Source organism: Xiphophorus maculatus, chromosome 2 (assembly GCF_002775205.1).
Source record: "Xiphophorus maculatus strain JP 163 A chromosome 2, X_maculatus-5.0-male, whole genome shotgun sequence".
Classification (NCBI taxonomy): domain Eukaryota; kingdom Metazoa; phylum Chordata; class Actinopteri; order Cyprinodontiformes; family Poeciliidae; genus Xiphophorus; species Xiphophorus maculatus.
The window spans coordinates 28,526,121-28,670,299 of NC_036444.1; the positions used below are offsets into that span (position 1 = coordinate 28,526,121).

The 144,179-nt window shown below is 41.4% G+C and overlaps 4 protein-coding genes across 7 annotated transcripts; 2 read left to right on the forward strand and 2 right to left on the reverse strand.

The window, feature by feature from the left end:
- Nucleotides 1–1,648: 1,648 nt before the first annotated feature.
- On the forward strand, nucleotides 1,649–26,216 carry LOC102236436 (sodium- and chloride-dependent GABA transporter 2-like). Its single transcript, XM_014472982.2, has 16 exons — nucleotides 1,649–2,880; nucleotides 4,485–4,815; nucleotides 12,596–12,805; nucleotides 13,781–13,915; nucleotides 15,356–15,496; nucleotides 17,193–17,274; nucleotides 17,448–17,580; nucleotides 17,670–17,804; nucleotides 19,902–20,005; nucleotides 20,179–20,303; nucleotides 20,452–20,564; nucleotides 20,639–20,776; nucleotides 21,621–21,723; nucleotides 21,818–21,918; nucleotides 22,163–22,333; nucleotides 23,713–26,216. Exons 2-16 carry the CDS (start codon nucleotides 4,809–4,811, stop codon nucleotides 23,875–23,877), a joined length of 1,863 nt encoding a protein of 620 aa, XP_014328468.1. The 5' UTR covers nucleotides 1,649–2,880; nucleotides 4,485–4,808; the 3' UTR covers nucleotides 23,878–26,216.
- A 1,148-nt stretch (nucleotides 26,217–27,364) lies between these two features.
- On the forward strand, nucleotides 27,365–69,317 carry mon2 (MON2 homolog, regulator of endosome-to-Golgi trafficking). Of its 4 annotated transcripts, XM_023349457.1 has the most exons (36): nucleotides 27,365–27,863; nucleotides 35,935–35,998; nucleotides 38,777–38,904; nucleotides 42,397–42,528; nucleotides 43,535–43,664; nucleotides 43,832–43,929; nucleotides 44,237–44,362; nucleotides 44,443–44,637; nucleotides 45,017–45,141; nucleotides 46,174–46,313; nucleotides 46,545–46,698; nucleotides 47,926–48,116; nucleotides 49,738–49,819; nucleotides 50,794–50,975; nucleotides 51,214–51,326; nucleotides 52,611–52,715; nucleotides 52,906–52,986; nucleotides 53,304–53,377; nucleotides 54,066–54,156; nucleotides 54,283–54,384; nucleotides 55,477–55,479; nucleotides 56,070–56,180; nucleotides 57,431–57,606; nucleotides 57,688–57,850; nucleotides 57,965–58,258; nucleotides 59,056–59,254; nucleotides 59,594–60,237; nucleotides 61,520–61,663; nucleotides 64,461–64,478; nucleotides 65,025–65,153; nucleotides 66,447–66,637; nucleotides 66,727–66,787; nucleotides 66,895–67,018; nucleotides 67,636–67,843; nucleotides 68,461–68,543; nucleotides 68,623–69,317. In XM_023349457.1, the coding sequence occupies exons 1-36, from the start codon at nucleotides 27,756–27,758 to the stop codon at nucleotides 68,784–68,786; spliced, it is 5,133 nt and encodes a 1,710-aa protein (XP_023205225.1). In that variant the 5' UTR covers nucleotides 27,365–27,755; the 3' UTR covers nucleotides 68,787–69,317. The 4 variants fall into 4 exon arrangements, with proteins under 4 accessions (XP_023205225.1, XP_023205229.1, XP_023205235.1 ...); XM_023349461.1 differs by lacking the exon at nucleotides 55,477–55,479; XM_023349467.1 differs by lacking the exon at nucleotides 64,461–64,478 and having other exon boundaries at nucleotides 27,366–27,863.
- Nucleotides 69,318–73,764: 4,447 nt separating this feature from the next.
- Nucleotides 73,765–107,556, reverse strand: ppm1h (protein phosphatase, Mg2+/Mn2+ dependent 1H). The gene is made up of 10 exons (XM_023347196.1): nucleotides 106,860–107,556; nucleotides 97,669–97,834; nucleotides 93,933–94,289; nucleotides 90,391–90,503; nucleotides 90,172–90,256; nucleotides 88,671–88,789; nucleotides 82,609–82,672; nucleotides 81,408–81,515; nucleotides 78,722–78,873; nucleotides 73,765–77,224 (listed from the first exon to the last, which is right to left on the reverse strand). Exons 1-10 carry the CDS (start codon nucleotides 107,090–107,092, stop codon nucleotides 77,077–77,079), a joined length of 1,545 nt encoding a protein of 514 aa, XP_023202964.1. The 5' UTR covers nucleotides 107,093–107,556; the 3' UTR covers nucleotides 73,765–77,076.
- Nucleotides 107,557–122,808: 15,252 nt separating this feature from the next.
- Nucleotides 122,809–130,112, reverse strand: LOC102224040 (arg8-vasotocin receptor-like). The gene is made up of 2 exons (XM_005816829.3): nucleotides 127,701–130,112; nucleotides 122,809–125,806 (listed from the first exon to the last, which is right to left on the reverse strand). The coding sequence occupies exons 1-2, from the start codon at nucleotides 128,656–128,658 to the stop codon at nucleotides 125,526–125,528; spliced, it is 1,239 nt and encodes a 412-aa protein (XP_005816886.3). The 5' UTR covers nucleotides 128,659–130,112; the 3' UTR covers nucleotides 122,809–125,525.
- Nucleotides 130,113–144,179: the final 14,067 nt, after the last annotated feature.

The following is a 144,179-nucleotide window of genomic DNA, read 5'->3' on the forward strand; positions in this document are numbered from 1 at the left end:
CTCAGTTTGGTGAGTAGAGATGTACAGACACTAATTAATTTAGTTTTTCGGTTGTTTTATTCGAGTCCGTCTGGCAGGCGTTCTGGTCGAGCGGAACCCAACATCAGGCAGGAGTTAACCAGACCTGTGAGGAATCAGTGATGCACCAGAAACGAGAGTGTAAGAGATTGCAAGAGCACCTAAAACAGCAAAACTTAAAAGTGAACTGAAGCAATAAAATACTAACCAAATGTTCCACGGATAATGAGAAGTTTTAAATTAGGTGAATAAGATAGGGTCCACAGTGAAATGTCTCTGTTATCCACACAGGATCGAAATAAACACGTGTCTACCTCATACTTTTTCCAAATTTACTTTATCAATGTGCAGGGAAACCACACAGTCCATTTTTCAGCTTTTAACAAACTTGTAACATAAATCCAGCATCAGATGTTTGTGTGGCTTCCTGGAACACATGTGGCCTTTTGATTGTAATTGTTACACAATTATTCCAGAAGTTGAATGTTAACTTGCTTTATTGTTCATTCTAAAACCGTTTTTTTAATTATTTTTTTTTATGGGTGTAAGCTGACAGATTTTGAAGTCGTTTCATTATTCCAGTCCCGTTGTGGAAAAGACTCCATTACCTCCAGCAGTGACACAGATCCTTGGGAAGATGCTTCCGGATGGTACAGTCTTTATCAGCTTCTTTCTCAAAACAATTCTATGATGAACCTGTAAAGACCGATCACCTCTGATCTGCCTCTGGCCGCTTACGAATCACAAGGTGGCGGCACGCCAGGCAGCTGTGAGTGGGACTTCCTTGAGTGGGCAGTGTTGGACAACTGGAGGCGTTGAGCGGCATCGGCATCAACTCCAATCATACATTTTCTGTCCCAAGTATTGGTCATACAAGCTCAGTGTGACATGTTGTTGGCCAAGCAAATGTTTCAGATTTAAATGATAAATGTTTCTTGTTGAAACTTATTGCAAAGTCATGCTTGTTTTTAATTTCCGCGCCTGGCTGGTTGAGCAAACCCCATTATATCTCAGTCTTTGTCTCTTCTGAGGAAAAAAAACTTCTAGTCTATGCTTCTAGTCTATGCCCTGTCTATGCTTTGTAAATTTTAGCCAATGACGTAAAACTTGCTTTGTCGTGGATTAATCTGACCCTCCCGCGGTCGTAGTGTAATGCAACTCTCCGGAGGATTGTGGCAAATGACAATCTGACAGGGTTGTCCCATCATACCGTCGGTTCCTGAAACTACACACAGAAAAAGAACTGTAAAAGCACACAGAATGAAAAAAACCCTTATCTATTAAGATCACGGGAGGGTCAAGCCTGGGTTGTTTGGATATACCGAAAACAATTTTCTTTTGTTTGTTTGTAAACGGTTTGGCCAGACAGTCGAAACTTCAGACAGGACAAAAAAAAAAATCATAAACAACAGATCAGAAATGGTTTTGTAGCGAGTAAAGCAGGCGTTGCATTTCTTGAATCCATCCAACAGGCTATGCTAGCTAGCTGCAGCGTAGCACAGAACAAGCAGAGGATAAGGGAGGGAGGATGAACGCTGCAGGACATTATGATTGACAGCACTAAGACCCGCCTCCTGGCTCTGATTGGTTGTTTCTAGTTAGCACTGGGAGAAGGCAGACGGGCTGCATTTTTCCACAGATTATCTGTCTTTTCATGACAGTTTCAACAACATATATATATGTCACACCCATGGTAAGTGTAAACTTTGCAACCACCTGCTTAGACCTTCATCCTTCTGTCAGTCGATCAAAGAAAAATAAATCCCCAGAAGAGACAAAGGAAGGGGAAATAGCAGTCATCGGTCTCAAAGAACTGTTGTTTCCCATCTTAATCTCAGAGTTAAAAGAATAATTGTATATTTAAGAGTAACTGACACACGCTTTGCTGAAACTTGTCGACTGTGGAAAAATACTCGATGGGCGCACAACTCCGGCCAAAAGTCAAGTGCACACTTGCAGATGCTTCTAAATTAAAGGTGCAATTCTCAATGTTTGCGGTCTTGTTACATTTTCTTTTTACTTTTGCTGATTTCACTTGATATTGGTGACCAGCCAACTTGTAAATATTTGAAGTTCGAGCTAAATCTGACATGAGAAGAAACTTCGCCGAGTGTCAGTGAGAAGCAGCGCGGACAATAGAGTCGGAGCAGTCAGTGCCCTGCGGCAGAACAGCTGGAGATCGGTGGAAAGACGCGAGAGGAAATAGGGGATGTAGTTTATACAGTGTCTGTCCTCTTTCCTCTGTCCTTAACAGTATCAAAAATCCTGTTTGTCCGCCAACAGAAGTCATAACAGTCAAGTTTGTTTTAAAGATGACACCTTTGCGAACTGGTTCTACCTGTTCCGTGCTCCAAGTGGGATCATCCACGTTATTTGCATTTTCTAACCTCGCCGTGTTTCCACGCTCCGTCCGTTTGCCACGCTTTCTATCCCTGGAAATTTCCTGCAGCCTCGATCGCTTGGACAGTCACGTTGCTCGATACTCTGGGATGCAGCTGATCGGATTCATTGTGCCCTCATAACAAAACGAAGACGCCGCGCCAAAGCGGAGCCATGTTTTATAAAACAAAACAACACAGATCAGCTCAGTGAGTTCTGGGAAAATCTTTCTTGGCATGTCTGTGAATCGCGTGTCGGCCGCGCAGGTCGAGCCGCCTGCGCTTCGTGTTGGAACCCGCCGAGAGAGATATTTTCCAGTTTGGTGAGCAGCGTGCCGGTGCGTCGGGAGCAGGCGGACGCAGGCCGCTCCTCGGGCACGAGTGGATAAAGCGAAAAGAAATAATAGGGAATGAAGCGAGAGAGAAAAATGAACAATCTGAAACTATGTACGGTGCTGAGGTGGAGGTAAACAACCCGATGCAGGTAATGACGGCTTGAGAATTAGAACCTTGTGTGAAGGGGAGGGGGGTGGGGGGGGAACACATGAACGGAAACAAAGCAGGGACCTGATGAGGGAAATACAAGCATGCACAACTTGAAGAAAGAAACCAAAACTCTTCAACTGTAGACAGACAGACAGACAGACAGACAGAGGCAGGCAGGCAGATGGAAACTTTATTCATCCCTTTGGGATTTTTACCCTCACGGATATTGTAGTTCAGTCTCCCACACACCAATGCATCAAATACTTAAACAATTTTTTTTTTTTTTAACATTAACATTTATCCCTTTAGCCTTTTCACTGTAGCATCAAAGAAAGCAGGACGAGGCGGGAACAACAAAAACAACAAATCAACACGTTACGATCCACGAGGAAAAAAACATGATTCACCTTCTGAAGTGTTGAATCTGTTCACATTACCCCCACAAACTGTGCTAGTGCACAGTTGTCATTCAGTTGCATGAGTTTCAACTTTTTTTCCTTTTTTTTTTTTTTTTTAGCAGATATAAATCTGAAAAGTGTGGCATGCATATATTTTCACTCCCCCTTTTTACTTTTTTTGGTTAGTTCTAAAAAAAAAGAAAACAACCTCCTTTTGTTGCATGTCTACCAGCTTCTGCGAGGCAACCCGGACCATTTGTTCAACAACTGGATTTGCCTCCGAGCTTTGACTAGGACATTCTAACAGACGTGCTATGACGTGAGCCATTCAAATGTAGCAGGCATAGGGCCGTCTTGCTGAAATGTGAGGCTCCACTTACGTTCAAGCGTGTTGGAGAAAAACAGTTGGCGCTGGGGGAAAGTGAAATAACGGTCTCATCCGTTTGAAATTTCTCCAAAGCTTTCTCCCTGACCGGTCACTGAGAGCAAATTATAAGCAGGCCCATTAGGTTGCTGCAGAAAGCAACTGGTTGTCCTGGGGGGCGGGGGGGTTTAGGGGAAAATTGGGTCAAATTTAAATGCACACCACACTTTTCAGTGGTTTATTCCTAAAATAAATGTTGAAAACCATTCAACCAAACCTGGTTTTCAACTCCCCCTCCCCTCCCAAAGCGTTTTTAGAAATGAAAAGCAGACGCGCATCACCTTCCCTGCTCTGCTTCACAATCTCCAATGAATAAATAAGTCAATAAAAATCCCTCTGGATCGCGACCTTAAAACAAGCGCTTCAGACCAGTCCACTCTCTGGACGCCTGTGGTGGGAAAATGTTCTGAATGGGGCAGCCGGGCCTGTGAGGAGCGAGTCTGTGCTGCGGAGAATAAAGACGGCTTCCCGGGGGCCGAGCTAAGGGTGTGTTTGGAAGCAGCAGCTTCACGAATATGGGGCGACATTTTAATCCCCGTCCGCAGGACGCAGACGTCTGAAATACTAGCATAACGCTTTGTCAGAATGACTCTGCCTTTTTTGCACATTAAAACAAAACAAACAACCAAAAAAAAAAAAAAAATAGTTGGCTGGCGGAGCTCCAGCTGCTAAATAATTTTGCGTCAGCGAAGCACATTTGCATACATATGACACAATCGGACAACTCTGCTTATCCAGCGTGACTTTTTTTTCTCTCTCCTTCTTTCTTATCCCTTGCAGTTTGTGCAGAACCCCTGGGAGAACGAGCCTGTCAAAAGGTTACGCAATCAGCCCACCACACTGAGGCGGCACAGACCTCCAGTGTGCTGTAGGGGATGTGTGTGTGTGTGCGTGTGTGTATGTGTGTGCGTGCGTGTGTGTGTGAATGGATAAAGGGGGCGTTTCTTCAGCGAGAGGCAAAGCAGAGGGAAAATCTCAATGTAAGCTGCGCCAGAGTTTTCAGTTTCCTCTATCTCCGCCCCTCAATGCATGTTATATAGTGAAACCTGAAGCGGTGGCTGACAGCCCCACTCTGTCCTGGAAGGCGGCCGTCTGTCAAACATTATGCAAGGTGAGTGCCACATAATTATTTATCGATTAGGCTAATAATCATCTGTCTCATCGTTAGCTGGCTTTGACAAGCAAATATATGTATACATATGTAGTTATCTTCAAACTTTTTTGTGCTGGTTTCCAAGCAGCAGATCTCCGTATGATTGCTTGGAGGGGGGGGGGGGGGGGGAGTGTTTGCCTAACATTCATCCTGAAGCTGAAGAACTGTCTGCTAAAGCTCGGGGTTGGAGCTCAACCCGTTAACCAGTTGTTATCCTGCAATTTTTTTTATTTTATTTTATTCGTGTTGGCCTGTTGTTACATGCTTCTGAGTGTGTTTTATGTGGGTGTTTGTAAATGATTAGTCTTTAACAGGGAAAATTCTGGAAAATTCAGCGAAAGGCAACCAGCTAGTAACGCAACAAATAGCAAAGTTTCATACAGACATGTCACAAGCTGGACTTTGAAATTTAGGTCCCGTGAAATTTGTTCTGTGACAACGATTTCTTTTTAACAAAAACCAACTGATTAGGCCAACTGATTGGTTCAACATGTCGGCAAGTTGCAAATGAACAAGAAGAATGTTGAGATCTTTTTTTTTTTATTTGACAAAACAAACTAAAATAGCAAAAAAAAATGGTATTAATAAGGCATAAAATAAGATTACTTACAAAAAAGATCATGGGAATCTGAGTTGAGATGAAACGGATATATTGGCTGTGGATGACATTTGTGCTACTTTTCCAAAAAAAAAAAAAAGAAACAACTGAGGTAGTCTGTTTTGCATTAATGTCTGTAATGAAAAGGGAATTTGAGCTACATGCTTAAAAATTTGGCATATAAATAATGTCTAAAATAAGCAGCTGAACAAGTAAATTTTACGTTGGTAATTGATGGATATACTCTGAGATTTGAGAAGTCAGGCAACCAGCAACAACAGAAAGAGAAAAGAAATGAACTGGAGAGACGAGTGAAAATGAAAGAAAGCAGGTGCTCGCTCATTTCTTGGTGAGAAAATGTGAGCACCGTTAGTCTTGTGCTGCAACGCACGGTTTGAACAGAACGGTAGATGCTAACTGTTATTATGCCCATCTGTGTTTAGAGTAAATATACATCCAATCCCCGATCTGCACGTAACGCCCGATTCTGATCGAATCTGTGATCGATTTCCGAAATCCCCATTGGTGACATTGCAAATAAAATATTAGCATGAAAGCTGAGCACTGAGGATGTGGCAGTTAATTCCTTCTGCTGTCTCTCATATTTGTCTCAGATGGTAGGAAGAAACAATTAGCTTGAGAGACGTTGATGAAGTTAAGACGGTTAAGCTCATGCTACTCTCCTGTTCGTGACTGTTGAGCAACTAAAGCAGTTCTGTTTCATCCAGCTGAGAGAGCCTCTGGGCGCAGGCAATTATGGATGTGTCAAGCTTCTGGCATGAGTAAGAGGAACCCCAATAATTGCCTTTATGCAAGAAATGTCACAAGTCACTTTAAAACGACATGCTTTCTGCTCTTACATAGAACCAAGCAGCCTAATAGTCTCTGACCACTCAGTTTTATTCTTTCTCCTGTCAAATTGTGAACCGTTATCAGTTATCGGTTCACTCTATATCGCTTTCCTTTAGATATTAGATGTTGATCGCATTTAAGCCCGAACACAAAACAAACTAAGATTAAGATTTCCTTCAGTTCAACCTCAGCTCTGAGCTTTCCAGATTGTTTTCTTAATCCGTTAATCACCTTTAAGCTAGCGGTTGCACTGTGGGGTTCCCACCCTCCGTTCAGTCGGCATGCCGCTACATGCAGAGTGACCCGCTTGCCCTGGAGCTGACGGGCCGCAGAGTGTGAGCACAGACACCCACTCAAGTTCGGTCTGAGGGCGAGGCTCTCGAAACTGCAGTTTGGAGGAGAATGTCTGTTGTGAAATGTTAAGTTGTTAGCAGCCATCTGAACAACCAGGCTTGCGGAAACAACCGCACTGCAAAAACATCACGTCTTGCCAATCTTGGTCTAGTTTCTAGTGGAAATATCTTGGTACACTTGACATTAAAAAAAAAATTACATGCAAGTGTCTTTTCAACAAGACATAGGAGCTTGTTTTAAGTTAATCATTTCTTGATATTGGTGAAAAAGTGCAGCTTGCAAATGAAATACTCTGCTAGTCGAACCAGCACGTTTTCATCGATATTAAGGAATTGTTGCCTTAAAACCAGCTGCTTTATCTCGCTGAAAAGTTACTTGTAAGTTAGTTTTGTTTTATTTCAAGTGTACTATGATATTTGCATCGGAAAATAGACCAAAATACTTGGTAAGACTTCATGTTTTTGCGATGCACGTCCACACGGGACCATTCCCATGTGCACAAAGCCTCCGCTGGAGTTTAACGATAAACACAAGAATATTTTCTATCGTTGTTCCTCAGCCTCCTCTTCGCAATCAAATTGTTTGTTGTGCAGAGGATTTTTGACGGTCGATTGATGAGGTTCTGTGGCAGCTGCAGCACGACAGCAAATATGCAGTTGTTGCTGTCATGTACGAGGCGTTTGGGGGTATAGGTCAGGTTAGAGCTTTGGCCAACGTTTCAGTGTTTTCATAAAAGAGGCGTTTTTGCCGCCCAAGCAAATATATACGAGGGCGAAACTTACACTCTGAAAGCCATTAAAAAAAAAACCAAACACAAAACCGTTTGGGGTCCCCTGAAAGACCATTTCCACAAATGGTCAAAAACTTTTCTGTTTCAAGAAAAAAAGCCCTCGTGTTTACAGCACAAAAAAATATTTTTAAGAATCGGAGGAACAGGAACAAATACTACAGTCACAAACAAAACTTTTGTAGTGGTTAGCTTGAATGCTATTTTATATATTTTAGCATATATAGATGATAAGTCATACTTAACATGCTCCATTTTCAACATATGCTTAACACGAGAGATAATTGCAATGTCGTATAAACAATGTGGTTTTCAGAGTAAATTACTAGACGCGTAACGATACATCCAGTCCAACAGCTGAGACAATCCATCAAATTAGCTGCATGAGCTCCAGATGAAATTTTAGCCAACATCTTTGGACAATAGCTTAATGCAAAAAAGCAAATATAAAACACACATTTTTCAAGCAAAGTATATTAGATTTTGAACTTGAAATAGTCATTTAAACACTAGAGCCTGGTAGGAAGCTGGGAGGCAAATGCTAACGTCAGTAAAGGAAGCTGCTAACCGCTAGCCAGTCGCAGTAGCCACTCTGTGCCATGTTGGTATGAGAAGCCTGGCGCAGGTGAATCACTTTGCTCGGCACAAATTGTGGATAAAGGAGTTCATCTGAAACCTGCAGCAGCTACAGCATCTGCCATGTTTGCTTCATACATTGTTTTACGTTTGATCTTATCGCTTCCTGCCTCCTCTTGCACAAAATTCTGTCACTCACACGCGACTAGGTATATAGGACCATCTGAAAAACATCGTATCTGATTGAGGACCTGATATGGAAGTGGTGCAGGTCTGATTTGAAAAAAGGTCACAGTTGTGCTGTTCAGATTGTATAAATATCTGATATAGATCACATATGGGTGGAAAAATGGCCTGTAGGATCAATAGGTAGCACCGAAACTCGTTCCTTTTCTTGCTTCTTAAAAAAAAAACGGTCTCAAATGAAAATACAACCCGGTGTCACACTCACCCTCATTTTGCGGTTTTAATAATAACATAAACTTACTTCATCAGATGAAGTCACATGCTGACACCTACTTGACAACTCTCTGGGTCTGACTTCATTTGGACAACATGCATTACGTGGTTTCAGTGTTGTGGATGAAATGTTAGATTTCTGTATAAATGAGCAGCATAAAGAACGCTCAGGACAATTTTGAGATTTGGAGTGGTTTTAAAGTGGCAGAAACAGGCTTTGCTGTTGGTCCTGCACTGTCTGCCTACAAACTGGACTGTCAAGTCAGAAATCTTTAAATTTCAAAACTGAGATTTTTCAGACCTCTGTTTAAAGCTGAGAAGATCCTGACTCCACCATAACAACTCCACCTCCCCACCTTAACCAACCGCCTCGCATCTCTTCAAGGTAAAAAACCCCCCCCAAAAACAAACATCAGTCCACCACCTGTCCTCTAACATGCTGTTATGAGAAGAAAATGAAATCAGAAATGTGCCAAATTTAAATTAAGGCTAATAAAAAATGATCCACCATTGTTGGTGTATGTCATTGTTAGGATTTCTGCCTTAGAGGTGTGATACTTGGTTAACTATTTAATATTACACTGAATCATACTTATATGAAAATGGAATAGTTTAACTCTTCTTAATATGTCCACGTTTGTGTCTATTATCAGTGGAGTTTTAAAAGTACAAGGTCTTGAAGAAATATTTACGCCCCATCAAGATTTTTACAATTTTCTGTAACAACCAAAAACTTCATTGGGTTTTAGTAAAATTACATGGGATAGACCAAGACAGAGTTGTAGGGATGCACCGATATAAAAAATTTGGGTCGATACCGATATCCGATATTAATTTTGCTGCTAAATCATGTGCATTATATATATTTCACTGCCTTTCGGCACCTTGAAAACTGCGACCACATGGCCACTGCTTCTCTGATTCAATTAAACTCCCCACAATCCTTTGCTGCATTGCTATCACTGTCACCTGACCAAACAAACACCATATCATCAACCTCCTTCCTTTCCTCCTCCAGCAACAAATGACAGCAAGATGGAAATAAATATTGGCTTTATTTTTGTCGTATCGATACCAAAATGCTGAAAAATGACTAATATCGGCCGATGCTGATGCTAGTGCCGGTATATCGCGCATTCCAACAAAGTTGCATGGTGCATTGTGAAATGGAATTTAAAAATGTTTTGTTACGCTTGCAATGTAAACTGCCTTCAGAAATCAGTTTTAGTATCTGGGTCAGAAGAAGAGCTAAATATGGGACAACCTCGGAGGAAAACAGGACCCAAAAAGATTTAACTAAACATACAGTCATAGCTACAATAGAGGAGTCTAGATCAAAGCATATTCTTGTGTTGGTATGGCCCAGTTAAAGTTCAGAGCCAAGCTGAATTAAAAGAGTTGAAATTCACTGTTAACCGCAGAGGAACTATATAACAATAAGAATTTTACAATTAGTAAAGCTCACGCTGTTAAATTTCTTCTCTTTTTTACTATTTTAATCTCTGCTTTACAGGTTTCCTTGCAGGTATCCACCTTGCGGAAGGTCGAATAAGTTTGGGCATCCACAAATGTCCAAGACTGAATTATAAATATATCTTTTGCTAAATTGACTACAGACAAATACTTCAAGGTTACTTTACTACATGTAACAGGTACAGAAACTTGGTGAGTCCAAGCTAATGGGATATTTTTTTAGCAGAACTTGACTGGTCATCTGTTGTCTATCTTCACATCTGCCAACTTTGAGCCCCCCCCCAAAAAAAGCTTCAAGTTTTGTTTTTTGCTTTGATTGTTTTGTTCTGTATTCTCACCACCTCAAACTGTTCCACAATGGAAAAGTGTTGCCCCATAATTTCAGCAGGTCAGTCTGTCACTCTCTCTCCCTTAACTGCGCAATCACCCGATGTTGTTTCGAATGGATCTGTTGCCACCCTTTGGTGGGATGAAGTTTCACTGTAGACGGTTCTTCTCTAGTGATATTTTCATGCAGTGTGCCTAAGGGATCTTTAAAGTGGCATCCTGCAGGCAACCTCCTTATAAATCACGAACACATCTTTCGATTTGGGAGAAATGGGAAGAAGAGTGAAGGGAAGGAGAGACCTGGCTGTGAGGCCAGTGAGGACTGCCAGTTGCCAGCGCAATAAAAGGAGGGATACTCCGCTTTTGTTGCGCTAAGCCTCCATTCTCGCAAAGTGCCCTCCGAAGACAAGGAACTCTATTTTTACCCCGGTCACAATTTGGCTCCTGTCGCCGCAGACCTTGGCTCTCAAAGCGGCTCCCATTTCCGCACCCCCGTGCGCACACCCCGCACGGAGTCACGCTTGTGCTCGACCTCTGCGCTCCGACAGCAGGAGCGCATTCCTAAAGGTAGCTCCGCACAAAACGGGCGAATAAATGGAATTCCCATCCCATGTGTTGCTTTTTTATAAAAAGAAAAGAAAAGCGGCAGCTAGATTGGCCACACATGGCATAATTTGTGTTTATTGGCATGTGAGGGTGAAAATATGAGGGAGGTTAGATGCGTTTGATGGATTCTCATAACTGAGTTAGAGTGAGCGTGTTCCTTGTAGACTGATTAGCAGCTTGTTTGAGTTTGGTCGGTAGCTGTGACCACATGGTGGAAAGGGTGAAGGGGCAGCGGCGGGGCTGGTGAGAAGTCTGTTAATGCAACCTGCCAGGAGTGAGCACAGTCAGTGGGCCGCCTGTTTCCTCCACTGTGAGACTTTTATTTCAGCAGCACTGGCCTCAGAACTGGGTCCGGATCAGGGATCGACCAGCTCCGAACTCATAACCTGAAGTCAGTGGTGACCTCATCCAAAAGAAAGGGCACATTCGGACGCCAGCAAACACATTTGGTGCCGTTTGCATACCGTCATTATAACTCTTAAGAACTAGCCATGGTACTGAAAATATGTTTCCTGCTTTGGGGATCTTGATTTTTCTCTTTTGTTTTCTTAATCAGCCTCTAGTCAACCAATCAAAATCCTGAAAATTCAAAGTCACAATAAAAGGAACTGCAATCCATTACAATGCACATCAAAAAGTCTTAAAATTCATGCGGGAAAGCAGAGGGTATTAACTCCTTAAACATTGCACTTACTACTACTTATAAATTGTGGACTACTCATTCTTAAATATGGAGAAACTATATGTAGTTTTATACTTTTTTGGGTTGTTTTTTTTACCTCACCTTACATACATAAAAAAAAAAAAAACATGTTAAAGTGTGACTCATATCCAACCCCAATCTGAATAACCCAATTTTGGTCTTTTCATACAAAAAAAATCCAATTTGCGACTCTTCCCTATGTGGTATGAAATGGCAATTAACTACTTTTACGACGTTGACTAAGTGTTTTCTTTCTATTACCTTCCCTTGTGTTATGATTTTGTGACAATACTGTTGACTCCCATTGCTGCGGGTAAATAATGATCACCGACGTTCTTCTCCTGCCTCTGCTGGTCTCTTTGGGAAACCGTTCACACAGGAGTGTGATTGTAGTCGCATTTAATTAGAATGAACAACTGTGCAAAAAATAAATCGGATTTCAGCAATTGAATTGAGCGTCTTGATGCTACATTCACATGCTACATGCATGTGAATGTAGCTTCTTCTTTTTTTCCTGTGAGCAACCCCATTTTCTCATGCCGCCCCGCGCAACCTGTACAACCCATATCAAAATGGCGACTGCATATCATCAGAGTTCCAAAGGGGAAATTTAGAGGGTTATTATAAGTTGCTAAATACCTTAGAGTAATTGTTAGGTGATCTGGCCTTTGGTATAAACTAAAGATTGTGTCTCCAAGTCTTTGCAAAAGTTTGTGAACCCAATGAACCTTTCGTCATTTAGTCTCAACGCAACCATAAACCTGAATGCATTTTATTGTAGTTTTATTAGATGGATCAACTCAAATCCTTAAATGAAAGGGGAAGAAAATAACACATTTAAAAGTTCCTACATTCGCAAATATGAAGCACGTGGCATACATTTGTGTTCAAATTAAGAATTTGTGGAAATACTTGAAAATGTGAGCATCCTTCCATAAAATTAGGGAAAACATTTGTCCGATTCATCCTTTTCAAGTCAGTCTCTGTGCTCCGTTTGATGCAGGTGAGAAACGAGATGCAGAAAACACGTCCAAGGCGGAGCCGTCCAACGGTCATGGCAGGCCGGTGGACATCGTCCCCAGCACCGAGGAGAAGATGATGGACAGGGGCCAGTGGGGCAACAAGATAGAGTTTGTCCTATCTGTCGCCGGGGAAATTATCGGCCTGGGCAACGTCTGGCGTTTCCCCTACCTTTGCTACAAGAACGGAGGAGGTGAGCTCCAAGAATCGTCTTCATGGTTCGTGGCAAACTGTCTGATGTCTGAAGCACGACATCAGACAGTTGCGCAGGACCTAATTAAGTCAAAACGGAACATGGGTGTGGTACCAGGGATGTGAAAAGAAACCGGGACCTGTTATGATTTGTAGCCCAGCTGAACCTGGTGGACTTTCTTTTTACTTTTCATTGTCACGCCCCACAACTGTGGCACTAACGCTGTTCATCTGCTGTTCTCAGTTATTTGCACATATTTAATATGGAGCAGAAGCCACATTGAGTTAGTGGTAGGGATAATCGATAGCATTTGCAAGTTCACATCTGAGGATTTTAGACCTCACAGGCAAACGCAGACATTTTGGAAGTACAAAGATAGCTAGATGTCATTTGTGAAAACAAATAAAAGAAACCAATGTTGTGATGCGACACTCTACGTAGAAAATGTGTTTAAATAGTACTATCCTTTTCAAATGAGAACTTTTACGAAATCTGACATGTTACAACCAGAAACGTCCATAGATTTTATTGATTGTATGTGACAGACCAATGCAAATTAGTGCATAATCTGAGATGGAAGGAAAATGATTCCCAGTTTTAAGCGCCTTTTTCTCTGGCACCATCACATAAAGTCCACTGCAACTGACAGCCTTCAGAAATCACCTAAACAATAAATAGAGAGTGTCATTTAAAAACTGCTGTTTACAAAAGTTAACCAGTCGGTCTGACCAAGCTTTTGCCGTTGAGCAGAGAGGAATGGGAAAAGTGTGTCGATGTCGAAATCCGGTGGAGACGTTGCCCAAAAGGCTTGCGGTACTGCAAAATTCAAAGTCATATGAAGTTTGTGCTTCCAACAAAATGTGGAATGGCTTATGGGGCATAGATATTTATGCAAGATGCTGTGTTTTTGCTTACCCAGCTGTAAGTATTAGACAGTCTTAACGTGTTTATGAACTGTTGCCTAAATGTATACAGGGGCTTTTTTTATTCCATACCTCATCTTCCTGTTTGCTTGTGGCATCCCCGTGTTCCTCCTGGAGACTTCTTTGGGACAGTACACCAGTGAGGGCGGCATCACTTGCTGGCGGAAAATTTGCCCGTTGTTTGAAGGTAATGTGGGGGGTTTTTTTGTAATTATTATTCTGCCTTGAAACATTTTGAGATTATTTCTCTTCTGTACGCACGTTTTCATGTTATTGTTTACGTCCAGAACTTTTGAGCATGTGCACAACAACGGAGGGCAAAAAGTCTATTGCCTTCTGTAGCCACGCCGCAGTCAGAGAACAATTCTGGTAACAAAATGAAACCTGGAGATGTAACTATTCTTAATTCAGTGTTTTGTGCCACAACAAAACAAAAAAATAACACAGAAAAACCTTTGAAGAATAACTCAAGACCACTCGTATTCTTTTCTCTGTGTCGGCTATGCTACGTAAAGACTCGTTGCCATAGCAACTGACTGACAATGCCACTAATGTATCAGGACTGAACACCAAAACATTTCCCACACAAAAAAGCAGAAGATTCAGTCTGGTAAAGCATTGTGTTTTCATGCTGTATGTGTATTTTGTGATAGTTATTATTATTATTATTATTATTATTATTATTATTATTATTATTATTATTATTATTATTATTATTATTATTATTATTATTAGCTAATTTAAACACCTGCTCTGCTGATGATCGGTGAGAGGGTTGGTGTGTTGGTTGCTTTTTTCTTTTTTTGTAATGAACCGAAACACCGAAATCCACAGCACATGTACATGTTAAGGTTGTCAAGCTAGCTTAAATAACCTACTTTTACATTATTTTTTATTAAATTTGAACTTTTTTTCTGTCATCTAGTTGTCATAGTGTGGACAATCAGTTGCAAAGCAGTGCATCCCTTTCTCTTTTATACACCACAAGTACATTTAAGACTTTGCGCCTTCAGAGCTAAAACTACTGGTGATTGTTGGTGAGCAGTTTTTCGGCCTACAGCCGGGAGCTGGCGTCACCCTGCAACCTGTCTGTATGTGTTGAAGGTAAATATCGTTTGGTAGGTCAGTGCAGAAATACACAGCAAGCTTCATTCTTACGGACCACATAAGATCCATAAGAAACTCGGGGCGTCACCGTGGAAAAAAACAAGCAAACATGTCTGTGCAACGCTGTGGCTTGACAGAGGAATTCCAGACATGTCAGTGCAAAACGTTTGTGGTTGTGAATTATTAGAATAAGCGCACATGCCACACTGAAATCAATTAAGTATATGTAGAAACAATAGGAGGCTATATATTAAGTGGGGTTTTTTTTTAATGGGAAAGTCTAATAGGGAAAGTTGAGGCGTGACATCTTGGAAAGAAGCACATACACGTGCAGAAGCAAAGGTTTAGTCCAGAACTCGGATGCCTGGGAGTCATTATAAATGTGCAAAAATGACTTCCATGTGAATCTAAAGCTTCAGCTTAGATTGAGTGGAAGAAAACTCAACAAACTGATCTCACTTAATTTGTTGTTTGTTTTTCTTAAGTGACTCCCCTTCTCTTTTTTTTACATGCATATCAGGAGTGGGTTATGCCACCCAGGTGATTGTCGCTCTCCTGAACATCTACTACATTGTTGTGCTGGCCTGGGCCATATTCTTTCTCTTCAACTCCTTCACCTGGGATCTTCCCTGGGCATCTTGCAACAACACATGGAACACAGGTGAGGCGATCGATGGGACAATAAGACTATTTTTCATTACCGCAGGCAGGGTCAGTTGTTTCTCAATTTGGACAGTTTTTCCGTGGATTCATGCTGTATTTTATGCTGCATTTTATGCATACTCAGAAGTTAAGGTGGAGAAGTTGAGTTCCCAGTTGGAAATGCAACAACAACAACAAAATCTCCTGAAGTTTAACATCCATGCTGGCAGTGTATAAAACACAGTGAAAGTCAGAGGGATAAGCTGGACTTAAAAATTCGGACAGTACTAATGGACGACCTCTATTTTCAAACATGTTAAAATATAATGAAAAAGAAAATTTACGTTGTCATCAGCTTCTATTACGACGTGAAAGTTGGACTGTTCAAGTTCCCGGGTGGAAATGCAACGAAGTCGCAAATCTGAATTGGAAAGTGTAAGGTCTCCAAACAGCCATTAGTTTGGTATCCATCATGGATGCCGGAGCTGCATGTGTAAAACACAAAGAAAGTCAGAGGTATGAAGTATTTATTATATTTCTGAAAGCTTGGATTTCCTTAAATCATAGGCAAAACACAGGGTGGTACAAAATCTTTTATTTCAGAGAAGATAAATAAGGAGAAGATAAATGCATCGTCTTTGTCTTGTATACATAATAGTAGTTTGCCATACAGTTTGCAGTACCTATTTTCTAATTTATGACTCAGACGCATTAACTTGACGGCGATTCATCTGACCTCTGACTATTGAGTGCACCAGTCGTGCCACAACAATTAGTAACTCCGTTTGTACAATTTGCCACAGATGTGAGATTCCTAAAATAAATCCTACTTTAAATACAATTTCAAACGCATCATGAGCGCCATAGGATTAGCCAATCCTACTTTTAGTCGCCTTGTAGGTAGATTGGGCTCAACATACTGTATGTGTGACATAATTGCTAGATTTGACTTTCAAGTTCTGAGGCATATTCAGAACAGTAAAAAGCCATTTCCATTCCCTGAAGCGTTTCAGACTGTAGTGGTTCTGAGATTACAGCTTTGTATACATTCTGCTTCTTTGGGTTATTCTTTTCCTGCAACAATGAAAGAAAGACATTCGTTGACTAACAACTGGGTTATAGTGAACAAAGATAAGATAGACAGGAACATGATTGAGCAGCTAGCTGGGCTTCCACCTTTAAAGGCTCATTAGTAAACAACATAGAAAGTCTGAATTACTTCTTCTTTTTTTTTTTTTTACCTCAACTCAGAAACTTTAAACTACCTCAATATCTATCTGGCTGCTGCTTATGTTTAACATTTAAATGCAGGAGAATATTTGTAATTCTATCCGATTATCAGCTAAACTTTCTGTTGTCTATTCGTGTAATGAATTTAACCTCAGCCACATGTTAGCTTTGCCGCTAATAGCTTGCTTGCTAACATGTACCCACAGCCTCCAAATTCAAGCTTTTCTTCTTTTTTTTTGTTTTTTTTTTTAGGAACCATAATTGAATGTCACAACTTTGATGTTTTTCAGTGGTTTCCCTCATCATTTCGTTCATTCATATTGCTACTTGCTTTAAGTTGCGGGACTGAGTGTTCCCGCTCCACTTCACTGTTCCCCCTCAGCGGCGGCATTGCTTCTCTCGTCCGAGTGTAACTTGGAAACCTCTGAGAAAGCTTGGATTTCTTCGCGGGAATGAATGTCCTTTTTGTCTGTTCTTCATTCAAGATTCCTGCATGGCATTTCAGAGGGGAAACGGCTCCGTCAATCACCATGAGAACGCCACCTCTCCCGTCATTGAGTTTTGGGAGTAAGTTCCGTTTTTCTCGGCCCTTTGTTTCGCCGGCTCCTCAAGGTAGTTCACCAGATGTCCGTCACTCCACAAGTGATTCGAGCCTCTTTCAGAATTGGAATCGCTTCAGATTGTGTTGCTCGTTTGTCAAAGGACGTCGGCGTGATCCTGGGATTGCTTGTGTCCCGCAGGCGTAGAGTCCTGAGAATTTCCTCTGGCATTGACCACATTGGCGCGTTAAACTGGGACCTGGTCGCCTGCTTGGCCGTCGCGTGGGTCATCTGCTACTTCTGCATCTGGAAGGGAGTCAAATCAACTGGGAAGGTGAAGTCGTCTCCATAGGTTGAGGGATATGAGCGAAAATAATGCAAAGGGAACTGATAGTTTGACAGAGTCGCTGTGTTTCTTTGCAGGTGGTTTACTTCACGGCTACTTTCCCGTACATCATGCTGTTGGTCCTGCTGATCAGAGGAGTCACTTTGCCCGGAGCCTTGAGGGGAATCCACTATTACCTTTACCCCGATTTGGGACGACTGTCTGACCCCCAGGTAGGTTTAAGACTTGTGCAAGTCCACAGTTCTCTCCTGATACAGTGACTGGTTTCTTTCGACTTTCCCATGATGTTACACGAGGTAAGCAGTGAGTTTCAGGTGTGCCTTAAATGACACCCGCAGTTAACTCAGGTAACTCAAACCTGAGTTATCTCAGGTTTGAGTTACCTGAGTTACCTCAGATTAACTCAGGTATTATCAATAAACCTGTCAGAAGCTACCAGACATGGCATCGAATGTCCCAAATTGTTTAAAGGCACAGTAATCTTAGCGTATTTGAACTTTTGACTGAAGAAAGTCATAAAAACTGTCTTAAAAAATTCTCTCTCTCATTATTTAGCAACTAGAAAAAGAAATTGATGGGAAAACCTTATTCTGATTTCCCACCAGACAGTTTGAAATAAACACATCTTCTTTTATATAGTTTCAGGTTCCGATTGTATGTTAGAATAGACAGATTAAGTCTTTAGCTTTAAAATAAGTTATAAATTTATGTCAGTAGCTTTTGATTCCTCATACAAATGAACAATTGGTGTAAATTGACTTCACAATGACTGCAAAGTTCAAATCATCTCACCCAGTAACTATAAAAAACAGGTCTCTTGTGACGTAAGACACTCTCAACAGTAGGGAAATTAAAATCAGATGAAATTTCATTGACCAAATCGTAATTGAACCATGTAAATCAGTTTTTTTGTCCTGCCGGAGAATTTCTAATATGCAGATTGATTGTTTTGTTCGCTTCTACTGTCTCTCTGAGAGCTGCATACCGATCCAGCATGACAATCCAAGAAACAGGCCTCCCTCCTTTTCTTTTCCTCTCATGTCTCAGGGAATGAATAGGAGTCCCGAGAGTGCTAGCCAAGTCAAGCTAGACCGGTAGAGCCGCTATCTTGGAAGTATCTGTCTTTGTTAAATGTGATTTCCAGTATTTGTGCTGTTGGCTGGAACTCCAGTCAGCCAGATTTTATGTCCTGCATGCAACAGGAAGAAAGGCAAAACCAAATGATTAAATTACACGAAACCATACGAAGCTAGGGTTAGAAACCGTTTAGTGTCACAGTCCAGCTGAATCAGTTTAAAAGATGCATTGGTTTCTTTATGGTGAGCAATCTCTACCGCAGATTTGAGTATCGCTAGTTTTTTGTAAGTTTCTTGAAATTAAAATTTGTTGAGTTGATGAATCAAGTAGGGTAACAATTCAGCTAAAATTCAGAGGAAAATTCACCAGCATGTGGTGATTAATATAATCAATATTTAAAATAGATAATTCAACTAAGACCCAACTACTAAGGATTTAAGTATCCTTAACACACAAAAAAGCAAACATAAAGAGCAAAGCTACTAAAATGTAAATGAAGGAGTTAATTCAACATTTTCCTGAAACTGTGCCACCCTAATTCAGAAGCAGGACTAGTACTTAATTATTTAAAGATTTTAAAATGTCTTTTATGTGTCTTGGCTTTTGTGCAGGGAAATCCTTTTTGAGCTTTACACATTTTGGTGATTATGGGTTGCCTCATGTGGTTGTAATGACTAGACCAACGATTCAGTGTGGTTATTACGAAGGGACTTTAGAGAAAAGCAGTTCAAATATCATCTGTTTGTGTGTGCGCTACAGTTTCATTTCAGAATGTGAGTGCTCAAAGTATTTTGGTCTTTTTGACTCAAAAGGAGTGGCTGGCCGTTTTTAGCAGCGTTCAGTTATGACAAAATTTACACTTGCAGCCCTTTTGGTCACCGGGCGTGGGAGAGTGGCCGCGTGGCACCAAGGCAGCATGGGCGCTGCTCAAACCGCGATAAGAACAAAATGTTTCGTCTTTTATCACCTAAAGGAGAGGAGCAAGTTTCAACTGGTGACTGCCGAACTGCACAGCTTTGTTCTCTGAGATGATGAACGGGGTCTCGAACATGTCTTCACAGATCATCCACCTAAAGGCTTTTAAAGGGCTTCCTGTCTTCTAGTCACGCTGTGAAATTCTGGCTGGATGACTGTACAGCCTTAAAGCATACAGTATATCTTAACCATGCAAATGTATGAATGTATATTAGTCTCTCTGGACTTTAATATGTACGTGATTTCTTTGTGCCAAGGTCTGGATGGATGCTGGAACGCAGATATTTTTCTCATATGCCATCTGCCTGGGCTGCCTTACAGCCTTAGGAAGCTACAACAAATACAACAACAACTGCTACAGGTAAGGCTAAAAAAAAAAAAAAAGTCAGTTTTTCTACCTACATTATTTTTAATATCACTTGTTTTGCATCATTACCTCGTTATAGCGGTTGCCAATTTGTTATTACAAAACCTCAGTCAAGTCTGTGTCGGTGTCCTATTTTAAACATCATGCCTCGTTTCTGCCGTTTCCAGGGACTGCGTGTGTCTCTGTTTCCTGAACAGCGGCACAAGTTTTCTCGCCGGCTTTGCCATCTTCTCCATTTTGGGTTTCATGTCCTTTGAGCAAAACGTGCCGATCTCAGAAGTGGCCGAATCTGGTGTGTGTTTGTTCCAACAGGGTCGCTGAAAGCTTAAAGACATTTATTTATTTATTTATTTATTTATTTGTTTTCAACATCCAACAAAGACAACAAAAATTTTTGAGGTCTTTTTTTTTCTTTTTTTTTTCTTTTTGTGCGTGTCCAGGTCCCGGTTTGGCCTTCATAGCATATCCTCGCGCTGTCACCATGATGCCCCTTTCCCCTCTCTGGGCCTGCTGTTTCTTCGTAATGATTGTGTTCCTGGGACTGGACAGTCAGGTACAATCGACAACACAAAAGCTATTCGATTCGTGCTGAGTCATGCTTTGATTTTCACTTCTTCACTGTGTTAGTTCGTGTGCGTGGAGAGCTTGGTGACAGCCATGGTGGACATGTATCCCTCCGTCTTCCGCCGCAAAAACCGCAGGGAGCTCTTCATCCTGGCAGTAGCTGTGGTGTCCTTCCTTTTGGGACTCATCATGCTGACAGAGGTACAAACACACTTCAGAGTGTACATAGATGCCAGTGAGCATATTCTGGTGTAACCTTAAACAAGGTTTCCCCCAGGATATTTGCTAAGCCTGGTGGTTGAGCGCTATGGCAGTCATTCAACCATCATGTTTTTGAGTTAAAAATATTTAAAGTTTACAGGAAATTTGAAAATATCACTTGATAATTATGCGTTATTGAAAGATTGGAGGATTAATACCTGAATATCAACTATAAAGTCTTAAAAAATGCAAACATTTTAAAAAGACTTTAAAAAAAAAAAAAAAAAGAAGCAACGCTTAGCCTGGTGGGGCAACAAGTAAAGCCTGGTGTCCTGCCAGGCTTGTAATACACTGGGGGAATCCCTGCTTAAAGCTGCAGTATGTAATTTCTACAAAAATATGTTTTTCCTCATTTATTAAAACTATTTGTAGTGACAGTATAATATGAGATAGATAATCTGTGAAAAGATCGAGCATACATTAGGGTGATTGACAGCACTAAGACCCTCCCCCTGGCTTTTATTGGTTGTTTCTGACCGAGCAGTGTTTCTGCAGTTAGCACTGGCATAAGGCAAAGGAACTCTACTTCACAGATTATCTGTCTTATATTATACTGTCACGACATGGTGATCATTTTAAGAAGTATGTAAAAAAAAAATAGATGTTTTTCATAAAAGTTACACCCTGCAGCTTTAAGAAAATTCTGGAAAAGCAAATAAAACATCAGAGAAAATAATAAAGAGGTCAAGCTGAAATTCATTCTGGCTGATAACTATATATCATGCAAGGCAAATGTAGATATCTGATTGTATCTAGTTGAACTCTTGCCTGTTTGTGCCTACAGGGAGGCATGTACGTCTTCCAGCTGTTTGACTACTACGCAGCCAGCGGGATGTGCCTTCTTTTCGTGGCTATTTTTGAGACTGTTTGCATTGCCTGGGTTTATGGTGAGTCAATGTATTTAGCTTTTTTGTGTGTCTTTCTTTCCATAAATAAGTCACTTCAAAGCGCTGACGGCAGTGAAACTGTGTCTTCCCTCAGGTGCTGATCGTTACTATGACAACATAGAGGATATGATCGGGTACCGTCCCGGCCCCGTCATTAAATTCTGCTGGCTCTTCTTTACCCCAGCAACGTGCTTCGTAGGTTTCATGTTTATTTTCAGTGATATTTTACAGCATATTGCTGAAACGACAGCGACCCCTTCAGGACGACATTAAAATTGTAGCTCACTCATTCTCAAAGCAGCCTGCCGCTTTCTTCATCTTCATTTTAATAAAGAAAGTTATGTTGAAATACAAATATCAGTTATTGCGTGAAAGCAAAACACATATTAAAGTCTTGCAAGTGGAATAACCAACATGACTTTTTGTTTTCACTTCACAGGGAACCTTTGCCTTTGCCTTGATCAAGTACTCACCTCTGAAGTACAACAATGAATACGTGTACCCAGTATGGGGGGACGGGATTGGCTGGGTTCTGGCTCTGTCCTCCATGCTCTGCATCCCTCTGTGGGCGGCAGGGAAACTCTACTATACTCCAGGAACGCTTAAAGAAGTAAGTTTCCTCTCGTTTTTAGATGTACCGAGTTGAGTGCAGGAGGGAAAATTTAATCCGTTTTCTGTTTTTTTCTTTGCTTTATGTAAGAAAATTTGAAAAAAATTAGTGAAGACACTCTTAGAATCTGTATAAAAACACTAGTGGCGCACTGGATAACGTATCTCTAAATGTCAGTCTGCAAAAAGCTACTGAAAAAACTAAGGATTTGCTGTGCAGCTTGCATGTTAGCGTTTTGAGCGCTTGTTTCCTTTCATTAAGAAGGTCCTGGGTTCGAATCCCAACTTCGACTCTGAATGTTCCCCAGTTGGTTTTCTCTCTGTGCTCTCTTGTGATGGACTTAGGATCTGCCCAGGGTGTACTTTGTCTTGCATTTATATATTAATTTACACATCAAAGTATTGGTGACCAAAGTGCCTATTCCTGTCAAAATAGCATTTTTTTTTTAAATCAAGCATAAAATCTATCATATTCAAGATGGTGCTGTTATCTTCCATACAAGTATGGAGGTGACTTGGACCTCAAAAAGCTCTTTTTGTTTCAGAAAATCATGTTTTAAGAGTATTGGCATGCTTTAAGAAGCAATGGAAAGGCTGGTAGTGATTTATCTATTTTCATACTTTCAAGAGTAATATCTTGACTCCAGATAAATAGAGATTAGATATGATAAAATTAAATATGGGCTTATTAAAGGGGCAGAATCATGTAAAATCAATTGTTTTGAGCCCTACATGATGCCATAATGTTATTCCCACCTCAAAAACACACATGGAGTGTTGCCTTTATTCTTTTATACATGTTTAAGAAATCCTTTAATCTCCCACGGCAACCATTCTGCTGTGCAAAACGCCTGAATGACCCTAGCTCCACATTCACGGCACAGCTGCTCCTCACAGCTGCAGTTTCCAAGCTACTGATTGTCTGTCTCGCAGGGCACCCCTCGCCCTCCTTCACTCCCCCACTCAGCTCCTTCAGACTAGCCAGCAGTAATTAGCAAACCCCTGGTGAAACTGCGCATGTGCTCAGCTCATTGTGCGAGCTACTTCTCAGTGAAGCGCTGGTAAAAAACGTTTTTAAAACAGTTAATAGATGAGCGATGTTGAGATGACTTCCCGAAGGCGGAGCTTCAGAAAGAGCAGGAGTTGTTAAAGAGACAGAGGCCCAATTTCAAGGTGTGAAATCTGAAAATAAAAATTATTTTGAGTCACAGCATTTTTTTTACAACAGCCGAAGGTAACATAGTTACTGGATTATGTTATAAAATGGGACTATGTGTCTAGAAAGCATAATATTACACCTTTAACAGACCAATCTTATCTAGACAGTTACTCAATTTTTTTTATTGTGTTTTGATTGGATTTGTGCTACACCCTTTCCAGCGCCTCATTCTTCTCACCACTCCTTCCACTGACTTACCAACGACGAAGCAACAACAAGGGAGGCTGATGGGCGTCCAACCTGGAGACGGCGACAAACCCCAGCAGAAAGCTCCTCCCACCAGAGATGGCTACTTCCCTGTAGACGAAAAAGAGTCTCACTGCTAGAGACTTGGGAGTCAAACTCTCTCTCTTTCTTTCTTTTTTCCTTTCTCTCTCTCTCTCTCTCTCTCTCCCACTTTCTCTCTCACTCCCTTACGTCAGGTGAAGACTTTCAGAGCCACCATACCTGTAACTGCACCTCTTGCTACTGGATCTTCCTCCCTCGTCCCGGTGCCTTGAACAAAACATTCTCCATCCTCTTTTGGAGAGCGTGTCAGCATCTCATTTGCCCATGGCAGAGTAATGTGTACATTTGAAAACGTGACCACTATAGGTTCTCAGTGGCAAAGAAATTTGCTTTCTAAGGAAGCCTTTTCACCTGTTATGGACATCTGTAATGTTCAGTTAGTTTGACGCGACGTTTCGGTAACTTTCGTTCATTTTTAACGGCCTGGCCTGCAGCAGACGGAGCACAAGAAGTGTCCCGACACTGACTGCAGCGTTCATGAAAAGCTAACTTGAATAACATTATTGACTTTTTAATTGCATTTTTTAATTATTATTATTAATGCAACATATACGTATGTCTTGGATACAGTTCTGCAGGGATGACTTTTGTCATCTCTGCGCGTTCGTACACTATCTTGAAAAAGTTTGAAAAGTCTGGAAACCTGGAATTATGGGGGAAAAGGCGATTCTTTGTCTGAAAATATGGTTCAAGTTTCCAGACTTTATTTCTTATCGTACCTTTTTCTATTAAACAAATGGAAATTTCCATAAGCAGCATGATTTTTACACTGTTTTATATTTGAATACACGTTATGTTTCATCTGTGATTTTCCACATTGGATTTTAAATTCAAGATGTTCACCATCACCGACTTGAGAGGGAAAAAAAAAAAACTGACATTTTACTGCTTCTTCACTGAAGGCCAAAAGTGTCACATTAAATGCCACAGCAAGTGTTAAGCAAATATTTATGGATGTGACCATTTAAATAAATAACAATGCAGGACAATGCAGAATAAATAAATACATTTCAGCAATTATTAAATGTTTCTTGATTACAGAAATAGACTTATAGCATGTATTCTCTATATTTCAAAAGTGCATGTGCTGAAGTATTTATTTTCTTACCTTATTCAATAGTATTAAATTTGTTTTATCTGTCAACCTGATCCATCGTTAGGAATTTCAAATATGATGAAAGAAAATATTCATATTTTCTAAAAAATGATAAATTACAAGATCCATGTTGTCTTATAAATTCTATTTTTATTTAAATAATCACATGAACAGCCATGACTAGGTCGGCTCATCTTTGCAGACGAGCTCTTCTCATTCAAGTCGGTTTTGATGTCAAACATTAAAGAATCGGAATAGAATAGATCCTGATTCACAAATAAGTGTTGAGTTTGAAGTAAAACTGATCCAAGTCCAGTAGTTGTAAAAAAAAACAAAAAAAAACAGCAATGGACCAGTCCTTTAAAGTGTCAAAACAAAAAATTGGGAGCCAACATCAGTGTTGTAGTTTTTTAATGCTTTGTGGAAAAAAACACCTGGTCTCTACAGGTGTTTTTGAAATGATTGTAATGCACTTCAATGTCCAAAATGTTCTAAATGTAAACATTTGAGCCTACAAAGTGGAAACCTGTGTAGGAACCCTTAATTTCAACACCCTCAATACCACACTTCTTTCTCTCCTTTCTTTCTTTCTTTCTTTCTTTCTTTCTTTCTTTCTTTCTTTCTTTCTTTCTTTCTTTCTTTCTTTCTTTCTTTTTTTTACCGAAGTATACTAATAAGTGCTGCTTGAGAGAACTTGAGGTGAGGAATGTAGCTCAAAGGACCAATCAGATAAGCTGTTTTGTTTTTTTTATCCCGTTGTAATACTTTGGAAAATTACGATTTAATTTTTCACCTGCTTTACTGAATTTTACAGAGTTGCATGGTTATTTTGTTTGTCTTTTTTTTTTTTTTTATCGTTTCCTTTTACTTTTGATGTTGACACAGTTTTACCTTAGCTGGGGGTGTCTTGTATCTAATATACAGGCTTTTTTATGCCGTTAAAATGCAAAGGTTCTTAAACAGGGTGTTGATCTGGGAAAGCTGGTTGATATGTTTCTTTTTAAAAAAAAAAAAAAAAAGCCTTATTTGATTTCTTTTCTGGTGCACACGACAAACCTCAGACTTGGTCCATGTGGGAATGAATGTACAATAACCGATTACTATACAGAACAATTTATACAACTTTTCTATTGTGAAATATGTTTTTATGACTGATTAATATCACCTTAAATTTAAAACAATGCTTTCTGTTTTTCTGATGTTATTCATTTTACCTTACCTGATTTTCATATAACTGTCTTGGTATATAAAAATAATAAAACAATCTGTTGTTGCAGTTGGAATTTTCTTGTTGGAAGCATAACTTTATGTCTGCATGTTATAACACATGTCACTTTGCATTTTAACTGTCCTGTTTTAAAACTGTGTCATTTAAAGACCTGCTTTACAAAAGACCACCTTTTGAGGGGTTAAATACCTTGTGAAAACAGCCAGGAGTTATTGCTGAGTCACAGGCTGTGGAAAAATACCTGCATGGAAAGTAAGCGGAAAAGATATCACTCTGTGTACATATTTGAAGGAGTCTGGCAAGATTTACTGGTATAAACAAGGTTAAGTTCTTGACTATTCTTGTTCCATACTATAGATTGCTGTTGATTAATCATTAACAAATTTTATAAGTTTTCCTGGAAGACGTAGGTGCTCCCATTTTCTGTCTGACAATCAATACACTGAGAATTTCCTCCTTAAAATTCAACATTATATCATTTCTAATGCAGTAAATCATAAATATGGTTGCTTGCAATTGTAGAACCAAAATGGCACAACCCCATAAATCCTTTTAACTACATATGTATATATGTAACTGTATAGTATATCCTATCATTGCACGAGATAAAAAATATATATATATATACTAAACAATTTAAACGTAATTGTTTTAGTATAAACATATATTTATCTTACATTTTTACGGTAAAAAAAAAAAGTTAATGAACACATTTTAATTTAATACACATTAAAATTAAAATAAAAGTTTACATATAGTTTGTTCAAGACGCTTTTATTTATGCCTGTGTTTATTTCACATTTCGTTGGCCAAGCAATCACGATAGGTCGTCAAACAGATGGTAAAATATGATTGGTTGACCTGCACAGCAACTCAGCCGCAGGCCAATCATCTTGCCTGGAACAGTGTTTGACCCGCCCATTGACGTTGAAAAATACTACGACTAAGACTTTGACTTTGAATGTTGGCAACTCTAAACTCAATTTCTTTTAATTATTTATTTTAACTGTGACTTGGTGGAGCCATTTCTTTATTAATATATTTTTTTATTATTATTTCCCTATTTATTTTACATTTTGGTCTTTTCAAACCTCAAAACCACAAAACATAGAAGATTTTTTCCCCTCTTGGACTTGTCCGGCAGGGGTCGCTGCAGTAATGTTTCTCTGCTCATTACTGTTTACGGAAGTCCTAGTGACGTGTCACTGTCCACCAAAGCATTGTGGGAAGGAAAGCAGAGCTGGCACGGCCGTTGATGGCAGACAGATACATTTAGTTAATATATTTCGGCTTGCCTGCGCGTCGGAGGAAAAGTCGTAGCGAGGACGACTTCTTCCCGTAGCTAACGGCCGCGTGCTCTGCAGAGGTGGAGCGCATGCGGGTGTCATCGCTGCTGTCCTGCGCTCGAAGCGGAGGAGTGGGATCCTGTGTCAATGGACCGCGGCGTTTTTAGTTCCTACAACAAGGGAGGCGAATAAAGCGGCTACGGATTATACCCCTGCGGTGAATGGGTGGGGGGGCGACTGCGCTCCGACGCCGCTCGTAAACGTCAACCGTTCCTGTGAGGATTTGTGTCGAAGACGCCGTCAAAGATGTCGACCAGCAGCCCCGAAGCGGTGAAGAAATTGCTGGAGAACATGCAGACGGACCTGCGGTCTCTCTCCATGGAGTGCAAGAAGAAATTCCCCCCTGTCAAAGAGGTTAGTTTGGGTTCGTAGCCGCGTGCTACACCGCGCTAAATGTTGTGAACTTTTGTCTCGTGTGGGAATATTGTGGCTTTTGGTTTTCTCCTGAATGTTGCCTGTCGGTGCCCGTCTCCGCACCAACCATACGGCCTTGTTGTGTCTGCTGTGGCCACTGACAGCTGCTCACACGCTGCAGTGCAGTAAAAGTTTATCATTGTTCCTATGAAAAACTGCCACTAAGGTATTTACTAGTTCCTCTCTCTGACACACAAGTAGAGCACTTTAAAATTAGCTTTTGTCCTTTTTGCCCGAACCTGGTATTTCTTCCTGATTCATGTCTATATTTGGGATGAAAATATCCATTAAGACAGTGAAAAAATATTAATGTATTTCAAGAATTCAATGAAAACAAAGCTTAAATGTATAAGGATTCAATTAAATTGAGTATACATTTTAACAATTTATTCCTAACTTTAAACTAATTGGGTTTTTTTTCTAGAATTATTCATGCCATGATGGCAATATGTCGAAGTGGCTCTTTTAGGTTTGGTTTTGTTCTCTTTGTAGCCTTTGGTTTATATTTTATTGGTCGAGGTGATGCATGTTTGGACAGTTATCCCCCCTTGTTTTTGATGCTGTGCAGCTGGACGGATTTTCGCTCTTATCTTTGGACAGTAATGGGCAACAAGGTATTGTTTTTGCAACTTCGTAGCAGCAAGTTCAGACCATGTCTTCTCTGAATCAAAACAGGCAGAGGTCATATTCCCAACGTCACAAATTTAAACAGGAAACGGCAAAAGCAAACAGGGTGGATTAGCAGTCATCCAGGAAATGTTAATGTGGGACATCGTCATCGCTGTCCGGAAATTGAGTTGTCATGATGCTGCCATACTGCAACAGTCTTCAGTCAGAGGCCTCTTCAGATTTGCTGCATGACTGACTTCTACTGGAGTCCTTTCATGCCCACAGCATCACCATCCATAATCACTCTTTCAGATATGAGTTACAGGAGCTTTTAATTTCCCTTTGGAATAAATAAACTTGAATTGAATTATCAAGATCCCTAAGTTGTAAAATCTTCAGCTATGATTTGAAAATGTAACTGTGTTTTCCTTGAATCATTCACCCAAGACGATCAGGTCAATGCTTCTCTTTACTCAATTTGTATTTACTGAAACTGGCATTTTGTCCTCCAGGGCTTTCCGTAGTCACCTTTTCTGACACACTGACTTCATTTAGACATATTTTGAATAGTCTGTTTTAGCTCATGCTCTAACACTTCAGTTTAATTCAAATCTAGAGTTTGACTAAGTCTTTACAAAACCTGAATTTTTTTTTTGCCTCATTCTGCTGCGCAACCCGAGCATGCTGAAGCTCAAGGTCACAAGCCGACTGACGGATTTTCTTCTTCAGGATCATGCGGTCCAGGGAATGAGGCCATCCCACTGCAGCCACCGATTCCGATTGACCTTTTGATTTTCTTTTTCTGAGATACTTAGTCTTTGTATTAGCTCAGATGTAGCGGGAAACCTTCCACTTTTTTTTTCTTTTTTTTGCAAGTCCCCAAAATATTTTCCCAAAAGTCTGGATCGTGTGTCGAAAATGTTATTTATCAGCAACAAGTTCCAGATAAAAAAAAAAAGGAAAACGCCTTGAAACAGCGCCCAGTTTAGATAGCGAGACACGGCAACAATAGTTTTTTGAAGATTGAAACTCTGCTCTTATTGTAGAACGTTTTTGTCCATCATTAACATTTAAAATATCTACAGTAGCTGTAGAAAAAGCCAGTTAATTCACAGACAAATAGCTTAGAGTTGGGTCGCCTGATTAGGTGCTTTCAAAATGTCTTCCTTGCCATTTTGGAAGTAGATGTGGCATTTTTGTGGACAAACATCAGAGTCATGATTCACACATGGATCTGACTTCAGCCAAGGAAAGTCTGAGATGTCCATTGGGATGGAGCAGAAAGGAGCTGAAGAAAAAAAAAGGAAAACTGTGTTTTCAGGAAGAAATAAAAAAGATAATTATATATTTTGTGCTTTTTCTAAAATTACATGTTTTGAGCAAAATGAGCAGGAGAAGGAAATGAGTGCTGAGCAGGATAGACTAGGTATATAGATGATATGCAACGTCTGTCAACATGCTCTGATCCTCCAAGATCTAACATGGTCCCCTACGCTGTGGCGATCCCTGAAGGAAACAGCCCATAACTGTGGTACGGATGAGTGGAGTACGTAATAACCACAAGTGAGAGAAAACAATACATTGATTAACCAAAAAAATGACAATAATAATCATGAAGCAGCACCTATTAGAATAAATACCCAGATCATGGGTAAATCTTGGTAAACACTAAGTTTTCCCGAGTGCCACCTGACAGACAACCCTTTTTAACACAGCTTTACAACAGGACTTAGTTTTTCAGATTGTTTTTGTTATTAGAAAAAGGGAATGCAGTTTAATTGTGCTCCATTAAAAAGTAAAAAAAAAAAAAAAAAGGCTATAAACCTCTGAAAGTTAGATTTTTGGAGTGGCGATTTTGGTAACTTAACACCGTCCCAGACTAACTCTGTCATAATAAATTTTGATGGACGATAAATTGTCCCTATAATTATTGCGATAAACGATAATATTGCTGTTTTGAGAGCATTTCAAGTAACATATCGATAAAGGTAAAATAATATAAGTTCACTCTCTCAAAGACTAATACACTTATATTTTGTAAAGAACACATCACACTGGAACTGGAAGATATTTGAAATGTCCAAAATAAAACACAACAACCAAAAACAATAAATAGAACGAAACATTTAAGAAAAACACACAACAGAAACCATATAGAAAATAGATTGTGAAGTCTTTGTAAACAAAATAGCCATTAAAAAAGTGTTAATCGTTAAAATGGAAAATATAATTGAGCTAATTTTAATTGATTAGACTTTAAAATTAAAGCATGGTGTCATTTCAGCAGTTTTGAACAATTTATTTGCACTTTTGTATCAAAGTAAGCCTCTTGTCATACATACTTACTGTGGTTCTTAACTTTTCCTTTTGGTTAAAGTGAAGATCAGTTTGCTTGAATAATTGATCTCTTTAGCTGAATGGAAGTTAATCTTGAAAGAGTTCAATTGCTTTGTGTTTATCTTAGAGCTGTGGTGAAAATAACTGTGCAGCCCAGATAACTTCGCTGGTATTTGTACCACAGTTTGAGATCCATGACTTCAGGCGACTCAGTTCTATGTACACTACTGAGCTCTGTAATATGTTAACGTAAAACTAGTGAAAAAAAACAACAAAAAAGTCTAAAAAATCACAATCACCTCCACTTTCATCAGATGGGTGTTAATTTGGCTGCTGTTCTTTCAGTAAAACCATCTCCATGTTGCTGTACAAAATGATGTTGCCTGAAGCTGTCAGCTGCACCATTCTGTCAAATTTAACGGTTTCCCCTGAATGTGGAGGCGTTTATTAATATCCACTAATACAGCAGTGTAGAAGTGGACCAAATGTATCCACTTTTCTACAAACTTACTGAATCATAGACTCTTTTTTTCCCCCCCATAAGCAGAGGTACCTTTTCTGATCATGTTATCTGCAGAGCTACACTTGCAGATAACCCAACTTGTTAGGCATCTCAAACAAACTCAAAATGTTTCTCTATAAAGAACCATAAGCACCAGGGTTGTTTTCAGTCCGGTAGACTCGGTTAGATTGGGGACCAAAATTGAAACCTTTGTTTCATTTTCAGCTGCTGAGATTCGTTTCACACTGAACCGTGTTACAAACCAAATGCTTTGAGCTGCCTGTTCTCCCTCCTCACCAGTGGTGGCGCTAAACCAAGAACCACTGAAGGAATCACTTTCTTTTTCACTAAATGTTAACAACAATGAGTTTGCGGCAGATTTGAGCAGTTGTAAGATTTTTTTTTCTTGTCTTCGACCACAAATCATTTCCCCCTCTAGCGTTAGCCTTCCATGTTTGCTTAGGTTGAATTTACCCAGAATACTCTACGCTATAATCTGCTTCCTGTATTTGGAGCGATCTCAAGCCCGCTTGCATCCACACGTGCTTTCGAACCTAGTTCAACCGAACCAATACCTAGGTTGTTTAGAGTTTGCTATTTTGGTCCACATGAGCGTTCGATTGCGCATTCACACCTTCACAAACAAACCGGACTTTCTAGACAAACAAACTAGAGTTTGATTAAAGCTGACTAAACCGGGCTAGCATGAATGCATCCTTAAAAACCTCTACCTTCAGAGTAAACCCTACTGTTGGCTTTTATTTGACTCTCAGCCACGGGCGTAGGTTTGGGTATGGACGGTCGTGACATGTCACGACCAATATTCAAGGGATATAAAATAGTCCCGACCAATTTTTGCCATATAAATAAAAAAAAAAACATATGTATTTTTTAACAAAAACAAAATAAATAAACGAAAATCTACATTGATTAGTTTAATATTTCAATATACTACGCAGTGGTAGCGTTCATTTTAAATGCTGGTGAGTTGGTGAGTAAGTTGTAAGGTCCCACCAAAACTTAGACCAAGCCTACGCCCTTGCTCTCAGCAACAGTTAATTGTTCAATAATACACAAATCATGTTCTGTTGGTATGCAAAGTGTTAGGAAAGGAAGCGCCCTCCATCCATTTTTAGCTTCGATTGGAATATTTTCCGACTGCCCAGACAAGATCTGCTGTTCCTCTGGAGTACAATCAGTCGCTTGCTGAACTGATCGAATTCAAATGACGTTGTCCTCTTCTTTTACTTTAGTTTAACTGCGTGCAATTAATCGCCTGACAGTGATCAGACAGGTTGTTCCACGAAGGGCAGACGGGAAAATGTTTGTCTATCAGCTCAGTTCGTCTGTTTTTCCTGTTCTCTGGTCGCTTAACCTTGGAGATAGATAACATTCAAATGAGAAAAATAGAGATAGGGAAGACATTTCTCCGGCTGCGTGTTCAGCGCCTGAACATTAGAGACTGATATGTTAATAGGGATTGCTCCTGCGGTCAAACCTGGACCACAAACAAGCGGCTGATTTTACATCTCCTGTTGGCTCTGTGGCCTTGCCTCAGGTCATTATCAAGCTACTGCCTCAGATATTGATTTGTTTTTCATCCTCGGCGTTTTCTGGTCCTTACAAGCTTCCTTTCCCCACGTGTAAAAGCCAGCAATCCGGAGATCGTCTTTGGTTTTCTCTGAAACCTGTCCTCACATATATTATTCATTTAAAATAATTGAAGTGTTGCGCAACAAGCAGATAAGCTCTTTCAGCGCCACATGGTTGTGGTGGATATTTAGCAAATAAATTACAATTTTCCAAAAATGGTACTGCGTCATTTGTCTGAGCCATTTATTAATTAACTTTACTTCATTCTTCATGTTCTTAACAGTACTAAATTTCCAATTATCAACAGATTTAAAGCTCATATTACACCAAAAGCAATGCAATTGTGAAGTAGGAGGGAAAAAATATATATAAACTCTGCCACAGATTCTATCAGATTTATATGGGATCTTTGACTGGGCCATTCTATGACATGTATTTGCTTTGAAGCTGTTTGGATGTGACTTTGGTACGGAAGTGATTCGCTGCCAGAGCTTAGAAATAAATTCAGTAACAGTGTCTCGTTCTAACGAAGTGCAAAAGTTGTTAAAACAAGAAATTTTGTAACTTTCTCACGAGAAATCTTCTCGGTAAAATTAGAAAACTTTCTCGTTCTAACGACATGCAAAGCAAGAGTTTCTTGGTTTAGCGAGATATGAAAATACTCTCCTGACAGATTACGTGTTTAAAAAAAGCATAAAGAAGTTTATGGGTTTTTCAGTCATCGTGCAAACATTAAAAAAAACCCCATCATAGTCAACAGTTCTGAAAGCCACTAACTAATCGCAATAAACTTTGATATATTGTGACGTTAAATTCCAATTAATGACGTTTAAATACCCTGAGCACTATCTGCGTTGTCAGAATTATTATTTTTCCTATTTGCCCCAGTGTTCAGTACAAATAAATTAGAAAACATGATGAAATGAAGTTACTATGTTCAGCTTAGTGACCACACTTCTTTATGTAACTGGAGTCATTAAAAAGCCTATTTTAGATGTTTTTTTGGAGCAGATTTTGCGTGTGAGGCTGTGAGGTTTTTTTTCCCTCTTCCAGTCATCAGTAGATTTATTCCAGATTTCTCAATCTGCCAGCCACAATCACATTGCACCACAGTGCAGGAGTTTCCTGATAGAACAGATTTTTTATTTCTTTTTTTAAATTTTTTATTCTAGCATTATGTCCAGGACCAGAAAGTGAAACAACCTTTGCCTTAGAATGAAAGAACTTATAAAATAATTGAGCTAAATGCGTTGCAAGCACTTGAAGAGTTCATCAACGCATTTCAAGCAACTTTTGGAGCAGTTTTGGGATTTGACGGTACGACTCTGAAGGTCTGACATTTCTCACAGCCTGCTAAGTCAGCTTGTGAAAAGCGCTGACCTGTGCAGACGGCGCGGGCGCACTGCTGCAGAGGACGGCCCCGGCGAGCGACACCGACGCTTTTTGTGATGCATCTGGTCTGCAGATGTGTGCCAGTTCCCCTTTAAGGGTCTCCATTCTAAAAAGGCTCCTTAGGAGAACTGAAAGCATCGATGCTTCCTGATTTGTTTTCCACGCTGCGCTGCATCGTCTGTCCATGTTTACGTTTCAGGAACTTGCCGCCAGTTTTGTGAAAATGTAAACGAGCACCGATAATTGCCAAAGAAAATATTTTGAATATGCCAGCAACGTGAGGTTCCAGTTAGGATGTTAGATTTATTTACTTGTTTGCGAAAGCAACACCGCTGCTCAATTGCACTCAGATGTTTAAAGAAGGTTTACGAAAGCTTTTTGGTACAGGAACGTCTCAAAAAAAAAAAAGATTAATTTAAATGTTCATTTACCTAAGGAAACTCATTAACACTATATTTATACAGACTAAGATACTTCAAATCTTTTTATTCCTAATTTTGATAAACATTGCATACATAATAATAATAAAACCCAAACTGTAGCTACTTGGTAAAGAACAATATCACATTATAACCATAACAAGTTTATTCTTTCAGAAATGGGAGGTTGCGGTCTACACCAGGGGTGTCCAAAGTGTGGTGGAGGGGCTTTATGCAGCCCTCGAAATAATTTTTTGCGGCCACCTGCTGTAACTTGGACTACACTCTGCCTCTCTTCTCTTCAGGCACTTGCCATAACACTAACAGCTCGTTGCAACACCACTGTACCGAGGAGGAGGCTGGTGAGGAAGGAGTGCAGGATTTCTCCAGAGATTAACTTTCAGCAGGTCCGGCCTCAGTTTGGGTTAAAAGCCCAAGCTGCTGATCAGGCGTTGCTTGGTGACAAACACAGCTTGGCAGATTATGAGTAGCTGCTCTCCACAATAACTTGATCTTGTGGTTGTTTAAGTGGAAAGTTGTTGGTGGGATACAGCAGCCATGTTGTCACCGCTGAGTCAAAGCATAGCGTAACTCTAAACCACTTGTGAAGTGCCTTTGCTCACTTTATGAGCAACATTTGTTTTCTTCTATTTACGTTATTTAAATTGACTTTCAAAAGTATCCATACCTCTTGAACTTTGTACATGATGGGATAGACAAACAAGAAGTGGTGCATAACTGTGAAGTGGAAGGAAAATAAATGTTTTTTAAAATGCCCAATAAATAGAAATCTTAATGTGTTGCATGTAACGGTGGACATTTATCGTACCGTTTATCAATTATCGTGAACATTTCTTATCACGTGAAGCTGCTACCTAAAGGAGATACGCAGGTTGGACGAAAACAAACACCGGTCGGTAACTTTGCATTTTTCGCTGTTGCATAAAGACAAGGAGATCCTTATTTGAAAGCTGTCAGCACTCTCATTTTTACCGTCTCCTTGTGTCCCCCCTCTCGACATCCCCTCGTTTTGCGTTCGTAGCTGACAGACATCCCACAGGGGAAATCAGTTCCCAGTAGCACGTCTCACTGAGGCCAAGGCCTCATCTGGGTGTATTTACCAACACTTTCTTACGTCTCACTTTCTGTTTTCCTCTAGGCTGCAGAGTCTGGCATTGTGAAGATTAAAACCATCGCAGCCAGGAAAACAGACATACTGGCAGGTAAGCTGTGTTTCATGGAAGGTGAGGGGGACACGTTGTGTTTCCTAATGTCAAAAATTATTTTTATTGACGATTGTGGGCTAAGAATTATTCAGTGTCTTAACAGACATTTATAAAATAGATATTACTGAGGAAAAAACTTGATTGTAAAAGGAATTAAAGGTAGACAAAAGCCTGAAGAACACCACTTTGGAGATCAATTTAAGAGAGGCTCAATTTGCAATTAATAGTTGACACCAGACTTAAGGTTAAAAGGTCATGTTCTTGTAGTCCAGATTTATGGCCCTCTTAGATTGACGTTGAGTGCAGTGCTGTCTGCTGCAATGATGCATCTAAAACCCAACTAAGAATAATGACAGCGTATCGAATTCCTTTCTCTTTTACAAAACAGATTTTCTTGGTATACATCAGGGTAATGTGCACCATCCTACAAGAAGATATTTACTGCTTTATGTGGCATTTCAACAGAAATTCTAGCTGTGCTCAATTAAATATTCAGGAGAAAAAAAACATACGGAAATTGTTACGTCTTTGCACTTGAACAGAAACTCACTTTTGTTGTCAGATGAAGGCAAAATCATTGCAGTGGACGTATTAAACTTTTTTGTGTGTGTGTTTTAGCTTGATTAACAATCAGACTAATCAAGCTGGGACTATTACATAACCTGTAATAGACCCTTACCTCAATTTTGAATCTTGCATGTTTTCCTGACAGACAGAAGTGAACCCTTCATAAGGATTAAATATGATCGTCATAGCTGTGATACCGTCAGTTTTCTTTCACCTGCTGATGTCTCAGTGCCGGTTTGAAAGTAGCAGCCTGAATGAACCGGCAACATGCCAACATTGAAAAAAGAAAATGAAATGCTTACTTTCTAGAGTAAGTTCATTTCTTAACATCTCTGATACTGAGAAGAGATAACTGTCTTCCTCAGTAACTCATAGAATACAAGCAAAGAGGCTTTGTTAAAGATTCGTAGTCCTTTAGTTTGTTTTTAGCGTGATAGCCGCCTCAGGAAAACATAGACACTGAGTCTGAGTGCTTACTGTAGGGAGTTGGTATTTAAAATAATGTCCTTCATTTTGGTGATCATACTCTACATCCTTAAAAATTGCAAATGCTTAAATCCTTAAAATCTCTTAAATTAATTTTATAAAGAAGTTGGCATATATTATGTTAATCACAGGTATTAAGTTTTGTCTTGACAAGGCTATTTGCTCTTATATTAAGAAATATTGTTTTCTTCTTGTGGGACTTTTTGTTCAGTCAAAACTTTGAGTTACACTCGGACGTCATCATTGTATTTTGGGAGACGAGACAGTTCAGGCTACCGCTAACTGGCTGCTAGCATACCCTGAGTAGCTAACTAACCGTTGGGTTCTGTGACTCGAGGCTACCTGTAACTCACTGTTCACATACCTTTGCTAGTTAGCTAGCTTTTTTTGCATCTAGCATAGGTAAGTGCAAATTTATTGTCAGTTGACTGGACAAAGTTTGTACATTTCTGTACAAAGAGGTCTTAAATCCCATTCATCATAATCTTAAAAAGTCCTAAGTTTGAGTTGACGTAACCTGCAGAAACCCTGCTCTAGCGCTGATCTTTTGCAGCCTTCACTCAAGTCTTCTTAGCTGCCAAACTCCTCTGATTTGCAGCATTTTCATGTCCAGTAAATGAACTGCATTGTGCTTTTCTACATTTACAAACCCCTCAAAGTGCGCTGAAGTAATATCCACACATTATTTCTGCAAACCAGAGGGGGCGGGGTCACGGTGTCACCTAATTGCGAGACAACTCCTCTCCCTCGCTGCTCCACTCCCACCCCCCTCATGAATAGAAAATTGTTTTGGTACATTCCTCAACAAATCCAGCTTTTTACGATTTCCAGTAGCGAAGCATAGCTGACATTTTCTGAGTGAACAGAGCAGCCCCTCTATAACTGCACGCTGTGCAACTATGACAAGCTGGTTGTTACAGAGTCTGTGTGTTTTTGTATTTGAAACACAGTTCCTGTTCTGCTATCTAAAATAGGATTTAGAGAGTGTTGCCTTTTAGTCCAGAGTTAAAGCTCAACAGATGGCTGTTAGAAAACAAAAATATGACATGAGTTAATTTAATTCTGTAAATGATCCGATTTCAAAGACTAATCCCACTGATCAGAATTTTGGAGCCAATTTTCTATCATCAGCCTTTGACCTGCTTGATGTAAATTTGCTCCATTTTTTATTTCTCTTTAGGAGATGTAATGCGAATATCCTTATTTTATTTTTGATAAGTCAAAAGAATATTTTAAAAAATCTGTCTTTCTATTCTCTGTTCTGCCATCCTGTTATCTGCTTAAAGTCTTGCTCTCTCTCACTGTCTCGCAGTCTGAATAAACAGCAGTCTTGACAAATTCAGTTTACTCTTAAATAGCTTCTTTCCTTCACCAAATCTGAAATTGGATAACTTGGAGTCTTCACTCAGTAATCGCTTCCTCATAGAAGAGCGTTGCTGTAATGGTGATCTGAAATAAGAGAGGATTTCTGAGTTTCTGAACAGCTAAATTACAGCCGAAACTAAAAACCGTTTTCCCGATTCACGTTACCATCCGATTTCCACGAGTGTTTCCTCTTTCAAAATAGGTGCTTCAAAAGTTTGTGTTCTTAGTCCTTTTATGAAGTTATATTTGTATGTTAATATTTACATTTTGATGCTTTTTACTAGAGTAAATCCCACGGCAGTACCCTTCTGCTATAGCCTGACATTGCTGATTTCTGTTTTTGGTGTTTTGCTGCAGCACTGAAGGAGAACAGCTCAGAGGTGGTGCAACCTTTTCTGATGGGCTGCGGCACCAAAGAGCCAAAGATCACCCAGCTGTGTCTGGCTGCCATTCAGAGACTCATGTCTCATGAGGTCGTGTCTGAGGTAAGGACAGAGAGCAAACACAAGGACTCAAGCAGCTGACGTCAACAACCAAATGTGCCTGTGCATAAACAAATACACTAAGAAAAGGGGAAAAAAAGTTGAATTTTATAAGCACAGAAAAACCTCTTGTTGCTTCTCATCAGGTTTTGTACTGATTCATGAGCATTTCATTATGTTTTAGTATTTAAGTAAACCAACCCAACTAGATAAACGATCAAGATTTTCCTTTCGGTTGCTATTTTAGGAATATGCCCAAGTTTGATTTTAGGATTTACCTATGGATGGTTGACTTATAAATGAACCCTATGGATCTAAAATATTTCTATCAACATTAATTATTTTATAACACTGTTATCTGTACCTTTCAGTTCAGTTAGCTTTGATTTATTGGTCATGTAGATATTATGAGTGCATGAGTTAATTTAAAAAAGATTTTTTGTAAATATCTGATGAATATGTTCCTTCTAGACCAAAACAGCCTGGACTAATCCAAGGTGTCCACGCACCCTTAAAAAGTTTTAAATTCATGTATTTAAAATGAAGACCTTAAAAGGTCTTAAATCTTTTAAAACATAAGTTGGGATTTAATATCACAGGTTTTAAATTTAGTCTTGACAGAACTATTTAACCTTGTATAGTCTATGTTTTATTTCTCACTAGACTTTTCTGTCAGGCAAAATTTTGAGTTGCGCTCAGTTGCAACTAGCTACTAATATGCCCTTGCTAGCTAACCAGCTAGCTTTTTTGCGTCTATCATTGGTAAGTGCAAATTTATCTCAAGTTGGCCGGATGAAGTTGTGGTGATTCAGGTCTTAAATTGCATTGATAATAGTCTTAAAAAGTCCTAAATTTGAGTTGGTGAAACCTGCAGAATGTATGCTTTGACTTTTCAATCTGATCGAATTGTCTTTAAACTAATTCCCTAAGAATCAACTTTTCAGCACAGCTGCAGTCAGAACAAGAAGTGTATTTTCATGGTTTTAAGGCTAGGAACTTAATTTATCTTTGACAATAAATACGTTAAGGATATTTTACTTTGTGCCTTGAGTAGAGACAAAAATACAACACCTGTAACACTTGAATATAGCTTAATTATTAATAACTTCTAAAATCGATGCAGCTTATCAATAGCGACATGTTTTGTATCACGAAGCAGCTCGCCGTTTCTTAATTTCACAATGATTTTCTTTTTTTCCTTCCTCTGTAGCCGAGGAAAGCACTGGCTGAGAAAATGCATGAGCCTCTTCACATGGTGTGGGAGTGCGGGTACAGTTACAAAAAACCAGAGGAAATCATGTGGAGTAAAATGGAAGGGGGGCAGGGAGAAGGGGATGACTTTAATAAGTTTTTTAATTAATTTGTAGTTCAACATAGGCTTATCAGATGGGTGAAGATGGTCTGAATCTTTAAATAGCTGAGCTGCCACTATGCTGGTGCCCCGAAGCTTCACATCTGGCTTGTTAAGTCACCATACAAAGCAGCTATTAAAAGCTTCCTGAGGTCTACATTCTGACGTGAGGCCATGATTTCATTAGTCTGAAACAGTTCCTGAAGCTTTTTGACTGATGTATAACCAAAAAAAACAGACGGTAGTTTTCATTATTTATTTCTAATCAAATAGGTTGATATGCAGGCCCTTCCAAAAGTATTCAGGCCTCGTTCTATTTTTCTTCTTTTTTTTTTTAGTTTTGTTTTTTTACACACTACAATATGTGTTATCATGATTTTATATAAAATAAAAAAAAATTTAAAGTTCAGACTTTAGAGTAATACAAAATACTAAAAACAAAGCAGTTGAACTTGCCGTTTTAATGTTTTTTTCGGTGAATTGACGTGTTAATCGAAACAATTTTTTTAATTTAACATTAGTTAATCTGTTCATCTCATACCAAAACTTCATCTACCAATGTCCCTTGTGAAGTTGTAGTTTTTCCTCTTCACATTTTTCTTATAAATGTTTTGCCTAATTTTTCTCTCCAACTACCAAATACTAAACTTATTTTGAAGATTTGGGGGAGGAGGGGGGGGTTTATAGAAAAAATAGCAAACTAAAACCTCCTTATACCAAACAGACATTTTGTTCTGTTTCTCCACTTTCTAAGTTTCAGTGTTCAGGGCCTCATGGGCCAAAGCCAAGCTACATCTCAAGGTGCCACTCAAGAAGTTTTAGTCTTACTTTTGACATTTAGAGACAATGTGGCAGCAGTCTTAAGGGAAGACCTGGAGTCAGGTGAAATTTCTTAACAAAATAACCCTGTAATTGGGCAGCAGATGCTCTGAATGAGCTCTTAATGGCAACACCTAATAAGGCATCTGGTTGGTACAAGACTGAAGCAGCACTGTCATCGTCGTCATATTGAGACATTCGCCTCCTGCAGCAAACATGTCTCATCCGGAGAGAAATGTGTATCAGAAAAGCAGGCTGTCACAGTTTGAATGACAAACCCCTGAGGACAGTGAGGGGAGGAAAAAGGTCAGGCGAGCTGCAAAATGTGAAACCGTGGAAGTTTTCCACTGAAAATAAACACACAGCTATTGTAAATAGGGATGCACCGATCCACCTATTTCACTTCCGATATTGATATCTGAATTTTAGTATCGATCCGATGGAGAAAAAACAAAATTGAATTGATTTAAATCTTTTTTTATATAGAGAGAGACAAACATAACTCTGCACAACAAGCTTGGTCAAACATGTAAAAACACAACTTTAATTTGTTCAGTCAGTGCCACAACTAATGTAAAAATAAATATTAAGGAAACAGAAACTGACAAAAACAAAAGGTTGACTACCTTGGTCAAACATTTACAAATAAACATCCAACCTTCTTTCAAATGATTTATAAAGCGCATTTAGGTACGCTAAATATAATGTAAAATTATAATTAAGCATGACATGAAATCAGAGAATGAGACATAAGAGATCTACCGTCATCGATTGGGCACGTTGCATCGACTCTTGATCTGGAATCGTTTTCGATATCTGGACTGATTAAAAATCTGCCAAATTATCTGGAAGCTGATGTTTTCATAGTAGAGATGCTTCAGATTCTTTGATAGAAATATAAGTTTTCATTCCTCTCAGGACAAACAAAAAAAAAAATTTTATTGATCTAAATACATAAATAGATTAAACTTGAGGATACCTTTTACAGAGAATGCTGCAAAAGGGAAAAAAATCTGTTTTTTCTTTGTTTCTCATTTGGGTTTTGAGGTCGATCGTTTAATTGGATCTCACAATATATAGAGACTTTTAAAAAAAATTTGTGTGTCAAATAAAAGGGCATGCAGTGTCACTTGGTGTCAGCATCAGCCTTTACAGATGGCTAAATCTGGTGTCTGATGTTTTGTTGCTGGCGTCAGGAAGCAGCTGCTCCCACTACTGCTGAACATGGCGGGTCCTGCATAAAGCGTGCAGCTCATGTGCCGATGTGCGGACATGTTGGCACCAAAGTGCAACGTTTGCTCTGGTTGTTTTTGTGCATGCGCCAGGCGGCTGCAGGGAACATCATCAACATGCTCTGGCAGCTGATGGAGAACGGTTTGGAGGAGCTGAAACTCTTACAGACGGTGCTGGTCCTGCTGACCACCAACACGGTTGTTCATGATGAAGTCCTCTCAAAGGTAAAAGGTCAACACAATCATGACATAAGCCTCCTTCATTTACTCTATCCTGATGTGAAAGTGGCGTACCTTATCTTCAATTATTTCTGATGTGAATAATTTTCACTTTCATCCTCGACTTAGTCATCAGTTGCCAAAACTATTTTGATAATTAATTGAAAAAAATTAAATTTTTGAGTTTTTGGTGTCTGCCTCTGTAAGTACTCGATATCATTTAGGCTCTAAATCTAATCTAAGCATGAAGTTTAAATTCACAGAGCTGGCTACAAGTATTAGCTACCATCCATCCATTCATTGTCCAGCTTTTCTTTTATCCGTCAGTCTGTCCGTCCATCCATCTTTTCTTTTATGTAGCTGTTTGTCCATCCATTCATCTGTCTTTATTTCGTCCATCTTTTTGATCGTCCATCGTTCCATCCATTTTATCTTTTGTCCATCTATCCATCCATGTTTTCTTTCATCCATCTGTCAGTTCATACAACTTTTCTGTCATAGTTTTTTTTCTGTAGTCATTGATCTGTCCATCTGTTCATCCATCTTTTCTTTCTTTTATCCTGCTTTCTGATCTTCTTTCAGTTACTGATGCAGTTTTATCTATTTTACTTTTTACGTTGATCAACATTTCTAGGAATTTCTATTTAAACATTATCTTCTCCTCCTGAACTTACACTCTGACCCCCCCCCCCCCCCACACACACACACACACACACACACACATACGATTATTTCTATTATTGTCATCATTCAGAATAGGCAAAACAACAGTCAATAAAACAGCAAAGAGCAGCAGCGTGTTGGAGTTATCAAGTGGTTAACAACCTTTAGATGTGTCAACCAGTTGTTTGGTGTGAACCCAGGAAAATAAAACGTTTCTCAGTTTGATGCGCAGCACCACAAATGCTGCTTGGACTTTTCCTGGAAGTGCTAAAGTGGTGTAGCCCTGATTAGGCTTATGCATTGATGTACATGTTTCACGTCTCTGAAGAGTCTCCCGCGTCGTTTTCAGGCCATCGTGTTGTGCTTCCGTCTCCACTTCACCAAGGACAACATCACCAACAACACGGCGGCCGCCACCGTCAGACAAGTCGTCACCGTCGTCTTTGAGAGGATGGTCGCCGAAGACGAGAGATTCAAAGGTCTGCATGATAAAAAAAAATAAGTCAGAACAAAGATATAGTTTCGGATTTGCTGTTGTTGCTTTAAAGAGACGTAGCTCTGAATTTTAACATTTTGTTTTTCCTCCTTGGATCTAAAAGCTGTTGTGGCTTAAATGTTGTAAACATGTTCTGTATCTGGATTAAAGGCATTGCAGAGCAGCCTCCTCCCGTCCAGGGAAACACCAACCGGCGCTCTGTCAGTACCCTGAGACCCAGCGCCAAGGATGCATACATGCTGTTTCAGGTTAGTCCACCAGGAGGCAGCAGTCCTCCACCCACCTCTCTGTCAGGAGTGTTTGAGATTATCTGTAATCTAAAGAAAGAAGTCAAAATGTCTAATTTTATCATCATAATTATGTGGATCTTAAAGCTCTTAGTCTTGTCAGAATTTCCTCAATGGCTCCTTGTTTTCTTACTCTCTGCCTGTTGTTGTTTACCCACAATGCCCCTCTGTGTGTGAGGATCTTTATTCTCCCACCAGAGCTAAGTCAGTGCACTGTTTCTGCAAGTTGGATACAACTCTCTATTGTACTGGATGCTTCTGCCCGCAGGACCTGTGCCAGTTGGTGAATGCTGACGCCCCCTACTGGCTGGTGGGAATGACAGAAATGACCCGAACGTTTGGCCTGGAGCTGCTGGAGTCGGTTTTGAACGATTTCCCAGGTGTTTTCTTACAGGTACGCACTCTCTCTTGTTGTAGTAAATTAAGATGTTATTTCTGTGTTTCAAGATTAATTTTGCTCAATGTCTCCCAAAGCACCAGGAGTTCAGCTTCCTGCTGAAAGAGAGGGTGTGCCCTCTTGTTATCAAGCTCTTCTCGCCCAACATAAAGTTCCGGCAGGGCGCCGGCGCTGCCGCTCCACCAGCACCCGTGGAGAAACCCTATTTTCCCATTTGCATGCGGCTACTGCGAGTGGTTTCAGTCCTCATTAAACACTTCTACAGCTTACTGGTAAGGACTCAGTTTACCAAACCTGATCCCAGATGGATTATTTCTGAGCACATCATGATCCTTATTCACTCATGTCTTTGATTTTTGATACAAAGTGCAACATTAGCTCTTTCAAAAAAGCTAGAATTTGGACCCGTTAATTTAAAAGTTCTAAATGCGGCCAGCATTGTTTGTTCCTTCAGTTTCTGTGATATACATCTGTCCACCTTGATAAGGATCAGTTCTGCATAGTAGCCCAAAATGAATACAACAATGGAGGATGAATGAATGGTTGTGCAAAGTAAATATTGGTGATCTTAGATGAATTGATGTATTTTAATTCCTTTAAAACCAGTGATTATGTGTGAAATGTTCCTGTTTGTTTGTGTCTGTTTCACAGGTGACTGAATGTGAGATCTTCCTGTCTCTGCTGGTGAAGTTTCTTGACGGGGAAAAGCCTCAGTGGCTCCGAGCCGTTGCTGTAGAATCAGTCCATAGGCTGTGTGTGCAGCCACATTTACTATGGTAAACACGCGTTTATTTATACGCATTCACTTATTTCATTTAAATTTATCCTGTTCCTTATCTTTCTGACCTGACGATTAGTGGCGAACAGTGGGGAATCCAAAGGGTGCCGTGGCCCCATCTGGAAAAAATGTCCAGGTCATAGAAAGGCACACAGAGTCATTTTCTTCAATCAAAACATTAATGTAAAACCCAATAAATGAATAAATAAATGTATTACCGTATTTTTTGGGCTATAATATAAGCGACTACATTTTTCCCACGCTTTGAACCAAGCGGCTCATAGCCCAGTGCGGCTTTTCTGTGGATTTTTCTTCAACCACAAGGGGGCTCTTTAGCAGGAAGTGAATCGTTGGAAGTCAAAATTGGAAATCAAAGAAGAAGACGCTGGTTTTCATTTAGAACAAGCACTTGCTAGCAGCAGGCACGACGGAGAAATGCCTTCAAACTCATACCCCCTCATCATGAAAACCACTCGAAGGAAAAGATTTAGCTTTTATCGAGCTACAGTACAGGAGGGAAATGGAGCCGCTGCATGTAGGCTCGGCGTGAACAAACCTGTGGTTCGGCGTTGGAGACGCAGGGCTGGGTCCTTAATAGCAGATTAAAGACGCAGCCCTCTGCTGCATCCTTGTGGAAAACCGAGAGTGGCGGAGGTGCCAGTGGCTTATAGCCCGGTGCGGCTTATATATGTACGTTTCCAGTTTTTTGTTTTTGATTTTTCAAAAAATTTGTAGGTGCGGCTTATAGTGAGGTGCTCTCTATAGTCCGGAAAATACGGTAATTTAAAAATAACATTAAAAATGTATTAATATACATATAAAAATATATATTTTTTAGTTTATTTTTACTGGACTGGTCTAGCCACCCTTATTGAAATTCTCTGGGGGCGCCACTGCACTGAGACATTTGTATTTCTTTTCTTTTTTTTCTTATCTTGTTTTCATTTCCTCGAGAATTCACATTTTGCTCAAATTGCCCTTGTTTTGTGTGTTTTTAACAAAGCGTTTTGTTTGTTTTCCCCTTCTCCAGTTCTTTCTGTCAGTCTTACGACATGAAGCAGCACTCCACCAAGGTGTTCAGAGATATCGTTAACGCTCTGGGATCCTTCATTCAGTCCCTTTTTATTGTCCCAAACGCTGGCAACGCTGCTGCTGTCAGTGCGCCTGCTGGTTAGTTACCTTCATGGTTGAGTTGGTACTGAATATTAAAGAGAAAAAAAAAACGTGTTAAAAGACCTTTGAAATTTGATCTTATAAAATAAATGTAGGTGCATTTTAAATGGAAAATCTGTTAGAAATTGTCTTTTTGAAACAGTGAAATGCTTTAAATAAAACTGTTTTTGTAGGAAGTTAATGTCTTGTTTTGGTTTTTTTTCTATTTTCTTCACTCTTTCCCTCTAGGTGGGTCAGGTTCAGGGACCCTGGGCACGGCTCAAGGTGTTCCGGGTACAGGAGGGGGCAGCGGCACCTTGACTACACAGGCTGCATTTGAATACCGCGGCAACTGGATCCCCCTCATGACTGTTAGTGTCCAGGGCAGCGCCAAGGCCACCTAGTAAGGGTTTCCTTTCATGTTTACTCAAATGTTCATTATACTTTTGAAATTGACAACATTTGTTCTATACAGGTGTTATTTATGGTTATAGTGAAACTCCACTAGTAGTGTAGCAGATAATTTCAGCAGAATCTTTCACATGCGGATACAAGAACCTAATTACCTACAGATGTCCCCAGTAGCTTGCTTGTTTGAAAAAACAAATGTTAGCCACCGAAAAATTCAAAATGGCTGCCGTGGTCATCAAGGGAAATTTATTGTTGCACTAAAACTGGCAATATTTATCACAATTGAAGAATTTTTGTGTCAAATCATACATAATTGGACCCATAGAAATCACATTTATAGATACTTTCTTATTTTTCATAATAGTCACCATGGATGTCATGAAAAATAAATTTTTGCTCTAAAATTACTGTTTGCATTTTGAATCATAGAAGTAATATATTTTTCCTTGATATCCTGTTTCTCTTTTTCTTGTGGACAGTTTTCAAAATGGTGGTATTGGGGAACATATATTTGCACTAAAATCAGCAGCAGTTGTTAACAGTTGTGGTCACGCCTAGCCAAACAGTTAGGTTCGCTAGCCACGAATTCGCTAACAAGAATCTGAGCTCCATTTACGCTAAACCGCTAAATACATTTAGAAAATCAACAGAAGCTAAAACTATATCACTAATACAAGAAAACTATTTGCAGAAGTTAATGCTGACCATAATGACGACTGTCTCTCAGTCTGTGTCACACATCTTCATCATCTTCCAGTTGATGACTGTTTTTAGAATCGCAAACAGCAAAGTTCTCAGTTTCTGATTTTGCTACATATTGTTACTTTAAAGTTGTATGAGCAGGATAACCAATATTGAAAACATGTGATGTGGCATAAAATTCATTGAAGTCATGAAAATGGGTAACATTTTAAGGCAATAAATGGTTTAAAAGGCCTGTAAACAGCAGCCATCTTGAAAAATTGCCATCATCTTACAATTTAAGTAGCTAATTGTAAATATTAAAAAATCTGACCTGAGCGGCGACCATACAAATGTTTACGCTTGTTGACTTGATTTTTCTTACGTTTACAGTATTATTCTGCACTAAATTGTTATAATTACTAATTAACCACAACAGATTAACAAATTTGCTGTAATCAAATCAAACTTGTTGGAGTGAAGTCAGATGTTTAGAGTTTTCACATCTGATTCGGTCTTGATGTTCTCCCCCACCCAGCTTGGAGATGTTGGACAAGGTGGAGCCTCCGTCCATCCCAGAGGGCTACGCCATGTCGGTGGCCTTCAGCGCCTTGCTGGACCTGGTGAGGGGCATCACCTCCATGATCGAAAGAGAGCTGACCACAGAGGAGGAGGCAGCTGCAGAGTTCAGGGAGACTCACCCTGAGCAGGAATGGAAACCAGAGCCAGGTAGGAATAGTCACTGGGGAAAAACAAGGAAAATGAAGCTTCCTCTAATATTTGTGTTAAATGTGACGACTAAATGTGAACAGCAGTGTTGTAGTACTCGAGACCAGTCTTGGTCTCGAGACCATTTTTTGATGGTTTTGGTCTTGTCTCGGGCGCTGAGGACTCAGGATTTTATTTCAAGACCGCAACTGTGGAAATGTCACTAAACTTACAGCATACTGTCCAGTTCATTTGTTAACATGTTTGTTTTCACTGGATGCAAAACGCACCGATTAAAATCCAAGCAATAACGTGACTTACCAATTACGTGTTTCTGTTACTCTCCCCACGTTTCACTCGCACGCGGCGCTCCAAGACATGCGCAGCGGTTTTCTTTGAGCGGCAGAAGATGTCTGTCTGATCGTCAGTAACAGAATTGCGCTGCATAAATCATAAAAAAGTCCGACAGCTAATGCAGCAGCGCTTCGCTTTCACAGACGGTGGGGGCTACATCTAAACTTTTTTCGTCACTTAGAAAAGAAGCTCAAAGACAGGTAAGCTCTGTTGATGTGATGTTAGCGAAGCTAGCTGCACAGAGACACATAAGCATTTGTGATGAAAAAAGTCACTCACTGCACTGAATTATTGTGCGGAGGTGTTGACTAACGTGTCGCAGATATGGGACAACACTGTGTCCAAAAGTCTGCAGATGTGACATTCACGAACAATCGGGAATCTTCTGAACTTCTCTTTACTAAGAAGATAGGACTGGAGCCTCACTGAGAGCCGTTCTTTGTTCTTGTAATCCTCTGCGTACACTGCAGTAGCTATCATTATTTTATTTAATTATATACATTGATATTCATTTAATTAGCAAATAAATAAAACACAAGAACGAAAGCAAATAAATAAAACACAAGAACTAAAGAGCACGCAGAACCTGCGCATTGCTCTTTGATTGTTTTTGTTCAAAGTGGCAGCTGTAATGTCTGCCATGATGGGAGACATTACAGCATTGTGCTGCCTGGCTTCATGCAGTGGGAGAGAGGGTGAGAGCAGTCATGGTGAACGCCTTGTGGTTGGTTACTTGCTTGTTGCTCTTTGGTCAGTGTTCATAGTTGAGCGTTGTTTCAGGGCATTGGCTCAATTGCTATGTTTAATGGTGCAGACAGTGGTGATTTCTGACATGAATTATATGGGCAAATGCCCAGGGCGTTATCTTTTTAGATAAGCAGAACAAAGAGTTTGTTCTACTTTTAATATTGGTTAAATTTATTTAAGCTCTAAGTATTTAATATCTAGGTGTTTTTATGAGAGTGTGAATCTTTCAGGTCAATGTGATTAGCAATTGTGATCCTATTTCACATTTTATTGTGTCATGTAGCGGGGGGCGCCAGTCTTGGTCTGGTCTCAGTCTCGATACATGCTGGTCTTGTCTTAGTCTCGGGTTAGGTGGTCTTGACTACAACACTGGTGGACAGGTAGAGTTTTGACTAAAAGGTTTCAACAAACGTTTCTGTAACCTTATATTGTCAGTAATATGCTTGTATGACTTTGAGTGACATGTGAAATAGAAATACAGACATCTCTTAATTTCCCAAAGCAATTAAAAATCCAGTTAGCATCTCGTTTTTCTGCTCAGGGGCCCACTTGGTTTGGGAGGAGATGGTCAACGCCAGCTGGTGTGGTCTCCTGGCTGCCCTGTCTTTGCTGCTAGATGCAAGGTAAGAAAAAATATTATTAGTTATTCAAACAGAAAATAATCCTCTGTTTGATTTTCTGAGGATGAGCTTGTATAGCTTGATAATAAATAAGATGCAGAACGCTTCCTGACAACACATCAAAAGTGTCACATCAAGGGATTTTATCTGCTAGACAAAGCGTAGCGCATCATTTTATAGAGAATTGTAAAAGCGGGTTTGCTAGAAGCATGGCTTGCGTTTGTTTTATTTTTGGGTTCAGGGAAACCAGTCAGTTGATGGGAAAGATGGATGAAGGTGGAATGAAATGTACACCCATTGTTGCACAATCACATTTTCAACCAAAATATATTATCATACTGTAATTGTCTGTATATGTGCAAAGACATCCCAAAAACACTTTAACCTTTCCCTGCAGGTTTAATTACATCAAAAGATTGTTGTACAAAGTTTTCACTCGGTGGGGGTTGATAGAATTACATGCTACACAGATTTTTATTTGTAGAAAATGTGGAAATTCATATGTACTTTGCTTTTAACAATTATGCCATAGTTAGGGTGGCGCAGTGGTAAAGCGTGTGACTCATGCATAGGCGTTAGTCTTTGACACAGGTTCGAGTCCCGGCCCAATGATCGATTACCTATTTTCCTGTCTGATCCACTGTTAAATCAAATAATTATGTCAGACCTTCACCAAAAAATTTAATAAAATGACCTCAAGTTAGTGGCTGTGACACACAATGTGGAAAAATTTGCATTAGTTTGGAATTACTGTATTTTCTGGACTATAAGTCAATTTTTTGTGGGGTTTTGTCATAGTTTGGCAGTCCAGAGCGACTTATATATATCTTTTTCCTCTGCAGGATGCGTTTTTTTTTTGGTTTTTATTTTGGGACTTGTAAGACGTAGTCTGGTTTTTATAAATGATGATAACCACGTACATCAAGTGCAGTAAATGTTTATGCTTCCCTCTTGTTTTCCCCGCGCAACATTTCCAGCACCGACGAAGCGGCGACTGAGAACATCCTGAAGGCAGAGATGACCATGGCGTCGCTGTGCGGTCGCCTGGGCCTGGTCACGCCTCGCGACGCCTTCATCACAGCCATCTGCAAGGCCTCTCTGCCGCCCCACTACGCTCTCACCGTCCTGAGCAGCAACACCTCCAACCTCTCCAGCAAAGGTTCCCACAAACCTTTTTCACGCACATAAAAAGACGATCTCAAGCCAACTACTGTTGGTTTACAACAAATCCACTGAATTAAGTCTGGATTTTCAGTGGATCCAAGTTTTCCAAGTAAACACTGGAGTTTTGCTTTGGAAAGTTTTTCTTTATTTGCTTCTTACAAAGCCTGTTTGTGCGTTTTGCAGAGCATCACTTGAAGTCTTAGCTGCTGCGTGTGTGCTTGTGTTCTCCACAGCTTACTCCATCCAGGGCCAGAGCGTGCAGATCATCAGCCCCTCCAGTGAGTCTCATCAGCAGGTGGTGGCCGTCGGGCAGCCGCTCACCGCTCAGCCGCAAGGCACCGTGGTGGTGAGGACGCACTTACACATTTGATAATTTAAATCTGTGCAGAAGTTGTTGTTTTTTTTATTATTATTATTATTTTGAATCAAAGCTAATTTTGCCACTTGGGCTCTAAGAAAATTTCCCAAAAGTTCAGCTGTTGCTGTTAAGAATGGAGCACTTCTCTCCAAAACTAATGAGCAAAACTGGTCGAGTCCAGTTCTCTGCAGCTTAAATTAATTTTTAAAAAGTTCAAAAAACATAGAATCGCTTATCTGCATAACTGATTTTTAAAAAAAAGGGGGGGGGGGGACCTAAACTGACTTGTTTAGGTTTCAAGCTCAAAAAGTTTACAAGCTCAAAATGTTTTTTAAAAAGAAAATGAAAGCACTTAGAATTTGTTGATGGCTGCCACTAATAAGTTTTTTGCTTTTTAATTAAGCGATTATCAAGTTTTTTCAATTGAACAATTATCCTTTTTTTTTCTTACCAAACAATTTCATATATTTATTTATCTTACACAGAAAATGTTTTTACCTTTTCCATTCCACAAAATAAAACGTAATACCAACATAGTTCTGCAAAGTTGCTCCACTTTATTCTTTTAAGTTTTCAGTCTCAACGTCTTACAGGACGTTCTGGAGAAAGAAATGTTGACAGCCTTTTGGAAATCTAAGTTAACAAAAGCAATCTGCTCTTTTCAGTAACACAAGAAATATAAAATGGTAAAAATGGCAACTAATAATCATTTTGTTTAATATTAAAGGCTTGTTTATGACTCCTAATGTTTCAAAATTTAAATAATTATTTACCATTAACAGCAGGAAGGCAATTGCTCAATAATTTTCTTTTTCATGATTAACAATTTGAAGGGCAATTTTGTTTACAGAAACATCATAATCAATTTCTTTTAATGGTTTCAGATGTGTGTGATTTTAATTTTTTTAAATTTCCATTGTATTTATTGTTCTTGGTTGTTTTTTATTTTGGGTATTTAAAACGTCTTCCAGTTCCAGTGCCAAGTGATCTTTACTAAATTAAAGTTTATTCGTCTTTGAGAGGGCGAACTTGCATTATTTTTCCCATTTATCAGTATATTACTCGAAAAAGTTCTCAAAACAACAGTATTATCGTTTATTGCAATTTATCATCCAGCAAAATGTTTTATCGAGTCTAACTACAGCAGTGAAAACGGATCACGTGTCGTCTTTCCAACGTGCCATTCTTTCAGATTGTTTCTAGCTAGTTTTAGGTGTCTGCTAAACGTGTCACGATGTAAATAATCATGTAAATATCTCACTTTTATTTCAGCTGACTGCCAAAAACATCCAGTGCATGAGGACGCTGCTGAACCTGGCTCACTGCCACGGAGCCGTGCTGGGGACATCGTGGCAGCTGGTGCTGGCTACCCTCCAGGTACGACGCGCCTCGTCACTCAGACTTGTGTAATTTGACTAGGGAGTTGAGCGCTTTACATACCTTTTATATTTGTACAAACAAAACAATGGAGACATACATCTCCATTGTTTTATTTTGTGAACCCGTTTTGTGATGGATGGTGTCGGATCAACTTTGACAGCTTTTTTTTTTTTTTTTTCTCTCGCAGCATCTAGTTTGGATCCTGGGGCTAAAACCAGCAGTGGGTGGAGCCTTGAAACCGGGGCGAGCCGTGGAGGGACCGAGTACGGTGAGTTCTGCTTGTTTCTTTTTCACATAGAGAAATAACTTTCTCCACTTCTACTACTTTATCTGGGGCGACAGCTGTGTGTGGGGTAGATGCTAACATCAGGAGCAGTCAACATAAATGACCGAAAAATGGGAAATGCGGCCTAGAAGATAAAAAGATCCTGAGGAAATTCATATCTGGCAAAATGAATCTCTGTTGATCCCAGAAAACTATTCTTGCTCCTGGATAAAGTTCTGGCCCCGGAGGTTTTGTTTGCAGGTGTCGTAATCTTTGCTTCGACCTTTTATGGTGAGCTAACTGACAGTGAATCTAAACAGGTGCTGACCACAGCAGTCATGACAGATCTGCCCGTCATCTCCAACATCCTGTCCCGACTATTTGAAAGCTCACAGTAAGAATTTTTCAATCTTCAAAGCTGTCTCAATCAAATTTAGTATTGATTTTAGTATAATTTTAATGTTTGTCAGCTAATCAGCATCACATTTAGAGGTGGGCGATATGAACTTAAAGTTTTTGCACAATATTTAGTGGTACTATTGTGATAGCAATAAAAGTGATGATAAGAACTATTTATTTTTAGGTAACTGTGTGATTTTGACTGCGCGTCACAGCAATTCTAGCCCCACAAACACAAATACTGCTCTTGAAAAACATTCCCACTTGCTTCTTAGGACACCAGTAACACAAAGAAATGTGATTTATATCAACTAGATGAATTTCGTAACTGCTTTTAGTCAGATTTTAAAATTTATTGGCATTTTAAAAAAATGCCAATACACACATTTTTTTACACAATGCACAAAAATACACAAAAAATACACTGTGTATTTTTTTCACACAAACAGTGTGAAAAAAATAGTAAAATGAACAATTTGGACAGTTTTGGGGGATTTTAAACAATTAATTGGAATTTATTGTGACAACTATAAATCAAAATTCTTATCATAATTCATTTATCACAATAAATGATAAACTATACAATAAATGCTCACCTCTGCTCACATTTATAGTTACAGTTTACCTTTTACTAGTAAAGTAAAACAATTTTAAAATATATGTATATATTTTTTTTTTATTAGGTACCTCGATGACGTGTCTTTGCATCATTTAATCAACGCACTCTGTTCCCTCTCTCTGGAGGCCATGGAAATGGCTTATGGAAATAATAAGGCAAGAAAAGTTTTCCAACTCGCCAATATTTTCTGTTTTTGAGTTTGCACTGGTTAAAATACAAACTCACATCTGCATTGCCTCACGTCTGATATTGTCACACGTCTTGTTCTCTCCGTTGTTCAGGAGCCGTCTCTGTTCGCCGTCGCTAAGCTGCTGGAGACGGGCCTCGTCAACATGGACCGCATTGAGATCCTGTGGAGACCCCTGACAGGACACCTGTTAGAGGTAACCTTTACCCGCGTTAAACCCGCTCGCTAATGACTGTTAAAAATAGGTCAAGACGCTTAGTGGGAAACAGTTGTTGGAAACATTTCATTATAAACCTGTGCAATAGATGTAGTACAGCAGGAATGTATTTCCCCCTACAAATATACCAGCTGAAACAAAATTATCTTATGGTACGTTTGCACAAAAAGTGATTCTGCAACAACAAAATCTAAAAGCTCTATTAATTTTTACTTTAAATGCCCTATGTTCACGTTGACAGACTGGAAGGCTGCTAGAACTTGTATGCAGGAGTTTGTGATATATATCAGTACCAACATGGATATCGGTCGATTTTAGTCATTTTTTTGTACCTGGGCAGATATTAATAACCAATGTTTCTGCCTTCTTGTTGACATCAGTGTACGTGTTTGAGGTAATTTAGAGGTTGTTTTTGTGTGGCTGTGTGATAATGAGTCAGTGCAGAATTGTTGACTTTTTAGCAACGTCAGCAGTATGGTGGGTTTTTATTTTTTTCTTCTATTTTTTATTTATAGAAATGTACCTTTAATATACATGAGGCATAAAATAACTGCTACATAAATATCGGATATTGGTATTGGCCCAAATTTTCAGATCCCTACTTGTATATCAATAAATTGTACATTTTGTCAAATATTTTCAAACAAATGTAAACCCATAATACCGTTTATGTTTTGCTCTGCGAAGCAATGCAGGATGTACTCATTGATTTTTTTCCACACTATGTCACGGTAAAACCACGACCTTTAATGACCTCTGTTGAGATTTTATGTTAAAGACCAGCACAAAGTTCCTGTGAAGTGGAACAAAGGTGACATGTGGTTTTAAAATAGTTTTTTGTTTTTATTTTGAAGCAACCTTTTTGTGAATTTTGTGGAGAAAACACAGTTAACATAAACATCAAGTTCCAATAAACTACATTAAAGTTTATAGTTGTACCGTGACAAAATATGCAATGGCTCAGAGGTGTTGAGTAACATTTCTACATTTGGACATCTGTCTCAGAGTTTTGAAAGGTTTCTTTACATCTTCCTTATCTCCCCCTCTCTTTTGCACACGTTTGTTTTGCAGAAGGTAAGCTCAGATTTTTTTGAAACACTTCTTTTTCTCGTTTATTTTTCTCCCCTCATGTCTCTCTCTTCCTCTACTTCTCTCTCTCTCTCGCTGTCCAACATAAACATGTTGGATCCGAGACGGCGCTGAATGTCAGAATGTGTCCGCAGTTTGTTTGCAGTGTTGATCTGATTCATCACACAGCACGAATCTACATCTGCACCTTCAAAGTCTGCCTCCCTTAAATCTTTCCCTGTGCGCTTATTCAAATTCCTTCATAGTTTGAAGAAACTATGTTAAGATTCATACATTTACCATGTTTTTTTTTTTTATTTTCCAAATGCAGAATGTGATTAAAATGTTGAGCTTTTATGTGGACACAAAATGATACACATGGATCATCTGGATTCTAAATTTGTCATTTCATTTTTAAAACAAAAATGTCTGCCTGTTTACAATTACAAAGGTAGATCCAGCAGTGTGTTTGTTCTGCTACTCATCCAGGCCTCTCCATGTGTATCCACACTCCCAACGTTGCCTCGTCTGTAACAACCTAGTTTGCAGCCGCAGGTTGATATTTTATGCGAATGGTGTGTTCGTGTCTCTTGTAGGTCTGCCAGCACCCAAACTCCAGAATGAGAGAGTGGGGGGCTGAGGCCCTGACGGCGCTAATTAAAGCCGGGCTCTCCTATAAACACGACCCTCCGCTAGCCCAAAATCAGGTAGGGTTGATCACACACTCAAAAAAAACGCTCTTTTTTTTTCCCCCTTCTTTTTAAGTTTTTATACTAAATAATGTCAAACTTTGTGGAGAAACAAATAAAAATAAAAAAAACCCAACAACACAATTTTCCTAGACTGTACTAATGCACTTTTTTCTGCTTCTGTCCTTCAAATTGGCTGTTTGTGATGCTGACATTTAGAAAGTCTCCGCTGTCACATAGTAACCATGACGAGCACGCCGTGTCTGCCAATTGCGAGTGAACGAGATAAGAAATGTCACCCTCATCTTGTGCTGTGAGACTTGGTGACCTTTACCTCGCTGAAGCAGATACAGGCGGTACTATTAAAGCAGGACAGAACAACTGTGCAAAAGAATAGAGCTGTAAAACACATAGAGAAACATATTAATATTAATAGTCGATGTGCGTGGGTGCATTTCGCCATCATAGCTATATATTGTAGTTATATTTTAGGCTGATTCTGTAAGACATATCTGCCCATTTTTGTGGATTTTTCATAATTTGTGGGGGTTTTGTACATTTATTCTGCAAACTTAATATGTCAAAACTCCTTAGTGTCTGTAATTAATGATATTTTGACAAAAAATGAGCAAGATTTTCAATCGAAAAACTTTTCTTGCTGCAAAGTTATTGAAAAAACATATGAACTGAACAACAAAGATTTTTATTTTTTTAATCTATTATTTTCATTAGTTTGGTGCAAAGAGCTGTGTAGCTATGTAGCTTTCCAGTGTTCAGGAACCTCTGCTCATTCATGTAACTTCTGGCAGACCTCTGTCACATTCCTCAGGCAGGCCCTTCAAATGTATTCATTACTTTGAATACAAGTACCCGATCCTCAACATTATTATTTGCTTCATAATCTTCTAATACTTGTATATTTTATTTCAAGGGGACATGGGAAAATCATTTTGTGGCATTTCTATGACCGCACCTGTTGGCTTTTAAATTGCAGATTTGCAAATCAAATACCATTTTTTTATGTGCAAGGCTGCAACTAACAATTATCATAGTAATTGATTATTCTACAGATTGTTTTGACGATTAATCGAATAAGAAAAATTTGCACATTCTGCAGATCTCCTGTATAACCTATAAAGTATTCCCCTTAATATGTTGTTTTTGCCAGTAAATGGCTTTTTTGAGTCTTTATGTCCAATTTATAGATTAATCGATTAATAAATGAGTTAATCGTTTCAGCCCTAGTCGTGTTCTTCCTCTTCCCAAAGCGGCTGCAGCTGTTGCTGCTGAACCCCCTGAAGGAGCTGTCCAACGTGTTACACGCCGACATTCGGCAGAAACAGCTGGAGTGCGTCCTTCAGATATTGCAGAGTCAGGGCGACAGCCTGGGCCCCGGCTGGCCCCTCGTGTTGGGCGTCATCGGAGCTATCCGCAACGATCAAGGGTAAGAGCAACAGACACGGCGGTGGCGGTCGGCTGCTGGTGTTTTACTGAGACGAACCTTTGATTCCTGTTTTTTTTTCAGCGAATCGTTGATTCGAACAGCCTTCCAGTGCCTGCAGTTGGTGGTGACCGACTTCCTCCCCACGATGCCTTGCACGTGCCTCCAGATTGTGGTGGATGTGGCCGGCAGCTTCGGCCTTCAGAACCAGGAGCTCAACATCAGCCTTACTTCCATCGGCCTGCTGGTGAACTTTCACTCATCATTTCCCACAGCCACGTTCAGTGAACGATGCACTTCCTCGCGTCATGACGAGGAGATAAATCCCCCTTTTTGTCCTCCATTCCATTTTCATCCACAGTGGAACATTTCCGACTACTTCTTCCAAAGAGGGGAGGCCATCACCCAGGAGCTGGAGAGAGAGGAGGAGGCACTGCAGAAGCAGGCGCTGGAGATGGGCGAGACCCTGAACAGGCCGTTCCACCCCGCTCCTCCCTTCGACTGCCTGTGGTTGTGTTTGTACGCCAAACTGGGCGAGCTGTGCGTCGACCCGCGGCCCGCTGTACGCAAAAGCGCAGGCCAGACGTTGTTCTCCACCATCGCCGCCCACGGGACCCTGCTGCAGCAGCCGACGTGGCACATCGTGGTCTGGAAGGTAACATGCAGCAAGGTTCCCCCCGTGTATTATAAGCCTGGCGGGCCACCAGGCTTTATGTATCCCCCGCCAGGCTAAGCGGTGTGTGTTTTTGTTTTTATCAACAACAAAAAAAAAAGCTCTGCACAGAGATCAGAGCAACTCGTCCCCTGAAGCTCGGGCAACCAAAGCAGTCTTTGTGGCGCTTATTAAAAACTCAATAGACACGAAATGAAAGAACTACCAACGCCTCATAAATTAAATCTCCCGTTTGTCCCTCTACATCCAGCTGCCGAGATGCACTGTGCAGCGGGTCTAGCTCATCATGCAGAGCCGGTCCAATGTTGAATGAGGCCTTGATCAGAATTTGATCCCTCTTGCTGCAAACATCAGCACCACTAACAGCATTTCACCATGGATTTAGTAAAATCTGGGAGAGGGGCCCTAGTTTAATTGACCGAGCAGTCAAATGTAATTGTAGTTTACTAAGATGCATTAATGAACAGCTAAAACCCAAAGATTAAACTGAAACCATCAGATTGTTGCTACTGTAACAAAACAATCTAACTTATGAAGATTGTTCTTTGAACTTTTACGGATAGACTTGCCAGCTCATTAAAATCTTAAATTTAAATGTTAAGCAATTTAAAATCGTTTAAGTTATTGATGCTGAAACCATTAAATCAAATTTAGCAGCATTGACATTCTCTTAGTTCATTTATACCTTGACGAAGTATCTGATCTTAAATTTGAAGCAAACAGATGCATTTTTTTTCCTTTGATTGCCTCTTCTTTAGCATCTTTCTTTGGTATTTTAGGTTTTGTTCCAGCTACTGGACTGTGTGAGGACGTCATCCACCACAGCGGACAAGGAGAAGATCGAGTCTGGGGGCGGGAACATCCTCATCCACCACTCTCGTGACACTGCCGAAAAGCAGTGGGCAGAGACGTGGGTGCTGACGCTAGCCGGGGTGGCTCGCATTTTCAACACGAGGCGGTATCTCCTCCAGCAACTAGGTGAGCCTGCAACAGATGCTATGCGTTTCGCAAAAGCCTCATATGAAAGTATTGGTGATCTTCAGAAGTGTCTTGATACAACTTTTTCACTTCTGATACGATACCGATATTGAAGCTTTGCTTGTCGACCGATACCAATATTGACCCGATACGATATGAACACAGATCAGACATTTTATATTACTTATCTTGTAGTGTGGAACATGCTTCTATCAGAGATTTGAGATGCAGGCCGATATAATCCGATACACTTTTTTTATAGCTGATATCAGATCGGGACACCCCTAGTAATTACAGCCATTTCCTGTTGGTTCTGATCGTCTCGTCGTGTTTCTGCAGGGGATTTCTTTGAGGCCTGGGAGGTTCTGTTGAACCACATCCAGTCGGCCGCCCTTAGTAAAAACAACGAGGTCTCGCTAGCAGCTCTCAAGAGCTTCCAAGAAATCCTGCAGATCGTCACGCCGGTCAAAGACTCGGACAAAGCAGGGGACGCGCTCGCCGCCATGGGCGTGCCCCCGGTCCTGATCGACCCGCTCTCCGCCTCCGGCCCCGGCAGACCCCTGGTGCGCTCAGACTCGCTGGTCGAGCGGCTGACGAGGTACAACGGCGCTGAGCTGCAGGCGCCGCCGCCAGGGGAGGAGTCCGCGCTGGAGGACTCGACGCTGTGGTGGTCCGCGTGGAACACATGGTACCGAGCGGGAACGGAGAGCACGAGGCCCCCCAGCGGCCCGGCCGAGAAGCTGGCCTTCATCCCGAGCCAGCCCTTCCTCACGGCACTGATCCAGATTTTCCCGGCGCTCTACCAGCACATCAAAGCTAACTTCAGCATGGACGATCTGAAGAAGCTGGGAGTAATCCTCCACGGCGCCGTATCTGTGCCTATAAGCAGCGACGCCTCACCCTTTATCCTGCCTTCCTACACTGAGGCCACGCTCACTAGCCTGCAGGAAGCCGTGCTTACCGCTCTGGATGTCCTGCAGAAGGTAGGGCGGCACGCAGCTGGGACGCTGCGGAATATCATGATGAAGGGGATAATTGTGTGAAATCTGAATTTTCTTGAATTTTTTCTGTTCATTCATGAAAAAGTCCCTGCCACACTTTGCATCTCTGCTGCTAAACCTCAGTGGTGGAGAATATGGATTTCTAATTTTATCACGATATTTTGTGGTGCTATTATGAAAACACTAGAGATTGTGATTTTAAAAAAAACTACTTATTACATATTTTGTAGATAATTATGGTTGTGACCGCAGGCATAGCATTCATAGTGCTACAAACACAAGTATAATTCTTGAAAATTATTCCGATTTACAGAGGCACTTACTTTAAAATGTCTGATTTATAAATACTGCACTCAATAAGTGCATTAAATCATAACATTAATGCTTTTGTGGAACAAACGGTGGAGAAAATAGTAAAAATAACATTTCCAATTTTACTGTCATTTTTTTTTTTTTTTTTACCTACCATCAAGAACTGAAATTTATAATGATAAATCAAAATTCTTATAAGAAATGTTTCACGATAAATGATAAGATAAATGCCCACCCCATACTAAACATGTACATCTGGTTTGGACATGTAGGGAATTCAACGTGTATCAAAAACACTAAAAATACTCGGAGCATGCGGAATTTGTAAATAAAATGTATAATTTTGCTTATTTATGTTGTACATTTATGTCTACATGGAAAAAGATAACTCAATTGGGAGCCATGGCCCCCCCTGTACCCCCAATTGTGGTCGCCACTGGGGTCAACCATGTTGTTTTTGTTTGGACATCCAATCAACGTTTCAATGATTTTGGGGGTGTTTAATTGAATTAGAGGGGCAATATAAGCTGTGTAGTTGTGTTTTTTTTGGGGGGGGGGGAGTGTTTCAAATTGGCTATACAATTATTGATCATATCAGTAAATATCAGTTATCAACTATAACAGCAATTGGATAGTGATATTGGCTGAAAATGTTCCCATCAGTACATCCCTAGATGAATCCAAGCAGGCCTTTGTTACGGCAATATTGTAAATTGTGCAACCCTAATTATGGATTATTATATGATTATTATTATGTTTTGCCTCACATATCAAGGATAAAAAAATAAACTGTTAAAAGGTCTCGGAGTCAACAAAGTAATGCTAGAAATGGTTTCAGCAGGACAGGTTTTCAGAGCCGCTTCGGGGGAAGATTGTTTGTTTGCATCATCTAATATGCAGTCCTGCGGTGAATGTCAGCGGTGTTTGTTCCTCTCTTCCCTCCCTGCTGCAGGCCATCTGTGTGGGCCCTGAGAACCTGCAGGTCATGTACCCGGCCATCTTTGAGCAGCTGCTACTTTTCGTGGAGTTTTCCTGCAAGCCTCCTCAGTACGGCCGGGTGGAAACCAAACACGTGGCCAACGCTAAATACAACCAGGTACGACCTCCGACTCACCATGCCACCTCCACACAGTTGTTCTGGATTTTTTGTTTTTGTTACATCAAAGGAGGCTGACTATAATCCAACCTCCTATACAATCAAACTATTCCTCACATGCTTATGGAGTATTTTTTAGAAGCTGTAAGCTATTTCTTTCTGGAAAATTTAGGTTCCCAATCCCCCCAAAAAATAAATAAAATCTTTTGCTCGCGCAAATAAGAGAAGTTTAAAAGCTAGGTCTACACCTTGGGATGTTTAATTGATGGATGGCTGATTGGAAACATTTAGCAGATGGCTTCACGTTGGCCCCAGAAAGATATGCTATGACGTCATCATTTTTCATATATGTGAGTGTTACATTTTTTTTAAATCCAACAATGCACAAATACTCCATTCACACCACATGTGAATGGAACCAGAGAGTTTAATTACATGCAGAAAACCATAAAAAAGCTTCTATTTTTTTGTGCCTCCCCAAAACGTGGGGCTCTGGGCTACTGCCAGTTTCTAAATTCTAATCCAGATTGGATTTAATTCGGATGTTGATGAAAGATGTTCATCAACTCTAACTCTACAGTCAACCTTATGTTCTGCAAAAGTATTCACGTCACCATTATCTTTTCGACATTTTGTCCTACTAAGATCAAATCCTGCATGGATTCTATGTGATTAAGTAACACAAAGCAGTGCATAAAGTGGTTTTCACATTTACACACACACACACACACACACACACACACACACACACACACACACACACACACAGACAAGCAAGCAGGCAGAGCTGCAATGAATGGTTTAGATTCTAGTTGTCAAACTGAGGCTAAATCTGGCCTGTTATTTAAATATATTTGGCCCACTGGTTTAATAAGAAGTTCTACCAGCCAGCCAGCAGACGGCAGAAGCGCTGCTAATACTACAAATCCCAGAATGCTCTGCTGGTGCCACAGATTTGACTTTTGATTCCATTTGTGTGTAAAGTATCAAACTTTGTTTGCTCCAGCAAACTCAAGGACTTTTTTTGGGTTTTTTTTTTATGTTTACACTTTTGACAGTTATGGTTATATCTGAATAGAAGGGTAAACTTCTACATGTACAGTGAGATCGTCCGTACCCATAGACATGAATACGTAGACGCCTCATAGAGCGGGTCGGCCCGTTGCTGTGATACGGCACAGCGTCCGCCATATTGAATGTGGCCTCTGTTCCAGTAAGCTAATACAAGGAAATGGACCGAACTTCAGGAAGTGCCGTTCTACAAAGTATTTAAAGTTAATACCTGTCATTGACACATTTTCTCACACACACCAATATATTTGGTAATCAAATAAATGACTAAAGACAGAGTTTCTAACTTTTGATGTGATTATTTAATTGTTTTGGGGGATTTCTGAATAAAGAGCACAATGTTTTTATTTGATAGAAATGATCCTGATCATTTTTATATTGACACTAATGAACAGACACACACTTTTACAGTGTTTTATTAAAGAACATTTACATGATTCCATAATTTAATGTACATTTAACATTTCAAGACGAGAAAAAAATTTAATTTTCTTGTATTTATTTTTTATATATTATTTATAAATGACTGATTTATTAAAGTCATTGTCAAACATTAAACTACATATTTTTCTTACTTTTTTCCAGAAAAGAAATTACTTATTACAATATTATGTCAACTCTGTTATTGACAGGAAAGAGTGAAAATAATTCCAACAGAGTAAATTATTTTTATTTCATTACATACGCTGTATTAATACACTAATATTTCAGATTGAGATATTTAAAAATACACAAAAAGTGAAAGAATAAAACACATTTATTTATTATACTGGGAACACTGGCCACAGGCAGGGCCTCAGTCTGCTGGTCACACTGGGAGAGCCCCAATGAGTTCTGAGACGTCCTGCTACACAGGCTAAAGCCAAGGATAAAAGAAATTAACCAAAAGTGTAATAGAAAATAGACATGTTTTCCCTTCACATTCAGAAACAAGACATTTTCAGCATGTTGGGGCTCTGACTCGTAGCATCTTTATAGCATAGCTCAATACTGGCATTGTGAAGCTGAGCTGTGAAACAGAGACTGAAGAACAGCAGCTCCAGCTCTGGTCCTGACTGACCTTTCCTCACAAAATCCTCTGGTCTTTAATGCACCTCCCCTCTAACGGCGGTTTCTCATCAGCTCTCTCATTAGAAAACAGTATGAAAACGTTAGCTACGCTAACAATCAGTGGTTACTTTGGGCCATTTTAGCTTCATAGGAAATATTTCTTGATTGTTTAGAAGCTACTTTCTGGCTGCAAAGTCAAGTAATTCTGCTTTTTTCATCCTTACCTGTGAAAGGTAATGCCAATGAATCCAGTTTGTATTGTAAAACTGTTGAAACAAGTCCGCACAGCACAGGGTTGTGTGATGCCTGGTGCTTAATGTTATTTATTTTGACCCTTAGATATAAATTAAGGGTTTCAAACAAAAATACACAAAGTCTATACTGAAATATTTTGGTCTCTCACATAAAATTCCAACTAAATAACTTTGATGGTTTTGGTTGTAAAGCACCAAAGTTTTGAAAAGACGTTGGGCGTTATTTGTGATTCCTCACACTTTTATCTGATTGGCTCCAATATCCCTGACTTATTCTGCCCCCACCGGAAAAACAAACAGAACAAAATCATTACAGTTAATTATTTTTAAAGTCAACTCCTCTGCTTCAAAGCAGCCGGTTAATTTCAGTCTTTTTCTCATTATGTTTCTTGGACCCGCTCACCGCGGATAACCAATTTTAGATCCAGCTGTTTGCACCGGTGAGTTTCTTTATCTGCCTCTAGCCCCGCCCCCCCACCCTCCTTCACCCCGCCCCTCCCTCATCTATAGTGGCACTAAGCTGATCGGTGATGAACTCCCCTCTGCGGCAGACGAGGAATCGGGCCGCACGGTGTTTTCTCTCGTGTCTCATCTGCGTCTCACACACACTCCATGCTGCCCTCCCCCTCCACCTCCTCCACCCCTCTCTGCCTGTCACTAACTGGTGGTTGCACCTCTGTGTGCACCATACGTGTGGAGTTCATTTTTCAGTTGACTTTGTGATTTTTGGTGATCCTTTTTTTTTTTTTTTTTTTACACAAGTGTGGCTCTCTTTGTTTCTTAAAGGCACACTTTGATGATTTGACTCTAACATCGTGGGGCAAAACTAATAGCAGCGGTAAAGTTTCCTCCTTCCTGCTTAAAGTGTGCCTTTAAATCACGCTTTCAGTGTTGCCAGATTTTGAAGAGGGAATGTTCTCTTTCTGATTTTAGATTTTCAGGTTAATGTAAAATGGGTTTTTTTTTTTGTTTTTTTGCCTCCACAGGCAGAGTGGGTTGCCTTAAACTACGTGCCCTTTGCTGAGCGCTCCTTGGAGGTGGTGGTGGACCTTTACCATAAAACGGCGTGCCACAAAGCTGTCATCAACGAGAAGGTTCAGCAGAATATCATCAAGGTATTTAAAATCCATAGAGAGTTTTACAAGTTCTGATTTCTCACGGGAACGATAGCAGAGCCGTTTTCATCATGTTTGCCTATGCTATTTAGCTTTGTAGTGTACCTTTCTTTTAAGATTATTATGCAGAATATTGTCAATAAGGAGGACATTTAGTTTTGTACCAGATCTGATGCTGTTAAGTCGTCTTTGCTCGTGATTCTTTCTAGTTTTACGTTTGTCATTTTTGTGGGATTACAGTAACTTGCCAGTTTGTACAGACATAAAGTTTCAAAAAGAACTGATTTGTTATCAAGACACACATTCCACACAAAGTCTGCAAGCAGAATCGGGACTTTAATGTTGAAGTATCCAACCTTTGAAAAGTGGCTAGTTGTTTTCTCTGTTCTGTTTTGCAAAGATAAAGATACATTTTTCTCTTCAGAACTCGCTGTTGTTCTGCTGCAAACCAAAGAAATAAATTAAAGTTTAAACTAGTTCTCCAATGTTTCAGAGTAACACTATCTGAAGAACATTTTTCTTCCTTAACTGAAGCTAATTTTAATGAAAGGGGGTGAAAAAAGGAAAGAAAAACAAAATGACACGTTTTAAAATTATTTTCAACATGTTTTTTGTTTGTAAATCAAAATAAGGAAACAGTCCAGATACACTTTGCTAAGACAATGAAAAGTTGGTAGCTCCATTGTCCTTTGCTTACTCAAAAATAAAATCAGTAATGTCTTGTAAGAACCCTAAAAGTCATTTGTGCATAACTTATTTTTCCACAGGCAGTTTCATCCATTGCCATTTTGTCTGTCATTTTCTTAGAGTATGGTGGTTTAATGAAGTCACTAAGTCTGTTTTTTTTTCTCGTCCTCTTTGTTGATTTTGCAGAAATATGTTGCATGCAAAACTAAACATGGATGAGTAAATAAATAGATAAATGGTCCTTGTTTTCACATCCTACATGCTTTTGAGAGGCTAATCGGCTGCTCCCAGTTGTAAAAAACAGATAAAAATACCTTGTTGCCACGGCTGTGCATCATAATCAACTATCTGCAATTAAAAACGTAAGAGCAAAAATCCTGCCAGTTGCACAGCATCCAAAACCCAGAGAAACCAGCATCCATAAAAGCAACAAAAAAACAGACAAACATCAAAACAAACTCAGCAGATCTACACTAAAATTTCCACGGATAAGGAAGTTTTATACATTTCCTTATAATCGTTCTTCAGATAATGTTCATCAGATGACAATAAAGTTGAATTCTATTCTATTAAAATTGCCTCTTTTTTTCTTTTCTCATTTTGAAGACTTTAAGAATGCCGCTGGGTTTGAAGTACGCCTGTCCTTCGGAGAGCACCTGGAAGCTCGCCGTGTCGTCTCTGCTCAAGGTGCTGTCCATCGGGTTGCCTGTTGCGCGCCAGCAAGCCTCGTCTGGGAAGTTCGACACCATGTGGCCGGAGTTGGCCAACGCCTTTGAAGACTTTCTTTTCACCAAAAGGTACGTTTTCCCCCAAACCTCGTCGACACGTGCGGCCGGTTTCAGAACGCTCTCGTGGGGCGCTAACTGTTTCTGGTTTTTTTCTTCAGCTCCCCCCCTGATAATCTGTCCATTCAGGAGTTTCAGCAGAACGAGTCGATCGATGTTGAGGTATTTTGTCCGTTCGAGTGTTCAGTGACGTGTCTCAGAAACGTTTTCGTTTCTTCTTTTTTTTTTGCCCCCATCCCCTTATATTATGATGGTCTCCTTCCTTTCAGGTGGTCCAGTTGATCAGCACAGAGATTTTACCATTTGCCAATTTCATCCCCAAAGACTTTGTTGGTCAGATCATGACTATGCTCAATAAGGGTTCCATTCACTCCCAAGCTCCCTCGTTCACAGGTAAAATGAAGGCTGTTTTCACACCTGGTTGTCTGGTAGACTCGGTTCGTTTGGGGACCAAAATTGCAACATTTATTACATTTTGAGCTGGTGTGATTCGCTTTCACGCTGCACTGTGTAAAATGAACCAAGCACTTTCAAAAACCTGGGGCATCAAGAGGTACTGAAGGAAACGACACAAAAACCTAAACTATGTAAACAACAATGGAGTGGTGTCGAATTTTAGCTGGTGTAGCATCTCTCTTTTGTTTTTTTTAAAAGACCACGAGGCATTTCTCCCACTAGCGCTAACCTTACGTATTGGATTGGTTGTATTTACCCAGAATGCCCTGCACTATAGTCCACTTTCTGCTTTTGGTTTCCGGTCTGCTAGGTGTTCAGATATGCAATCGAACCACACCAGAGTTCCTGGAATCAAACCAAGACCTAGCTTTTTATGTGGACTAGCGTTTGCTGTTTTAGCCTGCATCAGAGTTTGATCGCGCGTTCACACCTCCCCAAACAAACCGGACTTTCTAGACAAACGAACTAGAGTTGAGTGAAAGTGGCTGAAGTGTCGCAAAAGGATAGCGGTCGGCTTAACTCTGTAGATACTAATGTGGTTTTTCTTTCCGCAGAGGCTGAGATAGACGTGCGGATGCGGGAAGAGTTTTCGAAGGTGTGCTTCGAGACGCTGCTCCAGTTTTCCTTCAGCAACAAGGTGTCCACCCCTCAGGAGGGCTACATCTCTCGCATGGCGCTCTCCGTGCTCCTCAAGAGGGCCCAGGACGTCCTCCGACGCTACGTGGAGGACGAGCGGCTGAGCGGACGCTGTCCGTTACCGAGGTATGTCCGTACGCTTTGTCAAAGCCGCCACATTTCCATCGACCATAAAATTGCGCAAATCAGAGGTACAAAAATAAATGTGCTTAATGGAGACGCGCCCATTTTAAAGAAAACGTTTTTTGTTAAACATTTCCCGCTAGAATGAGATGGTTTTTTGGATGTGTTGAAATTTGGCAAAACTGCAATTACAACTCGTGGAAAAGACAAAGATGCCAGGAAGTGGTAAAGGATGTTAGTGCAGCATGTTTTTAATGACTTAACGATTGGAGAATTGGAAAAATTCTGTTTCTCATTTAATACTCACTGCAATTGCGAAATTGTTGGAATGTCGACAAAGTTTTGCAACATTTGTAGTGGAAATACAGCCAATCACAAACTCGGGGTATTTTATTTGGATTTATCAACTAGACCAACTGTAACTTTTTCCACACTCATGAAAACGGCATCAACAAAATATCATAAATTTACTTTGCTGTATCCATCCATCCATCCATCCATCCATCCATCCATCCATCCATCCATCCATCCATCCATTTTCTTCCGCTTTATCCGGGGTCGGATCGCGGGGGTAGCAGCTGTATTACTAATTTTTTTCCCCTCTTTCTTCTGATTTTCAGGCAGCAAGTGACGGAGATTATCTTCGTTTTGAAAGCTATAAGCACTTTGATGGACTCGCTTAAAAAGACTCAGCCAGAAAACGGTATGTTCCTCACCGTGCCTGAGTAAATCCCTCCACTTTCTGCTTATTAATCCTTTTTCTTCTTTTTCCCTTCATGCAGTGGATGGCAACACGTGGGCTCAGGTGATCGCTCTGTATCCCACGCTAGTAGAGTGCATTACCTGCTCTTCGTCCGAGGTGAGCGCAGCCCTGAAGGAGGCCCTGGGGCCCTTTAAAGACTTTATGCAGCCACCCGTCTCCAAAGTCCAGAATGGAGAGTCCTGACCGGACTTACACTCCCTGTTTTTATAATAATGACGAAATCTTGAATCTGGATTCTTATCCCGGGGTGCTTCACAAGTGCTTGGACATGAACTCCATTTACGACGACGCGAAGCAGCCCCCCCACAGAGAAGGCCGGACGACTCCAGACTTAATATGCATCATTGTGTGCTTTTCATATGAGCTAATGACACTTAAACCCCTCCGCCTCCATTCACCTTCAGGCTGGCAACAGCTGCCTGTCGACTACAAAAATAAAGGAGAAAGTTGCAGTGTTGCTCTTGGGTTTGGTTTGTTTTATTCTTTGATGTACAGCGATTATGTTCTTAAGAAAGTCAGAAACTGATCGTACAAATGAAAAACCCAGATTTAATTTCCTTTTCACCATTTCCAGCAATGAAGTTCTTTCAACATTTTATGCAAATAAAAAGAAAAAAAAAATCCCTAAATCTTTTAACATTCCATGTCACCTTCAGCCAGCCGTCTGAAAAGGGATGTACATGACTGTGTAAAATAAACGGGACGTTTCTCCAATCAGCTGTCTGCTTCATTACAAGTCATGCTCAGGGAAACAGTTCATCTGTTTGCTACACATTTCTTCTATATATAAATAAATACTAATGTTGCATATATACATTTTTTGGGGGTGGTGGGGTGCGAATACTTAATGGAAGTGCGAATACTTTTAATTTAGGGCTACAAATATTTTGGGGTGTGAATACTTTTTGTTTATGGTTGTGGGTACTTTTCAGTTGGTGGTTTGAATACTTTTTTTTTCCCCAGGATACGAATACTTTTCACACAGAGGGAGTCAATGGGTTCGCAAAATAGCAAGTTTACAAAAAATGAATAAGTCACTATTTCTACTATGTGTGCAGCTGGATTGAAGATGTCACAATAAGCACAAGAGTCAAACTCCTCTGCGGAGATTCATATGCCAGGCGAGCACATTTTCAAACAAATTTACATGTTTTTGGTCTTTTTTTTGTGTGTAAATTTTCACACACACAAAAAAAATTCTGAAATCCATGGCTTGTTTTCATATTAAACTCTACCATTTTGATTAAAAATGCGCAAGTAAAAGGACGTAAATCCAACGTAAATTAAAGCCGCAGCTCAGCGCCGCTCCGGCGTCATAACGACCGCGGCCACAGTTCCCGCACCAGTCAGCCAAGCGGTGCATGTGTGATTTGGAGACAATCGTATGCGTATGGCGAGGGACTGCAATTCGCCATATGGCCACGCCACATGGTTCAGCCAGCATTGACAGCGTTAATCATTGTCATTTTATGTCACTTGGCACAGGATTAAACCCATATGAATCATAGAGTAAAAGTAAGACATACAGTAGAAAAAAACAGGTGACTTCCTGTTGGAGGGGGGCGGGGCTAAGGTGATGTCATCAACTGACCATGACAATGTGATCGGGGCTGGTCTGTAGAGAGACATAGGAAGTCTGATGCAGCTGTGATCTTGCAATCCAAAATGGCCGACTTCCTGTTGGGTTGAGAGCATAGCTCCAAGAAATTTTTTGTAGTTGACAAGATACACGTGTGTACCAAGATTCATAATTGTAGGTTAAAGCATGGCTTGGGGCTGATCATTTAAAATATTCTAGAGAGAGCTGTAGAGGAAATGAGGCCACGCCCACCAAATTTTGTTATGGATTCCTGTCGGCAGATGGGTAAGGATGCATCCTAGAGAGTTTGGAGCAGCTCGGCCCGAAACTGTGGAAGTCAGAACCAAACGTATGGCAACGGCGTTACAGGTCACTTTGTCACGCCCACCTGCTATGTCAAAGCCGGTCGGGGTTGGAATCCTCAACACACCAACATGTCTTCTGTCTCTGGACACAGTTTCATGTTGATTAGGTCAAAGGGCTAAGATAGCGACGGTTCACAGTAAAACATGACACTTCTTGTTCTCAGGGGGCGTGGCCTAAGTGATGTCATCATTTGACCATAGGGTATTGTAGGACACCCGATGACGATCAATCACTGAAAGTTTGGTGCCTCTAAGTTTTTGTGCAGGAGATATAACAGTTTCGTGTTTTATGGCGAGTAGGCAAACTTTGACCCCTGGCAACGCCCTTCGACATGCATGAAAACTCACCGTTTTGATAACTTTTAATTGGCCATGCCTTACGAACAAACTGAACAAATTTGAAGCTGATCTATTAAAATCCCTAAGAGGAGTTTGATCAAATGCGAAGTCTGTGAACGGCCAAAATGGGATCAAAATCGGACCTTCAATCCAAAATGGCCGACTTCCTGTTTGACTTGCACTGACATTAATTGTATTTTCTGTGTCTTGGGGAGCTCTACAAGTGTGCCAAATTTTATGTCTCTACGATAAAGTAAGGTCAATGCAGATGGTATTTTGAAAGTTGCCAGGTGGCGCTGTTGAGCCGTTTCGTTTGCGACTTTTGCGACAAATTAAAATACGTAATTTTCACACAGACTTGACACGTCCGTCAACTTTGGTGAGTTTTTGAATATGATAAAGACCGCAAAAAGCCAATTCATTTGACGGAAGCGCAATAAAAAGAAGAAACAGTGTAATCATAGGACCTTAATCAGATATCTCATGCCTGGTGTGATGTCATCGGGGCCATGTGGGTATGAAGGTTTTTTTTAATTTTTTTATGGTGATTTAAATTAAGGGAAACAAGGCATCTAAACCAACATGGTACTATGTGAAAACATAATTATCCAATTGTTAGATTACCAATTAGCTTTGGTGTAAGCACATTTTTTTGTGAGTTGCAGAATCAAAGCACCACTTGTATACAAACCTGTCAGACATGAACATGAAGTAGACTGAAATATTTGAAAACCAAACACGTTCAAGAACAGATGAGAAACGTCAATTGACAACAATTGGTTTGTCTTTTAGCAACCAGCACATTTAGGGTTCGGGTAGCTACTATGACAAGATAGACTGCATTCATCTTTTTAGGTGTTTAATTTAAACCAACACACTGAATATCTAACAAGCTGTGTACAGTACAGTGGGTGTGGTGATCCCCCTCTTTCTCCACACAAGCGTGGGGGATTAACATTCATTCTGAAGAGAAACCACGTTTTGCAGCTTCCTGGCCTCCTCTGAACTCTGGGAGCCGCAGCTCGGTCTCCCATCTGCAGGTCACATGAGGGGAAGTGAGGACGAGGAGGAGGACGAGGGCAGGTCTGCTTGGGCGGGGTTTCCCTCCCAGTTCAAGTGTGCGGCTCAGTAGAGGACAGAAGCGGCGGTGCGCGGATATCTTCGACTGCGAGGGATTTTCGAGACTGCTCGACTTTTTTTCTCTCCTTTTTTCTCTCCTTAAATTTTTTGACGGCGTCCTGCTTTTTTGTCCGCCTTTAGGCCACGTTACTGGCTGAGGTAGTAGTTTGTGCTGTTGGTTGGGTTGAGACACTGCCCGCTATGGAGATGACTGCGCAAGCTACTGCCTTGCCAGTGCTGGCGCCTCCGCTTCGGCCGAAGGACGAACAGAAAGTCCCCGTATCTTGTAACGCGGTCAGCGGGTCTCCCCAGGTAACACACCCCGCTGCAACTCACAGGGTTTTTAATTCATGTAAAAAAAAAAAATATATATATATATATATATATATATAAAGATTTTAACTGTTTTTGTGTTGTTTCTTTTTTTTTTCTTAATCTCAGAACTGTGTCGTGTTTCTCACTGTCACGTGTTTATTAATAATAAAAAAAAAAGTACGAAAAAAAAAAACCCCACAAGAGCTCTGTCTTATGTAGTTTTTCATCGTTCCTCGTGTAAGTTCAAGTATTTTTTTCTAACTGTATGACATGTAAAATTATGGTGGGAGTATTTGTTCTGGTTTCCAGCCCCACGCGCGGCGGCTGGACGGTGTGGGAACGAGGCATGTAGGTCAGCAGCGTGTCGCTGTGTGGAGAGCAGTGACGTGGCTCGCGCTTCCCACCGAGGTGTCCCACAATCCATCTGCTCTCCCCGGGTGTCCTTTGTTGTCAGCGCCGCTGCTGCAGCAGCAGCAGCAGCAGCATACCATCACCATCACCATCAGGGCAGAGTGAGCAGCGCTCAATCACTAAATCCACTCCCGACTCCCATAATAACCCGCTCAGATCTGAACGCGTTTTGCCTCGGTGGGTCTGCCTTAATCTCCAACACCCCAAAAAAAAAAAAAAAAAAAAAAAAAAAACAGCTCCAGTAAAGTGACCTGACCCCACCTATTCCCCCTCAGTAGAGCAGGAAGCAGCTCCGCTGTTAACCTCTGGGACCCTCCCTTTGCTGCCCAGCAGCATCCAGCCGCTCATTGGTCCGCTGACGGGGGTGGGGGAGCGGGACGTGCGAGGAGCTTTGATTGGCTTGAAGCATGGGTCGATGATTCCTGGAAAGGGAGTGGGGGGGCTGCTTTCTTGAGTAAAAGGACCCTCGCAGAGGAAGAATGATTCCTGCTTTGACCTTCCAAGAGGAGCAACTGTGAAATATTTATGAGTTCACACTTGATATGATGGTTGTGTTCGCCCCGGGAGGGGCTCCGCTCTCCTCCCTGGGCCCACCAGCGTCTCTGTGCTGAAATTGCAAATAACTCCTACTGTAAGGAGCTCATGCTTGCTGCAAGCCAGAGCCACATTTTCTGCTTTTTGGTTTGGTTTATGATTGCAGCTCCCCGGTTTAAGAACAAGACCGGCTGTTTTTAGTGATGCTGCGTAAAGCTCCAACAGGTTTCTCTCATGTGACAGATGCAGGCGCTGTGGGTGTGGGTGTCACATTCCAGCTGTAAGGAGACGCAGCCAGCGGATCGGCGCGCTGCACCTGCACATAAATCACACATACTGTATGTATGCATTGCGGCAAGAGACGTCGCGTATTTTACTTGGATTTTATGTGAAAGACCAACACAAAGTGGTTAAGTGGGGAGAGGGGATGTTTTTCAGCAACTGACTCAAAAAAATAAAGGGTGTGTTTTTATACGAGGCCTCCTTTATCACGACTAAATAAAATAAAGTGCATTCATATTTATTGAAGTACAGTATATGCACACTGATGAGTCTCACAATGACAGCAACCCGTTAGCAGACAAACACTTTTCAATAAGTCTAAATTTCCGTTTTTGAAAATGTTTTTTTTTTTGTTGGTCCGATGTAATTTTAAACGTCATGTTTTCATTAGATGGAAGTGAAAAATCATCACAAATGACAAATGCAGGCTTTCAAACGTTCACCTGTGTGTAATCAGTCTACGTAATGTTTCACTTTGTGATACATTTATAAAATTGGCTTTTCAATTGTATTTGTACAATCGTACAGACTAATAAATTAGTACAGTCATTTCTCTTCAGATGTTTCCTAATTAACAGAGTTCAGGTTGACCGATGCTTGTTTTTCTGCTACTGATAATGTGAAAGTGAGAGGCAGATGTTTTATTTAGCCATACATCTCCACATTATTACTAAAATAAAATGTATTTAAACAGTGCAGCAGTAGGCTGAAGTCAGCTGGTTGAAGCAGAGGCTCCTTCTGTTACTATTAATCTGCTGTCAAAGACATTAAAGAAGTTTCTTACAGTCAAAAGAGTAAAGCTTTCAGGAACTGCTTTGGTAAATGTGAATAAATTAGGATGTTCACCGATTGTCGGATGAGAGCTATACTTTCCAGATTGTTATTTGGAAAACGGTTTTAAAAGTGTCGCCTCAGTTTCCTCCCACTTCCACGATTCTGCGTTCATCTGTTCTACACCGTCACATGAAATAAATCAAATGCATTGGAGTTTGTGGGTCGAAGTCAGAGGGATGTGAATACTTTTGCAAGGAACTGCAAATTGGAAATTGTGCCCGCTGTAGGAGCCGGACCACCGCCAGTCCATGTCCAGGGCCCCGGATGTAGAAGGATGTGGGCCCCCTGGGCTGGAGCCAGTTTTGGTGCCCCGTCCACCAAAATCATATTTTACACATACAAATGAGAGAAAAGTCGACCAACACGTCGGTGGGTACGAATCAATGCGTTATGCTATATGGTGGACTAGGTATTTACAATCTTCCAATTCTATTGATTTAATATTATAGTAATAAAATCCAACAATTTCAAAAACACCTAAGTTGATATGGGTTTGTGAGTTTTCTATGAGTTTGCTCGCAAACTATTTACGCTCCAAAAACCTTAGCACCCTGGGTTACTGCGCCGCACTCTCATCACCAGCTGTGCTCACACACAGGCGGCTGCAGATTCCCTTCAGTGAGAGTCGGGGGCAAAAAATAAATCAATCAATTTAATCCTGGGGTGAAAAACGTGATTGAAAAAAAAAAAAAACAAGACGCAAACAGGTAACGCTTCTCTTCTCCACATAAAATTGATCTCACTCCGGGGGGGGGGCCCTCCACTCCACCGCTGCCCCACGCTCCATCTCACTTCAGATGCGTCCCTGGGTGGGGTGGGAGCGCCGTGACCTTGGAAAAAACAAGCCACCCACAGCTATGGCTGTGTCATCGCTGCCGTCATCCAATCTGGACCACACACACACACACACCCACACCCACGTTGAGAGTAGGAGTAGAGTGCCAGATCAGTGCTGGTCCGACTGCAGGCGGATGTGGCGCTGGTTCTGACGGGACCAGATGGTCCTCGGAGCTCCTGCAGAGAAGCTGGGAACGTGCGAACACGAACCCGAATGACAACAGACCCAAAGCAGCTCCTGTCCACCATCAACTCGTCTGTTTTTGTTGCAGGTGCGTTCTCACTCTGTTTTGTGACATTTCCTCTCGACATTTTACTTCTGCACCACGTCATTCGATTATGCGCCACTTTTATTTGTCCAAATCCACATGAAACGTGACAAAAACATTAGTGGCTTTAAAGTTACAAAATGTGTGGGGGGAAAAAACTCAAGGAACACGAACTCTTGCGGTCACCGCAGGAAACATTACCGCGCGGTTTCTAATATATTTTTGCTCTTCCACAAAAATAGCGTCTCATTCTGCTCCTCCTGGAATATCTTATTTGTGTTTTTCTATGGCTGACAGCGTGACGAGATCTACATAGAAAACGACAAAATGAAAATATGGAGAAAATAAAACACTGGTGCTATACAGTACTATTCACACTCTTTGAACTTTTTTTTTTTTTTTTTACTTTTAACACAAACTTAATATATCAAACGTGTTTTTCGACACGTTTTGCTCCTGATACGCCAAAATAAAACCTACGCAGCCGCCGACTAGCTTCAGAAGCAATTTGCTGTCAGCGTAAATACATAAAAAATATTTATCATGCTCAACAATGGCAAAACAAACACGCATAGGTAAAAATTAAGACTCAAGACTGGAGCTGGCACGGCCTAGTCAAAGTCCAGATCTAAATATTTTTGGGAATACGTAGCAAGAGGTGAAGATTTATGTTCACATATACTCTGACATGGGACGATTTAGCTCACACATACAAAACAATAATCACCATTAAACACACCGACGTTTGTGTGACTGTAACATTTCAAAACGCGTAAAGGTTCAGGGGGTGTGAATACTTTTGCAAGGCACTTTAGTTGAAGTTCCTCTGCACTCACAAGACTCAACCTGGACAAAAACATGAAAAAAACCCACCGGATCTGACAACAACATAGTGATTGTAGAGACATGGAAGATGATTGTCCACTCAGCTGTCAGCGTCTATGGGCGTCATTTGGAAGTACTTTATGGAAAAAAACAAAAACATTTGATCAATTCATGTCGGAGGCACCTCTTAGTCAAAGGAATGAGGAAGACAGAAAGTTCTCAAAGTGCAAGAGAAAGAGGCCTTTTGTTCTTTCATTTTTTGATTAGAGTCGAACCTGGGCTGGGAATTGTAGTCCTGCTAAGTCTAGTTCACCAAAACGCTAACCGAGGCCTGGCTGACCGTATGATTTGACATTTATTTTTCTCCATTTCAGTGTCAGTGTCTTTTTTTTTTCCTTCATCATACAAATATTCCACAAATCCCACTTTTGTCAAACGCCGCGCTAGTATTTACACGCATCACATTTATAAATATTGTGCATTGCGAAGTAACGGCGGTCCTGAGACGCACGCCACCGCACCGTCCGCCAGAGAGTCCGAGCTAAAGATGGCTTTCCTCAAGACTTAAAGGAGAAAAATTCAAGTCATCAGCAGTTCCTTTCGTTGTCTGGTTTCTCGTTTTCTTCTTTACGACAAAGAGAAATCCAGGTCCGGAGAGGAAGAAACGGCTCGGATCCTTCCGGAAATCCGCACGTCTTTACAGCAACAACAACCAAAAAAAGATGAAAGAGAGGAAAACATTTTGGTTGTTTCTTGTTCCACTGCTAGTTCTGCCTGTTTCCGTACATGAGGGGGATGATGTAGACGGAGATGTCGTCTCCGGAGCCCAATCTGTCGTTGGATATCCTCCAGCCGCGATCCTTCAGCTCCCCACGCGCCCTCATCACCAGGTCCTGAGCGGCCATTGTGTACCTGTGAAACCAGACGTGATTAATGAAGCGCTGCGTAGTTTACGCCGCGAGGCGCGTGTGTCAAACTCGAGGCCCGAGGGCCAACATCCGGCCCGCCGTAGCGCCCGATGTGGCCCTCCAGGCTCCAGAGGGACTCGTAGGTGGATCCTTCCAGGTAACGTGTGAGCTTAAATATGATCTTATCAATCAAATCAATGTGGCTTTTATCTGTTTACTGCCAAATTTCATCAATCTGTCTCCGTTTTTTTCCGCGACAATAGAAATCCACTCAAAATCGACAGACCCTCGCACTATTTGGCGCCAATGAACGATTGCGAGTTTATCGCAGATTTTAAACAAAAACGGTCGAAAACATTGAGTTTAATTGACTGCTTACTCCCAGAGGAGAAGCACTACCTCAACTTAGTTTTACTCAGGTCAGGGTAAAAACAGTATGTGGTGAAACGGCGACTCAAGTACCGAGCAGCTCATCAAAACAGCAATCATTTAATATTTAAAAATGATGTTATCGGATGGATCAAAGTTATCAAGTTATGTGGACATTTTTGGTAGTTTAAAGCCCAAAATTAAAATGGCTCATGTAAATAACAGTAATGATAAGGAAAAGAAATATTTTTACAGAATTAATATGAAATTTGTGAAACTGTCTGATAAAGTTTTAGTTAAAACAGGCCCGTTCTTTATTTGGTGGAGTTTCTCACAATCCAGACATTTTACGCAAATAAGACTAGCGTTATCTTGTAATGAAATTACTCAAGTAAAAACAAAAATCACTCTAAAACTACTCCGTGAAGAGCAATTTTGCCAAAAAGTTCCTGGAGTAAGTGTAACTAAGTTAATGCCCAACTCTGCTTACTACTCCCACCCGCAGGTGGCAGTATTTCTTACTTCTACTAGTCTGCTGTCTCAGCCTTGTCCGATCCGAGTAACAAAAAGTCCCGGGAGACGGGACGAAATTACCACCACAAAATTAGTGACTTTGATTGTGGAAAATATAGCAAAAAAACAATCGCAAAATCTCGCAGGAACCGAAAAAAACCTGTTCATTACTGTTTAATTGTACGAATGCAGACACGTCTATTTAATAATAGTTAAACAGTTTGTTAATTGGTTTTTATCAATATTCTCCAGCAAAACCAGCCCGTTAAGAACATTCGTGATCTTGATGGGGCCAAAAGTGAAAATGAGTTTGACACCTAAGGTGAGGTGATATCCTGATAAATACAATTGTTTTATAAAACAAATAAATAAAAACATCACATTGAAAGCTACAAAAAAAATAAGTTAAAAGGGTGAAGCTATGCTTAGAGGGGTAGTTTAAAAAGATGGCAGATAAACGTTTTTTTTTCTCCCCCCCAATAGTGAATCTAAATGTTTTGCATGATCTGAGCCAGATAAACTGTCAGGAGAGACGGGGGTGAGCAGAAGTTCAGGCCTGACTGGCTGCAGCTGCGCCGGCACAGGACGGGGCGGGTCGGGTCGGGGTGGAAGAACGTGCCTGTGCTGGTCGTCTGGGTCGCAGTTCGCCAGGAAACCGGTGACCGCTTCGGCCACTTCCTGGTTAGAGAGGACGTCCCACAGGCCGTCGGTTCCCAGAATCAGAACGTCATCTGCTCCGTGCTCGAACTGCGATAAGGGGTAAACTCTGACCTGGAGGCGGACGAGGGGGGGAAAGGCAAGAGTGGAGATTGAGCAGTTTTAGAATCCAACTCAACAGGAATACAGTAAACAGTCTCAGGATTATGTTATTTCTCGTAGCAGTAACATAATCTGAGTGGATTTACTTCCCATATTATGTCCGACAGAGATATTGTCTTACATTTGGCTCAAACCACCAAACAACAACGAATGCTTCTAATGCCTACTAATACTTATTTAAGTCATGAAAAATTATTTATAGGTCAATTTGTCTTCAGAAACAGTTGCTGTGTTCAGCCAAGACAAACAAACGTTGCGCCCAAGGTTGCTTTTGAAAAAAGAAAAAAAGAAAATCACTGGATGTTTGTGCTCCGGTCTACTAACACGTTAAGTGAAAAATATTTTTGCGTTTTCAATTTTAAGATTTTAATTTGTCAGTGAAAATTTCCAATGCCCCCACAAAAAAAAAAAAAAAAAAAAAAGTTAAATAATTTCTAAATTGTAGAAGGCCGCACAAAATAATTTCAAGGTCTGCAAAAGGGTCCGGGAGCCACACTTTGGACATCCCTTGTGAAAGGTTTAAAATTTCAGTGCTAAAACCTAAAAGACCTTTGGGGGTTCCTACTGCATGTAAATGTCATATTTGGCATGCTGCACAGCTTCTAAACACTTTTGACTTCAGTTTATGAATTCCTGTAACGGAACTAATGGGAGCCTTACAAAAATAAAAATAAAAAAGAATTTTAAATCTGTAAACTTTCTGCCCACACAACCTTTATCCCTCTGATACAGAGACAGCAGACAGACGGCCTCGCAGCCGAGGCTGCTGGGAAAAGAGCTCAGCGCACAGCCACTGTGAAGATAATGAAAGAAATCTGACGGCCCTCTGTCTGGGTTACACAGTAAACCTCGTGACTTCAGTCAGGCTTCCCAGAACAAAACACAGATGACCCAATAACTCCTGGATTTCTCAATACGGCAGCAAACATGCTCTCTGGAGGCGTCCGATTGAATTTTATGCTCAAATTTAAAAACATAATCATTTAAGGTCAACCTGAACGCTTTATGCTGACTGTTTTTCAGCGCCACTTAAAACATTACTCGGATTCTTCAGAACGACGTCTCTCACTAAAGCGTCTCAACTCATCTCCGACGAACGAGGCTTGACCTGCGCCTGAACTCGGCAGCAGCGGAGCGAGGATGGAGAGAGTTCCCGACTTTGGTGACTAATGCAATCACGTGCAGTCGTTGCTACGAGGGGAAAGGACTGTGGGGAGGGTTAGAGTGCGTCTTCCCAGAGTGCACTCTTCAATACAAAGGGGCCTTTTTGATTGGTATCTATGGAGCTAAATTGGGGCCAGAGATTTTACACACACAAAAAAAATGTTGAGTGAAAAAAGATTTGAAATAGAAAAATATTTTTAAAACATTTGAACTAAAACAAAAGTTCCAAAAATACTTTTCAGATTCAAGTTTTGTTTCTTTTTTTCCTTTTACAGATTTTCTGATCTCAATTTAGCTCCGTAGATACCTGGGGTACTTTGTTTCATCACATAAAGTACAGACCAAAGGTTTGGACACACCTTTTAATTCAATGAGTTTCCTTTATTTTCATGACTATTGACATTGTAGATTCACACTGAAGGCATCAAAACTATGAATAACACATGTGGAAATAAGCACTAAACAAAAAAGAGTAAAACAACTGAAAATACCCCTGATATTCTAGTTTCTTCAAAGTAGCAACCTTTTGCTGTGATTACTGCTTTGCACACACTCTGCATTTTCTTGATGAGCTTCAAGAGGTCGTCACCTGAAATGGTTTTCACTTCATAGGTCAACCTGCCCTGTCAGGTTAATAAGTGGGATTTCTAGCCTTATAAATAGTCATGAAAATAAAGAAAACCCATTTTAATTAGAAGGTGTGTCCAAACTTTTGGTCTGTACTGTATGTGCAGATCCTGTCAGTACTGTGCTGTTTTTTCAGTACAGCTCAGTACTGGGAAACATTCTGCGTAAAGCTTAAAGTTTTGTTTCACTTGTAAATCCAAGTTAGACAAAGAAAAAAATCATTTGCGCACAAAAATCTGAGAAGTGGGTTGAATTTGATAAACACTCAGAGAACAGCTAAAGCACCAATACATGAAGCAACAAGAATTCATGACAAAAAGTATTAATATTATGATGTAAGTTAATATTAACATAATTAAAAAAAAAACAGTTTTAATTATGAAATTATGAGACTTGTTGGTTACAATTTTGCCTTGACACAAGTTTCATTTTTAAAGGATTTAAAGGGTTGGGGCTACAGAAAGAGAGAGAATTTTGATTTTAATTTGTCTCACACACAAGCACACACACACACACACCCCACACACACACACACACACACACACACATTAAATCTAACATGTTCCTCCAGTAAGTTGATTCCATCTATATTACACAGTCAGAGCAGTGACTGCTGATGAGGCGATTCATCGACCGGACTGTGCAGGTTTCTAATGCGCTCTAAATGATAAGAGACGTGGAAATAATCGGCACACCTCTGGGCAGCAGGACAGAAAGGGCTTGATGTAAATGTTGGAGTCGTGAACTCTCAGGTTGTGGTCCCCGAAGCCTCTCGTGACCCCGATGGTCGCCAACACTCTCGCCTGCAAAAAGATCAGAGACGTATGATCCGTTTCTTTAATCTCCTCGTTTTCTGAGGGAACAAAATGTAAAACTCAAAACCCCTCAGAGCCATCTCTACTGTCAGAGGAAGGATCGGCCTTCCAGGAAACTTTTTGCTCGTGAACTCGGCTCCGATTAGCAGAGCTTTGGATCTGGGTTTTTGAAGGTCAGGACAAATTACGCAGATCTGACCAACAAAGAACGGACCACACAGTCAGGAACTAAGTCACCAGTGGTCGTTTATTATTTAGGAATATGACATTTTAAACAACTTCTTTGAGAATACAAATAGAAACTCATCATATACCATATGGCTATTTTTTACGGCCTTTCAAAGCAGCAGCTAAAGGAATAGATTCCCATCCGTCTCGTCTGGCTTTGCCCTTTCCAATACATCTCAAATGTGACGCTGCACTGTACTCACAACGTCACAGCCTGAAGGGAGAACCAGCGGGGAAAGAACAATGTGCTGATCACATGACTGTGTTTTTTTAATCTCTGAGCCAAAGTACCGATAAAATTGCTCAATACTTTCGCTATTTAAGGTTTGCGTTCTAGTAGCGCCGCAACAAAAATCTTCTTAGGGGTGACCAGTAAAAATCTTAGGCTCACACAAGTAAAAAAACAAAATAAAATAAATACACCAAGAAAAGTCTTATTGAAAGTGAAATAACCTGCCGGTGGAACTACACTTAGTACTTTTCCATCAATACTAAGGATTATTTTTAAATATATTTATGTATATTTTGTTATATATATTGGGTTATATATATATGGCTTGATTGATCAACATGACTCTCTATGCCTTTGCATGAACTTAACATGGCCAGTGAGGTAGGCAGCTTTTTTTTCCAGTGGGGCCATAGCCCCCTTTGACCCACCTCTTGGGGGTGCCACTGTTTTATTGCGATAAACCTAAAATCCCTGGGTCATCTTGTTGACCAAGATTTCACAAATGAGTCCTGCTGCCCCGTACGGTGGCAGGATGGGGGCTGACTGAGAGGTTTGATTACAGATGAGGCTTTCAAGGCCACAGACGTAGCTGTCAGCGAGTGGCTGCCGAACAACGCTTACCTTCTTCCCCTCGCCGTAGATCAGAGGGAACTTCAGGTCATCGTCCTCTATGGTTTTATACGCCCTGAGCAAGGGAAAGACGACACGTTAATGGCTTTCTTATGATTTACGGCAGGCGGCGTGCTTATAGCCTGAGGACGCGTTGATTCCAGCTCCAGCATCACGACTCTGCCAAGGTGGACGCAGGATTATGTGGATAAGAAACTTGCATAACCACCTTTTCTTCTTTACAATAAATTTTAATGCTAGCTAACACGCCAACGGTGGATTCTTAGGTAACATAAGGAAATTACTTCATCTACTTATCCTAACAACTGGCTAAAACGTAGGTAGCGTGTTAAAATGTACAACAATACCAACATTAACTAAAATGTTAATATTAGCTAAAATAATAACATTAGCATGTCGGCTAGCTGCTTAAGCTAGGGCCTGTCACCTGAGAGAACCTGGCTAGTCTTTGAAGTAGCTTTATGTTAGCTTTGACATTAAGCGCGTTGTTATGTTGTCGTTTCTAAGTCACTTTGGATAAAAGCATCTGCTAAATGCATAAAAACATAAAGCTAATCAGCAACACAAGCCAGTAAAAACGTATTCTTTCCATTTCACATTAAATACAAAAGGAACATGCTGAAATGTGAATGAGTAAGAATCATTTGTTTGGGATTCTCAAAAAGCTAGAGTGGATCACCGTGGCTCAATTGCTTAGCAACCACAGCAACCCACGTTTTTTTTGTGTGTGGAAAATGAGCATAATGTGACCAAAAACCTGAAGAGGGATGTTGAGAAAACTGTAAAAGGTATGAAAAATCTGAATCATGCAGCAGTAGCCAAAGGGCACCACTACATTAAAAACTTTGAATGCTGTTTCTAATTTAAAGTATGTAGAGGCTCTTTTAGCAGTAAATTTTAGATGTTCCATTTATTTCAAGGTGGCCAAAAACGACCACAGAAAGCTTAATATTTCATAGAATGTAGCAGGTATCAAAACCAAAAGTCAGAGCCAGAATTTTCTAAATGAGCAGAATGTTTTAGAAATGTAAACAGCACAAAAACGCTAAAAGTCCAAAAAATTAGCAACCAGAACAATCGGATGCCTCACAGCATTCACATAATCAAAGCAACATGTCGATGATAATCGAGTTGTTGTTGTACCGGTTTTTAAATGGTACACTTTACATTTGAGCAAGAGTCTGGGTCATTCCTGTTTTTTGGGTCAAAAGAAGCTGGAAAGTTTGGGTTTCGCTGTTATAAATAAACTATACCGTGCCGTAGCCTCGCTCCCTTCCCCATACCGAATGCATTTCAGCTGCTCTGAAACACAAGACCAGGATGGTTTTCACATCACTGCTGGTTTCACTCAGAGAGGCCATATGTTTCCACCTCAGGCGAGCGCCAACAACGCTGCACTCAGCAGTTCTTGGAGCGGCGCAGGCTATCAAGGCGAGCACAACAGAATGAGACTGCTCCGAGCAACAAAAAAAATAATAAAAGTATACATTACGTAAGACTGACAATATCTACTTTAAAAGGACCAAATTTTTCCACCTAAACGTGTCGGTTTCATACAGACTCCCACAACGGGGAGTTTTTCCCCCTGGAGAGCTTTTGAGGACGGCGTCCCGTTTGAGACCCGCGTCCTACGAGATGAGCCCTGACGATCCCTTCACCGAGCGCAGAACCAGCAACGCAAGTTGCTGAGCAGCTGGGGAGTCCGACCACAACGTCGACGGCTGTTTGGCAGCCCGAGCCACAGCAGCGCGTGGCCAACCAAGAGGAGGGCTGAGTGGGGAGGAGGGCTGACCGTCTCCTCAGCGGGCGACTTCAGGCCGGAGGGAGAGAGGAACTGTGATTACATCTAGTTAAAATCTGCTTGTGCTCCATCATAATTACTACACCATCTTGCAGTGCCTTCTCTGGTCCAACGTTTTCACTTCAGAAGCACAAACTCGACGCACAGCCGGCAAGTTTGCGGCAGAATATGACACAAAGCGTCCAAAGATGGTCTCTACCCGACTTTGGACATTGAGAGATTAGATCAGTTTCGCTATTGACTGATTAATCTATCGATTATTCTGGTGATGAATTGGATTTTTAAAGACTGGACTGGATTTTTCATCTAAACCTTTTTATACAATATTAGAAATTAGTTTAAAAGTGCAAATAGTGAAATAATTCAATTGCTGGTTTTTATGCGAAAGAGACGTTTTGCCTAAAATGCAATGAGGCAGCGTTCCTTCACACTTGATCATTTGTAACATTAACGTTCCAACATCAACATATAAAAAGAAAATAAATCAGCTTTTCCTGCTCGACTTGAAATCAATACAGTCCAGAACTGATCTGGTTAATTTATGGATTAGAATATTAATCCATAATAATCCACCTTTTACTATTTATTGACTACTAGTAATGTTTTTCTTTCAGCAAATTGCGTTTTTTTGAGTTAACGAATTAATCAATTGCTAAATTAGTTGATGATTATTTCAATAATCGACTCAATGCCATTAATCCGATTAATGGTTTCGGCCCGGCTACAGAGAGAAACTTTCTGCCTCTGCTGCAAAACGGCTCAAGCTCTTCCCCATCAGATGATGAGCAACTTTCAAATCCGACCGCCATGTCTTAGTCGGTTTGCAGCCAGGAGTTGGTCGGTACTCTCAGGAACGAGTACCGAACAGCGTTTCATGAGAAGTTCAAAACTGGTCAAATAAATAGTTTGTTTTTTAGCCTGATTTAATCTTCTCCTCTCGACTTTCTCTTTTGACCCGTTTGCTGTGTTTCTTTTGGACTCCACGATGCCGTTTGCTCTCTAATGTTCTCCAACGCGCGACACCTGCATCATACCGCACAACCTGTCAAGTCTCCTTGTTTGGCCGGCAACTTTAATCCCGCCATGTTCCTGTATCCTTATTTTCCCGTAAATATTGAGGAATCCACTTGTGAGGACCCAGAGTTTGACTGTGACCTCACAGATGAGACGTTTATATGTTCTTGGGGCAATTTCGACACCCCATGAACGTATCAAAATTTTTGTCCAAATTGCTCTAAACATGACTTTTTGTTGACCTTTACAGACGGATTAACGTCAGTGACGTTGTTTCTCATCAGTTCCTGAATTTGTTTGATCAGGACATCTTGCATTTTGGGCAGTTTTAGCCGCTGTCATGTTGTCAGACCAGTTACATTTGAATGATTTCTTGACTTGACAAATCTGGCAGTAATCAGGCTTGGATGTGTTGAGTGAAATTGAGTACAAATATTCTTTAATCACAGGAAATTCCTGATTTAGCAAAGGGCCTTTATGAATGAAATTATTTAAAAACTGAGGAAGTTTTGGAATGGAAGAAATCTTTCATCAATCATTTGTGTTTCCGGTTTTTTTTTTTCCAGGGACCCCCTTTTAAAGTCAAGCCAAGTTTATTTGTGAAGCACATTTCAGCTACAAGGACGTTCAAAGCGCTTCACGTGATGAAATCATAAGACAGTCACCATTCACGAAACAAGCAACACGCAAGAATAATTATCATCAGATTTGCTGAGTGACGTTGTAGTTTTTAATAATCCACAACTAAACAAGTCTTGGCTTAAAGGAAGTCGGCGTTCGGCAGTTTTGTAGTTTTCTTGAAGTTTGTTCCAGATTTGTGGTAAATACCAAACGGAACCTCTCCATGTTCTGGTTCTGATTCTAGTTCTGCAGTCTTGAACCAGAAGCTCACCTAACTCCACCTGATCCGTCATTCTGCTGACATTTCTCTTCTCCTCCTCCTTTTCTGTGGGTATTTTGGAAAACTTTAAGGCCTCCCCGGTCTCATTCGGACTCCATACTAATCCCGCCAACTCCTCCACGGCCAACGATCTCCGACTCTCCACCTTCCTCTGAGCGCCTTGACCTCCAGCTTTACGTTTGTCCATCTTTGCAGATTGATTCAACCCACTCGCTTCTTTGCGTTTTGGTTTCCTTCGCTCTCTCCTCCCCATCTTTCCTTTCCACCTGACACCTCGCCTTGGCCGACCGGTCAACGTCCATCGTTCTGTGCAAACGAAACCGCCCCGTGCCAACAACAACCGTTAAAAGCCTCCAACGCCAGATTTTTACCCCTGTGGCCCGACTGGCAGAGACGGAGGAGGCGTAGAGAGTGAGCGAGGACGTCTGCAGGTCAGTAAGGTTTCGCTAAAGTGGAGGTCTGACCGTCGGGGTGTTAGAGGAGAGCAGGACAGCATGCACACATCCAGAGACATAAAGCTTCATGGTCATTAGGAAGTACTGAGCCTGCGGGGGATAAACAGCGAAGCCTCTTACACATCAAAGCAATCAGCCGCGCTAGCTTACGGGGGTTTTAAAGTCGAAACCCAGACCCGGTCTGGGCGAAGCCGCAGCAGAACTGGGTTGTGGGAAGAGCCTGATTAAAAATACATCACAAAGAGTCTGCGCTGCGGAGACGACAAGCAGGCTGAGAGCTCTGGGCCCGGCAACGCTGACCTACATGCGCCGAGGCGAAGCCGAGCCACCGAACAGGAGCGGCGATGAGGAGGCGCCGGAAATAATCCCGCTCATCTCCCGTGGTCTCCTCCGTTCTGCTGACACCGCGGTGTGTATTCCTGCAGGGGCAACACACACCACGGCCTTTGTTTCTCTGCATTTTCACATCTGTGTCTCACTTTTTACAGACGGTACTCCATTTTTTTTTAAACATCGCTCCTCCAGAATAGCGCCCGAAGGTGAAGGAATTTTATTTTCTTCCTGGTGTCCTCACCTTGAAAACACTGTATATTATGTAAGCATTTTTGCTGCATCTAACTGCACAATTCTAGTGCAGGTAAGAGACCTTGTTAGGCTGAATCACAAGTGGAAAAGAAGCCGGCCCACAGCATCACAAGTCCTCCGCTGTACTTAACAGGGTGGAGAAAGTTTGTATATTCATCTTTTGTTTTGCACAATATCCGAAAAGCCTAATCACAGTTTCAACATGTTTTGCAGTCGACCTACTAGCAGCTCCTACACACACTCTGACCTTTCCAGAAACTGAGTCACTCGGTTCAGTTTCTCAAAGTATCACAGTTCACAGAGAATTCGCTGCAGATATTTCTGCCGAGGTCAAGACGGAAGAGAAAATTGGACGGGCAAAAAGAAATGACCAAAGAAGAAAAACAGGAATAAAGAAAAGCAATGTGGACGGAAATTAAAAGACGGAAAGGAAGGAAGGAATGGAAAAAAAGAACAGGAGGAAGTGAAGGAAAAAAGTAACTGAAAAAGAGACATAAGAAAAAGTGGGGAAGGAAGGACAGAAGGAGAAAACGAAGCAAAGAAATGAAGGATAAAAGGGGCAAAAGGAGGTGAAAAGGAAAGAAGAAAAGTGCAAAGGGAAGAGAGAAAAAAGGAATGAAGAAAAAGAATCACTGAAGTAAAGACCTGGCAGAAAGGAAGGGAAGAATGGAAGGAAGTATTTTAGAAAAGAAGGAAGAAAATCTAGAAATAAAAACATCTCCACCTTACCCAGATCTTGGAAATAATTCTAATTCTAGGTTTTTCCTGCCTGCGTTGAGCAGAGATTAGGCTCCTCATGTCCATCTCTGTGGCATTTTCCTCCCCCCCCAAAAAACAAACAGATGGCATGGCATAAAAATAGCATCTAATATCTATTATGGAAACCCCAGGATGCCTCCCCCTCCCCCCCACGCCGTCCTCCTGACTGGACGGAGGCCAGATGAACGAGCGTCCGCGCCGTGCTCCGTCTCTTTCACGCCGGTTAAGCGTTTTGGTCAGAAAATGATTATTATTTGAAGTGATGTTTTCTCGTCTTTCTTATTTTGAAAGGCGGCTTAGAAAACTTTGCCCACTTCTAAATTTGATGTGCAAAGTAACGGATCACAGCGTAAATGGTCGGGGAAAAATGAACCGACCTGAGAAAAATAAAAGCATAAATTTAAACCAATTCAAATTTATCTCACATTTTAATACATGTACTCAAATTCTGCACGTCCTCGTCGAAGTGTAAGCCAGCCGTGAAGGCTGCTTCTCTGAGGTACAATCATTAAATCGACGAGCCTTTAAGCAAACCCACCATCCCGACATGGTGAAGTCCCGGTACAGCATCCTCTTCCCCACCTCCTTCCTCTGCACCCGGCGTGGGAACTCCAGGTGTGTGAACTCGTTCCCCAGCAGGTGTGGCTGCATGTACGCCTTCAAAACGAGAGGAGAGAAAAGCTTTAGAGAGCGGGAGACACGCACCAGGGACAGGAAAAACTTTGAAAGATCCTCCTTGAAGATGATTCAGTGAATGAGGACGCATCGGAGGCGACTGTAAAACCTGATTTGTTTGAACTGTTTTGATTCGGTTGAGCGTTCAGAGACGGTGGCTTCGTCTAAACCTTCAGCCTGTATGCTGTACCCGACCGATCGGCTTGATTAGATCTCAGAATTTAGATATGATTTATCTAAACAGATACTAATAGATAAACAGATACTCTAATTGAAACATTTACCTGAAAAGATTTCTCACAATAGAGATGTCTTAATACATTACGATCTTCCTTTATCTACAAATCTTCCTTCGGTCACGTAAATGATAAATGTACAGTTGGATTCCCGCGTTACTTGTGGAGTACCACAGGGTTCAGTGCTTGGTCCATTTCCTTTTCCTGACCCTTCTATATTCTCCTACTATTGTCTAATTTTTTAATTATTTTATGTTTTTTGCTGTTATTTCAGAATGTGGATCAAAAAAGCAGGAAGCGGATGACAGCTCCTGGCATTCTGGGTAAATACAACCAAAACAATCGTCAGAGCCTAGTGCTGGTGAGAGAAATGGCTTGTGATCTTTTGGCAGAAAAAAAAAGGAAATCCAACAACCGCTAAAATCTGACGCTTCTGTATTTTTGTTTACATTTTGAGAAGAAGGAAGTTGAGATCATGTCTTCTTCAGAGGCTTTTATGTCCTTCCTCTGAGTGGCTCTTGAACCGCACTAGCTGAAAATGGAACAAACGTTGCAATTTTTGTCTCCAGTCTAGCAGGTGTGAAAACACCCGCAGATTTTAACTTTTTGTTTTGAACTCTTCGTAGAACAAACGTGTGTTTACCTGCAACACCTTCCTGAAGGGGGGAGATTAGCCAACGCGGTGTTGCCAACAACGCCCCGTTCTCCTTCTATAGATGACACACTCTGCCCTGTCTTTCAGTGTTTAACACTCTCTCCTCGGCAAAACCATTGGCCGAGCCTTTACTGTGACTAACTATATACACTCTTTCATTCTGCTGCTTTTAAAACCAGCTGGGAGCTTTTTCTGTTTAGCTGTGTTGCTCAGCTACATGTAGCCACTAATGTAGCCGACTTTTGGATTAGTGCGTCTGTGTGTGTTTTTGTGTGTGTGTGTGTGTGTGTGTATGCGCTCAAATTCCCAGTCAGTTGTAGCAGTCGGCCACAACACAATGCAAATTATTCTCTCTTGACGCTACATGCTCGTCCAGGAGTGAAAGCCGTACGTCGGTGACTCTGCTGGGTTTTCTGAGATAGAGATCTTGTGCTGTACTTGCTATAAAGTAGCTTCGTTTGGTTCCTTCTTACCAGAAACTGCAGCCGCTGTCTCTCTGACTCCGGCGTGAACTCCGATGACACGGGAATGACTTCCCCGGCTCGCACGACGATCGCTCTGAGGGAGAGAGGCAGACAAAGTTCTGTTCAGCCGGACGGACGGCGACATGGCTGGGCGAAGTGCAAGCGAACACGAGCGCTCGCGGCGCGCTTTAGAACTCGTCGTGGTTTGTTGGAGGGTGTGATTCGCACCTGCTGTCCCCTGCGTTGCCGACGTACAGCTTCCCCTGCAGACAGGCGACCATTAGAGCGGTGCAGCCTCCTGAGATGTTGAAGGACGCCTTCTCCTTTTCGATCTGCACGTCCTGACACACCATCACACATACACGATGTAAGCACGTCATGTGGACAAGTTTCCCTGTCTTATGCTAAACATTAATTTTTTTTTTAGACAAAGAGAGTTAAGAATTAAAGCCGAACAATCAATAAACATTCTGTGTGTCAGCATGTCCACAGTTTCTGTCAAAACTCCATGATGGATGGATGGATGGATGAAATTTGGATGGATGGATGAAATATGGATGAATGGATGAAATCCAACCTCTCCTAGACTGTGTAGGAACCCAGCTGATGTAATATTAAAACTACCTCTATGTATTTATCATGTAATTAATTAATTTATTCATTCATCAGTCTCAGTCAGTCAAGCAGCCACTGAATAAAGGGAATCCAGACACTGAAAGTTTACATAGAGTGCTGCTTATTCCAGCAGTTAATTAGTCTTTATCAATGTGATGCTAATTAACCCCAAAATAATTTTAAAAACACACATCCGATCAGTCCATTAATTAGATGAATAATTGCCCTGCCATTGGTCTAATCAAAGCACTGGCACATATCTGAGCCACAGCTACCTTGTCAGCTCTCTCTGACGCCTTAATCAATCCCAAACAGAAGCAGGGAGAATAGGCAAAATAGGATTTATTCTCTGCATTTATTATGCTGCTCCCAATCGCACTATTCAAGAATAGTCTGCAAACTGCAATAGTAATGTTACAGATCACAAGTGATGTGGCAAACATGCAACAGAAGCACATCACTCTGAACACGGCATCCCCACTGCTAAACACGGTGGTGGCACCATCATACTGTGGAGATGCTTTTTCTTCTGTCTCCCTGTGGCATTGTAAACAACTGTATCCATGTTGGAGGTACGAAGAGTTGCACTTCCCTAGATGCTGATGTGAGAGGCCCCCTAGTGGCCACAGAAGCTCACTGCGCTTTAAGAAGGCACAAGTCCAACAGAGACACTCCGGATCATGAAGTACTCCCAGAAACTCAACTTTTATCCATCTGCCGGCTCATAACCTGCCTGCATCATGGTTTATTCATGCCGAGAAGAACTGTGACTTTGAAACATCAAGAAGAAGAACATCTCAGCTCTCAGAGAATAAAAAAGACCCTGAGCTCGAGGAACACACAAAAAGCTGTGCAAAAGCATTTAGGATTATGAACTGAATTAATGATTTCCACCAATTAGTTAGCCAGTGACTGATGTTGGCAGATTTTCTCTATTGATTTGCTCTCGCAACTTAAACACTGAACATTTTGATTCTTTTTCTCCTGCTCATTAAATGAAACAAGAAGTCCAAATCGATATCAGGAGGCAAAACCCTGATGGGTGCATTTCTATGTTAAATGGAACATTTTCATAGTAATTCAATCATAAGCTGATTTTCTATTTCATAGTTTGTTGATTCTAAATTAAGGTGGGATTTTGTGCCCTCAAAGCAAAGTTTAAATCACTTTCTTTCTACCTGTAGCTTTGAAAGAAACCCAAAAGCTACGAGCCCCTAAAGCAGAAAATGGAACTAAAGAAGTTACGGAACAGCGAGACATGGCTGTCAGTAAATGATGGAAAACCCAGGCGATGGACAGAGTGGCAGGTAATTAACTGAATTAATCATTTTTTCACTAATTAGTCAAAGCTGAGACATAACACTGGCAAGACAGACGGCCCCCAGGAAAGTATGGTGGAAAACTGGCAAACGGCAGATTATTAAAAGCTGCTAAAATAACACCGACATCAGATCCGACCCAAGGCTCTGAATATAGCAGACCGCTGAATTAACACGTTTGCTTGTTCGGTCAGCTTTCCAAGTTTACCCAATTTTTCAGTGGTTTTATTTGTGGTGGTGGTGGGGGGAATGGAAGGTTCTTTATCATTCCCCCTCCACTTTGCAATTATGGAATATTCTTTTTCGGTCTGTCACATAAACTCCAAATAAAACACAGATTGGTGAAAGGCCAGAAATCATCTTCATTCTGCTTTTTAGGTTTACTTTTCTCAGAGCTTATCAAATCAAATTACAAAGATTTAAGCATAAGCTGGGGGTGAATCTTGCCCAGAAACCTGAGAGCTGTGGAGAAAACCCCAAACTGTGCCGATACATTCCCTTGCACTTATCCCCTCTTTAAAATATGTGTTAAATACCGAGGTGAAAATGCGCTGTTTCCAGCCAAAATGACAGAAATGTATCCTGAAACTGCCTGGAAGTCTGAAACTAAAATGTAAAACCTAATAATAGCGAGGGCAGAATTAGGATAATGTCAACAGGCTCCTGATATGGAAAACACAGGAAGCAAAACGACAGAAACTAAAAGAAAGAGGGAACATGCTAAATGCTTATTTCTTTGACTTCGCTTCTTTAAATTATGACATTACTGTACTACAGATTCATATATTTTTGAGCTAATTATATCAAAATCATCATCGCAACATCACAAACCCATCAGCCCAGTTTTTTAGCTCTCATTTTCAACAAACACGAAGAATGAATTCATCTTCATCAATCTTGTTCTGACCTAGCCGTTCGGTCAAACATTACTGTGCGCTGCCATCTAGTGGCCAAAACAAAGAAGCACATATCTCTGCTCCTGGAGACCCGTAGAACTTGATCTACTACTGCAGGGGCTTACAGGTTCAGCTGGAATATTGAAATGCAGTATTTGCCCTTTGAGTTGGCACATCTAAAAACATATTTATTGATACTTTTAAATTCATAGGCAACAAAATGTCACCTGAAAGTTGCACTGTATCAGAAATCCATACGAAGGCCAGGTGTCGGACTTCAATGTGCAACACTAAAAAATACGTAATTACTTAAGCACATGAAATCAGACAAACAGCTAAACTTCCAATAGGTTGTTTAAGTGGTCGCAGGTGCAGATGTGCACATGAAAGACGTCTGAAATGGTTTTGTGAAATTAGCTGGCAAAAAATATTGACAGAATCGCACTGCAACGAAAATAAGCCACTCTGCTGTAAATATTTTATGTTCTTGGGGGAATCCACGAGTTATTATTTTTCTGCTAAAACATTATTGTATCTACAGTCACAGTACTTTCAAACCCCCAGAAACTAATCAGAAAACAGTTAGTGGAAGTGCACATTGCCTGAAAACCGAAACTCATCGGCCCTGATCCTAAACTGTGCCCTGATTCATCAATTCAGTACAACAAACACTGCAGTTTCCTTGATACAGGCAATAAAACCCAGACTCACCTTTTGGATCGCCATACGGGAAAAGTAATTCTGCTTTTTCAAGATCCGACCTGCAGACCATCAGTTAGAGTGGCTCAAACTAACTTTTTCAATTCCAATCATATTGATTGGCACATCACTCATTCCTTTAAAGTAATCAGTAAATTAAATATCTGATTTGCTACTAAAAATGAGGAAAACTCCACCGGCAGCATGGCAACATGTACTTATCACCAACCTGTAAACTCACCATGTCTTTGAAGGCGTTCTCTATGGCTCCAATAATCAGGCTTTCTTGCGAAACTTTCTTCTCAGTGAAGAAGCGTGTCGGAGGGGCGCTGGGCGAACCCGGGGCGCCCGCGGCTCCTCGTAGCGACGCGGCCCTAGACAGGGCGCGGTTGGACGTTGCGGGCAGGAGGTGATTGCCGGGCTCCTCGTCCAGGCAAGTGGGCGGCAGCAGGTTGGGTGCGCACAGAATCTCCATCACCTCTTGAAGGTGCAGCGCGATGTGGTGATGGAGAAGACGAGACGCCATGACGGCAACTCCAGAACCAGCGTGGCCGTCGAACAGCGCCCAGTAGTGAAAGGTAAGATCCTCTGAGCCATCCTGGATGCAAGGAAGAACAATGATCGTCACATCAGTGTTAATCTTTCATTCATAGACCTACTGGAGAGATTTGGAAGTTTTGGGCAGGATTTTGGCAGATTATTAAAAAATGACTTGCTTGGTAAGGTGTAGTTGTTAGCTCTCTTTAATGTTTCTTTAAGATATTTTGTGTCACACACATCAGCTGCTGTCAAGTTCAAGTGCAAGCGACCTTATCAGAGGATACAGTTCTTTACCAATTTTACGTCATAAAGTCCCAACAAGGAAAAGTACTTCTAATTGAAGCAGTTAGCTCAGTTAAAACAATTTGTTTCTTTTTTTCTTCAAATTTGAAAAGAAATTGGCCAGATTTTCAGAACTCCAGACTTATGAAAGAAAAAAGTACAAAGAAAAAAAATGAAAATTGAAAGACATTCAGAAATGGTCCTGAATCGGTTGGTCAGTTTTTTAAGTATTGGTATCGGTCCCATAAGAAAAACTCTGCTGATATTAAAAACTGATGTGGGAAACGATGTCAGTGGCATTTCTTCACAGAGTTGGAAATGTAATTGCTACAAATAAGATAGGTAAGTATTGGTTACTGGCTATAATAGCAATACTAACATCGGACATTGACATTGGCCTTGGTTATCATCTCGGTTCAACCCTACAGAAAAGTTTCCTAAAAGAACACTGAAAACTGGGCAAGTGGATAAATTTGTGAAAGCTTGGTCCAAATTGTGAAGAATAGACGATCGAGTCAAGAGAATCCTCAAAACTCAGACAGCTGAAGACATTAAAAGTCAGTTCTGGTAAAAAGGTGTCAGAATAAACACAACGTCTCACTGGTTTTGTGTATGAAAAGTATTAGTACAGAGCACTTAGGGTCATAATAATATGCCCCATTCATGTAAATTAAGGAAAAATACAGTACAGAAGACAAGAAAACATAGAGAAAGCAGAAAGAAATGTGCAAGATCTTTATATTTTGTTTGTGGCCATAAATGACTATTAGTCAGTGTCTATGCATACAGTCTGTGCATCACTGTAAGAACTTTGTATGCTCTGTCTGTTCTACCGCTTTGCTTTAGTTCCTCTCTTGCATTTTGCAGGATTTAACAAGTCCAGTACAATGTAACACATGCTGTCCTCTTTGTTGATTTTCAAAGATTCCACCTCCCACATAAGGTTTGAACAGAGTCTCCTGTGCGATGTGGCTCACTCACGTTACCCTTTGAGTCGGCCGTCTTCACAGAACACAGTAAATCTAAGATCCTTCGCTCTTCTGACACAAACTCTTCTGTTTCCGCATCAGTTCTGGTACAGAGCAGCCACTGAAATGAAGTCACCTGAAACCTAAATGACCCTCAAAGACAGAACAACCGAACTGCACTGCATGGTGCTCGAGCCGTAGTTTGAGTTCTATGCTCGTGTTTATCCACAGAGCAAAAAGCAGGGTTTTCTAAATATAGCACACGCAGATTCTACAGCATGATTCCAGGAGGCAAAGAGAAGCTCTACAGTTCTCATATCGGTCCGCAGGCACTGCAGGAGTGAGTCATGAGAGGCTCTTGCATGCATTTGCTGTTGGCTTTTGGCGATCTCGTGTGAAGTAAGGACAGACTGAGAGAAAATGTAATGCAGGGCTACTTTTCTGTTGCCACAAAACCAGACAAACCGAAGGACAGAGACAGCGTCAACTCAAGTCATTGTTCAATATCTGTCAAACCAGACAGCAGGGACTGACAGCAGGATGATACACATCTTTTTGGTGAACTGTCCACAATGCACCTCTGACTGAAAAAAGATCAGACTTGAGGGCTGATTCGCATGCAAGAGCTGCTGATCGCCGATGGGATGTGGAAAGGACGCGTCAGACTACGCTCCAATGAACTGCTTGTTGGATGGGTTGAGGGGACAGTGGGGCCTGCGGACCGGTTTCACTCTCACTGTACTTAATGTAGTTTTTAACCCTCTCACACTCACACTGCAATAGCCACGATCTGCTTGATATGCGTCTGATCTGAGTCAAATTGCTACAGATTTTTGGGACGCTCATTCTGTGGCGTGAGCGTCACAACTCGGAGATATTTACACCACTGCTTTGAAAGGAATGTAGCTGCTCTCCAGTTGTTGTAGTAATGACAAATAAATAACATGTTTTAGGATGTTTTCAATTAATCAATCGAATTTTATTTGTATAGCACATTTCAGCAGCAAGGCATTTCAAAGTGGTTTACATCATATCAAACACAGAAACACAAAGTCATCAAGTGGGGAGTTCTTGCTTTTGCATCCATAAAAGGTTTACCGGTTACCTCAGCATGCCAAAAGCTTGGACTGGCTGACGACTCATTGGGTCCAGATTTATTCACACATTAACATAACCCCAAACTGTATGACCACTTGAGGCCTTTCACTCCGAGTAGTCTGGTAAACTTAGTTTGACTGCGGAAAAAAATTGAAACATTTGTTACATTTTCAGCTGGTGCGGTCCACTTCTACACTGCTCTGAGGCAAATGATCCAAACCCTTTGCAAAACCTGCCCCCCCCCCCCCCCCTCAGCTGTAGGGGCGCTGCACCAAGAACCGCTGAAGGAAATAACATTAAAATCTTAGAAGAAGACATGAGCACAATCAGATTTTACCTGTTTGGTCTGCAGCAAAACACTATTTCACCCGCAAGCGCCAGACTTTGTTTTGGTTGCATTTACTTAGAATTTCCTACGCCATAGTCCACTTCCTGCTTTTGGAGCGGTCTCCTGTCCTCTTGGCGTTCACATATGCATTCGAATCATGCCAGTTTACTTCAGCCGAACCGAGACCAAGGTGTTTTAGTCGGACCAGTTTGCTTTTTTGGTCCGCATCAGAGCCCAGTTACGATTTCACACCTCCCCAATCAAACCGAACTTTGTACGCAAGCAAACTAGAACTTGATTGAAGTAGATTAAAAAAGACTGATGCTAATGCACCCTTAATCTCATTCTACACTACGCAAATGCTCTATCTGCGCTCATGAAGACTCACTCGCCTCAGCATGCCAACAGCTTGAACTGGCTGACGAGGCAGTGGGTCCAGATTTATTCACACATTAACATAACCCCAAACTGTTTGACCACTTGAGGCCTTCCACAGACTACAGAACTCTGAATTTTAATCTTGAGTCAGTCATCTAAAAGAAAACGAGACGCTATCGCCGGTGATTCACTCTGTCCAGATTGTTAACTCTGACAGACCGCCCATTTTGCACCACTCCTTGAAATAAAGTCATACCACATGTAGCTGGGGTACATCAGGAACAACACTATACTAATGAACAAAATAAGCTTCAAGAAAGTGGCAAAAAATTTAAAAAAAGACATTGCGTGACATATTAGAGATCTCTGTCCATCTCACTTACGCTGCTGTCCCGGAGGCCGAGGCCCTCTCCGTTGGGCAGGGAAGACCTCCGGCGGGCAGCGGGGTTCCGGTTTGGCGCCGAGCTCTCCAGAGGTCTCCTTTTGAGCATGAGCACCTCGCAGCAGGCCTGGTCCTCGTTTAAGGTGCTCTTCCCGGCATTGATCACCCTAGATGGAGACAGAAGAAGAGAGGGAAGATGGTGCTTTAGAACACCAGTGTAACACAATGATGGTCAAACAGACATGAACAATAAAAACGAGGATGGAAAACTTTGCAAGAATGTATGTGATGGAACTCCTTTACATAAAACGTTTGCTGTTCCCTTCACCACTAGCCAGAATAAAACCTACCAATAAATATATTCAAAAAATTTTATTATAAACATTTTATATGATACATTTGGACAGTATAGAGTCAGACTAATATGTTTTTGCTTTCCATGATACCCAACAGCCATATCTGCAGGTAGCAAAGTATTATTATGCAGGAAATTGTTTCATTGTACCAATCAAACAATTCACACAATTGTGCTTTTCCCTAGATCAACACTGACAGAAAAAGAGCTGTGCTAACTTTTAACGACCAAATATGGCTTCAATTATTATTTCCTTATTTTATTTGATTTCTTTTTTACATAGAAATGCTATTTTCTGTCTAAGGAGGCCCCTTGTCGTGTCCTGCAACCCACAAAACTCACTCAAACACAATCTGAGCCTTTATTATTGTTCTTTGCACACAAGAAACGACACAACCTTAGAAAAAGAAGAGACATTTCACTTACAAAACATTCCCACTCATGCCGGGCAAAGGGAACAGAAAACTCAAACACTGCAGACTGAACAGCTGGGATCTGCTGCAGCAGCCATGGAAAAGCACTGGGTCACAGAAACTCTGCATTCCTGCTAGATCTGTAAATATGCTGGAGTGGCTTTTCAAACTGGACCACCGGGTGCTGAAAGAACAGAACTTTACGAATTAGTATCTGCTTTCATTTTCTTAAATTTAGCTCAACTCCAGATAATCGGTCTTTATCTTTAGGACTATATTCAATTATTATGATATAAAACAGCAAACATGCACTGCAAAAACACAAACTCTTACCAAGTATTTTCGGTCTAGTTTCGGGTGCAAATACCTTAGTGCACTTGGAATGAGACCAAACTAACTTGCAAGTAACTTTTCAGCAATATATGTCGCATTAATATTGACTAAAAAGTACCTTTTCCATTGGCAGATTATCTCACTTATAATAAGACACTTTTGTACGTGAAATAATCTGCCTGTGGAATTTGTGTTTTTTAATCCATTTAACATAATTATTAGCTTAAAACAAGCACTTGTATCTTTCTGAAAAGCTATTTGCAAGCTAGTTTTCTCGTATTTCAAGTGTAACAAGATACTTGTGCTAGAAATTAAACCAAAGATTTTGTAAGATTTTCAGGGGGGGGTTTGCGCAGTGTACGGATATGTGATTGAAGAAAAAAAAGTCCAATGTTGTCGTGGCAACAGAAACGTTAAGCACTGTTTGTACAAATCTAATTTAGGCAATCATTAGCGGCTGTGAGGATACGATTCTTTGAGTGGACATCCTCCCTCTGCAGCTGGGAAAACACTCCGGGTCATCAACCTGACGGTAAAATTGCTGCGCTGCTTTTTCTGTCAGTAAAACCGACTGTAATTGGTGTTGCATGTCACGGCAACTTAGAAACGCTTCATTTCCCTCTGTTGTAACAACTAAAACAGCTTACATAACACTTAAAAGCACAACGTATGATGCACATTTTGTTGTGTCTAATAGTAACCCACGATTCTTTAAGATAATCTCTGCTTTTCACCTCAGCCTCAAAAGTGCAGAATGAAGAGCAGGATGAACTCCGTACAGCCTTTTACGACAAATTATAAATTCAGAACAATTCTTTTAAGTGGCTTGAGAGCATGCAGTTATAAAACAATAGAGATCACAAAGTTGTGTCGTAGCCAATAAAACCGGCAGATCCCCCGTGGCTCTGCGCCACGTTTTGCGGGTTGCGTAAGAGCGAACCTCCGCAGGGAGCGACGCTCAGCTGACCCCGCGAGGTCACGAGGTCGCCACCGGCCTTTCATCTCCGCCATGAGAAGACAAGCCGGTCGTACTGGGTTAGCCCGCTTCCTCGACTCGACCCCGATTACATCCTCAACGGTCCGATCTTCAACACATGCAGAGGACGTTTTTGTCCTCCAGATGTGTTTTTCTTTTTCCTTCCTCCTTTCAATTCATACCAAGTGCCAACATCAACAAGACAACTGCTTCCAGGAGTGTGATTTTACATCAGCACCGATAGATTTGAAACTTTTTCACATTTTGCAAAATCAGCATTCAAATATTACTAGGGATGAATGTCTCGGCCCCAAGGAAAGAGACGGGAGATAAGCGCCGAGATGGAAATGTTATTTAAAACAACGATGTTTAAGTACTTTTTAAAGTTGCACATTCTTTAGAAAGCATGTGCATCTCTGTTGCAATGGGTAAGCTGTAGAATAGTTAGCCAGAAGATCTTAACACAGTTTAAAAAGGGTATTAAAATGTAGAATGATTGAAAGCCTTAAAGGGACTTGAACATTTGAAATCTCATTGAAGCCGTGATGGCGTTTTTCTTATCTGGGTTTAATTGTTTGTTCTGTTTTAAGTTACAAATTGTTAAGCTGACCTACGAAGAGTGGAAATGCTTTATTTGCTATGAACACGTAAAGGTAGGCAGGTAGAAGCTGAAAACCTTCACCTTTTCAATTTCTACGACACTTTTGAATCATTTTCATTTGACCTTGTTTTGAATTTTTTTCATTAACCAACAACTATTATAATTAGGCACGTGTGTTTTAGATCGAATAAGCTATAAACTATAATAATCGGTGATGGACTATATTTGATATTTTTTATCGGTATCGGCCCAATAAAAAAACTGGGACGATGTTAACAACCCATATTAATTTCCATCTTGCTGCCATTCGTTTGTGGAGGGGCAGGGAAGGATGTTGGTCATGTGATGAAGCAAAGGATTGTGGGGAGTTTACCTGAAGCAGAGAAGCAATGGTGAAGCCAGCAGTGTGTTTTTCTTTTTAAAGGTGTCAAAATGTGGCGAAATCTATAAATACATATAGTATAGAATATCGATAAATATTGGTTATAACAGCAGTACTAATATCGGATACTGATATTGGTCCAAATTTTCATGTCGGCGCGTTCCTAAATATTACACAAGCTGAAGAGAAGAGGTTTTATTTGTTATTGTTTTTCTTTAGAGCACTGGGGAAGTTGGTCAGAGTTGATGGAAGAAGTTAAATACAAGGCAAACTTGGAGGAACACCTGCTTGCCACACTTTTCAGAATTTCATTTGCTAATGTGTCGAAAATCATTCATCAGCTTAACAACTTTTGCACTTCTTTTCGCTGCTGAATCACATAAAATCCCAGTAAAAAACAAAGAAACCAAAACCGCCCCAAAACATTCACATCTTTGGTTGTAACCTGACAAAGTAGCAAAACTTAGAAGGGGTGCAAGTACTGCCAAGAATACAACAAGGATCGAGTTGAGCAACTGAACGTGGGGTAAATACTTTGACATGCAGTGACTTATTTAATGCCGTTTGTCAAATATTAAAAGCCGCGTTTCAGCCGTGTGCGGACTTGCTGCTCATTCTGCCTTCATCCGCACAGGTTGATTTTCCTTGACATTTTCCACTGTTGCTCCGGAGAGCGCTCAGCTACGTGGCAGCTTTGTTTGACTGCGAACTTCAAAAACATGGCAGGCTTATCAATTGGCGGCGGATGTTATGAATTACAGGCTGTCCTGGGTCACTGATTTTGCTACTTGCTGCACAAACATACGCTGCGATGAACAGCCTGGAGGCTATGAGTGCCGATAATTATAGGCTTTAAAAAAAAATCCTTGTTGCCTAATTGCTTATAATAGGTTTTCAGCAGTCATCGTTTAATCTTTAATTTAGCTCTGCTGAAAACACAGACCTAAAATTTATGTTTTTAAGTTTTAGGTTCCAGGTTGAAATGAAATCGGCCAAGCGCTCCTTCCTCCCTCCCGTGCCGATGCAGGCGGTGAGCATGTGCCGAGTCTTGTGACTGATGCTGTTCATGTGCCTCCTCTTAGCCCCCTGCTACATTGTTGCTTCTTTTGATGGGAATGCAAAAAATGTACAAGTGAAAAAAAAAAAAAAAACGCACAAAAACAGAAGGCAAAGAGCCAAGACGGATAGAAACTGCAGACAGAGCTGAAGGATAAACCCACTGGCGTTTCCAACAGCCATTGGCTGGAAACGCTGCTGCAACCAAACGAAAAGGTGGAAAGTTGGCCCTCGTGTTTATATTGCAGAGAAACCTATTGATTGGTTATTGATCATACAGCTGCTGAGGTTGTGCATTAACCGTTGTGGATCGGTATTTTAAAAAAAAATAAAACAAATAAAGGAGCAGCAGGAGGAAAAAGCTTTGCGACCACTGATCTTTGCTCCGTCGACATGACAGGAAGAAAAGAGGTGAAGACGAGATGAGCTTTGGACTGTACAGCAGTCTGGGCAAAGGTTAAAGAAGCAGAACGGAAAACAGCTCAACCAGAGAGTTCAAGAAGGAAATGCCGTGTGTTAAGGAACACGAAGGCTGCATGTTATCCGTGGTGAGCCCTGGTGGTGGCGCTGTGGAGAGGCTTTTCTTCTTCAGGTGTCACATGGAGGCTGGACAGCTGGCGGGGGAATGGATGGAGTGAAATTTGAGGGAGTTAAAATAATTTTTAAAAATTAGTCATTGGCAGACTTTTGTATGATAAATTAAATGCTGAACGATTAGAAAATGACTTTAAAAATACTAAAAGATTGGAGGAACAAACAGTACATCTGCTTTAGCGGCGACTTGCGCAACCAGAACCAGAACCTCCTGCTGTTGAACTGAGCTGATGTTTCAGGTGTGTTGCCCTGTTCTGTTTGCATAAACCCAACACCCCGCTCCGCTCTGCAAACAAGAGCAAAAAACAACAACAAAAAAAGAAAGAGTAGAGGTCGATTTTTTTCAGTGGGAAAACAACTGCCGGGGTAGAGGAGATGCAGAAGAAGCAACCACTCTGCAAAAGTTGGGAGTGGGGCTTTGTATGCACACTTGAGACAAGAGTGAGCAATAACCACTGATCCATCTGAATGATCCTGCTCACTGGTCCAGATCCTCAAGCAGGCATCAGAATCAGCCTCTTAACAGCAGAGCTGCTCTTCCTGCGTCTCCAGGGACTGAGGCAGGAATGACTTCGCAGTCTGGCTTCACTCATGAAGAAGAAAAGCCAAGTCTGATTTGAATTTTCTCACAGATAAAGACTGATTTGATCTAAATGTTTTATTTCAGGACAAAAGTTGCTAAAAATTTGTACTTGTAAATGCAGACTTAAATGTGACAAATTACATTACGTTTTCAGATTCGAGCCATCAAAGATGTTTTAATAAAAAAAGGCAACCAGTGACTTAAAACAAAAGCAGCTTTCAAACGGGTATTTTACTAAAAAGAAAGTGTAAAAACTATCCAAAGTTGTGATTCCAGCTATTGGTGTGGAGCGTATCAATCAAGCAAAGCAATGCGTGATGTCATCAGACATTGACGCTACACATGGCTGTAATAAACAAAATCTAGATGCTGCAAACTAGCATGGAGAGATAATGGAGAGAGTCCTCTGCAACGAGCTGGAGGTATACATGTGGACATGTTTTAGGGTTTCGTGGCCCTGGTAAGGTACAAACCCATCTCAGCTGGAACTTATTTGGCTAATATGTTTCCATCTCCCCTTTGGCGCGTTGACTCTTTCTTGGAAATGACAAAATCTTGTCTTTATTTTGAATTTTGCTTTTTCCCATCAACCTTAAAGCGACGTGTAACGTCGATGGAAACACGACCAGCAGCAATGATCCTAAATGTCTCCCTTTGAGTCAGCGTTTTTATCAAAACCCTTTACAACTTACCTTTCATAAACCAGATTACCGCATTTTCCGGACTATAGAGCGCACCATACTATAAGCCGCATCTACAAAGTGTTTTTTTTTTAAACTGGAAAAGTATATATATAAGCCGCACCAGGCTGTTATCGCCGCCGCTCTGGGTTTTTCACAAGGACCTGCGTCCTTAATAAGTCAAGTCATTAAGGACGCAGCCCTCTTCAATGTCTCCAACGCCGAACCAAGGATTCGCTCACGCCGAGCTTACGTGCAGCGGCTACCTCTGTACTGCCAGATCGATAGCCCTCAATTTAAAAGCTGCATCGTATGAACTTCTTCGTATTGTTTCCATGAGGGGGTATGAATTTCAAGGAATTTCTCTGTCGTGCCTGCTGCTAGCATGTGCTTGTTCTAAATCAGCGCTTTCTTCTTTGATTTCCAATTTTGACTTCCACTGATTCACTTCCTGCTAAAGCGCCCCCTGGTGGTTGAAGAAAAATCCACAGAAAAGCCGCACCGGGCTGTAAGCCGCTTGGTTCAAAGCGTGGGGGAAAAGTGGCGGCTTATAGTCCGAAAAATACCGTATTTATCCGAGTGGCATTCTTACTTTTTAAAATTTTTTAATTTCTGTTAAAAAAAAAAACTTTTTTTCAGAGCGATGCAATCTTTTTGTTGCGTTCACATCGGCTTATAAGCAATGTGTCGACAAACACTGAAGACCAAGCTGGTCACAATGCTTTGGCTCTGCCTTTTCACATAATTAATATAATAAAAAATAAAAATAAAACAAATATTCTCTCTTATGATGCATAAAAAAAAGTTCCTTTCAATATTTTTTTTGAAGGAAGAAAGAAACCTTGTTGGGAGTTTCTAATACAATTCAATAAGCATCTCTTCTTCTGCATGCAGATCTGCCCTGTGAAACTGTTTATTTGTAGGCAAGATGCAAATTTTACTGCTGGTTTTGGAATATGCACAGAAGTGGAATTTGTGAATGAAATGTACAGTATGTGTGTGCATGCTTTTATTTCCTGACTGCAACCACATACTGACAAAACAATAACTGATTCTGATCAGTCATCAGCTGCAGGTTAAGGCTGAGCTTTGGCACCTCAGGTCGGGATGAATCGGATTATTTAGAGCGAAGAATAATAGCTGGGAAATCGGCTGATGACCCTGCAGTTTTCAGATTGATAAACCTGAAACTCAAAAATCATATATATTTAGTCAAAATCTGGATTTAAACCCGACTGAGTTGCTGTGACAAAACTTAAAAGTGGCAGTATTATGTGTTTTCCAGTCACATAGTAACATTTTATAGCACAATCAAGTAACCATGGTTACCTTCACTTGTTACAAAAATGCCATCCATCCATCCATATATATCTTTTAAGTCAAACATATCAAATGTGACTTAAAAGAAATGTTACATCCTGATTTCACACCGTGAAATTTGGTCTGTGTCTCTTTAAAAACTCCTGCTTTTTCTGAAACTCCGCCTTCAGGAAGTCATCACAGCATCGCTCCTCTGTTAGCCGTTTAGCAACGATATCACCAGGGTTGCATTGAGAAGTTGCTCGTATAATGAGCCCAACGTGGCTGAATTAAAACAATTCTGTAAAGAAGCGTTGGACTCTGGCTTCCGGTTATCACAAGCAGCCGGCGGCATTTAGCAGCACCAAGAGCCGGTGACTTTTAGCTTGTGACTAGACTCCATTTTTATGAAACAAGAGTCGAGGTGTTTGTTGAAAATAACTAAATTCGCCATTTTGAGTAATTGTTGGCTTTCTGGTTTTTTTGTACGTTCCTAACTGCTAAGTTAGCTTATTCTACAGCAGAATGTTGTTTCCTGATTAAAAAGTAACAGGCCGTTTTTTCAGTCTTCCAAAGACTTGATGAGGACCACGTTGGTCGTCTTCTTTTACATATTAATTTGTCAGTTTTATCACAGTAGATGTTCTTACACCCTCCTTTTAAAGCTGTGCAAGCAACAATATCAAATGACCTCTGGTTCCAACGTCTGAATTGAGAGGATGAGGAATTTGGGCTTTTTAGTTCGGAACAGAACAAGCTTTAACATGCAACCCTGTGACTTTGGAAACCGTTTCCACGTCCGATGCTCAACGCTTAAAAAGCAAAGTATCCAAATGATTCACCTGAAGATGTCAAGTTGGAGCCTTGAGGTTATTTTGCACTTCTTTTTGACATTGTTCCGCTGCTGTCGTTCTGATGACATTCATCTCAACAGGCCTCACACCTGGATGGCTCAACTTAAAAAGATTAGGTAGAGAAAGAGTTCGGGGGGTGGGGGGGGGAATTTCTGTAGACGGTGCTTTTACCAAAAACAAAGAGAGAGAAGGAAACGCACTCGCTGCAATCATAGCAGCCTTTGTGTGGGAAAGTAAAAGGTCAAATGTCATACTGAGCTGGTATCTCTCTGTAGAAAAGTAGGAGCTCGGGGCCCAATGCGGGATGTCGGCCAATCGCAATATATATGGAGAGAGAAAGGTGCCGATGAAATGCTCCGAATGGACGATCACTCGTCTTCATTGGCCACTAAAGTTGTAATCACACGTCTGAAACCTCTGATAATCAAACCCCGAACTGATTTACGTTTACATGAACTAAAAACAAAAAAAGAAAAAACAAAAACTCTGCCAGCATATGAAAAGCAGCCAAAGTGAAACTCATTAAGACATTTCTGCTTCATTTTGTGCCTCCTACAGGCAAAGTAAACACAGACATTTTTTACCCTGCAGGCACAGAGATGGAATATATTGAATATCAGCAACAGAAGAAGATGAACAATGAAGTCTGGATTGATTTGTTTGTTTGTCTAAAGAACCAAGCAGATGTTGTGAAATAAGTAGGTTAATAGGTCAAGCGCTGAGGAACATAAAATGATTTTATTTTTTTTTTCAAACTGAAGCATGGAGGGAAAAAACAGATAACCCTGCATCTGTCGTTGCAATGTCCCTGCACTTTAGATTCAACACAATCATTTCTAATGTTACATCTTGATCCCAATGGATTATGAAAGAGCCGCCGCTCTTTATCTGCACATGTAAGTGAACACACACACACACCCACACACACACGCACACACACACACACACACACGCATACATACAGCAGGCCGATGATAAAAAGCGTGCTGGTGCTTGTGTTTACAGCCGCCCGAGTGATCCCACTTTTCAAAGGATGCGAGAAAAGATGGACGCGCAGGTTACTCACTCCGCGTAGCCGGTGGCCCACGGCAGCCGCTTGGTCTCCTTCAGGATCAGGATCGGTCTCGCTATGTGATCCGCCGAGCACTCGACCTCGTCGGCAGACAGTCCCAGGAACTCCGGTCTGCTGTACGGAAATTTGAGCGGCAGATCCGGGCCGCCGGGATGGTCTCCGTTAGATCCTCCGGCCATCACGCCTCCCATCAGGCTGGCCACGGCCGTCTTCACCCGCGTGAGCATGGCTGCTGCGGGCGGCGGAGCGATGCGGGTGGGCGACGATGCCCGCACGGGGACGCGGTTTCTCTGCGTCAGGCAGCAGATACAGAGCCGCTGCTGCTGCTGCTGCTGTGGAGGCGGTGTTGGTAGAGACTCATTCAGTCGGTGTGGGTGAACGCGGAAATAGGAGCCAAACACGCACAGGCAGACTTGGGCTTCTTCACGCTGGTGGTCATGTGACAAGCCGGTGGCTTGCTTGTGAGTGTGAGTGTGTGTGCGCGCGCCTCGGTGAGCCGCTTACTGCTGGAGGTCAAAGGTGCTTAATCTGGTAGTGACGATCACCTCGAGGCTATCTATGTAACTTGTGCAGAAGTCTGATAAATGCCGCAGGTTGTTTTCCCACTCTGACTTCACTGAACACAACAAGCCTGTTGGAGGTCATAGTTCTCTATTTTAAAGTTCTGCACTGACCAAGGACTTTTTTATGACTTCCTCCACCGCGAATGAGCTTTAGGGTTTTTTTTTTTTTTTTAGGACATGCATTGCCACATATTTTGAATACTATATTCAGAGTTTTCACCTCACATGACTCAACGCTTTGGTTACGTCTCTGCTGATTTTACATGTCAGCATCAACTATCAAGTTTTTTAAGGATCTAAACCAGTGGTGCCCAAAGTCAGTCCTCAAGGGCCAGCATCCTGCATGTTTCATTCTCTCCCTGGTGGAAGTAACAACCTTTTCACCAGTGTTGTATAAAGTACTGAAATCTCAGAGTCAAGTAAAAGTATAAGTACCTCTCCAAAATATGACTTTGGTAAAAGTCCAAGTCACTGACTGAAATGTTACTTGAGTAAAAGTCTTAAAGTATCTGAAACTTCTTGTACTTAAGTATGGAAATTACTGTAAAAATGGATGTACTCAAGTAATGTAATGAAAAGTACAAGTAAAAAGTAAAACAAAGCAAATGCAGTTTGAATGACTTTTTATATTTTGGTAAACTTGTCAAATACACTTAAAATAATGTACCCAACCAAGTGCAGGCAAAATTAAACCTGCTAATAGATATACCTGCAGGCACCATTTAGTTAAGAAAATTAGGTGCTTTACCTATAGCACAAGGTTAACTTAACCTGCTTTACAACTGAACCAGCTTCTTAGTAAACCCTCCAGGACAGAAAATACAAAGTTTTTGTAAGCCTTAAGTTTTCCCTTCAAGTAAGGTCAGTGCTGAAAATGAGAAAAATAAATAGTACAGAAAATGCGGCCAACATGAAGAAAAAGATCTGTTACGATTACTCTACTTCACAAATCAGTGAATCAGTCAATGCTACAGTCAGTAGGTGGTGCACACAACTGGTCATTATGGAAAAGAAAAAAAGAATTGGGAGGGAAATGCAGCTTATTGGCATCTGTAAACCTGGTTTTGAACTTGCATGCCTTTCCTATATTTGTTAAATTTAGTCTAAATTGCTATCGCTATGGCTTCTGTCCCCCTTGAACAGAGGAGTCTAGGTAGCCTGCTACAGTCAACATTAGGCCTAAGCTAAATACACCACGTATGGAACTGAAACAATGCCAAACAGAGTTCATTTATGGTCAACGTTTCACAATACAGTAGTGCCTAGTGACCAAGCTATAGTTACTGAAACAGGAGGATTATAACCATTTCATAAGACGTTACCTCGATGTGTTTCTTCAAGTTGGACGGGGAGTTTTTGTAAGATAGAATTTCCACATCTTCGGGCAGGAATAACATAAACTGCATGCGGTACGACGAATCTTTAACACCCACGAAAGAGTGTATTGTGCTTAAATAAGGCCATGGGCTCTCATCACCAGCTGGTGGTTCCCCTGGAGCCGTGTCCGACGTAGTTGCAGTCGTTGTGGTCTCCGTCTCCTCCTCCATGTGGCTGCTGCTGATTGCGAGACTTGCTTTGTGTTTAATGGGAGAAGCGAAACAGGTGTATCCTATTGGTGGTGATGAACAAGCCCAGGCAAGTAGGCTACGGACTTTGTTGCAGTCAATCAACAGGTGGGGTCAAAACACTTTGTTTCTCTCTCTCGCTTTTTTGTAACGAGTAACTAAACCACACATTGAAAATGTATCGGAGTAAAAGTACGCAATTAAGTTCGGAAATATAGTGAAGTAAAAGTGAAAGTCATCAAAAATTTTCATAGTCGAGGAAAGTATGAAGTACTCCAAAATATACTTAAGTAAAGTAGTGAAGTATTTTTACTTCGTTACTATACAACACTGCTTTTCAGCAGGTCAGTGTTCTTCTTAGACCTTCTAATGAGCCATCATTTGATCCAGGCGCGTTAAACCAGGGAGAGAACTAAAACATGCAGGATGCTGGCCCTCCAGGACCCACTTTGGGCACCACTGATGAACCATTCCACCCAACCATTCTGGTTGCATGTTCAGTTCACCGTCCTGCTGGAAACTCAACTTCCTCTCCCTCTCCACCCCCCGCGTTGAGCCGTATTTGGCTTCATCGGTTTTCTCATAAATTCTGACCAGTTTCCTTGTCCCCGCTGGCTTCATGGTTCCCCCACATCATGACGCCTCCGCTGCCACCGCCATTCTTCAAGACTGGGATGGCGCCTTCAGCTTTTCTTCCACACTTGCTGATTGAAATTCAGGACAAGTCTTTTAACTTCCCCTTCATCTGACCAGAGCGCCTACTTCAACATGTTCCTTGTGGTCCAAATGTGAATTACAGCATTGGATGAACATGTCTGTCCAGAGTACATTAGATTTTTATCAGACAGCTTGTATTTTTAAAAAATCACTCTGAAATCAATTCTTGGAACTCCAAAGTCCCAAAGCAATGATCGTGTTGCCCTTTGCCTCCTCTTGTTTTATAGTTTAATATTTCTTGTCACTTCTTGTTACAGAAAGTGAATCTCATATGTAATATTGTGTCATTACACACAGAGGGAAATATTCCAAGCCTTAATTTTTTTTTTTGTCATTTCGATGATTATGGCTTACAGACAATGAAAGCACAAAATTCTGTGTCTCCGAAAATTAGAAAGTTGCGAAAAAAGATTGTTACTGAAAGTAAACCATCAACCTAACCCTCTCCAAATTGACGCGCTTCCGTTGAGTGAATTTATTTGTGAGATTTCCTTGACAGTTAAATGAATGACTGAATGAAAACTCAGCCGTTGACCGCACGGGAAATGAACACAGTTTTGAGAACTCTTGACATATTATTCTCAAACTGACGCTGCGCGTTTATTTGAGCTGCAGTCGTGTCTGTGAAGGTGACGCACAAAAGACATTGGGAAGCGATAACTGACACAAGCACGAATCCTCTGTCAGCAAGAGAAAAAGACGCAACAAAAACAGAAGCAAAACTCAAGAGTTTCTCTTCGCGTGGCTTCTCGTAACATCTTCCTCAAAGCAAGCCGACAAATTCAGAGGATCCAATGTGGCAACGTTCATTGGCCTCGGCCAGCAAAGTGACGTTCTACCAGAACTACGGCAACTCTTCAGTCAAATCAAATCACATTGACCCTATTGTTGCTCATCGGCGCCACACTTTTCCAGTTCCAACCGGACTTTTGGAGAAGTGTGCCTCGATTTGTTATACAATGCACAGTCAGCAGACGAGCCGAACCGCACAGAGTGCCTCGAGGCTTCTTTCTATTCGCGGAGCGGCGCCGAGAGCTGAAGTGCAAGACACTCAGATTTCAGATTTGGGGGGAAAAAAACAAACAAAAAGAATTTATTTTGTTGTTATTATTAAAAACAACAACAACAAAACCTCCCCCTGCAGGCCTGGAAACATGATGATTCAAATCCAACTCAAAGTTTTGCCGCTTGGAAATAGTCAGTGAAACTCTCGTTTCTATTTTTGATCAGATTAGCCTGTGTGGCTGTAACTCGTGGCGCGTTGATGCTGACGCTAGTCGATGCCAGCATCAGCAATCCAGCGATGTCACAGAGTGATTTGATTTGACCTGAATATAACTGGGACTTTGTAAAATGTGACTCAAACTGCAAAAGTGTAGCTGTGGCCAGGGGACAAGAGAGGGCTCTGAATTCACGGTCAGTGGCTGAGTTCTTGGACTTTGGCTGGACCATTCAAAGATTTGGAGACGCAAAAAAAAAAAACCCTTTTCACATTTTAGAAAGTGAAAATGAAAAGTAATTTATACTGTTTGATTAAAATCATACGCTGCTTTTGATGCTTTTCAACTACAGACGGATGTGGAGGGTGATCAACAGAATTGATTTTCACAAGGAAATATGATTTAATCAAAATGGACACAGTGCTTTTGCTTGGCAATGACAAAAATGTGACTTATGATAGTTTTCCTTTCAACAATCATTTCCTGCCACTCTTGTTGTCAAGGCCAGGTTTGTTGGGTGGGGAATGAGGCGGGGAGTCGTCCTGTCAACAGATTTTCCGGGGTTTGCGTAGTAACCAGCTACATTTACTTTTTATGAAATGAAGTACTTTTAGGAGAATTTTTACTACGCGGTACTTTCACTTTTACTTGAGGATTTTTATTACGAAGTAACGCTACTCTTACTTGAGTAAAATGTCTGAATATTATGGCCACTGCCAGTAACTTCACAGAATGAAGAACAAACTTGTTTTAACCAAAAAAATCACCAGACACAAACACACACCTGCAGTTTTCTTAAGTTTTATATTGAAAAAAAATGATTTTTTTTTTTTTCTTTTGCCTGATTTTGTTATTTTGTAATTATGCTACAAAATGAAGTATTTTCATTTTGGTCCTTAAAATACAGAAAGAAAACAAAAATCCACATAACCACATAAAAATCGTAATTTTAAAATATTAAATGATCGATTGTTTGTGTGATAGAGTAGCCTTTTTACACAAACACATTTTTACTTTTTAAAAGTAAAAAGTAGTGGATGGCTACGTTTTACTTCTGCATGAGTAAAAACATGTTGCAGTAGTGCTACACTCGCTTGAGTCAAATCTTTTGGCTGCTCTACTCAGTCGACCTCTGCTCTGGAGCCACCAGAGCGGATGATGATCGTTGTCTTATGATCTTTCCTAACGATCACTAGACGAGCTTCTTGTTTGCGTTCAATGACATCGATCATCTTCGCTCTTTAAAAGGCGAGCACGATCATTAACTCTGAAAGCGCCCTCACTAAACCGAGGCTTTCCAGTGACGGCGAGTGGTCCGATGATGGCCTGCAGGCAGACTGAAGCTGATCAATAATTTAAAGTTTGCCTGCACAGAGTCCCACTGACCCGATTACGCCCACAAGCTGACGGCGCGCAGAGACGAGGTTGATAAACGCGTATAGCAGGACTCCAAGTGCTGCTCCGTAACGAATTAATCTGTGTGATATCAGAACTGAGACAGATTGGTGGTTGCTTTTCAGCTCCCAGAGCATCTGTAATGAAGAGTTTTCAGCAGAATTAGACCCCGGTCCGCTCAGTTCGGTCGAAACAACATCCAGACTAATTCTGTTTGATGGAGTTTAAGTGTCTGACCTGCGCTGTCCGGTCTGGTTGGCCTGATTTCACTTTATGCTCCATGATCAGCTCAGAAGCAGGGGCGTCATCATTACCGACCCCACAAAGAGTCGCGCAGCTTTCCAGGGCGGACGGAAACGGTGTAAGGTTTGATGCGGCTCCGGCGATGACGTTCGTACTTCAAAAAGTTCAAACTCATGAGACCTGAAAGCTTAGCAGAGATTGGTGTCTCTGCAAAATGAAACCTTTTGTTATGTAAGAATGTTGGCTTGTTGCATACAATCTACTTGGTTTCTATAGAGACTTGGCGGTCTGTTGAGAACAGGGAAATCTGGGAACTTTTTCATCACACAAAGCGGGACAGGAAGGAAGAAAACTTGTCAAAATGTCAGTGGTTCTCCTTTACAAAGAGACTTTAATGCCTCTTTTTGCTTTAAATCCAAATAAGCTGCTGCTGGCCACTCCTCCCTAACTCGACGTTTACACTCGCATGTGAAAATGGCTGCAAACAAATGCTCAATTATACAACCGAACATCTTTGAAAAGCATAAGTGGAGCCTCCTGCACAGCCCACAAGAAAGCAGCAAGCGGTTTCTAGATGGTAAGTCAACAACAAAACACTTGTCTCTTTCAGCAGCCATTGTACAGCGGTAAGACTAGTTGACCAAACATGCTGGGGCTCCTCTTGGGTTTCTAGGTGACAGGCCGGGGTTGCTAGGTAATGGCGCAGATTTTAAAACAGGTCATTTTCCAGACACCCAAAAAATATGAACTTATAGCCAAAAAAAATGTTATTTTTGTTGTTGTTTTTTTTTAATTAAATGCTTGGGCTGTTTCTTAGAAACAGTTGAGACCCACATGGAAGTATAAAAATGTGCAATTTGTGAATTTTGCATAATTTGCATAACTTTCACATTTTCTAGAAAGTTTGACCAGATTCTTCTTATGGATTTCTTCTTGCTATATTTCAACTAATCTAGGATTTGTTGGTGCAGTTAAGTTCTATTTTAGGTTTTGCAGTGTTAATTAGTTGCCCCTGGCTGTAAACCACCTTGTTGCCATGGTTACGCATCCTAACAAAAGTATAAACAAAAATCCAGTTGCCTTTGTGTGACCTCCAAAGGCAACTGGATTTCATTTAGGTGTTTTAGACTTAGAAAACATAAATGCACAGAACATATTTCTGAAAGTAACTAAATAAAAGCAAAACTCCAACGAACCGGGATTCTTTGCAGGACACAAAGTGCAAAACTAATTGAATTTATCTTAAAGGAGAAAACCAAAGTTTCCACTTTCACCAGTTCTGCCGTATTTTTGCAGCTTCAGAAGCTTCATCTGATCTTTTAGAGACTTTACTTTTGGTTAAAAAAAATATATAAATAAAAGTAAAATTTAAAGTCTTTGCTTGTTACTCAAAATGAAGCAGACAAAAATAACAAGATAAACCATAAATCACATTCAGCGGGTTGCTCTGTGCCTCTGACACATTGCATAATGTTGCAGTGTTAGTCAGCGATGACTAGATCTAATTTAACTCCGCTGGATTCAATCATTTTCTATTTTTGGTTCCCGTCATGCACATCGCCTCCCTTCACCTCTGCCTCATTCTTCTTCTTCTTCTTCTGCACATGACTACGACATTGATGACAGGGGTCAAGCTGGCTTAAAAAATAAATGTAAAAATCTGTTGTTATTTTTTTTTTTTTTTGGATGGACTCCTGTGTGTGGGTTTAATAAGCCGGGCCTGTCTGACCGATGACTGACTCACTCACACAGACACACAGATGGCTCCCACACACACACACACTCACGGGGGAAGATAGACAACCCGGAGGTGGCGGAGCGGTGTGTGTGTGTGTGTGTGTGTGCATGTGGAGGTTTGCGTCTGCCCGGTAACAAATGTGTGAGACAGACAGTGAGGTGATTTAGTAGACTTAATGTCAGCGTGGATTATGCCGGTTTTGTGCGTGTATATGATGGAGATTATGATAACGACTCTCACTGCAGTGTTTATTTTCAGGGTGTCATCAGGAGTGAAATCTAATACCATCTGTTGACACTGGAGGAGCTGCAGTCCATGTCTTCACACGTTTTTTTTGGGGGGGGGTTGCTTGTTTGGACAATTATATTCCCTCTAGTTTTGGATGCTGTGCAGCTGGAAGGAGGTTTTTCTTTTCTTTTCTTTTTTTTTCTTGCTTTCAGACAGTCGTTATGATGTGAAGCCGTGGCAACAAGGTATTGTTTTGACAACTGGGAGCAGCTGCCTTGCATCTCAAAAGCTAAAATGTCGAGACACATTTCAAGTTATTAAAGCTTGCAGTAGGGTAACTATTATTTTTTGTTCTTTACATATCTGTGAATACTGTCACTATAATGACAATATTTAACATGATTCAGTTAACCTGCGAACAAATCAAGCTCTCTCCTCCCATGCAAGACAATAGTAGTTTTTGTGAAACCTGCATGTTGGCCAATCAAGTGGTCAAAAAAGTAGCTACTGGTACTATGACAAACTCTACTGGGTCTTTAACTGGAATCGCCAGAGGAAGAGTGAGATTTTCTAAAACATTTCTTGGCATTAAAAGGATTAAAGTATACAAAAGTACTTAATTCCCACCATTTGGTTGTTGATACGTCTCTGTACTTTTACTTTCACGTTTTTTTTTTTTTTTATCTTTTCACAGAATACTTTTTGAGCCCTAACAAAGCTTTCAAGTCTGATCAGGGACCGTGAGTTCACAGTTCATAACCATCAGAACCGGGATCAGAAAGTCAATCAATGAAAATGGTCAAACACAGACAATGCACAGAAATTCTTTTTTTTTTTTGTGAGATTTGATCTATAAATTTGATCAAATTGGGGCTTCAATTGATCGGAACAGGAGCCGTGAACATTTTGAATCAAACCTTGTAGTTTGGCTCTTTGACCAGCAGATGGCACTGTCAATCTGAAAATCTCCTGGAGGACAATTCAGACTGAATCTTGAGTTCTTGTTTTTTGGGGATTTTTTGGGGTGGGGAATGAGAGGATGGGGGAAGTTTGCATTTTGCTATGGATGACAATGTCGCCCAGATTTCCTGAAAGAATGAGGGAGAAGGAAATCATCAATCAGAATGACTTTCCCTCCAAAGAGCCGGAAGGTGCCGCTGCTGCGACAAATTGGTTTGCATATGAAGCTCCTGGAGAATTTCTCCCCCATTTGAGGGTTAAGATGATGGTCAGACGCTCCACAGGGAGCCCCTGCCCTGGTCGTTGGTCTCTGTTGCTTCTTTCCTGTCTTTGTGGTAAACAACTGTTTTCCTTTGTTGAGCTGTGGTCAGAGTTTGCTGGCAGGAGAGAAGCATAAAAGCACAGGGGGGGAAATGTTCAGGTTGTAAACATGTTTTTCCAGAGCGCAGGAGGATGCTCTGTGATCAAAGCACAATTCCTTTTTGGACATTTTGTGACACGCCAAAGATCTTTTGTTTTATTTTGTTTTGACTTGTCTTGGGGGGTTTTTTTGTCTGAGAAGATGTGATTAAAAAAAATCAGAGGATTAATCTGCACATCCACTATAAAGCCAGTACCAATGCTGTGCCCAAATAAAACAAATACAGGAAAAATGACCCAATTTCAACTACTTAATTATAAAACCCTAGAGGAAATTATAAGTCAACTAAGCTCCAGTTCCTGCTGTTATTGCTTCTGACCTGATCCAAATAGTAAACTCATCGCTCTCATCAGGCGTTTTCCCCCAGGTTTTGAAAACAGCAGTAATCAAACCACTGATAAAAAAAGAACAGTCTAGGGGCGTGCCGTGGTGGCGGAGGGGTTAGCGCGACCCACATTCAGAGGCAACGTAGCCTCGACGCGGCTGTCGCAGGTTCAACTGCCGGACCCGACGACGTTTACCGCATGTCTTCCCCCCTCTCCTTCCCCCTTTCCTGTCAGCCTACGTTGAAAAAGGGACACTAGAGCCCACAAAAAGAGCCCTTGCAGGGCGATACAAAAAAAACAATCTAGACCAGGGGTCTCAAACTCCAGTCCTCGAGGGCCGCTGTCCTGCAACTTTTAGATGTTGCACCACACCTGAACAGAATAATTAGGTCATTAAGGCTCTGGAAAACTGATCTACACAAAGAGGAGGTAATTAAGCCATTTCATTCCAGTGTTTTGTACCTGTGGCACATCTAAAAACTGCAGGACTGCGGCCCTCGAGGACTGGAGTTTGAGACCCCTGCTCTAGATCGTGACATAGACTTGGACCTTGCCAACATTTTACTCTGTTGATGAGTAAAGTTGATACATACTGTAAGGATCGGGAGGAGGGCTTCACAATACTGAATCAGGTGGTGCAGGCCACACTTTTCAGATATTTAATGCCATATATCATTTTATTTCCACCTCACAATTGTGAGGTGGAAATTTTTCTTGTCTTCCAAAAAAAATAAAAAAAAAAATAAATCATTTTCTCCGATAAGCTGCTCTGCTTAAACATTCCCGTCTTGTAAAACTGTTTACAGAGCCGGCTATTTGTACCTGTTTGTTTGAGAGCAGCAAAAAGTCCAGCTCTGACATTTCATTAATCACAAACACAATCGAACTCAGCGCTGGCTGCTAGGCAACAAACTCGTGCCATCAGCACGCCGCTCTGCGCTCCTCGCTCGGCCTGTTCTCAGTCCGTTCTCACGTCAACAACTCGGCGAAACGTTTTGACTGAATTTTCATTCGAAATCCTTTCAACCACGAAGCCCAATGACTCAGAGAGGCCCCCCCCAAAAAAACATGGCCGACACGCCGCCGACACCTGCGTTCCCGGTAACCACCCGCCTATACAATGACGTCCAGAGGAAAAGGTCAGTGTGTCCGGCGACCTCTCAGCCCACCTCACCTGCCTCTGCCTCTGCTTGAAAGCGGGTCTGTGCATCGGAAGGCTCTCATCTGGATGCTGACTTCAGACACTCAGTGTTTGTTTTTTTTGTTGTTTTTTTTTGAATGAAGGACTGAAGCTAAAGGAATTTAAATAACTACACTGCAAGTGTTTGTGTCTCGTTTCAAGAAAAGATATCTTAGTAGACTGGAAATAAGACAGAACTGACTCACTTTTCTTTTCAGCAATATACTGGAACTCATAATTCCTTAATATTGATGATACCACAACATTATTTCACTTATAACATGGCAATAATATCTTGTTATAAGTGAAAAACACCTGCCAGTAGATTTAGCACTTTTTCATCAATTTTACAGAATTGTTGACTTAAAACAGTCTCCTACGTTTTGCTGAAAAAATTCGTTTTGTTTTATTTGAAGTAAGCTAAGATATTTGGTACAGAAACTCGATGAAAAATACTTGGTAAGATTTTGTGTTTTTGCAGTGTAAAAAGCAACATTTTGTACAGACTATATTGTTTCTTTGCCTTCTTACTTGTCCATTATTATTAGGAGACGAAGAATTTGCAGGGGAAACGTGTTTAACCACAACCCTGCCCGCACTCATCTGCAGACATGTTTTCTAAATCAAAACTGATCTGACCAAATGGCGCACATTCCTGAAGCGGTTTTTATTTTTATCCCTTAAATCGACAAGCATAATTTTCTCTTCACCACCTCCTGATAAGATTTGAGCTTTTTGTCGAGCGCAGAACCTTCTGACCGCGTACTTCTGACGGTACAGCTAAAACAGCTTTTGCTTACGAATGCACAAATGTGCGAGCAGGAACAGAGGTGATTCCTGAGGGCGAAAGAGGCAGGATGATGAGTGACTGGGAGGACGACCAGGAAGTAATTGTTTTATTTTTATTTTTTACCAGAGTTCAAACCTCTGTCCCCGTCTCAAATTTTTTGCCAGCTCTAAAAGGTTTTCTCCCAATATTGCCCAGTGTTTTGCTCCCTTCACTCCCTCTGACCGGCTTTTCTGTCCCCGGTGGAGACATAGCCAAATCACAGTGCTGCCACCACCATGTTTTACTTTGGTAATAACATGTTATGATTCATGTGCAGCGTTCACTTTTAGCTTCTGACAGGTAGAGGTGATCCAAATATCGATAATGTCGGTACCAAGTCTGCGTCAGTATCAATAATAAGGTGGTGAGATCGATACTTTTGTTTCACATTCCCTCTTGAAATTGTATTTTATTTTTGCATTGTCGTTTCTCAATCCTACCTAAAATAGATTTTTTTTTTTTTTTTTGCTTTGCTCTCACATTACAATTTTTGCCATTTTTTTTGTCTTTCTACTTTTTTCTGTTTATCATGTCTATTTGTTATTGCAGTATTTTGTAGGCACCTATAAACCCAAATTGTGTCCTAAGTTTGAACAAAATAATTCAAAGGAAAAACAAACAAAAACACCTGAAAGAGCAAACATTTGATATTATGTCAAACTAAAATAAAAAAGCATCAGTATCGGCATTGGCGAGACCGCCCCTGTACTTACTTGGTATCGTATCAATATAAAAATATGCAGCATAGCACACCTGTGACAGGTGTCGTCATGTTTGTTGTGTCCCATACTTTATTTAATCCTAATTTTATAAACAGGACCACCTGAGGTTTTCTGTTTTTTTAATGACAAACTTCTGAGGTTTTCGCCGAGCAGATTTAAAAAAAAAAAAATACTGAAATCGAATTATACAACAATTGTTTGTGGCAAAAGATTATTGAGGGATATTAAGGCGGCCGAATATATGTGTGTTAATTTACTGTTTTTAATATTTGTAATTTATTATAAGAGGTCTTGAGACGTTACCATTCACTTTGAGCCTCATCCAAAAACGGCCTCATGTTTTATTTCATCCCTTTTCCCCTCTTTCTTCGCTGCGGAGGCGATTGTGTTCTTCCTCCCATCTGTTAGCAAAGGGAAGCAGTAAAGCGCAGGTTCGCTATGGTTCCTGGCGGGGGTCATGGACCAGATTACAAAGTTTTAAAAATCCACCTCTCCGTCCTTTGATGACCTCAGCAACAAACTCCACGATGAAACAATAACTTACAGACCCAGAGCAGACAGAGGAAACACGCCGACAGCCAAAGCCAACACCGGACAATAACACACACAGTTTCCAGGATGCGAATCAGTTTTGTCATAAAATATGGTTCAGTGCAGAAGTTTTAAGCTACTTAGCATTTGTTTACACTTTGCCTCCAAGAACTTTGATATTTTTGTAATGTGGCTTCATCTTTGGAGATTGACTGCTGTTTTTGTGGGAGTGTTTTTTTTTTTTTGTCTTGTTCTTGTTTTGTGGCAATGTGTTCTGTAAAACTGAGGTGAGACAAAACATGAGCAAGCTAAGTAGCTGTAAGATTTTATTGATCCCAAAAGGGAGGGATTTGTTTGTGCCACACTGTAAAAAAAAAAAAAAAAAAAAAAGTCTCTAATTTACAGCAAAATAGTGGCAGTTGTGGTTGCCAGAACTTTACCGTCTTTATACGGTAAAATTCTGGCAACCAAAACTGCCAGTATTTTACTGTATTTGCTAAAATACGGTAAATGTCTGGCAACCGCAGCTGCTGGCATTTTACTGTATTTCCCAATATACTACCGTATTTCCTAAAATATGCACACTAGAACGGCTCTTTATTGAAGTTTCACAAATCAGAGAAAGGTTTCACAAATCCCACACTTGGTTTCAAATATTCTGCTATTGGTTGAGAATAATCTAGCCCAGGTTTGAAGAGTTTAGGTGATGTAGTTTCTTTTAGCTAGAGTAAATTAAAGATGCTGACAGTAATGAAAAATTAGGTGGAATCGCCCTTTAGCCATTTCCCTAATTGGAAGCTGGAATTTGGAAAACCAACTTCAGCTTCATCCAAGCAGCAGCGGCGGCTAACATGCAGTTTTCTTAAAGTATGACAAATCTATGGTTGGCAGAAAATTAAATAATCCCAAATACATCATTTAATGAAAGTATTTAAACATGAAAGTACATGCTAGGCTACATGACAGTGAGGCAGTTGTTCCCATGGTTGCTAATAGTTAGAAACACACCTTCTCCATAATAAAACGTTTGACTGCAACTTATATTGTACTGACTTATGAAATAAATGACCGTTCTTCTTCTTATCCAGTAAAAAGTGTTTACTGCAAATTCTTACGACTGACAGACTGCTGTCAATTTCCGCCGTAATAGTTAAACAATAAAATGACAAGTTTGGTTTGCATGCTTGTACAATCGACCGTTCAGGACTCTACGACCGTTTTTACAGTGAAATTAACAAAATAAAAGCATCATCAGCCAACCGACTGTGTGTTTCTAGACAAACTTTACAGGAGTTAAGGTGAATACAGATTGTGAGCTATAAACAGATTACAAAACACTAAAAAACTCTTCAAGATTTTTTTTTTCTTTCACTTTACCATCGTTTGCTACGTTTTGTTGGCATACAATAACGCCAATAAAACACATCGACGTTTGTGAAACATGACAAAATGTGACAAAGTGATGTTCAGATCGCTCGACTTTCTGATTCAACCTCCCACCATGCAGAACCTGACGGCTGTTTCTGCCCGAGGTGCCGATGCACAAACCACCGCGGGGATGATGCGGATCGAGGCCCTTTGCTTGTAGGATCCGATTCGTCTCGGCAGATTCGCCTCTCTTGATTTACGAGAGTGCGAGGAAGGATCAAGAGACTTTTGGGTGAAAGTGATCTTCTTTATCCTTTACACCGAAGGATAGCCAAGTTGAAATGGAAAAGTGATGCAACAGTAGGATTACTGCTTGCCTGAAAGAAACTTTTATTTTATTGTTGTTATCTCACAGAAAGCAAAAATATAGTGTTGGCATTGTGAATGGAAAAAAAAACAGGGGAACTCTACTGGTCATCTTACTGGTTTTATGAGTTTTAAGATAAGGCGCATATATTTTCCACCTTGCAGCTACTCAAATACTTGCCCAGATCATCCAGACATGACGCCAGCTTCAAATTGTCCTCCTAGGCGATGCTATGGGCTGGATATTTGAGAGACGTCCATCAGACTTTACAGCAATTCTCTGTTCCTGCGCTGCTGTGAATGGAGCAGATCCCTGTTTGACCTCGTCTGACATTTGTTTCATTCTCCATTGTACTGGAGTCTATCAGTGTACATGGAAGGTTTTCGCCTAACGTGCTGCATTTGAGGGACGTGCGGATTTTCCTGTATGAAAAAAGTCTGTATTTTTACAGGGTCACAAGGCGAGAACCACAAAGTCTAACGTGTGAAATGAGGTCTTGAGGTATTCTGAGGAAAGTCAATGTGAACAAATTGTTTTGAAACCAAGTGTCAGCGTAATATGTGGGTGGTGAAGCATTTTTTCTTTTCCTGTCTGAAATGCTTTTTGAATCAGATAAGAATGCTATGAAGCTAATGCAATTATCTGGATTAAGTCATATTTCTGCTTCATTATAAATATTAAATTTTAGAGAGGTGGAGGACATTTGACCAGCTGAAGTATTTGACTGGATAACAGTCTCACGAAGCGTCCAATGTGGATTAGAAATAATGAAACTCGCTTCGCCGTTGGCTTGCAGAGTCCTCAGTGATGGAGTTCGACAAATAGAAATTTATCAAGACACTGAAAGCGAGCCAAGATTTTTATTTTGTTTTGTACTTTATCTCAGCACATCAATAAATAAAAGTATTGGAGATCACCAGGTATGGAGTTCTTTGCATATTTCTGATGACGTGCTTTGGTCAATATTTCTTTTGAGAGGATTTTAGATGTTGAAATCATTCCAGTTAAAAAAACAAAACAAACAAACACTGTTAGCCTTCAGAAAGGCATCCTAGCTGGTGACCTGTGGTGCAAAATAGCAGACTCCTCCCTGAAACCATCAGTAGGAGTGGAAAAACTTCAGGGTGGCACGCCATTAAATGTCTAAAACAACATATGTAGAGAAAGCGTAAGAAAAACTAAGAGGAAGAAAACTGTTGGAGAGGTAATCTTTCAAGACTTTTTCGAGATTTAAACATTAACAAGAAGGTTTGTTTTACCGTAACCCAGTAGCTATGTGTTTTAGTTTGGTTGCTATTTTTGTCTTTTCAAACTACATTAATATAAAATCTAGGAAGTAAAACCCTATTATCTTTTGTCTCCTTTCCCCGGCTTTGATTAGGCTAATTTCTCGGCGGAAAGTTGACTAGCATCTCCTCATTTGATCAACTTTACAGGCAGGAAAAGACATTAGCTTGGTGCTAGCGTGTTAGCCTACGAGAACTGTGAGAAACGACAGCTTGTGGTGTGAGCTGTTTCGTTTTACAAGTGAAAGATGAATATGTGCAAGGGAGTATTAAAAGGTCCATCATTTTATACATACTCAATCATTTATTTATTGGTCATATAATCTTCCACTGACATGTGGTGCTTCGGTAAGTCAAATCAAACAAATTCGTCTGAAAGCAAGAATGTTTTTAATGTTAGCAGCCAAACATCTGGAATTTTATGTGCTGAAGCGACAGATTGCTTTTCTACACAAAACGCCAACACCGTTATTGAGGCGTTCATGCTTGTTCTAAATCTATCCTCGTGGAGTATTTGGAGGGTTTTGTTGTCACCGTTTTTTCTGAAAAGAGGTCTGTTCTATCTGGACTTCCTATTCACACTACATTCAGGGGAAAAGCTGCGTAACACCAGATACTGGCACAATGCAAGCGCTCAGATTGGCTTGAGATATACAATAAGTTCAGAAGTTGTGTTATTCCAACACAAACAACGGACAGATTTCTGTGGCTGTGCAGCAACTGCATAAAACAAACATGAAACCTCCAGTGTTATGACTATGAAAACAGGCGACAAAGTCATTAGTGTTCATTACATTGATGTGTATTTCAGCATAAATCTCTTCTTTTAAGATGTGAGCACAAAGCCATTACAGACAGATTTACATATATTACTTCTATATTCAAGTGCCTTTTATTTACAAATATACATTAGGCTACACTTTCAGAACACATACGTACACAGGCACACAAAGTAATATATATATACAACTTTGATTAATTACACATTCGTTGGACTCTGTGGTTGTGGTCTGACCGCCGTTAAAATGCCGCAAGTCATATTAAAGTGCAGGAAATTCTTTTTGTCTTGTGTGCAAACAAAGCCAAAAAAAAAAAAACCAGAGCCCCCAACAGCGCAGGATGTCAGGGGGAAAAAAAAACTCGGGAAGTGAGCTGAGGAATGTGAGGAATGTGTGAGCTTCTCCTTGACATTCTGTGAAAGTCATGGGAACGGCGCGCAAAGGGTGGGTCGCCGTCCGAGAGCGGTCAGGATCACCGCACACAGTCCGTGTCCCCGCCGGCTCCGTGGGTTTCTGCGTCAGAACTGAGAGCCGTTATTTGAGAGAGGAGAGCCGGTCGCAACATGAAGCAACTCCTTAGACATACAGTATATATAAGAAATAATGTTCAAATCTTTTTCCTTTTTTCCTGTTAATGCTTTTATGTTCGGTCAAAGGGTTGGTTTTATTCCCATTTTTACATAAACCGCTGAAATGTGGTTGTAAGAAAAGAAAGAGAGAGGGAGAGAGAGAGAGAAAAAAGCAAAGACAAAATGGAAATTCAAACAGAAAGGATGCGGTGGCTGCCTCGGTTACTTAGAGACCAGAGGGCTGTTTTTACCCATGAACACCTTCAGGCCGCAGCGACTTTATTTTATCTCTGCGAACACTCAGAAAGGGAAGAGCTCTGCTGGGAGACCCAGACACCAGTGACAGCATCGAGATAGTTGAATGTTTGTGCGGGAGGGGAGACTAAGAATAGGGCAGCATATTACTGTAAAAATTGTCTACGTCTGGACACAAGCATAAAAACATCGTATGCTCTGCCCTTAGGTCGTATGTTATGAATATTTTCAATTAGCCACTTGAATGTCAGGATGTAATTTTACAAGATGGCTGCCGTCTGAGCATTTTAAATCAACTATTGCCGTAAAATGTTACCCATTTTCATGACTTCAGTGAACTTTGTGTCACATCGTATGTTTTGGACTTTGGTCATACAGCCTTAAAGTAACAATGTGTGGCAAATTCTGAAACTGAGGACTTTTCTGTTTGTGAATCTCAAACAAGCCGTCAACTGGAAGGAGATAACGATGTGTGACACAGACTGAGAGGCAGTCGTCTTTAAGGTTAGCATTAGCTTCTGCTTATTTTTTTTTATGGGTTTAGCAGTTCAGCATTAGCTTCTGCAATTTTTTATGTTTGGATTCATACAAGCTTTCAAAAAAACATTTTCATATGCTTAGTGGTTTAGCATTAGTTTCCACTAATTTGTTATTTATAGCAATTTGGCATTAGCTTCTGCTAATGTTTTTATGTTTGTTTTAGCGCTAGCTTCCAGAAATTTTGTCTATGTCTTTAGCAGTTTAGCAATAGCTTCTACTAATTTTTTTCATGTTTGGTTTAGCGCTGGCTTCCAGAAATGTTTTTTTCACATTTAGCAGTTCATCATTAGCTTCTGCTAATTTTTTCATGTGTTTGGTTTAGCGCTAACATCTGCAATTATTTTCTTTTTTAAGTGCTCAGCGGTTTAGCGCAGTAGCGGAGTATTCAGCTGTGATAAATCTTGGTAGTTTTAGTGCAAAACGAAATTTTCTTTGAGTGCCACGTCGACCATCTTGAATTTTTCAGTGGCTAACATTTTCTCTTTTTGCTATATATCAAGCTCCCTCGGGAATATCTGTGCCCCGGCTAGGTTCTCCCCTCAGCATGCGAAAGATTTCGCTGAAATATTCAATTATCTGCTGCACCAGAATACATCCCCTCCTTTCGCAATGTACTTCTTATGTATACATATTAGAAAGTATATAAACAATTTTTAGTATGCACATAGGACTGAGAATATATATATATATATATATATATATATATATATATATATACATTGTTTGGCTTCTTTTTCACCATGCAGAATGCTTTCTTGTCCCTTAGGATTTCTAAGTCTGTGGGACTTTTTGTCCTAATCACTCATGCCCACAGATATGAGCTCACTCTGCATGTGTTTCTTGGTGCCGGTGGCTGTTTTACTCCGTCTGAGCTGACGTTTTCGGGGAGTTGTCCAGCTCCCTCCAGTTGCCGGTGCTGCCCGTCGGGCTCCGGTTGGTGATCCTGGTCAGCAGCGTCGTCCTGCGAATGCTGCTGTCCGAGTCCTCCTTGTAGTCGCCGCTCAGCCTGCAGCAGCAGGAGAAGCAGTGCACGAAATCCTGCAGGAGGTGGCCGCTGAAGATCATGTATATCCACGGGTTGCAGCAGCTGTTGAGGCTGGCGAGGAGCGCAGACAGAGTCACCGCTGTGTTCTCAGAATCTGCAGAACAGACAGCGAGGGAGGGAAGGAGTGATTAATCCATGAAACATCTGGGATATGGAGAAGTCTCCCTGTAAGTGAAGTTCATCTGGTGCCACATGGCGGGGGGGTGTAGTAACCCCCCCCCCCCCCCCCCCCCCCCCTCCCCTCCCCGCCGCCCCCCAGGCTTTAATAAGCTGCAACATGCATTGATATGCATAAAATTTTATTTTTCACTCTGTTTAGAATGGCTCCCAACCCTTTAAATGGTAATGATACAGTTAAATTTATAGTTGTTTTTGTTAGAATTAAAGACCTTTTTAAAAATATATATATATATTAACACTAACTTTTATAGGGAATCAAGTCCAACTTGAATAGAAATATCCTTTATTGACTGAATGGGAAAATTCAGGTGTACCAACTATTTATTTAAGGAGGGAAAAAGATTAAAAATAAGAATGAGAGACTGCAAAGTAAGAGCACAATAACAAATTTATACTCTTACTAAAAGAAATGTTCTTCTGAGTGGAGAAATTTACCACATCAGCTGATTTTTGGTGTAAATGTAGTTGAAATTCATTAACTCAGACTGTCAGGTTAGACCTTCTAATGTACATTTTTTTTCCCCCTTTATTATCAGACCTTAATTTGAAGTTACATCACAAGAACATACCAGAATAAAACGACTTAAATTTTGTTCTGTTTTTTTTTTTCAGAACTAGATGATCATTAATCACCCCCTCTCTCCCCAGCTGGCCTCTCAGACAAAAGCCCCCCTTTGGGGCCATGATTTCACAATTACTTTCCTTGGCAGTGGCTTCTGAACAATAAACGGATGTTTGCGAACGCTGCACTTTAGATAGTTTCTGAGGCGGACTTATGAACACAAGTGGCTCTGATGTGTCTAAATTTATTGGGTTTTGGGGAAAGTTACCAGTTCATAAGGAATTTCTTCAAAACATAAAAAACAAAGGCCAGTTTCCCAACTTTTACACGGACAGTGATAAAAATCTCTGAATTTGATGCATAAAATGCACTTATGCTGGTTGGGCACCAAACTGGCTGCAGCCCAGAGCCCCGCTACGTCTTAGATCCGGCCCTGTAAACCTAATCCCATGAATTTTAAACTTAATAAAAATGTATTTTAAAAACAATTACTTTAATCTAACATTTATATATGAAATAATAATCATGATCATTATTATGATCATTTCAATACAATCAATAAATAAACAAATAAATGAAACATAAAATTATTGTTCAAAATTGGATTTTATTATGCATTATAGTCATATAATTATGATTTGTGTTTATCAAACTATTTCATATTTCCCATGCTCATATATATCATGAAATAAAAAGAATCACCACGCAGCTTCACTCCAGACCGACCAACTTTGCCAATCAATCATTTTGATTGGCAAAATCATGACAAGCTGCAAACAGCTTATCGTGAAATTATTTTTTTTTATAAGATTACATTAATTGAATACACTATGCCTTTGAGATACTGATTTTAATAAATTATTTTTCACGTTTAAGCATTAAATTGTGCATTTTACGAATAACTTTACGATTGAACCAATTAGTTATACAAAAATCTATTAATTATAATTATTAAATTATTAGAGAAAAAAATACACTTAATTCACTAAATTGTGGGCCTGGATGGTATTATTGACAGATTTATCACACTCATATTTACTGAACGTGAAGTGGCTGGTTCTCAATCATCGAGTGTTGCATCTTTAATAACGCACACGCATTCGTTTTTGTCGCACTTTTTTTTTTCTTTTGCGCTGATTTCCTGAGTAATTCCGTGCGTAAAAGGCTGCGCGCAAACGGACTTTCCGAGCGCAGTTCGGAACGGATTCACCGCCGAGAAGATTCCTCCCGCCGAGTTTCGACTCACCGTCCCACTGGAAGTTCCGGTCCCACACCGACCACATCTGCACAGTGAAAAACGGCGCCCAGCAGACGATGTACGCCAGGACGATCACAAACGTCATCTTGACCGTCCTGAGCTTCGCCCTGGAGATCATCATGATGCTGCTGACCGACGACTTCCCGATCAAGCCGCTCTTGCCCGCCGCCCCGGCCACCGTCTTCTTCTTCTTCTTGTACTTGATGTTCCTCCAGATGGTGCGGCAGATGAAGCCGTAGCACAGGATGAGGATGACCACCGGCACCAGGAAGATGCCCACGGTCATCCAGGTGACGTACGCCTTGGAGCCCCACGGCTCCACGAAGTGCGCCCAGCAGTCGTACACCTCGGAGCCGTTCTTGATCTCGCTCAGGGAGAAGATGAAGTACTGCGGGACGCTCAGCACCAGGCTGCACATCCACGTGGAGACGATCATCACGTAGGAGCGCTTGGTGGGCTGCTGGAGGGTCTTCAGCGGGTGGCAGATGGCGATGTAGCGGTCCAGGGTCATCATCACCATCATGTAGGTGGAGGCGAACATGCCCATCACCTGGAGGTGCTTCACCACGCGGCAGAGGAAGTCCGAGCCGTAGAAGCGGAAGGTGATCTCCCAGCAGAGTTGCGGCAGCACCTGGAAGAAGGCGACCACCAGGTCGGCCAGGCTCAGGTGCTTGATGAACAGATGCATGCGGGACGTCTTCTTCTTGGTGTGGTACATGGCCAGCAGCACGCTCACGTTGCCGATCACGGCGACGACGAAGGTGATGCTCAGGACCATGATCTCGATCTGGGCCACGTCCTCGTTGCGCGCGAACGGGTCGGATCCGTTCGCATGGAGGGGGGTGCCGTTCGAAGGGGTTCCCATCGTCGGGTCTCCGGAGAGGCTGGAAGCCAGCAGGGACTGGTTGCCTCCGCTCAGGAGAGGCGCGTCGGATGGATTGCGCATGGCGGCACTGCCCCTCCGTGCGCCCTCTGCAAAACCCTTTGCCAGCGGGCTCTCTGGTCCGTATATGGAGCTACCTGTCGCTCACACGGGGATGAAGGGGCGGAACGCGGCGCTGTGTGGCTGCTGGCTGCCGCGGTGGCTTTTTAAAGTCGAGTCAGATTTCAGTGCGTAAAAAAAAAACAGAAAAAAACCCCGCATGCACTTTAAAACAAAAAAAAAAAACACATCCTCTCTACTTGGGAGAAATCAGGCCTCCACTGGTGATTAGATAAACTACAATAATCTGGATTGAAATGAGATTCATCATTAACGATTAAAATAGATGAATTTGGAATGGCTTCATTTGGATCTACCAGATGGTTTTACGCAATTTGCGCAGCAGCAGCAGCAGCAGCTAATTCCAATCACTACCACACGTCTAGAGAACTGCTGTGAAATTATTGATTTCAGTCAAATATCCGTATTATTTTAAAAGCTTGAACCACACACGAAAGCACATTATGTAAATATTAAAAACAAATCAATAAATAACCTGTTCCCCAGGATTCACTAACTGCAGGGTTTTGACTCTTGAACTTGTCCCACATTTTCTCACGTTACAACTGTGTGTTTTATTGATTTATTTCTTTTTGTGTGTGCTAGGCCAAGACATAACCAGGAAGTAAAACTACAGCGAGGTCACACTGTATAACACAGCGCCACAGCATGACGCCTCGTTAGGTTGACATGCCACAAATATTTTTTTCTGCATTTCACCCAAAGCTCCGCAAATGCATGGAAGTTTGTGCCTCACCCTCTGCATTTTCACTAAATACGCAACTCACATTCATGAAATACGTCAGACCGACTGCAGAGGCGGTTTTTGAGTCGGGCAGTTACCCAGGGTGGCATCGGAAAAAGGCTCGGGGCGCCCAAGAATTAGAAGTCCCACATGGACTAATGGACAAATTGATTTTCGTTTATCGTTGCTAGTATTTTAACGTGAGCAGAGCTCATCCACGTCCACATTAAGAGACGCGTCTCATCCTTTGCGCCAAAGGAGTTCAGGCTCCTCCCATCTGGACGGTGATTGTTTGTGATCCTCAAATGTAAAACCAAGCGGCGTCACAGCAGGTTTCTTTCCTTTTGTCATAAGCTTCCAAAGTTTGATTTAGCGTAGTTTCAAGCAAGGCTCGGTGCAAGCCTAAGACTGTTTGCCCCGAGCGAGCAGAAACGGCACTTGCATCTGAAACGTGAAGCGGAACAGAGCCCTCAGTCTGCAAGCAGTTAGTTTAAACGATGTTCAAATGAGCTGAATTGTTTCTTTCTTTGTAAATCTGTGCAGCGCTGCAGCAGCACATTTAATTCCCCCACCTAATGAGGCTCAGCTTTGAATTCGAGTCGTCGGCCACCGGTTTTGTTTGTGGTTGAAATGTGGCAGATGTTGCATGTAGTCCGGGAGAAGAAAAAAAAAAAAAGAAAAAAATACCTGATGTGTGTAATTTCACAAGTTAATAAAGTACATTTTTTTGATTAACTGGTTTTGTTTTGATGTTTGGAAAATTTGGTGAAAGAGATGCAAACCAGTTATTAATTTTAAGAATTTTTGATCCAAACTACTGGGAAAATGACAAAGTGTGACTTTAGTATATAATAATCCCAGATGAAACGGCAGAAAAAATGCACCAACACGCCTCCTGTTGTTCACTGTAAAAACTATTTGATTAATTTTGGTAGCCCAGTTGTAGCTCAAGTGTGAACCGTTGATTTGACACGACAGAGTTGGGCTACAGCTTTGGCCCGGCTTCCTCACTTTGGCTTTCAGCCGGAAAATTGGGTTATAGTGACTTTTGTGTGACACAGAAGTGACCAAAAAGAAATTAAAAAAATAATTCATAAACTGGATTACATGGGGGAAGAAAAAAAAAACCATCCAAATATTTGAGTTAAAATGGATTTTTCTTTTCAGTTCATTTCTGTTTACAAGATATATAAAGGCCAAATCTTAACTAAAATTATTCTCTTCAAATATATCCAAGTCTAAAGAAAATTCTTCATGTTTTCCAGTTTTTATAGGAATCCACTAAAAACGACAAATGGACTAGTCCAAAACATATACCAGAATGCTTCACGTATCACAATTGATACGTTCAATATGACTGTAGTGTTTAATAAAACATTCAATGATATTCTAAGTTGTTGGCTGCACAACTCTATAAAAATTCATTTCTTTAAGTAATAGTTTCTTACATTTAATTTTGTACAATTACTACTATTTTTTTGTTTGTTTTTTTTGAGCAAAGTTACCACCTCCCACCCACAATGCTCACAACGCAGGACAAATCCAAGGTTATGACTGGATGCAGGAATGTTTTCAGAAAGGTTTTTAAAGAGATAGCAACACGATGTGACCAGATTACAAATTAAAGATAACAAACTCACGCTGTCTAAAATGTCTTTTACTCACAATTGGATTTTTGAACAGCAAAATCAATTACTATATTATTATATTACTATATTGATGACTATATTAATTATGCAATTATGCCAATTAATATAGTTATGAATTATATTCTATTGCAGTATCTCTTTAGATCCCAAACTGTCTCGACGGCAGGATAAATTCAGTTTTCAAGGTTTTTACTATTTAATAGACTTCTTTAGAGAGGAATAATGTTGTAACAGCAGCGTTCGATGATGTCTGCCGTTATCAAAAATCCACACATAAAGGTTAGCCGGGCTAAGAGGGAGAGATTATCTCCTGTGAAAGCTAAAAGACAGACTTTACTGGAAAAACAAAAACAACACACGGTGACTTGAAGTGGCGGCGGGAGCAACAAAGCCAAAAATGATGAGAATTCATTGGAAGCGACGCCTCCGTCCCGTTTTCTTCCCAGAGAAATGTTCCTGTTTACTGTCCTCGTCAAACGCAACAAAACCGAATTTCCGTCCATGCCTGCGCCATCGTCTTGTTTGACCCGTGAAGGAGGAGATGAGCAGAATTTGGTTTAAGGCGTTCCTGACATCCGTTTAAAGTCCCTGTCAGGATCTGTGTTTTCTGTGTTCATTTAGAGTTTTTTGTGTCCTTGCGTCTCTTCGTTGTCCTGTCCTCCCCTTGATTGTTCCCAGGTGTGTCTCGTCTCTGTGATTACCCTCCTGTGTATTTAACTCCACCTGTGTTCCTTGTTCCTCGTCGGGTCCTCGTCAATGTTCATCATTGTTACGTCTATGTTTCGTCAGTGTTTCCTTGTGCCTGCTTCTTGTTACTGGACTTATTTTCATTAAAAAAAAACATCATATTCATCATACCTGGGTCTACAGCGTCTGCCTCACCAACCCGCACCACACCTCATGACAGAAGGACCCGACCAAACCGAACGGTGAGGCTCGCTTTGAAATGGACCCAGCTGGAGCGAGGTTGCCTCCTGGAGGGCAGAGCGGCCCGTGGCGGAGGTCCGGCAGGGAGGACAGGGAGCTGGCGGAGGCTCTCGCAGACTTGCAGCGGGAGCTTTTCCGGGGGACGAGACTGGTGTTGGCACCCCCCGGATACGGCCCCCGTCGATTCCTCCGTCCGGGAGGTCAGCGACGTGAGCCGCCGGCAGATCCGGCCCCTCGTCGCTTTCCTGAACCGCCACCTCCGCGACCAGCTCACAGGCGGCGACGTGAGCCGCCGGCAGATCCGGCCCCTCGTCGCTTTCCTGAACCGCCACCTCCGCTACCAGCCCGGAGACAGCGACGTGAGCCGCCGGCAGACCCGGCCCCTCGTCGCTTTCCGGAGCCGCCACCTCCACGGTCAGCCCGGAGACAGCGACGTGAGCCGCCGGCAGACCCGGCCCCTCGTCGCTTTCCGGAGCCGCCACCTCCACGGTCAGCCCGGAGACAGCGACGTGAGCCGCCGGTGGACCCGGTCCCTCGTCGCCTTCCGGAGCTGTCACCCCCGCGGCCGGTTCCAAGGCTTCGCTGCGGCTCGCCTCCGCGGCCGGTTCCAAGGCTTCGCTGCGGCTCGCCCCCGCGGCCGGTTCCAAGGTTTCGCTGCGGCTCGCCCCCGCGGCCGGTTCCAAGGCTTCGCTGCGGCTCGCCCCCGCGGCCGGTTCCAAGGCTTCGCTGCGGCTCGCCCCCGCGGCCGGTTCCAAGGCTTCGCTGCGGCTCGCCCCCGCGGCCGGTTCCAAGGCTTCGCTGCGGCTCGCCCCCGCGGCCGGTTCCAAGGCTTCGCTGCGGCTCGCCCCCGCGGCCGGTTCCCAGGCTTCGCTGCGGCTCGCCCCCGCGGCCGGTTCCCAGGCTCCGCTCCGGCTCGCCCCCGCAGCCGGCCCCGAGGCTCCGCTCCGGCTCACCTCCAGCCGGCGCACCCGAGGCCGAATCAGCCGGCGTTCCAGCCGGCGCACCCGAGGCCGAATCAGCCGGCGTTCCAGCCGGCGCACCCGAGGCCGAATCAGCCGGCGTTCCAGCCGGCGCACCCGAGGCCGAATCAGCCGGCGTTCCAGCCGGCGCACCTTCCGAGACTCCCAGTGTTCCTTCCGAGACTCCCAGTGTTCCTTCCGAGACCCAGACTCCCAGCGTTCCTTCCGAGACTCCCTGCGTTCCGACTCTGACTCCCTGCGTTCCGACTCAGACTCTCTGCGTTCCTCCAGAGACCGAGACCCCCAGCGTTCCTCCCGAGACCGAGACCCCCAGCGTTCCTCCCGAGACCGAGACCCCCAGCGTTCCTCCCGAGACCCCTTGTGCTCCGACCGAGACCCCCTGTGCTCCGACCGAGACCCCCTGTGCTCCGACCGAGACCCCCTGTGCTCCACCCGAGACCCTGACCTCCAGCGTTCCACCCGAGACCCTGACCTCCAGCGTTCCACCCGAGACCCTGACCTTCTGCGTTCCACCCGAGACCCTGACCCCCAGTGTTCCACCCGAGACCCTGACCCCCAGTGTTCCAACCGAGACCCTGACCCCCAGTGTTCCACCTGAGACCCAGACCCCATGTGTTCCGATTGAGACCCCCTGTGCTCTGACCGAGACCCCGACTCTCTGTGCTCCACCAGAGAGCCTGCCTCGGGGGGCTCGTCGTCGCCGTCTGTGGGCGGCCCCAGGGACTCATGGTTCCCGCCTCCAGCGCCGCGGACGGCCGCCGGACCGCCTCCGTGGTTCCCGCCTCCGTGGTTCCCGCCTCCAGCGCCGCGGACGGCCGCCGGACCGCCTCCGTGGTTCCCGCCTCCAGCGCCGCGGACGGCCGCCGGACCGCCTCCGTGGTTCCCGCCTCCAGCGCCGCGGACGGCCGCCGGACCGCCTCCGTGGTTCCCGCCTCCAGCGCCGCGGACGGCCGCCGGACCGCCTCCGTGGTTCCCGCCGCCGCGGACGACCGCCGGACCACTTCCGTGGTTCCCGCCTCCTTTGCCTCCGCCCACCCTGTGGGTAGTTTTTTGTTGTTTTTGGACTCTTGGCCCTCCCTGTGTTTCCGCCCACGATGGTGGGTAGTTTTTTGTTTTTCTGGACTCTGGCCCCCCCGTCCAGCGCCCCTCCGCCCACCCTTGTTGTGTTTTGGTTTTTTCTGGACTCTGGCCCCCCATCCGGCGCCCCTCCGCCCACCCTTGTTGTGGTTTTTTTTTTTTGGGCGTCTGGTAGCCGCCCTTGAGGGGGGGGTACTGTCAGGATCTGTGTTTTCTGTGTTCATTTAGAGTTTTTTGTGTCCTTGCGTCTCTTCGTTGTCCTGTCCTCCCCTTGATTGTTCCCAGGTGTGTCTCGTCTCTGTGATTACCCTCCTGTGTATTTAACTCCACCTGTGTTCCTTGTTCCTCGTCGGGTCCTCGTCAATGTTCATCATTGTTACGTCTATGTTTCGTCAGTGTTTCCTTGTGCCTGCTTCTTGTTACTGGACTTATTTTCATTAAAAAAAAACATCATATTCATCATACCTGGGTCTACAGCGTCTGCCTCACCAACCCGCACCACACCTCATGACAGTCCCTTGTTTCTGCTGACGAAACGCAGACCTCAGAGCAGAACTGCTTCAAAAATCTGATTCTTCGGCAAATCAGTCAATCGAATTGTGATGTTGTTGTTGTTACGCACTGAAAGTAAAGGACTTTGCTTTATAACGCTGGTGTGTTTGAGTTTTGGGTTTAGTTTCTGTCTTTTCATTCTTTGTGCATTTGTTTTAGTTTAGTAGTGTTAATCCTTTTTCCTTTAGCTGTTGTACACTTCTCCATCTTCCTTCATGTTTCTTAACCTCCTTCCCTCAACCTGCCAGTTTGCTCCTGGCTCTTCAGCCATTTTCCACTGCATTCTTCTGTTGCCTTGTATCATTTCTCATGGAAATTAGGTGATGCAAACCTGGTTATCCCCCGTAACATGAACTGTTTATCATTTTATCCATACAATAAAACATGCTTACTTGTTCTTCTTCAAGGGCTGCGCTTTGAATCCCATTCTGGAGTCTTTCTGCGTGACGTTTGCATGCTCTCCCTGCGCATGAACTCTCTGGGTACTCCTGCCTCCTCTTACAGTACAAAAACGTGACTGTTAGTTTCATAATTAAACATTAGTCCCTCTGACGCCTCCTTAGGTTTGTTTGTGGTGACCTGCAGCGCGTAAGAAACCTCAGCAAGACATTCCGCTTAGACAAAAACAAAAAATGTACCCTTGTTTTTGGGAGGATTGTGAGGCCCTCTGTGCTCAATGGGACATTTGGAAGTTTAGAAATGCCAGCAGAAACATTGCCCCTTATTACGTTTTGCAAAAGTAAGACTAAGAAGAGTAAAGGTTTTCCAGTTTTTTATTCAATCCAGTGATGGACGTTGGACAAAAGCTGTACCTGAGTCTGGCAGTGCATTCGTTTTTTATCTGTAACATCTGGAATGGTAAATTCCTCCCAAGGAGTTGCAGGACTAATAAATAAATCGAAATTTTTTGCTGCATGTTTTTGACATTTTTGCTTCTTTTTTATGTACAAAAATAAGTCTTATTTTATTGAGAGTTTTTTTTTTTTTGTGGGACTCATGAGCTCCCATCTTGTTGCAGGCATTACCAGGTTGCACAGTAAGTTGACAGCATTAGCTTTATTTTTAGTTCGTTGTGCTTCTCACTGTAAGCAGCCTGTGACGAGGTCATTATGTCCAAGTAAAGCTAACAAAAAGCTGAAATAGAGAAAACATTTTCCTTTCTCTGCAATAAATAAAAATGGCAATTCATCGGAGAAAACTGCAACGAACTGGAGCTACATAGTGTGTTTATGAAACAGAAACGTACTGAAATTATAGATACAATAACTTTTGTTTTAATGTTTTATGAATCTATTTAATAGCCTTTAGAGCTGGACTTTTCTCCCTCCAACCCACAAGCAATTTACATCGGCTGTCAGAAAATTACGGTGCTCCGCAATCACGGCGGCGCTTACGGTAGTCGGCAACATGGCGACAGCGAGAGTTGGGAGAAAACATCAGAGTCGATTTTTTTGAAAATAGTATCTTCTGTTGAGTATTCGTTACCCAATCGATGGATACATAATCACAATACGATACTTTGACCTAAAAGTTAGCCAAGATGTGAAAAAACTAAACCTAATAAAAAACTAAATTATAGCTAAACAATATTTAGCTAATAACTAATAAAAATTAGCAAAACTAATTAAAACGAACTGAATTAGACTCAAAAAAGTCACAACAAAAGGAAACTAGACTATTATGAAAAACCAAAAACTATAGTAACCCTGGTTTGGAGTCACATTTAGCAGATCTGCAGATGTCAAGACTGTCAAAGCAGACAGAAGAGGAATCATTGTCAGGCTTATGCCGTTAAATAAATAAGTAAAAAAACTGTTTCTGGAAATCTGCAAAGTAGCTAACAATGCTTATGTGGTAAACTTAGATTCAGGAAAATAGTGCAAAATGGTGAAAATCACCCTTATCAGAAAATATTGCTATATATACAGTCCACATTGTCAGTAATGCATCTGGCGGAGAGATGAGAGCAGCAACAGTTTGTAAAAGGTAAGGCAGGACGCATTACTTTGTGAATTACCCAGCGAAGAACCCAAACAAGCTCAGGAGGCCAATTAAAAACACCATCACTGTATCCTGCCGCTGCTGCCTGCAATTTCCTTGTCCACGGTTCTGTTACCGTATGAGAAACTTCCCAGCGCCGCCGTCTGGTGTTTACCAGCGCTGCCTCCGCTTCCCAAGTGACGCGTCACATAAACTGAATGTTACAGTTTCCATCCCTTAAGCAAACGGCTGCGGTTTCCGGCCGATCCGTGTGCCGATAGCGCGGATGGATCTGCTCTCTTTCATTTCCGATTGGCCCTCACAGAAAGCGAGCTCCTGTCGCTAAGTATAACTGGCTTATCGGGTAAAGTTTTCTAGTGAGTCTTTCCTGACTGCTAAAATGGCCCCTCAGGCCTCCTCACGCTGGAGAGCTGGTGTGGGAGGTCATGGTTGATCCTGGGGGGTTGTTCAAGGACACCGCAGCAGATGTCTTCCATCACCCTGGAAGGAGCCACTTTTAACCCTCATCTCCTGATTTTCCAACATGTCCACTGGAGAGGTTCTTTGCTATTATTGCAGCTCCGGGCTTTATTTATTTATTTATTTATTGATTGATTGATTTATTTATTTCAACAACTGCAGAACATGAGCGCTCTGCTCTCCATCCTCCGCTGTGAGCCGGGATCCGGAATCTCAGGAATTTATGTTGCATCTGCATCTTCGGTCTAACTTTTCACTCACACGTTTAGGTCTCTGCTAGAGCCAGTCACAGATTGTTTAAAGGAATTTATTCTGCTGGGAGAAGAAGGAGGAGAAGAAGAAAGGTTTGTAAGTGTAAGTCGTAATGTAAAATCCATAATGCTGCAGTGGAGTTAATTCTTAAAAATGTGCAAATTACTAGAAAATGGATTTAAATTCAGTCCATGTACAGTTTTGGTTTTTACTAAAGCCATTTCACAAACTCTAATGTATTTTATTTGGGTTTTATAAGACAGATGGCACTTAATATACAGCTCTGGAAAAGAATTAAGAGTGCACTTCACCGAACCTCATTGAAAACCTCCTGGTTTTCCACCAAATACCGATTTCTGATCTCTTCTTGAGTCAAAACATCTAAATGAAGAGGAACTTGTTTTCCTTGCATTACTTGCCTCTTTTTTGTTATTTTGACCACTTCTCACTTTCTGCTAATAAACACTAAATGTTTACTTGGAATTTCGAAGACAGGTTGTTCGTCGAATAAAAGAACAATGTTCATTTTAGTCCAACATATTCCTATAAAGAATAAATCGGAGAAACCAATCATTTTACGCGCTCTCTTAATTCTGTTCCGGTTGTCTCCGTGGTGAAACATGGTGGTGGCTGCATCATGCAGTGGGGACATTTTTCTATAGCAGCAAGTGAGAGGCTTGTCAGCACTGACAGGAAGATACGGACGTAGCGAAACACGGGGCGCGACTGACGCGTCAGCCAGGAATAAAAATGCGCCCCGCACTTTTCAGGTTTTCACTAAGGGAAACATTTTAGAAACCACGAACAATCATCATAATCCTCACCACAGAAAACGAGCAGCTCTGATGCATTAAAAGTGAGTTGAATTAAGGATGAAAGGAGAGTTAGTCAAAATAAAGACGGTGTGTATGTACAGTACATCGTCTCCCTCTGTTCCACCTACCATCAGCCTCTTGATTTTGATATTTGAAACGGTGCTGGCAGTCCACGCCGAAACTGCTTAAGACAAAAAAAAAAAAAAAAAAAAAAGTGAAAGCTATGTTGAGCATTTCCAGTAGAGTCTGGATCCCTTATTTCTTGGGAAACTAGAGGAAAGTTGACTGTGGTTCTGATCTTTCTCTTTCAGGGAGTTTTTAGCGAAAGAATGTGGTTTATTTACTGTGACTCTGACATTCTTGTATCAATCTGAAGGAAGAAAAAGTTGCTGGCTTTACGAGACAGCATTTATCCGATTTGAATCGGCGAAATAGCACCTCAAGTGTGTGTTTTACACTGATCTTAATTATTGATTCAGGTGAATATTTTCTACAATTTAATGACTGGAAGACAGATGTTGCCTTTTAGCTCAATAGTTTGTGGCAACAGCGTTTTGCAGCAATCACAGAAAGACTCGGCTCATTCTTCCTCAACAAACGACCTGAGCTGTCTTTATCCCGTCGGATGACCCCTGACCTCTCCAACACTGAGAAACATGTTTTATCTGTGAGCTTTGTCGTGCCCAGCAATTCCTTCTGTAAACTCTGAGCTGATTGCTGCCTTGAGTTGTATCAGCAGGTCAGGCTCTGCTGGTGTAATACGAATATTTCCTTGGCATGTTGCCAGCTGAGCTTCATTTAAACACCACAGACTGCCTGACCATGTCCGCGCTGTCATGACCACAGAGTACCCACGTTCCCATGGCAACCTCCAGCAGCAGGAAGTTCAAATACCCACAAACTGGAGGTTTCTTGAGTTCATTTTACAGCAACGGCCTCCACAGTTACAGAAACGGTTCAGTGTTACACCTACTAAAAGGGTGTAATTAAAACTCCTGTGGGTCTTTTAATGGAATTTAATTTATTTGATTAGGACAGTGCACATGTTAATCAAATTTACCTCAATTCATGGCAGTGGAAATATGCTGGCGTTAGCACAATCGCTAAATGTCATCCTTTGTTCCGAGAGAAGTTGGAACAAAAATCTGTCCTTAGGTCGGCTGCAGGCATTTATCCGTCTTTTACATTTTTCCAGACTCCAGTTTGGAAAATGGAATAAAGTCCATTCCGCCATCTGAACGCTCCGAGTAAAGCTGCCTTCTGCATGTTCCCCACTGACAACTTTTACAATTTTTTTTCTGATTATTTTCCACCAAATCTCTATGACCGCAGCGCATGGTAGACAGAAAAACATTGTCCTCCAGGTAAGGGATGTTTACTGTTTACTTCAGGACAAATTGCGACAAACCCACTGAAATGATTGACAGGTGCCATCAGATCGATTGAACAAGCGCGCGCCTGACATTCAAAGCCACAGAGGTGACGAAACACGCCACCACCCTCCCCCGCCTTCAAAAACGAATCCGGCGCCGCTGCTTAATCCTCATTATAGTCCACCATTATACTCCAGGGCTCTACAATCACCATTAATACAATGGTGTGCTTCTTGGGAAGCTGACGTCAACATTATAGGGACCTGCTGTCTAACAGAACATAATGCAGCTTGGAAACTGTCTTTTAGTTTTTAACACAGATATCTGTGATATTTGCTCTGAACTGCTTCTAAAGCTCTCACTCTTCCTTTTCCTGGTCCACATTGGGGGTGAAACACTGGTTGAACATATTCCTGGTACTAATTAAGGTCAAACGTATTTTTGTCTTTTTAGGGCTACTAATAATATCTTTCCATACTAGATTAGCATATCTTAAAACAAACCACGAGTGACTCGCCTTTCATGCGTTTCACTTTATCACGTACTAAAACATTAGCAAATCGCACTGAAATGAATCACTTTGCAGTAGAAACGAGGCGTTGAGGCCACCAATAAACATGTCTCCCCGTGACCAGACATAAAGCCAGAATGCTCAGCAGAGCGGCGCGCTAGCTTACTGTATACTCTATGTCATGTTTATCTAACAAACATTAATTCATCCGAAGAATCTCCGCTCTCGACAGGGTTGGCTTTCTGTGCTGCCTGGCTTATGTCTTCAGCAAGGCACAAATTACAGAACACCACCAGGCGCTACTGAACTTTCTGGATTTACACCCTGACTCTGATGCAGGCGCAGAGAAAGGGAAAAAGAACCCAAAAAAGGGCAAAAATGGACACCTTAAAGGTCAGCGGCCTACACTTCTGATGTACACAGTTCTGTAAAATCATTTTCTCTGTCCTGCAACCGGAGGACATTTCATTATGACGGCGACGAGAGGCCGTCCGTCAGGCAAGTTTCAACCGCACGTGCATCTTTGCCAACACGTTCACCCGCAGCTAAACCACAGCTGCAGTAATCGGGTCTGTGACCATGAAAGTCTGGCCTGTGGAAAGTCCATTACGCAATGTGAAAAGGTGCGCTCTTCCTCTGTGGACGTGTGAGAAAGGGAGAAGCAATCCGATCATAAATCTATTTAATGAAGGAATGATTAAAACCGAGTCGTTATCAACACGAGCAGAAACCGTTTCTGTCAAGATTCAAATGAGTCGACCAGTTGAATCTTGTGCTGAGACGTCAGAGCAATGTGTTACGTCAACTTGTGGCAAACGTCTGGTTCCCACCACGTGACATGCATTTTTTTATCAACTGAAATCCAAAGGTAGGTCGTATGGAAACATGTTTATTTTACAAGACAGACAAAGTAGGAGTACGATGTTGGGTGCTACGCCAGCAGCTCCAGACTGAACTAATTAAAAATGGCATTTGCTTATGAAAAGCAAAGGTTAAATCGATGTTTGTCAGAGCGAATGCAAAAAGCGTTCACGGGCGTCGCCATGTTGGAATTCCGACTTCTCGACCAGAACGCTGACGTCAAACCCAGTTCAGAGTTCCGTCCCACCAGGTAACTGGAACTCAGCACAAATTTTTTTTGTGTGCGTTATATCAGGACAGTGTGGAGTACAAAAGAAAAAAAAAAAGTTCTTTTTACTTTTGGTTGGAGTGCCCTGGACATCAACCTTCGGTTGTCAAAAACCAACAAGAGAGAAATTATGACTCAGCAATGGGAACATGTCATCCGCTCTTATCACGTTATTTTGAATATCAATGTTGTTCCTTTGATATGAAACCAGTCCTTCACCCAGAGAAAAAGTCAAAACGCAGGCACTTCTTCTCCTCCTGCTCTTCCTCGTAACATACCCGACTTGTGCCGCAGGTTACTTGTGCAAAGGCAAACAGAACGTACATCACGGTCTCTGGATGCTCAATTAGTCATGAGATGCAGACCATTTCCCCTGGCCGAACGCAGACATTTGCTCGTCCTGCGTAATGACCCCGAGGTTCTGCTCTCGCACAAACATGGGATTCTGAGCCTCTCTTATGCAACATCCCTTGGCTGGTAGAGCCACATTTTTAGACTTTTCACATTTCGCTGCACGTTTGTGCACTCTATTCTCTCACAAGAAAGTGTATTGCATCCCGCTTGCTAATGCATGAGGGGGCAGTATTTATTACCCCGTTCTCAGGTGCCTCCCGCACCTTCTCCTCAGCTGTAAAACTAAACTCATCAGTCACTTTTTCTTTCATTCTTTTGCCCGTAATCGCCATCCTCTGTATCTGCACAGTTGGCTTGCTTTCAGCCATTGTCAGATCCAGCTGTTGCCGTCTATCGTCGTAGCTTGCTACTTGTTTTTGTTGGTTATCGGCGGTGCCTGCCTCACGCCCGCCGTTGGGCTCAACTCAAAAAAACACCGTGTGACGATAAGGAGGCCGTTAACTCTGAACAGATGTCTTCCTTTCAGACCGCTAAGCAAAAGGCTAAAGTAATTTGCAAGTTGTTGTTTTGCTTGGATATTGGGAGGAGTGTGACAAGAGGGCGCTGATAAGATGGAAGCGTTTTCCCCATCATCAGGTACATCTTGTGTCAAGCAGAGTTCAGAAGGATACCGCCCACATGGGAAACCTATTAAGCACTTACACTAATTTAGTTATGAAAAAGACAAGTCAGTCATCTAAATTGTGCTTTTTAAATCGACCATCTGATGAATCTCACTTGACCCTTGAGCCACCGCTGACAGCCACGGTTACTAGCACATTTGCCCCCTCCACCTCCTGCAAACATATTTTGTGTCTGATCGCATTGTTTGCTCTTTCCTCGACGTCTTTTTCGAGAGATGTCGTTTTTTTGAAAGACGAGGCTGCTGGAAACCCGCCCAGCTATTTGTGGAGTAAAGAAAACTCTCAGACCTAAACCACTGAGACTCAACGGTTCCGCAAACGCCGGGTCCCTCGTCGCTGATTTGACGCTTCATTTATCTTTTATTTTTACTTTTTTTTTTAGTTTTCCAGCCATTGTTGTTTTAAGCCGATTGAAAAAAAAAATCGTCCCCCTAGTAGTCATCTGCGAAGGCCTTCACGGCGGCTGAGGAAGTAACTGGCAGCGTAAACATCTAGCTGAGTTATTTATGTGAAGACGGACGAGCCGGGTGGACGGGCGTCCGTGTGAGTGTTTTTTTGGGGGGGGGGGTGAGCGTGTGACATGCGTGCATCTGGCTTGTTCCTGCTCGGCTAAGCATCCTGTACTTAGAGCGTATGGGAAACTGGGAGGCATCAGCGCAGCTCATCATCTATCAGGAGAGTAGACAGCAATGTTCTCACCACTGTTCCTTTGAATCCATACTCAATGATCCAATAACATCAACCCTCTGGGGGGTAGAGAGACCAGGCCTCGCTCCTTCTTCAATTGGCTCGGATGCAAGAAGTTATTAAAAAAAAACCCTCTTTGTTTGATTTAAACTATTTAAAGATTCCTCTCTCTCCCACTCCTCTCTACTATTTATTTTTCTTCTGTAAGTTTCTCTGGCTGCGCCGGCGTTTTAAAAAAAAAAAAAAAATCTTGCAACGAAGGAGCTCAAGTACGCGCCGTCTTATATATCATGTCCTTTTAAAGCGTTGTTTACGTTCTCACGTTCGCTAATCTCCAGGACGCAGATGACGAGTCCAGTGCATCCCCACGCGATCATGGTACACACAGGAACCCAGCGGGAGCGTTTGTGTGTAGTCCGGAAGAAATACACCGGATATTCTAATGGATATTAATTAATTCGCTTGAGTGTCGGAATGGGAGTAGAACTGACGGGACCAAATCTGGCGAGAAATAATAATAAAGGATCAATTCAGTTCAATTTTACTTATTTATGTAGAGCCAATTCACAATAAAGGTTGTTTTGAGGCACTTTACAAAAATAAAAAATAAAAATAATAATTTCAATTCAATTATACATGCATTCTAATTGATCCTAGTTATCAAACTGTATAGCATGCTCAATTTATTGTCCAATAAGATTAGTTTCTATCTAAAGAAGGAGTCATTGACCTGCAGCATTCTCTTTTCCTGACCAAATATGAGGATTTAACCTCTACTAGGTTAAATTGTCGACTGCATCCTTTTTAATGCCATCAAAAATCACATGTATGGATATATGACTCTTATGAGCATTCATTTAAAGTGGTTGGTAATGTTTCTTCTTTACCTGTGTTTCTAGGGTGATTAAAGCAGGGTAGCATTTATTTTCTGCAGTGGCCTTGTTGCTAACTCTGTTCAAAACGTATCAGAAGTGATTAAAACCGGCTCGCGTGCTACAAAACCAACCAGATTTAATGGAGGCTAATGTTCATCGATCGTCAGAATGACATCGAAGCTTAATGACGGCTGCACAAACGTGTGTTTATACTACAGATGCAACCAAATATCGGAGAAAATCAATAATTAATTCAAAAAGGTGCATCCAAACCCTGTTAAAAATGATGTACAGCACAGACTTCTGACTCCAGACGCTATATGGGAGTAAACCATGTAGTATATGAAAGTGTCCACGAGCTTTTTGATGCGTCTCTTATCCTACACACTTGAATTAAATGGAGACGCTCCCTCACC

Bases quoted from the DNA above. Each gene is read 5' to 3' on its own strand.
- mon2 (XM_023349457.1), top strand. From the start codon at position 27,756: ATGTCGACCAGCAGCCCCGAAGCGGTGAAGAAATTGCTGGAGAACATG. The intron at 54,157-54,282 runs GCAAGAAAAGTT...TCCGTTGTTCAG, and splicing joins TGGCTTATGGAAATAATAAG to GAGCCGTCTCTGTTCGCCGT. The intron at 68,544-68,622 runs GTATGTTCCTCA...CCCTTCATGCAG, and splicing joins AAAGACTCAGCCAGAAAACG to TGGATGGCAACACGTGGGCT.
- LOC102236436 (XM_014472982.2), top strand. The intron at 17,275-17,447 runs GTAAGTTCCGTT...TGTGTCCCGCAG, and splicing joins CCCGTCATTGAGTTTTGGGA to GCGTAGAGTCCTGAGAATTT. The intron at 21,724-21,817 runs GTGAGTCAATGT...GTCTTCCCTCAG, and splicing joins TTGCATTGCCTGGGTTTATG to GTGCTGATCGTTACTATGAC.
- LOC102224040 (XM_005816829.3), bottom strand. From the start codon at position 128,658: ATGCGCAATCCATCCGACGCGCCTCTCCTGAGCGGAGGCAACCAGTCC. The intron at 125,807-127,700 runs GTGAGTCGAAAC...TCTGTTCTGCAG, and splicing joins CCGGAACTTCCAGTGGGACG to ATTCTGAGAACACAGCGGTG.
- ppm1h (XM_023347196.1), bottom strand. From the start codon at position 107,092: ATGCTCACGCGGGTGAAGACGGCCGTGGCCAGCCTGATGGGAGGCGTG. The intron at 94,290-97,668 runs GTAAGTGAGATG...CCTTGCATCCAG, and splicing joins TCGGCCTCCGGGACAGCAGC to GATGGCTCAGAGGATCTTAC. The intron at 90,504-93,932 runs GTGAGTTTACAG...ATGGTGTGTCAG, and splicing joins AGAACGCCTTCAAAGACATG to GACGTGCAGATCGAAAAGGA.